The sequence below is a fragment of the Pezoporus wallicus genome, unplaced genomic scaffold (assembly GCF_028554395.1).
Source record: "Pezoporus wallicus isolate ANWC-B61680 ecotype Strahan unplaced genomic scaffold, APGP_CSIRO_Pwel_v1 contig_2384, whole genome shotgun sequence".
NCBI classification, from domain to species: domain Eukaryota; kingdom Metazoa; phylum Chordata; class Aves; order Psittaciformes; family Psittacidae; genus Pezoporus; species Pezoporus wallicus.
In genome coordinates, this window is record NW_026640488.1 from 1,180,509 (window position 1) to 1,323,464 (window position 142,956).

The following is a 142,956-nucleotide window of genomic DNA, read 5'->3' on the forward strand; positions in this document are numbered from 1 at the left end:
ATTGCGGTTTGATGTAGAATCTCACTGTGGCAAAAAGAGCTTTGCAGCTGCAGGTTGGGGTTCTCTCCTGGGGGTGGCAGAGTATCATTTTGAACCAGAGCTGGGTGCATCAAAGCCAAGGTATGGCTGTGAGAGTTCCCAGTAGTGCAACTAGAACCAAAAATATTCCTCTGCTGATAGCTGAGGGCTGCACAGGAAGCCTCCAGCCTCTTGCCGAAAAGACACTGGTTCACGGCAATACCATGTCCAAATATATATTAAGAAAATCTGGACGAGGGGTTTTGATAATATTATCCCACTGTGTGCACAATTCACTCATTTCTAATAGTCTACTGGACATTTTTCCTGTGGTGAGTGGGGCTTGCTGTGTTCAGCAGGAAAAATGAAAAGCAGGACAAGTGTATAGGTACTTTAATGAGGGTGTGTGCTTATTTTTGATAGCTGCAATTTGGCTACGGTAAACTGAATAATGGATGTTAGAGCTGATCTATGGCAAATGGTAATAAGGCAGATAAATTGTTGCTAAAATTGCATCTGCTGCCTGAATGCATTTGCTACAGAAGTTGGAGAGACTGTGGGGAGGTTTTGGTTGGTTTTTTTTTTTCTGGATATTTCTGGGACCTGTTTCAACAAAAAGCCCAACTAGCATCCCTGAGAGTAGAAAGCCAATGAAACTCAAGTACTATGTTTATTAAAAAAGGGGGTGGGGGTGAATCTGCTGGAATTACTTGAATAAGGAATTAGTAGGACTGCTTCTTATTGGAGAAACTTGCTCGTTTTGATACCTTGTTATACAAATCCCAGTGACAGCAGCAGAGCATATGCCATTTGCTCCTTATTTCAGGTTGTAAAAGAACAGAATCAAAAGTCTGATTACAAGTAAATCCAAGTATATTCCTAAAACCTATCAAATCTGGTAAACATCAGAGATTACAAAGCAAATCTTCAACTTCTGCTCTATCTATGTTCACATTACACAAGTGTATTAGTCTTTTCAGCTTATGAAGGAAATAAAATTTGAGATAATACTGCCTTCCTGGTGCTGATAGTAGTATATGCATCAGCACTGGGCATTGCTTCCCAAAATTACATATGTAAGTTCAAACTTGTACTTCTAGCAGTAATTTCTGGGTGGGTATTTATGTACTACATTTTCCTTCATGTATTTCTAGCAGTAATTTCTGGGTGGTATTTTCCTTCATGTATTTCCTTCATGTATTTTAAAAAACACAAGTCTCAAACATTGGTCTCTTCTATGAATTGAAGTAAGAATAAATAAAAAAACGCTGAGTTGACTGGGGGGGGGGGGGGGGGGGAGTTAATTGAACTAATGAGTTTCACTCCACTTCTAGACTTGATGTTAGTATTGTATTTGGAAAAATACTTTTGTTTCAAAACTGTCTTCTAAAATATGTTAAATTCCCTTTTGCAAATTTAAGATTACTGAAAAATTGAAAACCACTGAAACACCTATATTTAGAAATGTTTGGATTTGAGAATTCATCCCTCTCATGAAAAAGCAGGTAGTCAAAAGATGTCCTGAGCCTTCTATTGAAAGACTAAAAAAAAGAAAAGAAGTCAAAATTAGCTGAATAAGAGCTAGATACATTTGTTTTGTTCCCCTTCTCTTTGATGGTTCTAGCACATCTAATCTCTTAAAAATTGAGCGAAGGAAAGAAACCTCATCTTTATGCCAAAGTTCTCTTTAGTGTGTATCAAATGGCTTCCTGTGTCTTTCAGGTGCTCAAATTAGCAGTTTTTTTTCTCCAGTTGCCAGAGCCAATCTGGCAATTCTCAAGCTACAATTATGTATTGCTGGTATGAAAATAACCATTGGGAATCTGATAATCAAAAAAGGCAATTAAACCTGTAGGAGTGCAAACTGGGCTGCAGTAATGCACTAAAATAGTCCCCAGCTGGTGAGTGTGTCGGTGTGACTGTGATTCTCTGTACCAGTGCCTTGCTGCTGCTCAGGCGCCTGGATGTGGAAATAAGGGTCAGTGTGCTTCCAGAGCTGTGCTGTTTCTAACCTTTCTTCCTTTAGTGTTATATTTCAGTTACGCTTCTAGCCTTCGTTAGCAGAGAAAGATGATTTCCCACAGAGCAGATGATAGCGTTGGCACTAGCACATGTATAAAGTATCTTGTGTTTGACCATTTATGTAATTGCACAAACCAACTGCCCCAGGACTGTGTGTCATATTGCAGAGAGGGATGGCGATACTGCCTGTTCCAGCCATGCATCCCTCTGCAGTGTCTGCTTGGAGGGTTGTTTAGTAGTAAGAAAATACTCCCAGTCCACAGCATGTGGGATTCCACTCAAAATCAGGCCAAGAAACTGATCCAGTGCAAAACCAGACCCGAAGCAACTGTGTGCTGGAAGGGCATAGCAGCTTGTGGGAGAGTGACTGGTGCTGCCTTACATTGTCATGTCATACTGCTGCTATTTTCACTAATAATCACAGAAAGCATGGCTTAAGCCTTTCTTAAAACCTAAGCAGAAAATAAATGCTTGGGATGCATTACCATGTATGTTGATAATGGTGGTGCAGGATTTGTCCTTTGCTCATCTGTCATAGAATCATGGAATGGTGTGGGTTTGAAGGGGCCAACCACCACCATGGGCAGGGAAACCTTCCCTACACACTTTACTATCTTGTCTCCTCTTGCCAAAACAGTTTTCCCCCATGAAGCCTTCCACCCTCCTTTTAGTGCACATTGGAGGAGCACCTGATCTGTGGGGCAGCATGAAGGTATTAATAGGGTCAGAATGGGGTGTGAGTGCTTGGGGATGGAGAGTAACTCTGTGTTACTTCTGGGGCTCTGTTGTAAAGTCCTCTCTTGCAACTCCCTAGAAAACTAGACAAGTGTTGCCCCAAAATACAGACCTTTTTGAGTCTATACGTGTACCAAAGACAGATTTCTTGCTCATGTGATGTTTGGGGGGTTTGGGGGGTGGGAAAGTTAGAGGGAGCTAGGGTTGGGGAGATAACTGTTTCTGCCTGGTCATTGCTATGATGGTCTCGTATTGCGATAGCTTGAACATGGAAAGGATTAAACAGAATTAGAACTGACTTCAACTGTCTGGATGCTACTGGGCCATTCTGCTCTCCTCTAATGAAACTGTCTGTTGCAAAAATTGATGAAAGTAATGCTCTGAAAATCTGAAAAGTCTGAAAATCACTTTACCGGTTTTATTAATCTAGAGACTCCTATTTTGGTGCTTAACTAGAATGACCTGGGAAATGGTTGATGTTGATAGATGTCTACAGTCACCCAAGGAGAAATCATGGGAGTAATCACCAGTTTCATTGGAGCCAGAATCTGATTGTTGATAAAGACTATCTGGAATATCCCAACAAAAAATATAATAAAATAAAAGCAGCTTTCTTCCTTCAGTAAAATAAATGTCAAAGCACTTCTGTAGTTGAACAAGCCAGTGCACTAGCATTTTCTCAGCTTGAATTTGAGAGCAGATGGGTAACATATCTATGTACCACATATATCTTTGCACATCTTCTAAGGCCTGAGTAATCTTGACATCAATAACACATAATTAGCACCCATTGACTTGAATGGATTGGCAGGACTATGGAGAGAAGAGAACCTGGAGAGACTAAAAACTGTTTTATCCTTTATTAGAAGTTCTTTAAAAATTTCAAACTCATATATAATTAAGAAATATTATGACTTTGAAATATTTACATTACAAAATAATTTGAAACAGCTATTTGATAGAAGTTGCACATGCAGCAATTTACCATATAGAAAGTAAACAAAAGTGGTTTTTTTTATAGCTCTCCATCAGGTTTAGTATTACAAAACAGTTTTTTTATCTTGGATCACGAGTTATCTGTGGATCCATGACTTGTGACTACCTGGAAACTAAAAACCACGTTCTTTTTTGCCGAGGTTAATATTAGTTACAAGTGCAGGACTACTGTGGTATTGGTTAACTGCTGTCAATGCCAATAACCTTGTTTGTAACTTTATGGAGGAGCTATTTCTGTGGTGTGGTGTTTGGTGTGTTTTTAAATTCTCTGTTAAGATACTGTTTTAGCATATGTAGGAGAGATGTTGGTACTTCATTATTCTTCCTTCTATCCACATCTTTCTCCAACAATTCCTCCTTTCAGTCCATAGCTTTTCTGCCTTCTGTAGGACAAAAAGTGATCACGCTGTAAATTAAATGTCAAATTATCTTGAAGTGCTGGCTAACTACTGAAATACTTGAAGAAAATGGAAGAGGGGGTAACAGTTCTTGGGATCATTGCATTTGCTATCATTTGAGCAATGCTTTGTACGAGTGACTTTGCATACTTTCTCTCAGTATCTGCTGAGGGTTAATGACTTAACAGTTGGTGGTATATGTTGCAAACTGGTGCGATTAGGTTAGTTCAGATCGGGCTGGTGGTGAGGCATAAATACTGTGTAGGCCATGATAATATTGAAATAAGTCTGCTAGTATCTTATCTGCTGTCTGGCTGTCCTCCTTTTTTCTTCTGTGGGTGAGGGAACCTGACTGTGTGCATCATTTAGGGAAAATTATGGTGTGTCAAGCAATGATTTAAAGGTAATACTTGTAAACTGGAATATTATGATATTTTGGCTGTACTAATGTAGGAGTAAAATGGCCTAAATCCCCTGTAATTCAAACCATCTACAAGAATAAAATATTGTGATAAAACTGTGGAAAAGGAAATGACCAGGAACAGATGGCAAGTGTAAACCAAACAAGAGTGCAAGGGGCACACAAGTGAGCAGGAAAGGGAAATGCCAAATAGGGTGAGGGAGGACAGGAGCCAAGGCAGTGACCGTGCTGGCTGATGCTGTGCCCATGAACCCGAGGTCCACAGCAACTTGGCTGTCACCTGAGTGAGTACATGCTGAGTGATGGCTGTGGCAAATGCAGAAGTTGGTGTAAAAATGAAGATCAAAGGAAGAGACCAGAAGGGTGAAATGGGAAAGTGTAGAGCCAGGGTGAGGTATGGGATGAATGAGTGTTCCCCCTCCATAGCGTTTCTGTTCAGAGGGGAAGACTAACAGTGATATAAAAATGTTTGAGGGAAAACAGAAATACTAAAGATCATATTTGTCTGGTACAAAGGCAAGCTATTAGAAATATTCATAACTATACTGGAATGCAAATTACTTACCACTTGGTCTCCTTCACACGAGGAGGACAGCATTTGATGCCAGCCATGATTGGATGAAATGCCATATTTTTCAATAGTAACTCAACAACTATGTGATTTGTACTTTTAAAAAGCAGAAAATAGAGGTAATTTATATCCAGAATTTGCCAAGATAGTGCCCAAAGCGTTACTTTGTGGTTTTTTTAAATGCTTAGGAAGTTCCTGAAGAGGAAAAGAAATTTCCTGACATGCCAGATTTTAGGGAGGGTAAATGGCATAATCTAGATAATTATAGAGGTCTAACCTAGACCTTAGTTCTGGACAAAACTGATTTTAAAGGTTGATATGGAGATTGATCTATCATTGACTCTGGAATAAGAATCAATGCTTATTAACATGAGTTTACAGAATACACATTCACTTAAACATTTGTTTGTGTTTTTTTTATGTGAAACTAAATCTGAGCATTTTACTTGACATAGTACAGCATTTTATGTGGCAGAAGAACTTCACAGAATCACCATTAATCTCAAACCAACAGCATGCTTCACACAGCTGCTTTTCAAATGGCAGTAGCAGACTGTTAGTGATTTGCACTGTCATAGACGGTAGCTAGGACAGGGTGAAGGATCATCAGCATGTCAGAACTGAGTTATGCCATACAATGTCACTTTTGGGGGGGTGATTGTTTTTCAGAAGTAATAAAATAAAGACAAGGACTCCAATTCTTCATGTCCCAGCTGTGCTTCAGGTCCCTTTAGAGAGAACATAGTGGCTGCTGGCTGCAGAGCTGCATGGGCTAGAGTAAGGTGGGCTGAGACTGCTGAGTCACCACTGACTGCCCACGAGCCTCACAGCAGTTAATGGTCTCAAAATAAATCTTTCCACCTTGTACTGTTAAAGAAAACATCCTCTGTTTTGGGCGTCTTCAGGTTACTGCTTTGCAAACTGCAGGAAATCTGAGCATAACATCTTTGTTGGAAAGAAATTGCTAACAAGGCTGCTACCAGAAAATATTAACTTCCATTTTTTGAATTTTCTAAATTTGTCTTTCACTTTTTTCCTTTTGTCATTGCATTATTTTAAATAAATATCCTAGAAAATGAGTTTACTGCCAGGAACTTGTGGAAATGTTTTTAAAGAAAAAGTTGTGAAATATGACCTTAAACTTTTTCAAACTTAATCATCTAAGCAGGGAAAATTATTTTACCCCCACTCACATATTAAATCCAATATTTGCAATAAATTCTTTTGGAACAATGAATAGATCTTTTACTCTTTGAGGAAATTACTAATCAAGTCATACTCAGTAATGAATGAATATGGATAGCTGTAAATATTTTTTCCTTTTCTATTTTGGCTCATTCTCAGTTACTCAAAGCTGAACCCTCCTGTGTAAGTCTGCTGCTAGTGGCATTTAGCTGTCATCCCAGAGGCTTGAGGTGTTTGTTTGCTGTCTTTAACCAAGCTATGCATGATACCACAGTAGTGAAATATTTGCAGGCAAAACAAACCCAATCATATTAAACATGTATTAAGTGGGAAGAAATTATGTATTTAAATAGATGAGGACAGGTAGGATGTGATAGGGTAGGATATGAGATACAGTAGGATATGAATTTAATATTTTAAATAAGGTGGGGTAAGCTTTGCACAGACAAGGATCCACTTTCATGTGTGTTAAATATTTAAGCTACACCCATAAGAGATGTGCCACCTAAAGATCAGTGGATGCAATTATAACATTTATAGTCTCATCATCTAAGGAGTCCTTTTTTTCAGTGTCATTAAAGTTGACCAGGCACACTCAGGAGTTCATGTCTTTCAGATATTGCAACCTCAGTATTCAAAACCAGAAGAAGCAGAGATCCTACTGCATCTTAATACCTTGACCAAGTAGTTACACATAACTTGTACTTACCTGAACTTGTTTGGTATAAGTATTGTGGTGTTCAATTTTTCAACCTCTCGTTTTTAAAAAAGAAAAAAAAAACGTTTTCAAGTTGAATATTCCTGAAGCAAGTGATTGTTAAAAGAACAGCACTGGCCCTGGAGGAGGGTTCAATGGTGAGAGGTAGCCCAAGGTACTAATCTGTGAAGATAGTGAACTGAAAGGCAATCTCAAAATAGTATTTTTCACTTCTCCAATGCTTTTAATTTGAAAACCAAAAAGCATGCTACACAAACCATGCCCTCACTGGGCTGCAGTCACCTGTGGCAAATCCTTTGAGAGTCTTTTCAGCTGCTCTGTTCTCAGAGTTGGTCTGTCAGTCCTAGTCTAGTACCTCCCCAGCAGATGCCCTCTGCAAATCAGTGCACCAGTACCGAACAGAAAATTGAAAACCAAACATTGCATAGGCATGAGCATCACATCCACCAAACCAGGGCAGTCCAGAATTATGGCTGCTATTTATATATAAAAACAATAACCCACAAAAAAAAACCAAAACAAAACAAACCCACCAAACTTGGAAGAGAAGTGGTTTTAAGTGCCACACAATACACAACTGACTGAAGGACTAGACAGAAACAGGAACTATTTTGAGAACTTTTAGGAGGAGAAAAGGCTTCTCTTGACGTGAGATGATTCTCATTGCAGAAGGAATTTAAATCAGCCCCTGATCTTACTATAGTCCTCTTCCTTTTTCTATTTCCTTCCCTTTGGTGATGCTTCCTTTCTGAAGACTATGTAGCAGAACACAACAAAAGCTTTTGCTTCTCCGGCCTTTTGAGATGAATTCTATGTAAATCCAGTCCATCCAATATCTGGAGGATAGTTAGCTTGTGCACTGCTTCATTTTAACCAGTTCTTTGCTATTGTGACTTCATGATTCACCATCACTGCATGTACATGGAAAAGAAAGAAACATACCAGTGTCATGCTGTTGGGTTAGTTTTCTCAGCAGGAAATAATATGCAGAAGTATCTCTGGAGTCCCTGAGAATGTGTTATCAAAACAAATGTGTCAGCCATGCAGTGCTTCAAATGACCCCATCTGCGATGCTAGATGCTGGCAGCATGGGCTGGTCTTACTTCTCTGCTGGTTAGGGGCTACCTGGTGCCCCCTTTCTCCTGCTCACAGGTGAGGACTGAGCAATGAAATTGCCCTCTTTCTACAGGGGAGGGTAGTATTTTACAGATGGAATTTTTATACTAAATCTGGCTTTGTAACAGGTGAATTTTCTTTATCCCACTGGTTTCTGTAGAGCTAACTTGCTCCCTAGTGTTTTATTAATAATGTTTGGTTCATGCCAATGTTCAAATGTGACTTTTATCAGATGATCAGATTTCAGTCAGCATTAACAGCAGGGTTTTAAACCACCTCTGAAGTTAAAAGGGCCACTCATAATATTTCACATGGGTTTGAAGTACCTTGACAAACTAAAGCACAGCTAGGAGAGAAGAGTATTTTTCTGTACTGACTTACTCCCTATACAGAACATTTCCCCATAAGAAAGTCACTCTTTTTCAGACAGAAAGATTAGGAGGGTGCCCAGCAGTGCCCAAGGAAAACCGAACTCCCTCGGGAGATATGATAAAGCAAGGTTCATGGTACTCAGCAGCCTGCAAAGACTTGTGCTTTGAAGGGGACACACTGTGCTTCTGTTTTGCCAGGGGAGTAAAGGTCCCTGGAGAAGAGATTGGTCTTGCACCCACTTGTGCAGCACAGGAGTGTCAACCCCTGCCTGTGCCCACCTGCCAGCTCCTTCCTGCATGCACAGGATGGGAACTCCAGTGAGGCTGGGGAGATTTCGTGGCTTTCTGCTCAGACACAAACAGGATTTTAGCACTAGGTTTCAAAGGCAAGATGAATATACACTTTTTTAATATATATATTTAAAATATATATTTTTAACTTAGTTTACGTGCAAGGCAGATGACCTCAACCTACAAAGGAGCTCAGGCAGTCATATCTTGCCTCTTGTGCACAAATCTGCAGCCTTGATGCTCATGAATACAATTTTTTTGCAATAATAATAGTTTTCTTCCATTTTACTTCACTTTTCTCAAAAGAGCTGCTGCAAACAGCCATTTATTTGTATGTAGTTCTTATTCTGACATTTCTAACTCAGCTAAGAGTTTGGTCAGGAAAAGCAGATGATCTTGGTCTGATTAGGTTCAATTGCAGAAATGAGAATAAATTTTTGTGTTTACCATGAAATCCCACCATTTCAGATACTTTTTCTCTTTGAAAGGGAGCATGTTTCAAATTTTCATGTAAAATGAAATTTGAAAAAGTAGCTTTGAGTTAAGAGAAATGCTTATCTTAGAAATATGTCACCACCACAGGATTCTGTTCTTTAAACCTTTTAAAATTTTATATTAAAAAGTCACTTACTCTGAAAAGAAGTTTTGGAACAAGTTGCATTCTGAAAATGTCAAAATGTCATTATTGAAATGTTTAGTCTTGGATGTTTTCAAAATGATATCAAAACTAATTCACAGTTCAAACATTTGGTTGTTGATGAACTCCCCCCAGCATATTTATGAGGCAGAAAAACAACACTCAGCCAGCTGTGTTCAGTGAGGCCTTGAGATGTTTCCCATGTTGAATATAATCAATAAAATCTAAAAGAGGAATTACCATAATATAGGAAGAAATTTGCTCAAACAAAGGAGTCTTTCAGAATCTGAAATTACACCTAATAATTTAGTATTTTGTATTCAACTAATATCCTTTGTCTGAGAATCTCGGAATATTTTAGAGATAAATCTCCTCTTTTTATTTGCATTTGTTTGCCTTCCTACAACTCAGAAGCATAAATTTCTCTGCAGTCTGATCCTAAGATACCAGGCATAAGAAAATATGCTGAAATAATGTGTGTACCTTCACTCTGACTGAGGCATACTTACCTGAACAGGGCTGCTTTTTTGCACCAAGGCTTAAGCCTCACTATAGTGCTTTGAAGTGACAATATCTCTATTTTACAGGTGAGGAACTTCAGGCAGGACGTAGCCCAAAGTTACCTTTTACCAGTCAAGAGCAGAAACCTTGACTTCTGATGGGGTTAATGCAAATACAGTGTAAAAGTGCTTTAGCAAGGATGGTATCTAAAATGTCAGTCAAGCTGGTATGTCATGATGATTTTTTTTTTCTGAAAAGGAACTGTTTAGTAGAAGTAAACAGTGCTCAGGGTGGTGTTGTGACTAAAACGCCTTTTATAGTATGACTAACTTCTGTGTTAACACATGACTGAAGCACACTTCGTCCTATACTCCCTACTATAGTTAGTGGTATGCTCAGCAAATCTGTTTTTAGAGAACAACTGTGCAGCTGCCTCTCCTTAATAATTCCCACACTCTGAGTTACCATTTAGGGGCTGGAAGGGAAGACCCAGATGGCTAGTGAATCTAGCATCTTTTCCAGCTGCTTCGGGTAAAATTACTGTGCTTGGTTGCATTTGGAACCTAGGATCTAAGTCTTGAAAAAATTAAATAATCCACATACCCCATCAATTTTCTCTTGCAATAGACATAAGCAGAAACCTTTTCAACACAAATAGGTGCAGTGGTGCAGCCCCATCAGAAAGCTACCCTGAAACTGCAGCTTTGGAGTTGCAGGCTCTCCAGCAGTGGTGATTTAAAATCACTGCTATTCCATTCCTAATCAAGAAATCCCAGTTCTCCTCTTTTCTGAGTTACCATGATAGTGTGCAGTGGGAGGTGCAGCTCTAATAGAGGCATGTTGAGCTGGTGCCATGAGAAGGGGAAGGCTTGTGTCCTCCTCCTTCCAACCCTGTCTGCTTCCAGCCTTGCCTGCTTGCATCTGTTGCTTCCGCTGCACCAGGGATTTTCTTGGCACACAGGATGGTCTAATTGTTTGTTATTGTGACCTGGCACAGAGCAGATGCTTTTCGCACTCCCCAGAATGCAGCTGCAACACAAGTGCAGGAAAGGGTGATGTACAGTCCCTTACTTCCAGCTGGAACCAGAATTTTTAATTAGAGAAAATGGAAGCTTGAGAGGAGTTTAGGGGTTGTGGCCAAAACCCTGGGGAAACCAGCCAGAAAGTTTTTTCGTCTACAAGCTGTCAGGATTGTGGCTTTGCATCTCTCTGGGATCTCTGGACCATGACCCAGCTCTGGGGAAAGGTTGCATGGGGGCACTGGGAAGATCCTTTGGGTTTCTCTTTGAGTCAGACAAGCCCCTGTCCAACAGGTCACAACTCCAGCCAGAACATCTGGCAGTGTTTCTTGGGGACCTACAGGTGCTCGGTAGCAGAGGGAGCTGGGTGTCCGTGCCAATGAGGAATGTCAAGGAAGCTATTCTGAATGCTTGTATTAACACCTTGAGAAGCTGTGACTAAAGTCTGATCAGCAAGTGAAACTCCATCTGTGCCATCTGGTTGTCTGTCTCGCACAGGTTTACAACTGCAAGATTATTTAGCCGTGCAATTTACAGGCAGAGACTGGTTTAGAAATAAGAGTGGCAAACCTTATAAACTGAAATCAAAGTCTCTCTATAAAAACTTAAAGAGACCAAAGAATTTATCTGTATATAATTATGTATTAAAAAAGATATTATTTTGAAATGACTTTGACTGTATTTCTTCAAATTATATAACGAAGTAAAAGTACCTTGGGTTGGCAATGGATTCTTTTTCTTCTTCTCTTACAGTAGGCAAGCATTCACAGTCAGCTGTAAGAGGGTAAGAAACAAGACTATGGTTATTCCTTGTGGTTCTCCCACATACATTTCAAATTTGTGTCAGCTCTAGCATGAATGTAAAATTGTAAATGCTTTTCTGCACCTTTTAATCTGCAAAATAGTATGGTTCCTATAGCATAAATTATAAAGTTTAAATCTTCCTTCCCCTTTGATAGGTGCTGCAATAGTTTTTTTTATTATATATATTTCAGTTGTTTATGCACACCTATACAAATTCACTACTTCTGAGCACTGTTTCCTATAAACAGCCATGGGGAGGACTATTTGTTAACCACCTACTGCTTATAGTTGCACCTATGCTTTATAGTCGAGCTGGGAATTTGGGGATGGGGTTTAGGGAACACTAGCAAAAAACCCCTCACATATGTAAACTGTTTTCTCCCTTCTGTCCACAGAACTTTAAAAAGAATTAATTTACAGCATGGGTTCTGTATGTACTATACTTAATGCCTCTAGTTCACTACTGCCACTTAGCACATGTTTTCTGCTAGAGTTTACGGACCGCGAAGGTTAAAACCCTATCACATAGAGCACTCTGCTGATGCAAAGAAATGCTCCAAAGAGTTTTATGTCCTGAGAAACAAAGCATCCCGTAGGAGGTCAGGCCAATGAGCCGTTTGGATATAAGGCAAGAAACCAAGAATGATAAATAAATAAATAAGTAAAGCAGCATTTCAGCATTTCCTAGGCAGTAAAAAGCTGTTAGCAGTTCAAAATGAGGCTTCTTAATTCACACCAAAGACCTGAGATTTCTGAGGAGAATCTTGAAGGAGGATGCAGGGCCCTTGGAGATTTTGACCAGGAGACTTCAGTTGGGAGGAAAATGGGGGGAGGGGAGGGAAGAAAAGGTACTTCAAGTTAAGAAGGAGCTGAAGATGCTGCTGGTGCTAGTTACCTCAGGTGCTAAGGGCTGATAGATTTGCCAGGGAGGATGCAGATGATGAATGGTGCTGGCAGTAAAGAGCAGCTTGTGCTTCATGCTGTAGATATGGAAAGCAAGGGAAGGGTCTCAAAGAGGGGAGGCATGCGTTCATAGGATCCAGGCAGCAATTTTAAATAAATGGTGGTCTGAACGGTGAGTAAATCCATCTACAATAGCACAACGTGGAGCACGAAAGTGTAGGAACTCTGAAGACTGAAAGGACTAGATGCTTCAAAGAAACTAGTACTTAAAATGTGTTTAAAAGTATAAATACTGTTCACAGCTATAGATGTTTAATAGAAGTGTCTACTGGAAACTCAAAACATTTATGATATTCTATCATATGTTAAAAATAAGCTCCCACACAAACTAAAATACTACTCTCAAGAATTCTACCCCTGACATTTGTACTGCTATTTTAGTAGTAGGGAGCCAAGAACACAACTAAAAATGTCATAGGAAAAGCAGTGACACACATAGAAAATCAATGTAAGGTATTTTGCACACATGGGATCTACGTCGGCTAGAATGAGAAGGGGAATGGAGTAGAGGGGTTACCATGTACCGTTTTTGTTCATGCTGTTCATCCATTTGTCAAGCTCTTCCATTTCTATCTCCATAACAGAGGGTGTGTCTTCTTCAAAAATAGGACTTGAAAGCAGGGAGAGGGGGGAAAAAGGCATTACACAAAAAGCTTAATTCCAACAATTTACAACTTAGTTAATTTTGTATGAGCCTTTCATAATTCCAGACACACAAATAAACTCTGGAAAGCTATCCTAGCCTAGTAATCTGAGATGTCAGCCCAATGGGTGTGAATGAAATGGCTGCACATAGATGCAAAAGAGCAGTGGTGAGATGCCAGGCCTGGGCAGAGGCAGGGCTGGGTGGGACATTGCATACAGAGGGACTCAGAAGGTGCAGCCTAGGGTACGGCAGAGCCCAGGACCACTGCAGCTACTTCTGTAAACAGATAACTGAAACAGTTTGATCTGCTGGAACATGTGGCAAAAGTCCTGTTGTTTGGAGTTATGTCCTAGCTGTGACTGTTGGCAGCAACTTCATAAGGAAAGGTCATGTCTAGAGTAACTCTGCATTTATTTAAATGCTTCTGTTTAGCTTCTCTTTGCTGATCATTCCTGGAGTCACATGGTATTAAAAATATTTTTAGCACCCCAGCCCTACCCTGCCAAGCCAATTTAATAACATCCAGCATCAGTGAGCTCCATCTTGCTAAACAGAAGGTACCAGTAAAAATTATCATTCTAAGAACCATGCAGCTTTTGGCTTGTTTTCCCACCAGTGAAGGCATTGCTTCCATGGGAGCTGGGTGAGCCTTTCTACCTCGACTCAGAGTGAGAAGACAAACTTGAAAAACAGGGGAGCAAGACACACAGCTTATTCTGAATAGTAAAAGCCTGTGCTGAGTCTGGGAACTGATCCCCTTTGCTCGTGGAGCAGCTTGTATGTCTGGTGGTGTCTTGTGGCTGGTGGAGCTGGGAGTGCCCAGGGCAGGCAGTGGGTAACTGCGGGCAGTGCTCACCTTGGCCATTATAACTCTTGTTCTCCTGCTCTAGTCATACATTTTCAGCTAGATAATGAAGTCACACTTTAGCCACCTCTAGAGATAGTTAACTGGAGTAATTGATGGCAAAAGGTAATGGGGTTTAGTGTACGGTTAAATTAAAACAGACAGTGAAGGAGCTGAAAATCATAATACACTGTTATAGTAAAAATAAAAATGATGGTCATAAACTTTACCTTTTCACATTTTCACTTCCCAGCTCATCTGGAAAAGAAAAAACTTGGTGTTCATAGTTCTGCTTTTTGTATGTAAATTGTCCAGACTGCAAGCAAGCCTTGAATAGTGTCATGTAAAACAGGTTGCATTTTCAGAAGGCATAATAGTTATAGATGAAAGAAAAAACATCTCATCCTGTTTGTAATTATCAGAGGAACCCATTATTTTTAATCTTGAACATAGTAAAAGCAGTGCTCAGTTTATTTAGCTCAGTCATGCTGGGAGGAAACCAACTGTTAGCACTGCAGTGGGCAGATGCTCACTTCCCTGAGCAAAACAGATGTTATGAGAGAAATGGTATCCTGGAAGGAAACCGCTGCTGCAAAATTATTTACTTCAAGTGCTGGGACGTTTTGCTGCAGACGACATGCAGGCAATCTGTCTCTGCCTGGAGACTCTGGGAGCTGCTCATGGAGAGAAGATGGGGGATGGACTTGCATGGCAGATTAAAGCTCAGTTAGGCAAATGAAGCTGAACTAGCCAGATGTCATAAGGGATCCCGAGTTTGTTAAAACCCTATGACAACGTAAAGATGGGGAGTGGAGTGGGAAGAGTGTTACAGCAATTATTCAGACAAATAATTTCCCCTGCAGGAATTAAGTGCTCTCAAAAAATAATTAAGAACTCCATATAGGTTTCACATTGTATACTCTGTTAAATCGGCTTATTTTTAATTCATTGTTGCTGGGGTGCTGCTGCCTCCCGCTTGTTCCAGCACGTTCACAGACTGCAGAGCCATGTCAGGGCCACAGAGCTCTCTGCCCCTGCTTTGAGGATGCTCAAAATCCCAGCTCTGAGCAAGTAGGTACAGGGCAACAGGTCTAAGGACCTGAAGGTTGTACCTGCATTTCAGGTCATCCAGAAACAGGCAGGCAACTAGGTACCTGGCTGTGAATTCAGAGTTTGCTATGAGGGTGTCCTGGGTTCAGCAACAGAGGGTAACCCAGCGATAAGGCATGTGCAGCCTAAATATGCCCTGAAAAATGGACCTTAAACACATGTTGAAGACACGTCACTGCAGGCTGAGGAGCTTATAGCTGCACTCTTGTTCTGTAGAGACACTGATATGACCATTTCAGGACTTCACTTACCAACTGTATGGTTTTAATCCTCAGTTTGTTTTCTGTGGCTTGACACTCCATGCTATCAATTTCTTTACTAACAGATAGAGGTACCTTCTGGAAGGACTGCTCACCCTATCATAGCACCCAGGCACTCTGACCATGGGATTCCTAACTCATTTTGTGGTATCTTCATAGTTGCCACCACCCCACAGAAGCCCTTAAATGTGTTCTTTAAAATGGCATTGCTTGTTCTTATTTTACTGATGCAGCTTTACCTTGTGGGCAATATAGGCAATAGAAGCATTAAGTTCAACTTGCATGAAGTTATCAAGTATAAAGACAGAATAATCTTTTGTAGCCACATGGTTGCATTCATACACCATTCCTGGCACTGCCAGGAGCTGGAGCTCAGTGCTATGGCTCCCATGAGTGTGCAGTGTGAGCAGGAGCAGAACTAGCTCCTACCCAAGGAAGGATGTGTGCCCAGGTGCTGCTGTCTATTGGTGGATCCCTTTCCTAACTGTCAAACGTGCAGCCACAACCAGAGAAGTGCATCCTAAATGTGGCATTCCAGGCCTCCAAATAACATTTTGTTAAGGTTAAGTGTGTCCTAAAAATATCGTTCTGATGCATGAGAAGACAAATTTACCTTGCTTAGACTTTTTCCTTTTATGATGTATTACAAAAGATATGATGAGCAAAATCAACAGGACCAGCAGCACGACAGGGACAACGTATATCAAGATAGACTGTTCTGCTGCTGCTAGGCTGTCTTGATCGTTTACGGTATCCAGTTCAGTACTTGGAGTACTTCTTCCTTCAGGGCCGCTTTCAGTAGCGCCTGCAGTGCCAAGTACTGGCTCATGGTCATCTGCAGTTGAAGAACATGTAGCAGGAGGCGTTACTGTAACAGTGGGTAATATTGGTGATCCATCTCCTGAACCATCATTTTCAAAGCCTGCCAAATATATGAGGACAACTTAGTATTTTGTTAATTTTATTAGCATTATCAGTGAGTCAAAGAATATAGCTTTAATGTTTACTTTTCATTTGATGAAAAGTAAATATTTGTTTTCTTAAAAAGAAATCAGCAGATGCTCCACAGACATCATATTTGGAGTCTGGGGCATCAGATGTAAAATTAAATTGTAAGTTCATCACAAAATCTTACAGTCCTGACCACGTTCTTCACGTTTTACTGGGACATGTCGGAGTGTGTGGTCTGTCTGCACGCAGCTGTCTTGCACAAATAGACTTTTTTTCCCTGCAGGTTGGCATCTGGTTTTGCTCTCACATAGGTCTTCTACTTCTCAGTAAACTACACTATCCTGCTTTGCTCGTCAGCTGTGGCATGTACAGCCACAATCACTTTCATCCTTCCCCTTACCCAAGGAGTTAGTACTCTCTTCAGGGAGAACATTATCTCTGGTTCACCAATTCCTCCAGCTCACTCATGTCCCTGATTCTTTCTCAAATTTAAATTGTTTCACTGTGAAAAACAGAACTGGTGAAAAGAAGTCTGAAGCCTGCAGAAGCTGTTGACTTTCATTTCTGCATGGATGTGAAGAGGTGGTAGTAACAAGGGGACTTTACTGGATACAGGTGCAATTAACTGTTCCTCTGTCCAATCCTATGGGCTGGCTGAAGGAGCGGAGGGTAAAGACTCAGTGCTGGTTACGCTTCACAGATGCTAAGACTGGGGGTTTTGAACCTTGATTTGGGTTTTGGTCTTGTTTACCATGCATTTTGCAAGAAAAATGGCTAAAATTTGCTATATTAGTAATAGTGAAACAAGCCTTTTTTTGAGGCTAATTAAAACTCTGCTGACTGTCATGGAATTTAAAGTTCAAAACAAGTACAGCAGATTCTGGGCTGATACTGCAATCTATACTGATGCTAAAAATCCTGTTGTAGCCAGAAGTGCAGGAATCAGTCTTTAGGTAAATTACACAAGCATGTTTCTAAATGCAAAGCCTTCAGTAATTTTCTTAGCATGAAATTAAATGAGGATTTTTTTGTTATCTGCCCTTTCGGATACGATGCTGGTGTGTTGCGTCTCTCATTTTATGCAATAAAGCAGGACTTTTGCATGACTTTTGCAATGACCTGTTTCTCCCTGTTCTCATAAAATGCTGGGCAGCCATAGTTTCCACTAGAGTTAGCAAGAGTTTAAGGTTTTCAGCATTTCAGTGCTGGCATTTTCAATCTCACAGGACTGGAACCAACAGTACTTAGAATTTTAAATGCTTTTGTAAACACATTAATCTTCATAATGGCCCTGAGAGATGAGCAGTTATCTCCATTTTACAAATGAGAAATCAGAAGGACATGGATGCTGTCCTTCTCAGGGATGCCAACTGAAAGAGAAAACTGGGATTAGAGTGCTAGCTCTTGCTTAATCCACTCTGCAGCATCTCCTCTCCTGACAGATTTGTCTCAAAGAGGAGATGAGTATCTCATGAGATCATATTCCAGGAAACCCAATTTCAAATGAATAAAATTATTTGAGTATGATAGCAATAATTTATCTAGATTTTTAAGTCATGCTTATCACTCAGGCACATGATTGTTTCATCCTTTCCTAAAAGCTAGGAAAGGATTTTAATACTTAATAAATAATACCTAATGTTGGAATATAGTTCAAACATTAGGTATTATGCAACTGTCACAAGACTCTTTCACCATAATACAGCAATGAAAATGTCAGGTGTTCAGTGGCAAAGCACTTCATATCAGTAGTCTCTCTGTCATTTTCTTCTGTATTTAGTATTTCAGTCAAGAGCAAACCATAATTTCTGCCTCCTTGCAGGTAATGACCCCTTTACGTGTGTGCTTCTCCACCTCTTCCCATGATTTGATGGCAGTCCTTACTCCTATTCCAGAGGATGGGAGGGAGCACTCCTCTCCATTATTAGTTTGGTCACTTGACTTTTCTTTCCCAAGGTAGTTTATAGTCCCCAGTGCCTGCAGATGCTCTGTTTCTATTGCTGTTGCATGGACCAGGGAGATATTACTAGAGATGTCCACACCACAAACCATGGCATGATGGACCACCGCAGCCCTACCAAACTGCATCAATGACCTTGCTTCATTTTCCTTCTTTAGCTGTTGCCCTTGAAACCTATCATCTGCTGCATTTGATACACTGACAAATCCATTGCTTAAAATAATACAAATGGGAAAGTTTGTGGGGAAAATACCTTAATTTTTCATTTACTCTTAGAGCTAAAATGGATTTTTCAAATGTCTAAAGTGTGGTGTGACTTGAAAGCAAAAGCAACCAGTCACACCTCATTAACTGCAGTGCTGAACTTTCGGCTGCAGTCTGTGCTGCATTTGATTTCCAAGAGAGGCTTTTCCAGTGTCTCTGGCACTTTTTATTTGCCTGGGTTTGGGCTGTGAAACAGATTTCAAATAATTTGTCTTTGTGTGAAATAGAATTATCTTTTCTAGTCTCTAGGCAAAGAAAATGGCAAATCACAGGGAGTGACCTTGCTGCCATGTATTTTTGTTCACTTTGCGTAATTTCAGGAACAAAACAGCACCTCTTCTGTGAACACCATTTCCTCTTACAGAGATCTTTTCTGCAAGTGAATTAAATAAGTCCTTCAGCAGAAGGGCAGCCAATTGCACAATGTTTTTGCAAGGATATTGCTCGCATTTCCTGCTTTTCACCTGCTGCCTCAACACACCTCCCTCTAGCTCTTCTGCCTGTTACTCCCAAGCCTGCCTTTCAAAGGAAACAGAGGGAGTTGAGTCTGCCCAGCTTTACAGATTGCAGTCCAGACAATTGCATCTCAAACAAACAAACAAACAAACAGTATTTCTGCTGTTGCAGCATTTCTTCCTCTGAGGTTTGTGCTGTAGCACTCAGAGGTGGCGATACGTGCTACCTGCTGAAGTAAGCGGGCAAACAGGTTTCTGATTTCAGCTGGATGCGAGGCAAGACAAAATAGCCAGCAGTCAGCACATTTGGTTCTGTGTAAAATCATCAGTCTCCCTGCTGCCTCCTCATCAGAGTCGAGGAAAGAGACTCTATAGGGAATCTTTTAAATCACACTATAGTACCAGCTTATAGAAAAAAGAAAGGATGGTATAGAGAAAAAGCAAGAGCTAAGTCAATGGTATAGTCAAGCTTATCAGTCTGAAAGATTTTTTGTTTCCCCTATAAGCTATAAAAGTGCAGTGAAAGGAAGGCTCACAAGAGGGTGACAAAACAGAAAAGGCTATAAAGCTGTGTATGTAAAGTTACCGCGTCCTGTATCACTCTGTTCCATACACACATTCCTCTGGTGGTATCAATCATACCACTCCACGTGGTCTGTATGATCCTCTTTCCTTATTGCTTGACTCATCCCTGCTCTGTTCCTCTCCTTACATTTCTTGCTGTAAGAAAGGCTGTTCTTGCCGTAGCCAGGGCTTGCCCAGCTGCTTGTTGCTGCAGGTCCTGCATGTCAGTCTGGCTAGAAGAGGAATCCTTAAAAGCCTGCAGGCTAGCTGTCAGGTGCGTACGCCCTTCTGATGAGGAGCACAAATATTTCAGGATGGCTAATCTGTAGACAAGATCCTATTAAAATGGGGTGCTTAGAAAGTGTTATCTAGGTATGAGCTGAAAGAGGAAACAACTGTTTAAGCTCACTTCTAAATGATGGAAACTCCTTTCTCCTCACTATACTGCCATCCAGCTGAAGTGCTGTCTTAAATGCCAGTGTTGCAAATTCAGTTACGTGTCTTAGAGTCAAACTGTGAACCTGTAGTCTCATTTCTCACTCCCAGTATTAAAGGTTTTCCATACAAATTTATGGTCGCATCTACTTAATCCTGTGGCCTTCTAGCTCTGCATCAGTGATATCCGTGTGACTTCACAGTGATGCAGATCTTTCAGTGCTCCTTACTCTCAGGAGGACCCTGAAATTAAAGATTCAAAAGCTCCAGAGGCTCTCCAGCTATCACAAAATCTCTTGAAGGAAAATAGACTGGTGTCACTGACTGAAATTTAGTATACAATCTTGCTGATGTAAGGGAGAGATTTTCTGAAGTATCCCTGAAGCACTTGAATAAAACACAGTGGAAGCTTGTGTGTGTAGATAAAAGGGAGAAACAGGAGTAAATATATACAAGGAATTGATGTGTTCAGTAGAAAGGGGTTTTAATCTGCTTTTAGGGGGCTGCACTTTGGAAAGAGATGTAGCAAATCCTTATTTCTCATGTTGTTGCTTTGTTAGAAGCAAGGTGATTCTGATGGGTTCAAACCCATTCGCAAGTTATTTACTCTAGGGGTAACAGGTCAAAAATATCACTCCCTAAGAGACCTTGGCTTCATAAGGAACTTAACCTAAAAGGCACTTTTCTACTGAAGACAGAATGGCTACCTGTCCTTATGGTAAAAGCTGCTGAAAGTCTGGATCTTTGATAGCAATGCTTCTTTGAACAACAGCTCTAAATGACAGCTCAGAGGCACAGCCAAAATAAAGCACTACCTGCAACCATCCCAGCTCTCCCACTTAACAATCTCACACGTTTTGCTGCTCCTCTCCTGCACATGTTTTTTTGCTCCTCATGTCAGACCACTTATGCCGCAATTTTCTGCATGCTTCACCAAACACTGTGGTACATGGCATAACCTGGGAAATGGCTGTAGGGTCACATCCTTTTCCTGTAAACTATAGTAAGGGCCTGAATACTTGTTCCTAGGGTCAGAACATACTTAGGTAGGCTTTCAGGGCTGCTGTGAGGCTGAGCAGTGAACACCATCACCTGGAGCTGAGACCTCAGGCATGCTCTAAGAGCTGCTGGCTTAGAGTAATTATAGTGTAGCCGGGAGAAAACCCATATGTTAATCATAATCCAAATGGCAAGGCTAGCGTTTTACAAGGCTCCAGCATGGTATAGGAACAGGACTTATAAAGGCTTCAATCTGTCTATGCTGCAAGATTTAATCATACAAAATAGGCAGTAAGGGTAAGTGGCTTCTAGACAGCAGGCTGCTTTAAAGTTGAGGGCTGTGCCTGGGACTGGAAGAAGAAGGAATAAAGCTCTTTTAAAGGTCCTGCCCTGTTGATTTGTAAATGAGGAGGGGTGAGAGCAAAGGATCCCTCTGGGAGGCTGCCATCAGCAGGGGGGCTCCCAACCCACCAGTGCCTGTGGCATACATAAACCTCTACATAAACTCTTTCCCCCTCCAGTTCAATTTTCCCCCCTCAAAGCCCAAGTTCACAATTTCACCTCTCCCACTCTTGCAGTCAGCATAAGCCCCAGGTACTTTTGGGAGCTGGTTGCACAACCAAAAGCTGCCTTTGTATGGGGGGAAGTGATACTGCTCTTCTCCTGCTGGGTGCTCTCCTCCCTTTCCCCAGCAGCTGGGGACTGACTCAGGAGAGCCTAGGCTGACAAGGCTCAGGGAGAGCTCTGTCAGGACTGACTCACTTTCATGGAGGAACCATTTCAAAATCAGCTAGAATTTATGGGTGGACCTACCAGTAGGAAGCCTCTAAAGGCAGTGGGTTGGGGCACCTGGTATGTGGTGTCTGCCCAGTGTTTTATGCAGCCTTTAATGCCCATTGTAAAGAAGGGCAAGGGGGGTCCAGTTGTGGGCTGGGGGAGTCAGGGACTAAGGTGTTCCTCTTCCCAGTGGAGATGGGGATGAAGTACTAGTGATGAGTACACTGCAAATGAGCAAAGGAGGCCAGAACCTGATCACTCTGCATTGCTTGCATCATGTCCCTCTCTTTCTCTGGGACCTCCAGTTTGCTCTGTCCATGGCAGGATTTTTTCCTCATACCACTTTGATTCTGAGCTACATTCAATGCTTGCAGAGTATTTTCCTAACATGTCTGTAATGCAGCAGGGCTGTAGTCATGCAGCCAAGACCAAGCCATTTCATACCTCATTGAGCTCACCCTTATAGCTAAGCAAGAATCCTAAAGCTGACTGCAAGCAGCTCAGCATCACACCTGGAGCCAGCAGCACAGTTTTACACCCTACTTATCTTACTGGTTTTCAGGGCAAAACTACCCATACCAAACCACCTATTTCACCAATGCATTTTAAACCCTTAACAGAGGAAGTCCAGTGATAGCTGAGAATGGTCCTCCTCTCCCTGCTTTCTGCAGAGCTCCTGCTTGCTGCAGCAGCATAGAGGCAGCAAACACTTGTAGTCCATGCCGAGGCACTAAGGCAGTGATTTGCTTGACACCGAAAGGCATATAAACACCACCTGGCAAGGTTTTTCTGAAAGAGCTGCCTGTCTTGTTCAGTCACTGGCTGCCAAAGTGCCAGTGGAACAAACTACTCCCTGCAAACAGCTGAGAGCCTCTGCAACGACACCCCAGTGCTTCAGCATTTTATTGCAAGTGGCTTTCCCATTCATGGTTCTTCCCTTCAGAAGGTCAGTACCTAAACCCACGGTGCTGACCACTTTGTTCTGGGCCCGAGAATTCAAAGTATTTAACTCCAGAACCAGCTGATCTTTCGTTAAACCGGTTTCAGTGCACTGAGAGCATGGAAAGCGGCAGACAGTTTTTGAACGGAATCCATACTCTGTCCTTCACTTTGCTATTAAATGCTGATAGTATGGGTGTGAGGTTAAACAAGTACAACAAATAATTAAAATTAGAACCAAAATGCATGGTAGGCCAGCATGGAAATTCAGGTTCCCTACACACCTGCAGTTTAGGAAACGTGGGAATTGTAGGATTTGGTCGCTGCTGTTCGGGGTTAGATCTAAGGGGAAAAAGTCAAAGCTTGGAAAGAGTCAGGGAACTGAAAACAGAGCAGGCAAATACAGCAAAAAGCGGCAGAGAGCAAGTCCCCACAGATCTCCCTCATGCTCAGTTTGGAGGGTGTTGCCCTCCAACTTGGTCCCAGCACTGCAGGCATGGAACACGGTCCCACCTCAGAAGAAAAAGGTGCTTCCTTACTCACCATTCCCAGCAGATCCTCCAGCCAGTGACAGGGCAGAAAGCAGCACGATGAGGTTTTGCTTTTGCATGTTACCTTGGCGGTGCTCCCACCTGAGGGGCTCTTTGGCTGGCTCCCTGCTTCACCCAAACATTTACATTTCCTGTTTCCTGCCGGGGTGCATCTGAGCTGCATTTCTTGAGGAGATGGACTCTCTTTGATGGGTTTTAGGAAGTGATGTAATTCCGTCTGGGCCTGTCAAGCAAGCAATGATTGCAACAGAAAGGAGGAGTCAAAAAAAGAAGTTGCTCTTCAAGCACTCCCTCACCGAAGCACCTTCATGCTGTAGGTGAGCACACTCCTACTGTCCTCTACTTCTTTGACTCCTGACTTTACTACCATCTATCTTCATACAGTGTCATGGGGACAAACATCACGCAAATACAAGTCAGACAGAAATTTCATTTATGTGTGTTAACAGGAAGGTTTTAGATTGCTTTTCAGGGTGGTTGAGCAAGCATATTTCAACAGTGCCTTGGTTCTCAGGCTTTAATTCTCCCCCAGTGTGGTGGGACACTGTGCATTTATGACTCCAACAGGCAACCCCTGAGTGGGGCTGTCTCCAGCAAATGTGAAAAATGTCTGGTTTGCTCAGCAGCCTGCAGCTGAGTATTTTGGGCTGGTTTGAGCCAGGAAAGAGGAAAAAGCAGAAAACCACAAAATTTGTTAAGAGCAGGTGGCTTACCTGGAGAGCACTTAGACACCAGTCTGATGCTGGGTGTAGATGACAGGCGACAGAGGGTCTCAAGCCCAACCAAGGGGCAGTGGCTGAGGTGAGGGTCCACAGTGCTATGGTTGATGGAGGTCATGAGGTAACTCCCACCTCCCTTTTTGCCTTCTCTTCATTTCACTTCCCCCCAGCAGTTCTGGCTGGGTGTGTGGATCGTAGGGCTGTGCCCCACCCCATGCTGCTCCATCCTGTATCCCCACTGTCCTACCACTTCCCACCCAGAAACACACGAGGGTTGACCAGGGGCTTCCACACATTGCCTGTCACTGATAAGAGCAATGGAGGAGCTCAACATTAAACCTAACATTTTCAACCTTCTTGCTATAGGGGGTGGGCCTAGCCAGGGCTCAGTATTTGGACCTTGATCTAAACTATAGTTTTTCCCAAGCAGGCAGAGTGGTTGGACCACAGGTTTGCTTTTTTCCATTGTACAAATAAGTGCTAGGTCTAAAATTCATCCCTCTGAGTCCAGGAGATTCTGCACCCCAGATTTTGCTCTGGAGCATCCCAAATTTGATCCATTTTAAATACTTCTATAAAATATTCCAGTAATAACTTAAGGAACAAGAGATGTATGCTGCCTATGTAGCAGTTTCATGGTACTTCCCCTAGACATCAGTCTGTGTCAAAATCTGATTTCTGGTAATTTAGTTGAAGCTGGCATTGGTGAATCTTTCTGTTCAGATTGGTGGGTGCTGCTGAAGTGACCAATTGCTGCTCTTCTCCAGCTGATTTTTCTTAACACACTGATGCTTTTATAGATCATCAGTTATAGTTTCTTAGCTTGAGTAGCTGAGAAATACATCAGTGATTCATTTAATGACCAGCTTATTATATATAATAGATATATATTACATATTATATGTATGTAATATATACATATTAGATTATATAACATATAATAGATTTAAAACAGTTGAATAATTTAGCTAACTAAAAATCCAAACTGGTTGCTCAGTATTGGCAACGTATGTTTATGCATTTTCTGTGGGGGAAAAAGCAAAGCAAAAGCAAAGTTACAACATTGCAGCTACAAGAAGACAGAGAGGAGCTCTGAGTTATGAAACTGCTGACTCACTAATTAAATGTTTCCTGGAGATATTCTTTAATATGATGTCATAACCGTACATGATAACACTTAATAGAAGTGTCAGAGGTGAGACTCACAAATGCTTTTAAGGTTTTCCCATTTAAAAATGACAGAAGTTTCAAGTATTAGTAATAGTGTCTAATTGATATAGATGCTTTCAGTTATGAAAGTTCAGAAATAGAGGCTACCCAGGCATCTCGTATGTGCTCAGAGGCACAATGACTTTGTCTAGGCAGGTGATAGGAAAACTGTAACCAGCCAGGGAGCCAGCAAGGGCAGAATGTGCTTTCAAGTGACTCAGGTCCGAAGGCTGTTATTGTTGTCCAGCCCCAGCTTTTCTTTGACTTTAGTCAATGGTGTAAAGAATGTGCTATTCTTCTTTTTTGTTTTTTACCCATCTCTTTCCCAAGTTTGCCACTCTCAGTCTTTCTAAATACCACATGGGCTCCAAACATTCTCTCCCATTTATCCTGCCCTGCATATTTGGCTATTTTGTCCCATTCTGTAGACTTGGCCCAGCTCACTCATCCCTTACTAGAACATAAACCTAGACAGAAAGACTGGAAGGGAAAAGAGGAAAGGATATAGTCTTGTACATTGAAAATATGATATAAAAATTTAGCAAAGATACAAACCAAAACCAGGTCCTTTCCCCTTTCCAAAACCTGATTCTTTCCAGTCTTGTCTACATAGGCTGTAGCATTTCCCACCTGGATTTCCATCAACTATTTTTGACACACATTTGGGTAACAACTCATTGCTGACCCCTGAAATCAAGATAGCCACCCCCTGGTGTGTACCAAATCAATGACTTCTTAGGCAAATTAAAGTTCAGGAAGTGTGACTTTGTGCTACATTACATTTTCATTAAGACTTCCAAGTGATACAAAGGCAGCCTGGCAGGCTTTTTACTATTTTAATTTTTAAAAATGTAGAGAAAGAGGAACGAGATATTTTGGATGCGTACAAGCCACAGTGTCACAGAGGGCTGTCACCTCCATCCATCTACACCACCATCATGGCTGTGCTGCCCTGAAGCACTCCCAGCTGGCTCCCTTTTTCCTGCCTGGGAAGCAAGGTTAGTACCTTTGCCTCTCTTCACAGTAGAAATACGGAACCCAAATGCTACAGTGACAACCTTGCTGCAAACAAACTTGTGCCTTTGGAAAACCAGGTGGCTTCAGCCACAGATGATTTTGTAAGAGGGGTAGATTGTATCTGATAATTTCATAGGCCTTAGTATATTTACTAGGATCCACAATGTAGCTTAGCAAACGGAAATGTCTTCTCACAGGTAAGACAACTAAGTTTCCTGGGTACTTTCAGCATATGTTACCCAGCTGTGCATGCTTTCAGTACCGTTTCATTGATTTTTATGTTATAAAGGGCATTCTCCAGGATACAGGGGAGGACCTAAAAAAGGCTAGGAGGATTAGCCAGGTTAATAAATAGTTAAAAGGGTGGTGTCATAGTAAGGGGTTAGGGTGTCTTGAACACAGGACCCAAGCTTGTAGGCCAGGTCTAGTAGGGGCTGGTGGAGCTGGTCTGATAAAGAAGGGAAAGAGCAGGGGAAAGAGCAGTTTTGGTATGAGGCTTGCCAGACTGGTCAAGGAGGCTTTAAACTAGACGTGTTGGGGGAGGGGGGCATCATTCCATCGCAACACACCCAGTCAGTTGCCAGAACCTATAATAAATGCTTGGAGCAATGTAGATGTATTCCAGCCACTCCAGCCAATGAGCCAGCTTCATTTGGAGCTTGGCTCAGATGCCTCTATACAAATGCCCGTAGCATGGGGAACAAACAAGAGGAATTAGAGATGTGTGCACGTCTACAGGGGTATGATATAATAGGCATCACAGAAACATGGTGGGATGGCTCCTATGACTGGAGTGTTGGAATGGAAGGTTACAGGCTCTTTAGAAAAGACAGGCCTGGCAGACAGGGAGGAGGAGTTGCCCTTTATGTTAGGGATAGGCTGGAGAGTATGGAACTCTGTCTGGGGACAGGTGAGCAGTCAATAGAGAGTTTGTGGGTCAGGGTTAAAGGGAATATAGCTATGGGAGACATTACTGTGGGGATCTGTTACAGACCGCCTGATCAAGGAGAACCTGCGGATGAAGCACTCCATAGACAGATAGGAACAGCCTCACACTCACAGGCCCTTGTTCTCATGGGTGACTTCAACCACCCTGACATCTGTTGGAAGGACGGTACGGCCTAGCACAAGCAATCCTGGAGGTTCCTCAATTGTGTAGAAGACAACTTCCTTCTGCAAGTAATAGAGGAGCCGACAAGGAGAGGTGCCATGCTTGACCTCGTGCTCACCAACAGGGAAGGGCTCATTGGAAATGTGATGCTCCAGGGCAGCCTTGGTTGCAGCAATCATGAGATGCTTGAATTTGAGAACCTCAGGACAGTGAGAAGAGCGTGCAGCAAGCTCACTGCCCTGGACTTCAAATGAGCAGACTCTGGCCTCTTCAGGAACCTGCTTATTAAGCTTCCATGGGATACAGCCCTAGAGGGCAGGGGGGCCCAAGGCTTTTGGTTGGTATTCAAGGATCACCTGCTCCAAGTTCAGGAGTGTTGCATCCCGACTAGAAGGAAGTGCAGCAGGAGGGCCAGGAGACCTCCTTGGACGGATAAGGAGCTGCTCAGGAAAATTCAAATGAAAAAAGAGGCTTATAATAAGTGGAAGCAAGGACAGGCGGCATGGGAAGAGTACAGGGATGTTGCCGGGGAAGCTAGGGACCAGGTTAGGAAAGCTAAGGCCCAGTTAGAATTAAACTTGGCTAGGGATATTAAGGATAACAGGAAGGGATTCTACAGGTACATAGCAAATAAAAACAGACTAGGGAGAACGTAGGCCCTGGATTTGGAGAAGGCTGAGGTTCTGAATGACTTCTTTGCCTCGGTCTTCACTGGCAAAGGCTCTGACCAAACCACCCAAGTCTTGGAAGGCAGATGCAAGGACTGTGAGAATGAAGACCTTGGGCCCACTGTAGGAGAGGAACTGGTTCAAGACCATCTTAAAAACTTGAACTTGCACAAGTCCATGGGCAGTGAAGAAATTCATCCACGGGTGCTGAAGGAGCTGGCAAATGAAGTTGCTAAGCCACTGTCCATCATATTTGAGAAATCATGGCAGTCAGGTGAAGTTCCCAATGACTGGAAAAAGGGAAATATAACCGCCATTGTCAAGAAGGGGAAAATGGATGACCCGGGGAATTACAGGTCAGTCAGTCTCACCTCTGTGCCTGGCAAAATCTTGAATTTGAAGAGACATCAATTTGATGGATGGACCACTCAGTGGATAAAGAACTGGCTGGATGGCCACACGCAAAGGGTTGTGGTCAATGGCTCAATGTCCAGCTGGAGACCAGTAACAAGTGGTGTCCCTTAGGGATCGCTGTTGGGACCAGTCTTGTTTAACATCTTTGTCACTGACATGGACAGTGGGATTGAGCGCGCCCTCAGCAAGTTTGCCGATGACACCAAGCTGTGTGGTTCGGTTGATACGCCGGAGGGAAGGAATGCCATCCAGAGGGACCTTGACACACTTGTGAGGTGGGCTGATGCCAACCTCATGAAGTTTAACCATGACAAGTGCAAGGTCCTACACCTGGGTCAGAGCAATCCCAGGCACAGCTACAGGTTGGGCAGAGAAGAGATTCAGAGCAGCCCTGCAGAGAAGGACTTGGGGGTGTTGGTGGATGAGAAAATGAACATGAGCCAGCTGCAGTGTGTGCTTGCAGACCAGAAAGCCAACTGTATCCTGGGCTGCATCAAAAGGAGCATGACCAGCAGGTCAAAGGAGGTGATCCTGCCCCTCTACTCTGCTCTTGTGAGACCTCACCTGGAGTATTGTGTGCAGTTCTGGTGTCCTCAACATAAAAGGACATGGAACTGTTGGAACAAGTCCAGAGGAGGACCATGAGGATGATCAGGGGACTGGAGCACCTCCTGTATGAATACAGGCTGAGGAAGTTGGGGCTGTTCAGCCTGGAGAAGAGAAGGCTGCATGGAGACCTCATAGCAGCCTTCCAGTATCTGAAGGGGGCCTATAGGGATGCTGGAGAGGGACTCTTCATTAGGGACTGTAGTGATAGGACAAGGGGTAACGGGTTCAAACTTAAACAGGGGAAGTTTAGATTGGATATAAGGAGGAAATTCTTTCCTGTTAGGGTGGTGAGGCACTGGAATGGGTTGCCCAGGGAGGTTGTGAACGCTCCATCCCTGGCAGTGTTCAAGGCCAGGTTGGATGAGGCTTTGGGTGATATGGTTTAGAGTGAAGTGTCCCTGCCCATAGCAGGGGGGCTGGAACTTGATGATCTTAAGGTCCTTTCCAACCCTAACTGTTCTATGATTCTATGAAAGGGCATCTCTGACCACCTAGCTAGGCTGTTTGCTAATGTTCTTCCCTAACCAGAGAAGGGTTTGCATCACTGAGATTACAGGATGACATTACAGTGTGACATTTTCAGAAAAACAGAAATGTTTTGTAACACTGCAGCCTCTTGGCTCACACTTTTCTTGTTCCTTCTTCCTATGAAAACTGCAACAACAACAACAGGTAAACCTTTGAGAGTGATGGAGCAAGTTGCTGGTTAGTTATAGGGCTTGTACTACAAACTCCTGCAAGCGCAGTTTGTCTGCCACAGATGTCAGCAGCTAATGTGCTTGCTCTCTCAAGTAGAGGCAGAGGCTAGCGCCAGTCGAGTTCTGCTAGTCCCTTAATGACTTATTTCTGCCTCTGACATATGTTGGGAAAGGACAGATAAACTTTTCTCACAGGTCACTGTGAAAGAACAGGAAATTGCACTGAACTGCAATTCACTGCAATGTAATAAGTAAATAAATGCCCCAAAGCAAAGGAGGGTCCACAGGGATCTTCTCAAGCCCACCCAAGCACCAGCTGCAATGGTGCTTCTGCAGGCTGGCAAGCTAAGTGAGAGTTCCAAAATCAAGGCTAAAATCCACAGCACCCGTGTGTAGAAACCTCATGTGGATCTCAAACGACATCCATGGTTGCACTTGTTTCAAAGCAAGCTTTTCCCGGGTGAGTTGCAGAAGGTAAAGCTCTCTCTTCAGTAAACTCTCAATTATGGATTATAGGAAAAGAGAAGTTACATTTTATTTCAGCTGCAGAGGTAGTCAAGAAAAAGTTGTACCTTTCTGAAACCAATGCCACCAGTGTGAATTAGAACAATGCTTAGAACAATGAGATATTGTCCCTAACTGGGTGTCGTAACATAACTAAAATGAGAGTTACAATAAAAGCATATGCCCCCATACATGTCAGTTTTAAGTAACATTTTGCCTAACTGGACTTGTAAATTCCTGCTTTCTGCTATTGTCTTTTACTTTATTTTCTTCCTTACACACAACATGGGCTGTTAAATCACGGCTATAGTATTTTTGAGACTTAAATAGGAACAGAAAGAAAACATAAAACTGTACTTGAAAATATCCAGATATTTGTATCTAAGTCTCCTTTACCAAAATGAAAAATGGATTCAAAGAGAGACTCGTCTGAAATGAAAAAGGCCACAGGGTGTAACTAGGGTGCTGGCAGATTTACACTGAAGTGTAGCTGGACACTTAGTTTCTGTTTGTTTTATTGGAATGTGGTACATGGATTATACATTTTGCACATGCTTCTTTGCAGAGCAGCACAGGGAATTATTAGCTAAAGACCTGTCTCATTCTTTGAAAATAATTATGTCCTATTATAATGCTTAGGTTCTAAGCTGGAATTAGGGATGGAAATTATTTGCATATACGTTTTCTGCAGGGTTGCAATGTACACCAAACTTGTACTGTACATGCATATTTGGTGTAAATAGTCCAAGATAGTCTAATTTAATGAACAAGTGGTTCATCAGGGCACTGCAGTTCTGTTGACAGGAGAGTGTACCTTCCACTCCACATCAGAGATTTGGGAAGATGTCTGACCAGAATTAGACCCGAAAAGAGCAGAGTCATGTAGTAAGCTAGGAGCAATTAATTGCCTGAAATGCCTTGCAGTGGGATGTGAGTATGCTCAAATGCCTGCTCAGAACAGGAGCTGACTGCAGTCTCCAGTATCTGGAACAAAGCCTTTTTGTGTGGAAATGACTGGGCAGGCACAGGAGGGGAGCAGACCTCGCCGTACAGGCAGATACAAGATGGACAATATAAGTGTAATGCTAAAAAGAGTATCTCCAATTCGGAAAAACACTTTAGAGAATGGAAATTTTGTGTGAATACTCCTGGGAACAAGAGAAGTAACACTGCCCAGGTGCCCGCGCAAGGATCAGAGCCTTGTCTGGCCACAGGCTTTCATGTGCCAGCTCAGTTAATACATGTGCAGTCAGCAACTTAAATAGGGGAAAAGCTGTCGGCTGGTGAATTATCTTTACATGAAACACCAGTACTGTGTGTCCTACATGGAGGCGCCTACTCATTAGTTGTCGCTTTCAAGTCAATGTTGGCTTAAGATCTGGCCTGAAAGAAACCCACAGTGCTCTATAGAAATTGAAACATTTCTTTTAAACAGATAATAGAAAGTGAGATTGATGAAGAAAAGGACTGAAAAACAAACATAAATCTATCTCGGGTGTAATAATTAGTGAATTTAGTAAATTAAAGAGAAACAAGGTACTTGAGGGAAAGTAAACTGGCTTTTTTAAACCCTCCTTACTTTTATTTCTAGGGTGCTTCAGCTGACTGTTTGAAGGTATTTTCTCAGCTGTGAACAATTCATAGGAAGAGAATAAAATCTGAAAAACACGTTCCTTCAGTAATACTCAACTATAAAAAACCCACCAGCACATCCAAACTGTAATGTGAGTACTTGGATTTTTCCAGCCACACCTTAAGTATCTGAAGATAAACTTTGATGTCTTAAAATAATGCTGCTTAAATGTTGCTTGATACTTTTTTTAGGCTGTGGCAGCTCTCATTTGATCCTCGCATATAAGTCCCTTTCTCTATTCTTGAATTAAAATGTTCTCTTTTCTTTGCATATTTTCACTGTAATTACTGAACTTTACTTCAGAAATAGTTAATATAGAGTCCAGACTCTAAAGAATTATTAAAGATGAGCTTTTTTAAAGCTACTCAGATACCTTAAGATGCAAATAAGCACTAACTACATAACTACTAGTATGGATATCTGATCTGGGGCGAGTTTTGTTCCTAGATACTTTGAAAAGTGTATTTTCCTTGGTCATTTAAATAGCTTTAAAGTATCTAACCCAAGTGCCCAGTTCTAGTCCAGGGTTGTATGCCACCCTTCAAAATCATGGAGGTTGCCTCCAGTCCTGTCTTAATACAGCTCTGCAGAAGTCATGCACATATTTAAGCATGTAAATACTCCCAGTAGAACTGAAGAGACAGCGTCCAGCTGAAAACCAGACAAATATTAAAGGAAAAAAGTGTGATAGTCTGTAGAGAGACTGTGTTCATAATGTGTATTCAAACAAGAGGCTAAATTAAGGCTGTTTGCATGGCTTTCAGCCTGCATTTCGAGCATGTGCTTTTTTAACTACAGGCTCCTGTACAGAAAGTTGTTGATGCCTGCTGTTCTATGCCAGTGGAAACTAGGGCTGAGGCAATGAAGCATAGATGGTTGTTTTAAAATGGACCTAGACATATTTCTGAAACACAATTAAAAAAAATGCAATTAAAGTATTTTCTATGGTGCTATGTTGTTAATACTGGTTTGACCACCACCGGATGCTAATATGGGATATGTCTCTTTGTCAGTGTGATTGTATTAAGCACAGTGATAGCTAACTCTTACGAGTTTTCTACAGTCTTTGCAATACCATGGACACTATTTCAGGAATTTTAAACTTCTGCCTAGTATCGGAAATCATTCAGATACCACATTGAAACCTGAGAAATCATGTACCTGCACCCTCATTTTCAGTAGGCAGTGTGAGTAGCATCTAGCCTAAAATTCTTATCTCTCTGAAAACGGTGCCCTGTCCCAACATGTGGTGTATTCAGCCACTGACAGGTCTTCATGCAGGTGATAATATTTTTTGTGTGATATTTTATTAATCCAAAATGCCATAATTTACAACCCACAGAGGGATATGCCAGAAGTGGCAGGAAGCCCCACTTCTCAGCACCCTGTGTTTAAATTAAACTTTCACCTCAGTAGAGCTGACTGTAGTGTTGCGAAGCTACTTCAGAGAAAAAAAGTGATCAGAAATTGTGCCTTGTGGCTTTTCTGCTACTTTATGTTTGGTTTCTCTCTGAGATATGCCTTTCTTCATTCCCCATGAGAAACGATGCCATTTTATTACATGGTTAAAGTAAGTTTATGTGTTTATTCACTTAATTTTGTCTGAACATACATAACGGCTTCCTATTTAAGTAGCAATATAGCTGTCACTTAGTGAAGCCTTAAGACTGTAAGTTGTACAAGTGCTGAGCTTGCCAAAATGTCACTTACCGAAACCTCATGAATTTGTATAAATTGTAGAAATGTTGAGTTTGCCAAAATACAAGCAACTGTCTATGTTTTCTTCAGCCTGCTTGAGTCTGGCATGGGGAGAAATCCTTTCAAAACAGCTGGGTTAGATGAGCTGAAGCTGATTTTTAGGTGAAACCATGTTTTGAGCAGTATCTGTGATAGCAGTTCAAGTCACCTACCTTATTAGGTATTTTTTGTTTGCTTGCTGTAGAGAGCTGCAAAATACACTTCAGTATGGGCTAGCAGCCCAGTTGCATATCCTAATAGCAGAATAAAAAATGACACCCTTTGATTCCTATGCCTCCTTTTCTGTGTACCTATCCATGCCATAGTCGCACTCCCATGCCAAAGTGTAGGTGCACCAATTGTGGTGTGAAGTAAGAAGCTCCTGGGTCAGGCAGGCAGCTACATTGCCTATATGCTGCTCTCTGAAGATCGATCTACTGTCAGAAGGCACCATTTTTACACTTGGGTGTACCCTCTGTAGGACGTAAGCAATATTAAACTCATGTGAGAACTGGCATTCATCCAGTTACAGGCAAATGCATCAGGAGTAAAAGAGGTCAATCAATGTTAATGACTGGTAATGAAACCCACAATGGAAAGAATTGTAGATATGATGCTACAGGAAATAGAGGCTTCCTGGAAGTGAATGTATAATTCCTCTGTTAATCCATTTTGGTTCTAAGTACTAAATTTTGAAGGTTTAAGTCTTGTACCATGTCTGCAAAGGTCAGACCGCACACAGCCTGAGTCTACAACCCCCATGGAAGTCAGTAAGGGCAGATCTCTGCATCGTGTAAATTCTCTCAATTCTATCACCACAGAGAGAGAGAAACATGGGGTTCATTTGAGGTCCACAACTCATTCTTTTCCCATTAGAGCTGGAAATGCTTTTAAAGAATGCAAATATATGGTACTCAAAAAAGCACAAAAAAGATGCCTATATTTAAAGCCTATGAACCAGGCGTGTGGATGGTACAGAACTATCCCAGTTTTCCAAACTGGGGGACTGACTGGATCAGGTAGGCAGCTGACAGGGCATGTGTAACCTCTGAGGAGCTGGCATGGCAGACAGGAAGGAGAGTGGAGATGAATAATGAAAAGCAAACCAGTATCTGCATTTCTGTTTTTGGAAGACGTGATCTCACAAATACGTACCTTGCCCGAGGAATCGTCATCCCAGTAAGAGCAGCAGTTACACCTCCCGCTGGCCGGAGCATAAGGGCTGTTTTCCATATGCTGCAAAATTTCCGCCTAATTCTTGCAGACTAATATGCTGGTGAGCATAGCAGAGCTCCCCACAAAGAAGGCTGTTCAAAATGATCATGCTACCCCCTATGAGCCACTGGGTTCTCCCCTCTGAGTGATGAGGTGAGAGGATGAAGAAATTGAATGAAATTTTAAATGCATAAAGCTCCCTAGTCCCCATTCTAAATAATCCCTTAGGAAGCTTACATTAATGTAAATTTCACATAATCTCATTGTCCAGGATGCTACCTGCCATCCTAGTAGTAGTCCTCAACAGATCAACACTGAGAATACAGGCATTTAAAAAGGAATATAGGTTTGGAGTTGCACATGTTATTATGGCTGGGTATGGATAATAGTATAGGTATTGTTAGGGAATTATAAAGTCCTTTAAGCCCCCTAAAGCGTTTAACAGTGAATATTTAGGATGAAATTGCAAGGTGGTTTCATTAAGTTTGCCGAATACTCTCCTGTTAGCTGTAGTGGACAAGTTGCTAGCTTTAAATTAGATTTTGTGGCATCTTTGAAGGTGCTGTATGATTTAGGGCACCTAACTCTACATGGGCTGAGTGAATACCAGGTCAGAATGGGGCATAAATACCTACAAGCTCCATTATGCATTTATTTCAGCTTTACCTTTTTTAGTTCTGGTTTCTGCTGCCAAGTGCTACAAAAGGTATGAAGCACAATATTGCCAAATTGGCAACAAATTATCAAAACTTAAATTTCAGTTCATAAGAGGATTTCTTTTGCATTTTGGAAAAAGCAGTTGGTAATGGGACACATAGGGAAAGCCCTTCTGATGGGGCATAGACAGTTCTTTAGAGTCATTCAACAAGCTGAGCTGAGAGCCCATAGCTCTGTCTGCCTGTAACTTGTCTTTTCGGTCTGTTACATGTCTATAGTCTATGCCACATCTGCTCCTCTGCATATATTTGCTATATAATGCACTGAGTCTGCTCACCCTCAGCTCTCACAGGAAATTGAGGGTTTGTCTCTGCTAGAATTTGAATTGTAAAGTTTGTCTGTGCCGTATGTTATATATGTAATGTTCTTTGCCACTTTTTCTCAGAGCACTAAATTTGATATCCATCAATTAATTTTGAAGTGGAACTGAATTATAGGTGGCCACTTCTTGCCATCCTACATCTAGATAACTTGTGGTGTTATCTCTTGTACCAATTTCTGTGGCTAATCTGTGTATGGATGTGGACTTTCAGAGGACTCTGAATATTGATTTTGAGTAAAAGTTCTGCTTAACCTGACTTACAAGTTCTTCTTGAGTTCCTGCAGGGAAATCTCAATGGACCAGGACCTCACCTTTTAACTCTGTTGTTATGATCTACCTGCTTTCTTCCATGATCTCAGGCCATACAGGCTGGGTACAAATCTGAACAGGGCATAAATATTCGAAATCTCACCAGCAGCTACTGAAATAGGAAAAAATCGGAGTGAAAATAAACAACAAAAATGTGAATTCAAATTAAAAAACTTGATATGGTTGGACTTGATGATCTTAAAGGTCTTTTCCAACGTGGACGGTTCTATGATTCTATGATAGAAACCAGCTAATGTCTGAGCTGGCTTTCAATCAGATTTATTTTATGCAACATTGTAACAAAGTTTGGTTTGTGGGTTTATTTTTTAATAAAAGGGTTAAATATAAAAAAAATCAAATACATGCTGGTGACCAGGAGTGCAACAGTAAGGCTCAAACAAAGGAAAGACTTGAAAGTACTAAGAATACAGAATGATGGGAGAAAACAAAAGGCAAAGAGGTATATTTAGAGAAAGCAACATACTTTTAATCATTACGTAATGTTTAGCCTAAGGGTATCATGAAAATACGCCAAGTAAAATAGAAAGTAAAAAACTGGCTGTCTCCAGAAAGAGTTGATTATTTGGTTTTGGAGAACAGAAACAGACATCAAATTGTGGAAAGGAGGAAAAGGGACTTTGATACGTAGTTTAAACGTTAGATGTAGTCAGTAAAAGAGGAAGGAAGAAAGATCCAAATAGCTGAGGTTAGGGGGTATGATATTTAGAAATGCAAATTTAAAGTGAACTGTGGCGAGGATGCTGTACAGGCAGATAAGGGTGAAAGAGATGAAAAAGAAAAGGGAATGGTATAGGTGAAGATACTAAATATCAAACTGAGAATCTCAGAAGTACAGGTCAGAAGGGACCACTGACAGAAGGAAAAAATGGAGACACCTGAAGGGAGAGAAAGATTATGTGTTTATAACCAATTTTTTCAGACATCCCAGGTGACTGCTGGAAAAAGCACTCCTCACCTTCCTCTACAAAAGGGAAATACAAAAAGAAATGTGGACATACTAAATATTCTCAGCTAAATGAAGCAAAGATTTGGGAAGACCACTAAATAGAGCACTGGAGAAATTTGGGCCTGAGATCACGAGCATGTGTACCAAGAGGGTGACAGCAGCTGATAAGTATTATGATTCAAAAATACCACCTTCAAAAGATAATATTAGAAATAGGGAGAGTATGGAGAAAAGCAGCTTGCCAGAAGGTTGCGCCAATGATCCTAACACTGACGCTAGAATACCAAATGATAAAAGGCAATAGTTAAAAAAGTATGTGGAAAAGGAAAGAAATACACTTTTAAACGGCAAAATATCATAGTCCATCATTTATACAGCTTAGCAGTACAAGGCACTGACCCCACTAGAAGAAAGCAGTGGTTTCAGTAAGGTGTCTCCTTGTATGCATGATACAAAAATGACTTTGAGGATGCTTTTGATTATATCAAACATACTTTCCAAATTTTTTTTCAATTTTGGCCGTGTTTGGAAGTCAGTTATATTTTTAAAGCTTCATACTTTGAGTTCATGCCTCTAGAAGTCACCTTGGGTTAGTGAAAGCGACTTCACTGACTAGATGCCAAAGTACACAATCATTAGCTAAGTGGAAAAGCATACAGCAAAAAGCACGTAGATGTCCAAACTAATATCTGAAGTATCAGAGTAAATGGCAGCTTTAGTAACCTGCCTTTTGTAGAAAAGGTTCTTCTTTTTAAACATGGCGCAATCTAAAGCAATGTTTTTCTTCTCACACCAAAAGATCCTACCTCAGATATAAAAAGCCAGTGTCCTGGTGATTTACCTAGACACTGTGAAAAAATCTCTAGCTCTAACTGTGTACACGGGCTAAAATAACTAACATTTACATAGCGTACCACTTCCTTTTTTGCTGCTAGCATTTTGGATCTAAGGAGTCTGCATTTCCCTGTGAACAAACACCTGAAAGAGCAACAAGCTTCAGAATGGATTTCACACTCTCTGTTCGACTACAAATGTGACCAAATTCCAGGTGAAAAGAAATACTTGGCCTCCTCAATAATTCTGAAAGCTATAGCATTAGAATATAAAGTGTCTGACCTAAAAAAAAAAAAAAAACCAACTATTTCAGTGAGTTCATTTTTGCTTTGTTTCTCAGAATGAACTAGGTGGCTAGGAAAAAAATCATATATTCTCTAAAGAGATGGGATTTTGACAGGTTCTATGTTTTGTAAAGCAAGTCACACAATTCAGCTTCAAAGTACAGGCCAAATTAGTAAATCCTTCCTGTAGTTTTCATGAGGCAGTATGACAATACTCAGTAATTTACTTCCTTCATTATCAGCTACCAACATTATTTCCTACCTCCTGATTTTCTAAGTCTCATCTTGCAATGATTACACTTTTGGTAGATTGAACCCTCGTTTAACCAATTTTACTGCTTATTTACAAAAGTCTTTCACACTCAGAATTCTCTTAGAAGGGACAGAGAGTCTCCTTATCTGGATCCCAGGCCAATGAGGTCCATGTGAAGTAAAATCTTAAAGAATAAACACATGTACTATACGTATACTAGATGTCTTTTTCTAACTTGCCTTTAGCAGGGGCTGTTGCAAAGAAAACCACATATTTTAAATAGAAGATTACTATAGGAAAATTATCCATAGGGCTCTGTGTGATTTATATGAACTTCAAATAAGCTTAGCCAAAATAAAAAGTGCTTTTCATAAGCTTGTTCTAAAGTATTTGAGCAAGGAAAATGTATTGATTTATCTGATACAGCATCTGGATTTAAAAGGCTTTGCATGTGCACTTTAAAATAATAATAACACAGATAATGCAGAGGGATACCTCTTTCACAGAATCTATACATCTCTGGGTGGGATTTTATTTACTGGAATTTCAACAGATAGTTCTTGTTTTATCAGAATATCCTTTGGATAGAATTCACATCAGATATTTTATAACAAGAGGGTTTTTTGTAGGGGTTCTAGTAAAATATTCATACAGTTTAGCCATAGGCACTTTCTCATGAGTGTCCGTCCCACCCCATATTTTCACAGTCTTCCAACAATTTGATTCATTTTCTGAAATGCTTTTACAAGTGGATAAACTGTCCTCACCAGAAAGAATGGTCAAAAAAACTTCAGCCAAACTATTTATTGAAAACTGAAGATTCAAATAAGCAAGAGATTGTTTCTCATGGCTTATAGGCACCATAACAGATTCTTTATTACACAGGTACCCTAAAAGGGCTTCCATAAAATATTTTGTTCTTCCTCTAAATGAGAAAAAATATCTCTAACTTTTGGAAAAAAAATTAAAATTGATAGATATGGAAAATATTTAAATGGGTTTTTAAAAAAGTCAGGAACAGTATGTCTCATATAAATTGCTATTTTTGGCTCTGGTATGATTACATTGCTTGAAATGCATACTTGAAGATGTGTAAAGGTACTGTGATTTACTCAACACTGCACTCACACAAACAGCCCCCTGCTCATGGCAGTTATAATAATAAACGACATCCGTGCATTGAATCCTACAGCACAACCATCAAGTATAGTAAATAAAAACAAGAGTTGGTAAGGTTTACAGATACTGCATCAGCTGGTTGTGTTCTGTAAAAATACATGGGAGCTGCACAGAAGGACCTACATCAAATCCAAATACCAGAGAGGCTGAAGGGGACAGAATGACCTTCCCTTTTGACCTCTTCAAAGACCAAGTAAAGGTTTGTTTGTCTTTTGAGTCTCAGATAAATGATTATGCCATTCCTGTATCTACACACATGAGGAGCTTTAAGAAAACAACACCCATCCCAAACTGCAAACTTTCTGCTGCAAGAATAAACTATGACCAGAATTCTTGAACAAGGACAAAAAAAATTATGTTAAACAACCCTTAGTTCTCAGAACTTCAGTATGGGTTTTCTGTGTTACTCCATTTTTTGTTGAAGTATCAAAAGCACCAAGCTGATAAATATTTACTGTTCTACTGTCAACAATACCAAAGACACCAATGATACTATCACTGTGAAGAAGTGTTAAATCTCTTCCTGAAGAAAGAATTTCAAGTGGGCATCGGTTCATCCTGACTGCACTGAACTGCTCAGAGAATTGCTTTTGCCTCCACCGTACTTACTACAGTTATCATTTTAAAGGTTCAACTTATTTCCTCTCTCAACCCCAAATTTTGTGTTCTTTCCTCCTGATTTTGTGGAAAACTCCAGTTCACAGCCCTTTTTCATGCGTTCAGATTTCTTTCATTATGTACATCTGGGCACCTAAGAAAAGTACACTAGAAAACACTGCAGCAACACTTCTTATTAAACTGCCTATTTGTGTTTACTTATATGATTCCTTTTTATATTTTTCTATGTTTATACAAGTCTTTATATACTTCCCTTTTTTTTTCTCCAACTACATGCTTTCACACTTTGCTAAAATTATTTATTTACATACTACATGTTGAATAAAATTCTCCAGGTCAGCTAAGGAATTGTGAAGAGAATCATCCGTGTCTTGACTTCTGAGAAACTTTCGAAGGGTATCTAAAGCATTCATAGCCTCAGATTTTGACGGTAAAGGCTGTTCAGCTCCCTGAAATTGATCTTCATCCTCATCTTCATTGCAAACAAATGTCACAGCTTTATCTGATTCACTTTCTTTGGCACCCATCCCTTTGTTATTTGTGGGCATTTCGTAAGTTACCAAGCCATCATCTAGAGCTGCATATTCCTCCAAAGATAAACCTTCTGGAAACTCCACTCCAGCTGCCTGTGCGTGTGCAAGCAAATTAAAATCAGTCTCAGCCTCTGTGTCATCACCATTTGCCTTGGTTTCTAATTTGAATCCTGCTTCTTTATAATGTTTTACAATGGTCTCTGGCATTACTTCCCTCCAGCACAGGTACAACATCTCAATTGCATCACGAAGAAGCAGCATAAACTCTTCATTACCTTCTATGCAGTCAACAAATCTCTTGATAAGACAGTGCCTGTATTTAACCTTCAGACTTCTGATAACCCTTTGTTTCACAGTTGTACATGAAGAAGGGTCTGGAGGAAAGAACATTAATTTGATAGACTTCAGGTTATTCACTTCTGTGTGAGCTGGGAGAGAATCAACAAGAATAACTACTTGTCGCTGCTGTGCTTGAAATTTGTCATCAAGTTTGTGCATCCACTGTTCAAACACTTCTGAAGTCATCCATGCCATATCATTTCCTACATAATCCACAGGTAGTGACTCCACATCTTTGGAAAAGTGTGGACTTTTGTTTTTTCCTATAATAAGCAAAGGAAGTTTCTCGGAGCCATCCATATTTGTACCCACCACTACAGTTATTCTCTCTTTGCTTAGTTCACCTACAGAACAAGTTTCCCCTTTAAATGCAAATGTGTTATGTGGTAACATCTGATACAACAATCCAGTCTCCTGAATGTAAAACACGTTTTTTGGCTGATACTCATTTAAATAATAAGGAAGAACATTTTGGTACCAAAGTGTTGAAGCATCTACTGTAGTAGTAGCAGCTGCTTCTGCAGGCTGAGCTCTGAAAACTAATCCATACCTTGACTTGAAACGATCAAGCCAGCCATTACTGCATTTAAAATCATTATGTCCGAGCTTCTGGGCAAAATCATTAGCCTTGAGGCGCAACATAGGACCGTTTACTGGCATGTTCAAGCACTGAGCAATTCGGTACCACTTCACCAATGCCTCCTCCAGGTCGGTGTAAAAAGCGGTCCTTAGCCTTTTCCTTTTAGGATCAAATCGTAAGGATTCAAAGGCTTCCAAAACTTTTTCTTTATTCTTCATGATTGAAGACAAGGAGTTCTTCTTTATGCCATACTTGGCTGCAATGTCTGCCTTCTTCTCACCACTCTCCACCGCGCTTATGATGTCAATTTTCTCCTCGATAGATATGCTTTTTTTCCTCCGCACTGTGGGTTGGGACAGGGGACTCCCCGAAGCCTCAGCCATGGTGCCAGGGCCGAATTCCGGAGCCGCGCACCCGGACAGGCACACTGGGGCTCTGCCGCTTTCGGCTGCACGGCGCCTTGGATGAGGCCGGTGTCCAGTCCCCTGCTCTGACCTCAGGGGCATGGCAGTTGGCAGGGGCTGGGGCAGCCTCCCCGTTTCGGCTGACACCCGCACAACAGCGCCTCGCCTGCGGAGCCGGCCCAGAGCCGCGCCTCACGCCGAGGACTAGACAGGGCCGGTACCACGGCTGGGACCAGCCTGCCCACACCTGCCCCACAGGAAAGGAGCCAGCGCCTCCCGCCGCGCCGGCAGCACCGGGGAGGGAACTGCCTCTGGGCCTCCAGACCAGGGCCGCCCTTGCAGAAGCATCTGCCGGAGGGAGTGAAATTAAAGTGCCGGCAGGAGAGGAGGAGCAGGCAGGGCAGGACAGAGCGGAGCGGGCAAGGCAGGCGGCGCTGCCGCCCGGTGAGGCCCCAGCTCTGGTTGCTATGGCTCCGGCTCGGCGGGGTAGCAACCATAGACACACAGGCAACAGCCTAGAGAGACCGCAGCCTGCCTCCGTCAGCCGCCTTTCCGGCCAAGTGTTTCCGGCTCCTCCTGGTACCGGAGGAGGAAGAAAATAAAGCTGGAGAAGGGGCGCCGGCGCCGCCCTGCCCAGTTTCCTCCCTTCCCTTTATCCCTTCCCCCTCGGCACGACACCTCCGGGGTCGCAGCAGTGCCGCCGGCAGGTGAGGGGCAGGCTGGAGCGAGGCCTTTGGGCCCCGGGGTCAGGTCGGGCCTGGCCCGGCCTGGCGCGGGAGTCGCAGCAGCGGGGTTGTACCGCACCTCCCGCTTCGTCCGGTCCTACGTGTCATACCGCGGGAGTGGTCTCCGCTTCCCCAGCAATCCCTTGGCGCTGGCAGCGGGCGGCTGGGCCTGTCGGCGGAGCGGGGGGAGCCCGCAGCCGGTAGCGGGGCCCACCGGGGGCTGCTCCCGGCCGCCTTGCCCTGCCCTTCACGGCAGGTGCTGGCGGCTGGGGCCGGGTGCGCGGGGCGGTTTACGGTCTGCCCATCTCCTTGCCTGTTTATGGCGGGATCTCCGGGTGGTGGTGGGCACCCGGAGGGGGCTGGCAGAAGTTGGCTTTCACGAGAGGGAAAAGGCACCTGTTTCTTAGGGGGGGAAGCAAACTTCAGATGCTGCATAAATTTCATGCCGCTGGGACTTACTCCGCACCCTGACGATTACTGGTTTAAGCGTTTCAATTTGTCTTTTTTTCAGCTGGCTTTCCGTTCTTAAAATACGGAAACACCGTGGTGTTGTGTGACAAGCAGGTGTTACATTTGGTATTGTTTACAAACCAAAAACAGTTCTTCTGGTGTTGCTTATAGTACATCTCCGATCTATCATTTTTCACTGAAACCCCTTCACAGCCTTTCATCTTTCATGTCCTGAACTGGATGTCAATATCAGTGTCTGACGTTTTTATGCTTGGTGGAACTGGTAACAAGGAGTTTGCCCTTGCTTTATTATCTAAGTGTTGATTTTCTAGAAAAGAAGAGCTTTTTTTCTCAGGGCTGGAGGAGGATGTCATTTGATCAGTGCAACTCTAAACGGCTGTCTGACTCCTATATATCTTTACGCATGTATGTATATATGCATGCACGCATGGTTAAAATGTAAAGAGTAACTAATACAGAAGAACATTAGATGGGGAAAAACTGGAAGCTGAGGCAATATCTTTATCAGCTGCTGCTTTCTGTTTTGGTAGTCATTGAAACCGTAATGGGAGCCCATGCCTTAGCTAATGTGGAGAAGAGCAGAGTGTTAAGGTGTTTAGGGGCAGAGAGTGTGGAAGTTAGTGGCAGCCCAGTTCTTCAGTCCTTGCCTCCACCATGTCTTGTAACTTTCAAGCATAATTAGATCATGCAAGTGGAGCAGCCGGGGAATTCAGGAGCATAAGGAGGAAACTTGTGGTGTGATTGCAGCAGAAACTGTTTGATACAGTTCTTTAAATACTTCTTAAAAGCCAGTTAATATTGACAAGAATTAGTGATAAGTGTTCATAGAAATCGAAATTAAGGAAATGGGTTATTGTTATTTTCCACCAGCCCTTGCATTTAGTGTGGTGTTACAAAAACATTCATTGTTTGTCTATGCAGTGGAGTAATAAAAGTGTAATTAACTATTTGGACAAAAGATATCTTGCTTTTGCTTTATTAGCAGTTAATTTAAGATAAGAACTTAAGTGAAGAAGCAGTGCATCCTGCTCAGAAAAGCAGTTGTAATTGATGTGGATCCCATGGTTCTCATTTACTTAAGTAATATAACTATGTGAAGAATAAGTCCTTTATTCAAAGCAGACTTATTGTTGATGAGATGTAATTCGTATTTGCATGGATAAGCAAATAAGAATTTGTCTTTTTTTATGAGAAGTCCATATGCATGCTCTTATAACCACTAACTATAGCTGGTTAAATGTCTCTGAAGTCGTCATCCTGAAGGAAACTTGTTGTTTATAAGTTTTTGCTTTGCTTTCCATTTTACTTCGTACTTTGGAGAAATTATATATATAAATCCCCAAAACTTTAAAATTGTTCACTTTTAGTTATGGTGGGCTATAATTGAGGTTGTAGTCAGCTGTGCATTTACAGCGGCTTTGCCATGGGGGGAGATTTTCAGTCTGTTCTGTCCCTCTGTTTTACTCTGGTGCAGTAGTCTTGTGGAGTTGCAGGATTGGTCTAGTGGGAAAAACCAGAAAATCCAGACACAAGTGATGAGGATGGGTGTTTGGGCTTAGATTAATGTCAGAGTATGGATCAGGCATGTTTTTTCCAAATAGGAGATCTTTGATTTGTTGTAATTGCGGGTGATGGTAACAAATGTCCGGGAACACTGAACACCTATTATGTTTTAAAGTCATGGCTGCTTTAGTGAAAAGGTAATTGATAATGCAGAATTCACACTGCATTGAAGATCTTATAAAGAGCCTTTCTCTAATATCTACAAGAGCACTGAGATACAAAAGTCTCTATGCATTTTTTTAATGAACGTTAAATATAGGTAATACATGTATGTAGATACCATGTTTGCACAATTTCACATGAATATCTTGCCTTCTGAATCTTTGTAAACATGTAGAAATTTTTTACCCTTACATCCAGCATTTGATGTTTACATGCCTTTTTTTTTTTTTGCCACTGAAGCAGTCATCAGCAAATTCTGTAGTTAAAGTAGAATGTGCAGTTAAAAAGCCACCTTTAATCTACAGTTTTTCCCTTCTGATGTTCTAAAGTTGGTCAGTGTGATCCTGCAGAGCTGTGCTGAAAGTGTTGCTACTGCTTGCGGAGAATACTACTATCCAAAAAATTGTGTGTGGGGGGAGGTTGTAACACAAATAGTGAATTAATTTGGATTTTACAGACTTAATTGTCATTATGCAGTGTCTTCTGCAGGGGCTTATGACATGATTTGTGCCTTGTTGTTAAGAGTTCTTAAGGCAATCAAGAAAATCTTTTTTGCTGCTTGTATCATTTAATAGTTTTAAACAGCGATATCATGGTATGTAAGTTTATGAGGTACAAACCCAAGTCCAGGATCACTAATGTGGTAAAACTGAGGTACAAATTGTCTTAGCAAGACTGCACTACAAGATGAATTGAGCTTCTTGTTTAACCAGCAAAGCAAAGAAATTACATTCTTCTAGTCCTTAATGGAGATGTGTTAACTGCTCAGAAATAAGCTGTTGAGCAGAAGATTGTTTTCAACCACAAGCAGAGTTTGGACAGGACTCTGGGGAAAACAGCATGTCTGCTGTGCAGTCTTTCATATTCAAAAGAATTATAGAAAATTAAGACAGACAAATAAATTATACTTGTTTTTTAATTACTTCAAGGGATTTTGTACTGGTTGGAGAAAAATCCAACTTTATTCAGTGGTAGCCCTGAATGAATTGTTTTTCTGGGGAAAAATGTCTTGTTTTGTGTATTTGGTTTTCCAAAGTAAAGTAATAGGTTATCTGGTGTACTATTATCTAGATGATCCAGTTTCTCAGCCTTTGTGTCCTTATTTCCCTTGTCATGTGAGCTGCTTACCTTATTAATTATTTGCTTTAATTGAAATGTTTTGTAGCTTAGGAAACACAATATCAGTAAAAATAATGATCTCATCATAGTTTTTCTTGATCTGGTATGTGGCTGAGCACGTATAAAATGGTGCAAGAGTTAATGAAGCCATGTGTGAATTATGCTCAATACTGATAGACTGTTTAATTTTTGATGATTGGTTGTCTCCTCCTCTCAAACAGCTGGGTGAGTTGCAGTGTCACCTGTATTTACCAGCTATGTGAAATGAAATTTAGCTTCTTATTGAAGCTCTTTCAGGTACATAACTTACCTTTCATGATCACTGTACTCACAGAGCTGATTTCTTGCACATGTGCTCAGTGTTACTGACTTTTCTTTGCCTTGTGTAGGTGAGGGGGTTATTTTTTTTTTGAGAATAAAATGAAAGGGATTCTGTTTCTAGTTAGGTGTAACAGACTTAACAACTTGCTAGGTTCCAGTGGCTTAACATGAATATAAACTCTCAGTGTTTGGGTAAATCTCATGTCTTAATAAAATTGTGATCTTTGTAATGGTAGGATACAATTAATGTATTGTTGCAGGTGACAGTAAATATCAGCTGAAGAACGTTGTTTGACTTCCTGGGTTTTCTGTTGCAAGCTTAGCTGTCTGTGTGGGGAAGCTTGCTTTGCCAGTGGAAGCTACTAGGAAGACTAGACTACAGCTAGACTGTATTCCTAGTCCTAGTTAGATTTTGGAGAGCTAAAGACCTGTTCACCATCAAAAGAGGGAGGTTTCTGTTTGCCTTAGAAGAACTTGTAAAATGAATGCTTACTGAAAGTCTACTTTGGTTTCTGTAAGTTGCAATATCTGGCTCCTTTCAGATCTATCAATGCATGCCAAACCTGTCTCATGTTCCGGTATGTCAGAAAATAGCAGTGAATCCACAGTACTTGATGAGTCTCATCCAGCTGCAGAAGAGGTTCAGTCTAGCCGAGATGATCATTATATTAGTGTGAAGTCAACCATTCCCAGCAACAGTTTCAGGTCAAAAGTTCTCACATACAGAGCACAGGGAAGTTAGTATGGGGGTATGAGTCCATGTACATTATCTTGAATGGGTGGGGCTGCTTTTGAGACACTATGAAGAACAGTTAGTTCATAACAAAGGATTACTTCAACCAGTAGTTTATTGGTGTGCTGCAGTATTTGCTTTGTAAATTGAATAGATTTAGGTGTGGTAGAGTCTGAAATGTGCAAGTATTGCAAGAAGAAAGGGGAATTTTCTTTTGTGTATTAGTCATTCATGCCTAATGCATCAATACAAATTTAGGAACTTCTTTAGATTTACTTTAGGCTCTCCCCTCTCCCGATTCAGGGTTTTTTTATATACTTAGTTTAAATCAGCTGTGAGCTCCGCTTACCAAAGGGCACACAATTCAGCAATCATACTCAGTGTTTCAACAGAAGTACTGTTGTGGTTTGGTGGTTTAATTTGATCTCAGATCAGTAAGCCTACCATTGTTGTGTGAGGTTGCAGGAACATGCATCCAGAGGCAAAGAGAAATGGCTGCTGGTTTTGGCCACAGTTAGAGGAAGTATTTGGTCAAGGTCAGGTTGGACAGAGCTTTAAGTGTGAGGCGTCTCTGCCCATGGCAGGGGGGTTGGAACTGGATGATACTAAGGTCCCTTCCAACCATACTACACAATTCAGTGAGATGCTGCACTGCAGAAGTAAGCTGATGCTGTGGCTGAGAGCAGTCTTTCATTCTCGGTTTCTTACTGCATTGTCACACCTTCTGTTTCATAGGTGCAAGTGTTAGAGCTGTGTGATGAACTAATTTGAGTGGGAAAATTTTGAGCCTTGGGCATCTTTTAACGTGCAGTGTTTCTGCAGTCTTTTTTTGTGTACAAATGCATTGTTCTGGCCCAGGGAGCAGGTAGGGGAATGAGGAAAGCTGTTGGGGGGAAGACTTAGGGGTAAAGGCCAGAAAAAAGGGCAAGGAATTGTTTCTTGGCAGCAGTGTTAGCTTTGGCTGTTGACTAAAATGCAGGTGATGATTTCTTGTTTTGGCCGCTCCAAATTAGCAGTTTATCCTACTTCTGTTTTTCAGCTGCTCATTTCATGTCTTTGGTGCTTGTCTAGCCTCATTGCAAACTGAGTCAAGTCCCTGAAACTGAGGGAAAAATAAGCTGGTGGAAAGGTCTGTTGCCAGGCTAGTGAGTTGAATGTGTTTACAGCACAGTCAGGCGAGTGGCTGGGAGGTGGAACACTGTAGCTAACAGTAGGGACTGGGAAAGCAGAGTGATGAAATGTCCTTCTTTCAGCAATGGAAAATGATGTTTTAGTACATACCTAACTTGAAACTGAAGTTAGCAGGTTGTTTTTTGCTTTCTCTGAACTTGGTACATAGATTTGACTTGGGTAAGAATGCCTAAAAAAATGTGTATTGCTTCTTACTTGTCTTAGATATTAGAAGTTGTCCAGAAAAGCTGATGAATTTTTGTTTTCTAATGTAAGTATTTTCTGCAGAAATGTATACGTATGTGTGAGCATGTATATCTCTGAAGAAATGGATAAACATACATCAGTGTACAACATTAGCAAAATTATTTGAGATTCTTGATGAAAAGGATCCAAGCCAATATATGTTTTGCCTTTAATTAAATTTGGAAATGCAGCTTTGTGATCCCTGCCAAATGAAGTGTATCCCCTGATAGTACAGGACTTCCCTTTGACACTTTCCTGACAATTTGCAGAAAGAAGAACAAAAATAGCTGTGTGAGCCTGCGCTGACATTTCAGTGTTGTGCAGGTAGCTGTGACAGGCCAAGCATTTAGAAAAATACCCCACTTGACTGTGTCAAGTAGAAGCATAGTTCTTAGCAGTCTGGGAGTTCTAGCAGGTGTGAGATTGAGAGCAATCTTAAGGAGCTTAAGCTATTGGACAGATTTCCTAAATGAGTATCTAATATGACAGATAACTAGAACATTTGATCTAAAGATGTTGATAGCAACAGGGAATTGGACTTAATCCTCATGGGTTCCTTCCAACTTGAGATGTCCTATGAAATGAAACAAATTGCTACTTTAAAAGTACTCATAAAAGAAACAGACCTTTTTGTTGTGCTTCAGTATTTTCATTTACTTAAAGGCTATGAGTTCTGAGTTTGTTCTGTTGTATGAACGATGACCCCCCAAAAAGTTGCTTTGTGTTGGGTGGGTGAAGACTGGGCTGTCTGAGGGATTTGGTATGCTAGGCCAATGTTTAATATGTGGCATTGTGAGCTATTCCTTCCCAGTGCTGAAAGAAGTTGCTGACTAAGTCCTAAATGACAGGGGTTGGTGAGGTAAGTTCGAGTGTTAAAGTTACTTCTTGAATTCACAGCACACTGATTTTCTCGTAACTGATGTGAAATCTGTTCTCTGTGTGTGTAGAATTTTTTTTAAAAGCTGTAATCTCAGACACTTGGCCTCTTCCTGACCCTTTGACTGAAAAGAGCTTGTTCCCTTTTTAGGATCTTTAAGAGAAGAAAACCCCTTTTCTCAGGTACTTGTTGATGGTGTTGGCACAGTTTGGCACAGGTGTAGGGGCTGGTTTGAACACTGCAGGTGACTTTTATGTAAGCATGAACATTTGGAAGTTCTTGGTTTCTTAGTTTTGGAGAGTGTTAGATTGCCATTCCCTCTTTGGGTGCCTGTAAACACCTTCTGCAGGTGTAAATTTCTTCTGGGAATTTCTCTTACACCTTAGGTCATTCTTAAAAGCGGTGGTTTCACAGCTGCTGCTGCTGTTCATAATTCAGCTGCATTTTGAAACTAACTTTGATTCTTGAATTGCGTCAGTGCTTTTAAGTTCTTGTTTCTGCATTTCATTTCAGATTTACTGCTGTTGGCTGAATGAGTGTTGTATAACGACAGTTCAGTCAGAAGGTGGCACTATATTATGCTAAAATAAGCAAGTTAAACTATTTGAAAGTTTGGAATCAGTACTTTCTTTTTGTAGTTTTATCTAGTACAATCTTGGGGGTGGGTTTTTAGGTTGTTTGGTGTTGTTTTTTTTTGTTTGTTTTTTTGTTGTTTTTTTTTTTTGTTTAGCCAAGTTCATCTTCTTACAGCTTGAGGTACATAAAATACTCTAAAGGTCAGGTGTGCATAAAAAATACTTGTCTGGCCCCACATGTCTCATTTGTGTTTGGCACCTCCTGACCCCCTTATCAATGGGTTAAATTTTAGTGTTTCTTTTCTCTTGGATCTTGAAGCTTTCCATTACTTCTCTCTGAGTTGTGCTAGCATATGAATGTGATTTGGGTGTGTGGTTAAATGAATATATACAGACCTAGTATATCAGAATATTACAAATAAGAGTTTGAAATAAAATCAGCTGTCATGAAACCTATACATCAAGTACTTTCATATGGATCACTCACTGGAAATTAAAGACAAATGCTAACCTGTTTCTTCTTATACTGTAGGAAGGTGCAATGGCTCAAGAGTCTCCCAAAAATTCAGCAGCAGAAATTCCTGTGACTAGCAATGGACAGCTGGAAGATTCTCATGAGCACAGCTTTAACAGGGTAAGAATTTTGTTTGGTGTCTTAACAAGGTACCATTATCAGAAATGCTAAAGTTACAATGCGATGCATAGCAGACTGCACTTGACGCAGTTTTTTAGAGCTTTAATGGCAAAACCCCTTTGAAGCTCAGAAATTATTATTAAAGTTGCACATTGCAATTTTGTATAAAAGGCATGCTAGCAATGGCAGATATTTCTGAGCATGAAATAGTGTAAAGAATTGGGTGCTCTGTAATGCACAATCAAGAATGCTGCTACATTCTTGTCTCTGATCCTTGAGGATACTGATTTTTAATCAGAAAATTTTAGTCATAAACAGGACAACAAACATTTTTAAAATGAGAGACTCGATAGCCTGAATTCACAGGACTTGTTAAAGCCTAAATTTTTTGTGAATAAGTATCAAATTGTTCAGGGCAAGCTGCTTCTAATTGGTGTTAGGTTTGGGTGCAACATGCCTAAAACTAAGGAAAGTTAGTCGCGTTCTGATTTGAAGGTGTAAATAGGAAAGAAGCAACTTGGGTTGAAACTGAAAAATCACTATGATATTGCTGTATGCTGTATAGATGACATCTTATTTGCTGTATGTTAGAAAACGAAGTTATACTTCTGTAATCATTTGTATGCAATTTTGAGTTCTTTCCCTTAGCATCGATATTATTTTACTGTTCTTCTCATGTTTGCTGTCCAGCAGAGGGTGCTGTGGTACAGTTTATGGAATTTGGGATTGATTTTATTTTGTATTTCAGTTGGAAATATGAAGGCAAGTTATTTGTCCACGTATATTTGATACCTGCTGAGACTTAGATTTTAAGGAAATCTCTAATCTTTAACAGTCCCATGCTGACTTGCAGTGAAGGATTATTTCTAAAAGAAATACTGATAAGAGCTTCAACATTTTACTTCTGTTCTGCTAAAATCCTGATTAGAGTTGGGGAATTTCATCAATTTAAAAATAAATGACATAAACGTCCTGAATATTGGTGAAATAAGCATCTACCTAATTTCTTCTTCTGGTTTTAGCTTTAATGGAAAAACTCCTTCAAAGCTGATAAGTTGTTGTTAAAGCTTACTAAAAAACCCAAAGCAGATATTGAACATTGTAATAACTTTTTTGTCTGAAAGTTGTGTTAAGCAAGTTTTTTTAAAGTTAAGTAGTGTAAAGTTTTGGTGCTCTGTAATGCACAATCAAGTATATACATTTCAAATTATTGATTCTAAGCCTTGAGGATACTGATTTTTAAAGCAGCAGTTTTATTCATAAAGCAGAAAAGCAAGCATTTAAATATATATTAAAAGTATAGTTTTAAACATGTTTGATATTATCTTTATAACTAAAATTAATTTGAATATGTAGACATGTATTTTAAATATTAAAAATAAAAATACATTCTGAAAATAACATCAAAGGCATTTGATAATGCTTTCAGGGTAGCTGTATAGTGAGCACGGCTGTAAAGTATAAAACTTCGTGTGATGGAAATTCATCTGTATTAGAGCTCTTACTGGAAAATACTGCACTTACCAGTGAGCAATTTTTCTGCTTCTGCTGAATTGTCCATGATTATTTTATAAATACCACTGCAGTGAGGGAAAGCTTGTATTTCTTAAGATTTGTCATTGAACTAAGACCTGCCAGTAACATAATGTAAAAATGTTTAATGAAATGAAGTTAAAACTGAATGTCAATAAAGATGTACCTGTGTCTAGGGGGGCAACAGAGGCACACCTCGAAGTGGTAATGAATTTGGGTTCACCTGCAAGTAGAGAAACAGGTTTACTGTTTCTGAGCCTGATGACCTTGATGCTGCCATGTCTTGATGCTGCTAAGTTATCTTTTCCTTACATAATAATTGCTTCTTCAGTGTAGTGCTTAATGCTTAGTTACGGTAAATGAAACTTGTGCTCTTGTTGACTGGGTCAGAGCCCTTGTTCAGTCAAAATATTATCACAGTTTTCTACAGCAAGTTGAAATGTTAGGTAATTTTTGTCTGTGGCCACATAAAAGTTGAAGTAGGTTTTTGCTGGTATGCCAATAATTTTGCTGGCTTGGAGTCAACTATATTTTGAGACTGCCACTTTCACAAAAATGGGCCAAATACTTGGCCGAGTTGCAGAAAATTTATACTGTGCAACCATATTTGAGTTTCCTGCTGTAATTATTTTCACAATGCTTATTTTGAGATCAGTGAAGGTGAAGTGCACTTTAATTATTTTAACTGTCAAGTACAAGTTAACACCTGCATGTGTGACCTAAACTCAGAATATGTGATAATCAAGGCTGCTTATAAACAAAACACAGAAAACAAACTTCTTGGAATTAACATCTAGGTCTGTTTACTAATCTGGTAGTCTCAAATTCTAATATTTGGTTTCTATTAATCTTGCTTTGTGTTTGTTATTTCTAATCCTTAATGCTACAATTTTCTTTTTTTCACTGCCAGGTAATTTTTTGTTTTAACCTAAAGCAGTATGCATTGCACCACAAAACTTCTGTGCCAAGTTTTCAAGGGTCTTGTTTCCTATTGATTTATGGAAATGGCAAGCCAAGTACTGATTTTTAAGAGGTAGCTTAAGAAAGAGGCAAGAAAGCATTACCACTTGATGTTGTACTGTTACCACAGTGGCTGGGAAGAGTATGCGAGCACAGTATAGTTTAGAGCGGTTGAACTCCAATATACTGACTTCAGTTACCTTCTTGGGCAGCTGGGCAACAAAGTTATCTTAGTTTCTTGTTACTGCTATCATCATTTAGATGATGTACAGTTCAGATGTAAGCAACAAAACATGATTTCTTCTCTATTTTTTAATTAGGTCTTCAGCTATTTTGCAACAAACACTTGAGCAGATTTGATTGTATGTTTTTGACAGACAGAGTAAAGAGATAGTTGTACAACCTCTTCTTCAGAGTTCTCTAATTACAAAACTAAGCTTTTCTCTATTCTCACATTCTGTTTAGTACTTCCATCAGAATCTCATCCATAAGCTGCTCAGGCATGAAAAGGCACATTTATTTTCTGCCAAATGCAGTATTTGTATACACTCAAGCATGAGAAGTATTTCATTTTGCAAGGCAATGCAGTGCAAATTTTTCTTTTTGAACCTGGAAATAGCAAGCAGGGTTGCTCCTTCTTTGAAGAAAAATGCCATTATTTTTGCAGAGCATCAGACAGCACAGATTGCCATAATGTCATTTCAGAAGGAAGCATATTAATTCCAGTCTTGTGGGAATGCGATGTAGCGCTACGTGACGCATCATCTTGGTTCTTATGTTTAAGAAAAAGAATCAAAAGCATATTTATAAGGTAAATTAAATAAGCATTTGCCTAACTGTGAAGTCTTGTTCAGAAATATGCTGCTACATTCTAATTCTGTCTTGTTTGTAATAAGAGATGCCTGTGGAATTCTGACAAGTTTTGACCTGCCTGTATGATGGATGAAAACTTTTTTAACTAACATCTAACATCATTGGATGAAATGTCTGATGTCCTTTCATTACAAAAAAGCTTGACCTAGTGCTTTTCAGCTCTCCAAGCTCTGTTGAAACTCAAACATTAAAAACTTGGTGTATACAAGCTTTTGCCAATGTTTGCGTGTTTATTAGTCTGTCTTAATAACAGAGGAAGGACTTCAGTGTTTCCTAATCAAACATGTTTTTCTGACTACTTTGTACAAGAAAACTCAATATACAAAAAAGTCTCATTGGTTTATGTTCTCCACTGGTTTATTTCTTTTACCTTTGACTTTGAGAAGTTTTCCTCACGTGCTATTATAATTATGTGATTAGAATAGTAGGGTTTTAATGTCACTGAGGGGATTGGGAGCTGAGGACTATGGGAAGGAGTGAGGAAGTGTGTTATTCCTAATTCAGTACAGTGCCATATAGTGTGAAAGCTGTATCGGAATAAATTAAATTAATCAAAAAACTGTTCGGTGTGCCTGCAAAGGTATTTGGGCAGTTGTAAGCTATTATGTTTAAACTATTGTACAAAATCAATAGGAAGTCCTTCTGACTCTCAGAAATTGTTGTCCCAGTTGTTTCCTTTTATTTTCAATACAGACTTTCTTCTCTTGGCTCTTTTTGTACTCTTATGGGGACAAAACTGCTACTAAACATTTGTATGTAATACCAGTAATAAACTTAAGGCTGCAAAAGAGGCATTAACTTTGTCATGAGTCTTTAATTGATCTTAGAAGTATGAAATAAGCTCTGGGATCTGATGACTTTGAGTGCATGTGTTCAATATCTTGTTCTGTGATTGTATTGCCAGGCTGCACAAATAGATAAGGTGAATTCCTTTTTGTCTTTTGCCTTCTGAAAAAAATGCCAAGCCTTGTCACTCACATTCTATCTGAACCATGTAAGTTCATCTCTTAGGTTTTTAACGTGGTTAGATTTTTACACTGGGAAATGATATTTTAATTAATATAGAGATATTTAAAGTATATTTCTATGTGTCAGTTCTAGAAAACCGTTTCTAGGAGATGAAACAAAAAAAAATAGTCTTTGTTGCCAAGTAGTCTGCTTCATACAGTCTTAAAAACTAAAGACATGAATGTTAATGATGAAAGGAAAAGGAATGCTAATTTAAAACTTCATAGTACATTAGGTAAGTCAAATGGGATGAAGTAGAAGGGTCTTCTGAGTGAAGAGCAGTGTATTGGAGAGCAGAAGAAATCTGTCAGCCCATCTTGTTTGCCACTTTAGCATAGAATAAAGCTGAAGCTCTCCTCCCATTTATTTTTATGCTTGAATTTATATTGATGTGAGAATTTAGTAGTTGAATTCATGTAAAATAGGAGCTGAGTGACCTAACAGGACAAAGAGAAGAAGAAATGCTGAATACATACATGCAGCTCTACAAATTAGGGTAATAAGTTAAAGGCCAGTTATCTTTCTGGATAGATGTTATGTGTCTCTACGTAACACTTTGTTTCATGGGACTTGTAATCTTTAAAACTTACACTTTGAGCTTTACAATCAGATGTGGTACAAATTTTTCCTGAAGGTGACTTGAGTAGTTTTATTTAAAATGTCATCCATCATTAAAAAATAAACAAGCGTATGTTGTTCCCAGTTTTGTTGCTCCACTTTCAATAGACTACTTGAACTAGCTAGTGGTGTGGAGGTTCTAAAACACTTTTATTCAAGGTAATAAGGGCAAGCAAAACCATATCTATTAAACTTCCTGTTGGTACTAAGCAAGAGTCATGCATTATAATGGATTGACAAAACTAAGAAATTAATAGATGTTGTTTGCTTACTTCTGCCTTAGTTTCCAGTAAGTATCTACAAAGTAAGTTTCAACAGATAAAGAAGCAATACAATCCTGTTATCTTTCCCCTCTTCATTTTAGCATACTATGGGTAGCATGGATGGGAAGTATCTTTTGGATAATAGTACTGTAACCCAACCAACATTTCTTTATAAGCATGCATTCTGAGCGACTCCTTTGCTGTGTCTGCTGTCTTAACAGGATTGATACGTCAAAAATCCCTACTGGTTCATGTAGGTGATCTGTATAATAAGCTGATGAATATTCCTGTGAGTAATGTAAATAAGGCTAACTTTACTAAGATATGTTTCATTTGATATGGTGACTTGAACTAATTAAAATGGGATTTTAACAAAGGGTTAAAGTGGTTTAAATGCTCTGTGCAATATAGGTTTGCACAGTCTTGAGTAGACCTAACTAAGCTAGTACAGCTGTTGTGTGTCCCTTTATTCTGTCCTTTTGTTGCTTTGAGCCCTTAGTGTGCTAAAGGACTTAAGAATAGGGCAGGTAATCAAACCTTTTGACTTCTTGGAAATCTGAGTTGTAAGATTTTTATACCTCTAGCTCTGGATCTCAGTGAAGTTACCATATTAAAAATACTTCTGCTAGCTGATAATTGCATGAATGTGCAATGGCTTTCAGCCTCATAAAACTGAAAATTAGGAATTAAGCTGGGGAAGGGGAGGAGCTGGTGGTGATCCATTAGCAGATTTGTGACTTTGAAATGTATCAGCAAATTCTCGTGAATTCTAAAGACTTTATTTCCCTTTTATGAGGAAGGGGGGAAGTCACTTAGAATTTGAAACCAGATCTTATGATCATCAAACTCTTCCTCTTAACTAGAAAAGCAATATGTAGTCAAAGTATAGTCACCGTATAGTAAGGTAATCTGTCTTCACTTCCCCTGTTGGAACAGCAAATCTACATTTGGTGGGAACAAAGAAATCTTTATGTTGCCTTCTTACCACTCTGAAATCTCCTTAAGTACTATCATACCTTCTCATGAATGTGAAGTTTTGTGTATGTCTTTTCTTAATCTAAGGCTGTTTCTAAGTTATTCTTTGTAAATTATTGAAGGGATAGACTGCTTTGTCAGAATGATTGCAGATTTTTGGGTAGCTCTTTTTGTTTATCTACACTTGTGTGAAAAATAAAAAAGCAAGCATGTTACAAGAATGACATGTTAAAATTTGAAGCTTACATGCAGAAGTGTGTCTCCACTGAACAGTAACCTGTATGTTTATAAACAACAAAAAGGTAGTATTTGATGATCACTGCATTTTTGATGACAATTCTGGTCATGTATAAATCAACAAATGGTAAATCTTTCTTTTAAATTCATGTGCAAAGCTATGTTTCTTTAGCAGAGTGTATTTCAGTTGGTTAATATAAGTGTTTAAAATGCGTTTGAAACCAGTTCTTTACATTGGACTTTGCCTTTTTGAATGAACAAAGTATAGCTCTCTTCAAACAAGTATGTTTGTGTACATATACATATATATGTATATTTTTATGTAAATACCCTGATGTGTATATAAACACAACTGTAGATCTTAATAATTTTCATGCTCTAAATATCAGGGTTTTTATTTAAGAGATGCGTGTGTTATAATATTCTGATTTATTTAAGTATAGTTTGTTCAGCTTGTATTTAGCTTGAAATTAGAATAAAATTGAATGTACAGAAGTTGTCCAAATGCTTAAGTTTAGGTATAAACTTTTGTCTTTACAAAGCAGATGTTCTGCATTTTAACCTTAAATACAGATGATTGCTTAGATTCCTATTGCGAACATGCTTCAGCAGGTTAGCTGTCTATGTTTATTTGGCTACAGATTTAGATACTTCCAAAAGCTCTACAATGTGACAAGGTGCCTTCAGGAAAAGAAAAAAGAGTTGATGCCATGTCCTTTTTGTTAAATCAATACTCAATGTATCTTCTCCTCTTCAGTCTGGTTATCCTCTTTCAAGTCTCTCTGCTTTTTCAGCTCTTAGTGACTTGCTACATTTTGAATTAAGTGGACTCAGTCTGTTAGCTAAACTAAGTTGAAGCAAAGGCATACCACCAACTGCGAGTACTTAAATGGAAGCACCAGTGTTAAGTCCGTTGTGAAGACTGAAAACAGCAATTTATCCAGTGTTGTGATATACTTAATTTGTGCGGTCAGGTTCTGCATGTGACTATTATTTGTTATTCATGCTGGGGGTTTTCAGTGTGCTTTTGCTTGTTTGTTTGTTTGGATTTTTTTGGTGTAATGCTTCAGATACACAAATACAGCTTAATTATTCTTAAATAGGTATTCCATGTGAGTGAAAGTACGGCTATAGGTGTAGGTTGCTCTGATTACAGTAACATCCTGGGTTTTCTATGTCAACAGGATTTCTGTTCTGCTGGAATTCATGTTTGTAGCTCTTCCTTTTCTCTTCTTGACAGGAGTTTGTCTTAAACTAAAGACAGCTAACTTGAGTCTGTGGGGATGTGATCCAAAGTCACTTCTTAACAATCTGAGCCTCTAGGCGGTATCATTCTTAGGCACTAGCTTGCTTCTGGTTTATGCATGGAGCAACTACAGTGATATGTCAAACATGAACTGGATTTTAAAGCTTGTGTTTTCTTTGTAATTAGGAGCATTGCATATATCATAGTTACCGCATGTGTCCAGACACTGACCTCTTAAAGCTATGTATAGTTTTTCTCTGCAAATTTCACTATTTACTTCGAGTAGTATTTCCCTCAGCTTTCGCTTTTATCAATTAGTGGTTTTAAAATGCTTTGAATATCTGAACTTTTTTAAAGCTCTAAGTATATTCCATAATACCAGAGGCTTAAACTTCAATCAGATGGCTGGAAATAATAGTCAAGGAAACTTTGGGAGTCATTTGTAGAGGTGGGTGAGATAGAAGAACTGGGCATTAGGATGGTATGTGAATTATGGTGTATGAATTCATAGTTCAGTACTAGGCCTTGCTTGGGTTTTTGTGAAGACTTCAGTTGCCTGGAAGTTGGTTGTACTGCTTAATCTGTCTCTCAGAAGTTAAACAAGGTGATCTTGGGCAATTTTAGATCCATGAGTTTCAAAAGCAAACAGAAGCAAATGGCAACTTTGTGCTGTGAAATGTAGACTAGGTGCTCAAAAGGAAGCTGTTGAAATGATGGTGCCTTTTAGATGTTTCTCCCTTATCAAATATTGGAGAGATTTCGTGTGCTATTTGTAGAAATAAAGGTTGCTGTGAATTTTAAAGCAATTTCTTGCTCAGTGCCTTTTGTTTGTTTGTTTTAGCTTTAACATTATGATAATTGTTTACACATTTTTGGTTTGTAGGTGTTGTCTGCACTTAGTTTTGGGTCATTCTGTATGCCTGTAAGTTTTTAACTATTGTTAAAATATATAGCTATTAAACTGATGTGGTTGTTTGGACCAGCTTCAGACTACATGCAAATGTTTTGGGCTCCATTTTTGGTAACTGCTGCTCTGAGGTGGCACTCTGGTTGTTCATCAATAAAAAAATATTCCATAATAAATACACAGGTAATAATTAGTATTTCTTGTTTGTTTATGTCCTATTTGTGCATTGCAGTAGAATGCTGTGACACCAGTGAAGGTGTTCCAGGCTAAAGGCAAAAAGTGCCTGTCTGAGAGCTGCTGGAATTGCATTCTAATACTTCTGAGTCGCTTTTATCTTTCTTAAACATTGACTTTCCGATCTTATTCATATATTTCCAAGGACTTGAAACATTCATTACCAGTTGAACTTGGACTTTCTGAAACCAAAATAACATCTCATGGCTTTGACAGCACCAAAGAGGGAGTCGTTGAGGCAGGACCGTTTCCAGGAAAAGGTAACTGGGTTTTTTTTTGTCTTTATTTTTTGATTTAAAATCTTTAGGCATAATTTCATATTGACAGGAGGACAATGCCCTCTAGCTGCTTTGAGTATCTTGGTGCAAGTGAACACATTGAGATGTGCATTAGTGACAGTCTGGTTTATCTTCTCTGGTAGCTGGGTTGTTAAAATAGAGGATATATGCTGCACTTGTAGTGTCTGTCAGGGGACTAGTGGAACCTACCCAGTGTTAAGTTGGTCTGCATTTACAGGAAAGGAGGTCATTGAGCACCTTGAAATGGTGTTAGGAGAATTTTGCTATTACGTTGCATTGAAGTTTTATTTAAATGTTGCAGGTATTGTTCTGATTTGAAATATGACTGGGGAGTTATTTACTTCTTGATACACAGTTCACTTGGAGGAGATTAATGAATGGAATTCTTCTTTGCCCTTGAGACGTGTCTGTCTTTTTTTTGTTATAGTGCATGTATTACTTTATGGTTGTTAGGAGTCATAATGCTTCTGGTCTGTTTTTCCAGGCATTAACTAATGAAAAAGTGGCTGTTCTCATTTTCTCAGCACAGAGTTGCGGTTGTTTATAGCAGAAGGATTTTAGTTAATTAATATTTAATTCACTGTGGAAGTATTGATGTATATTTCAGAGAATCTAAGTTAGTATAAACCAATGAGAAATACAAAGTGATAAACAAGCCAGTAATGTCAGTGTTCCCCACCTGTCTAAAAACAGTAGAGTGCCATGATAGAGTATGTGAAAGTGATATTGTAAGGAATTATGCAGCCTTGACAGTTTCTGAATTTGAAAGGTTTGAAATTGTCTCAAATGAGCAGCTGTGAAAATAAGTCTCTTTGTAGCCGTAGATTGAATTTACATGTTGTTTCATTTCCTGTTTGTTAAAATTCTGTGCTTATGAAAACAGTGATTTACATGTAGTACTTTGCATATATTACAAAGTGAATGCTGTGGTTTCTTTAAGTCTTTGAAATTAGCAAAATATTGAGCTAAAAACTGGGCAGATGGTAAACTGCTCACCGTGCTTCCCTTTCTGTATTCTATTAGCAGGGTAACTTTTGTATCTGTCAAGTGCATTAGCCTGTAAAGGAAAAAGTGTCTGAAGATATGTTTGAAGCTACACTAATACATTTATTCAGATGTTCTGTAGAAAGCTATGTATACAAACGATGAGGTTTGGACATTTAATCTTTAACAATATCACAGTTTTCCTCCAAGGATATTTTTTCCTAATGCTCTAAATTGGAGAGAGAGAAGTGGTAGACACTCAGACTTCTTATGAATCAATAGACAAAAGTAAAAAGATTGCCCTATTTCTAAAATTTCTGTTTTTTGTTTGAGTGTCCTTATCAGGGCTTCGTTTTTGAGTGCAAAGCAGGCAGTACTGGAGGGGAAGGGCCTTTAAGATTTGGGGGAAGTTGAATGATGAAGCATGCATAGGCTGCATTAATAAATACTCTGTCAAATTATAAGGATTTTTTTTTTAACTGCTTGTCTTGGCTCGCTTGCTGAAGTGATTCAGTCTTTAGGCCTTTAGCAGGATCTTGCAGTTAAACGTTTATGCCTGAATGAATCCAGTTGCAGCTCTTACGCAATGTATCACTGCAGAAGGACACAGCAAGTGAGCTGTCTTTCAGTTTCATCTTTTCTGTGCTATTGGATCCAAATCATTGGAGTCATATACCCCATGTTAGTAGTGCTCTGTAGTATGTTTAAAAGGCAGAAGTTGATTCTTGATTCAGTTACATTGAGTGGTATTTTTTGTGTTACTGGTAACTTAAATTTTGCTGAAACTGCCAGAGTTTAGGTTTGATTTCCTTTCCTCCAGCACACTGTCAGCCCTGACTTATCTCAGAATCTGTCAACAAAAGCAATAAAAGCTCCCCCCTGTATAATGCCTACACACCACTACAGAGGAAAAGCTGATTTGGTTGTTTGGTTTTATAACTCCTGAATATTTTAGAAGAATGTTACTTCACATTTATGTGATAGGAAAGAAGGCAAAGCTCTGAAAAGCAGAACGCTAGCGCAGCTTAGAGAGCACACATGGAGCAGGTCACTTTGGCTTCTTGTTTTTTCTTTTTGAAAGAGAACAAATGAATGCTGTAGAATCTTTCTTTTGGGAAGGAGGTTACACACCTTAACAACTAATGGCTTGTATTATCTTCAGGATAGCTTATTGCTGTGTATTTACACAGACTTAGGAGCAGATGTTAATCAAGTATATCTGAAATTGGCATAGATTTCAGAGCTTACTTCACCCCTTAATGCTGTGACTTACCATTCAGTGACAGTGCAGAGTGAAATCTACCTAGAACTGAAAAAGGAGGTTTCAGCTGTGGAAGCTCTATATAACAATGTTCCATGGAATTTTCTGTTGATAGTGCATACTTCACTGATGAAGCTGTCGGTTGTATTTTGATTACTGTTACAAAAAACAGTTTGACAGTAATGACCTAGAGAAAAAGATTAAGTCATGAAAACTTGGAGTAGTTCACATGAACAGCTGTACCTCTTAAAAAGCATTTCCATCAAATTCCAGCAACTTTTCATTGAATGCTTCTATTTAGTGTGTTGCTGAAGCAAATGTTTTTGTGTTTTTTTTCCCCAAAATAAGACGGGCAAACAAAACAGCAGCCCTGCCCACACCCCAAATAAATCCCAAATCTGTCTGTGTGAAAGTGTACATTACCTTCTAAGGCAAGAGGTGGATTTTCATGGTTAAATATGTCCCCTTTTCAGGTTCCTCAGCATCACCCAAATCATCTGTTATATCTCCTAGCAGTGCAGCAGCTAGCAGACTGGCTGGACAAGGTTGTGATTTAATTATTCCCACAGGTATCATAGCCCTGGATGGATAAACGCCCTTGTCTCTGCTGACACTGTACTAACTCCTTCATGTCTCTAATAATTTGATTTACTGTTAGCTGGAAATAAAACTTGCGGGGTTTTTTGGTAGCTCTCATCTCTGGCTTTAACAGTTCACTAAGTAACCTCTGCTTTCCTTCCTGTATGCTGCTTTTTGCTCTATAATTACCAAATATTAATAATAACAAATGGTAGCTGAAATGGGAGTAACTAAAATTTTTCATTAAGATCTAAGCTGAATTTTTTGGCTGTTTTTTGCCAAAATGATCACATATTCCAGTAGAATTGAATATGAGGTGGCCATTAGGAATTCACAACACCCTTCGCCACTTGACTCATTTGTGCCTATGGGCAAATTACTTAACATCTTTGTTTCCTCCTATATAAAAGGAGAAGACCTATTCGGTCACCTTATAAGGGTGTTGAGAGGATTAATTACTTAATGTTTGCACAGCATTTTGAAGATGTAAAGAACATAGTAGAGCTTGATGCTAAAGGAGTATCTTGAGGCATCTGTATAGACCTTTTTCCAACACCTATTTACGTAAATAATGCAGTCACCTGGCAAGGCTAAGGTGACTTTAAGTAGCAGCAGGAGTGTCAAAATTGTGCAAGAATAAATAAAACTACTGCTTAAAAAGTGGTAGTGCTTTGCAGTTCTTGCTATTTAGGACACTAGGAAATATTTTTGCAAAATTAAAACTTGGAATTCCACGATATCGCATACTAGCATGAAAATGCTAAGTGTTGGCAATGAATTTGTGGTAATTTGCCCTAGATATTTTATGACTGTAAATCTTCACTGCTGTTTTTATGCTGGTGGTTTATAGAATTAATTATTCCTAATGCAATGAGCTAATAAAGCTGAAATAAATACATATTGGCTGAATACGTCTTCTGGAAAGGATGATGTTCATTGGAAAAGATTTTTAAAATCTGCTTTGAAATTTATTAGTTGTATTTTGTGTCAACAGTTTTTATATGCCAGTAATTTTCATGTAATGGTCTGCAGGTTGTAAACAGGCTTTTACATTGGCTAAATCCAAGAGGGTGTCCAACTACTGGAATTTTAAAACATAGATTAAGGAAGTAAACATGTCTAAAAAGCTGGTTTAAGGTTGGTTAGTAAAATTCTATGCATTCAGGTAAGCTTTATTCAGCCTATTATTAAATGAAATAGTGAGATACACATGCAGGTTTTATATTAGTTTTTAAATAATTCTTTCTTTCTGGAGCTGATTTTGAAAATCTGCATATTCATCTGAAGTTCTTGCTGTCACCTTGCTCTGCTTTTGCATGTGAAATTGCACAAATCTTCCATATCTGCTATTAACCCTTTAAAACAAGCAAAAAGCAAGGCCTTGAAGATCTGCTTTATCTGACATAGGGGGCAGAGCCCAACATAAGAGCGGACCAGTTGTGTTAGCAGATGAAGTGAAGAATCCAGCAATGGAGAAACTGGAATTGGTGAGAAGGTGGAGCCTAAACACTTACAAGGTAAGCAGACAGATTTGTGTGTGTGTCTGTGTTTTTTCTAGAAATGAGTTTGCTACTGCGTTGGACAACCATACAGTATTGTACTGCTGCATGAAAGTAATCTGTTGTTACAGGGAGCATAAGTGAGAGTGCATAGGGAAGGCTTAGTTTTCTTCCAAGTGTAGCATCCTTTTCAAATCCCTGGGTTTAAGTGGAAAACCTTTCATAGGTATTTATTGATTTAACAAGGTTAAGAATATTGCATTTCTAATGTCCCCTTCAACATATGGAATGTACAGATTTCAGCACTTGTTAATTGCTATTCTGCTGGTTTTGTTCTATCTGATGATTGTTTTTTCTTAGTGTTGGAATCGTTGCTTCAATTGTGTGTTTTGTATATGGTGCTTCTTTGTGATCAGTTGGGATTTGATGAAGTTAAAATAATAACAAAAGAAAAAAGAGAAGGTGCTTTAAGCACAGCAGTTAGCTAGAAGTGACTCATTAAAAAACCGTAAGGTGAGGAACAATTTTCAGGGAATACATTACTGTCAGGAGTTTTAAACGAAGACCAGTTTTGAAAAATAGCTTTTTGTTATGCCTGCAACTTCAGTGACAGAAGTGTGGGCAGGTGGGTTGTGCATCAGTGGGACCTACATCAAACCCTGAAAAAAATGAACCTGTGGAAAAAAATTTTCTTTGTAGAACACAGGCCTCAATGCCTCCTGTGTTCTTAAGTCCTGATAGGAACTTCCTTCCTAGTGAGGATGGGAAGCAGGGATGGAGACATTTTACCCACTAGTAAATGCTTATGCTGTTCTTTGTGTTTGAAGTTTGCATCTTTATGCCTAATTAATTTTTTTTTAAATTTCTGCTTTTCTTATAATCTAAATTTTGTGGCAACTGCAGAAGGCTGTCAGCTACTCCTGGAGCATGCTGTGGCCTGATCAGAATACATGTTATTAAGCTGAAGCCATTCTTTAAAATTCTCTGTGTGTTTAAGAAACATTGACTCTTGAGATTGAATCTGCTGTACCACAAACGAAATAGGGAGGACTTGACCTTATTCTCTCTTTTTTTGTGCCTTAATTTAGAAAACAAAACTAAAAAAAATCCCCATGTCTCAATCACAGAATGAGTGAAAACACACGTGAAGCAACAGCAGAGGACTGGTGAAAACTGATGGGAAAAGTGGTCTCAGGTCTTTGTTTAGAACATTATTTTTGGGCAGTAGTCTTTGCAAAGTCTACATTTTTAGATTTCTTTCTTGGCTTAAACCTCCCTCTTCCTAAATCCAGAATCCCACCAGTTACAGCATAGCAAACAAAGACTAGCACTTCAGGAAACTAAATTACTCTGTTTTCTTGAAATCTGTAAGTTTGTTGATCAGTTATTATCTTTCTGGAGTCCCATGCTGACTTCTGTACAGGTTTTTTTTAAGAATAGGATTGTTCAGAGAGTTTATGAAGACATTCTGACTTGAGGGACTGTTATGCAAATGTCCCTGGAGGTGCCATACATTTAAGAACACTTTATATGTAGGCTACATAAAAAAACCTATTTAATTTGATTAAGGACGATCTTTCAGTTTGTGGATATACTGGCTTGTTTTGGTTCCTGTAAGGTAGGAAGAAGTCTGCTCCTTATTTCATAATAGCTAACTGATCATAGGTTAGGAAATGGAGAAATAAAGGGCAAGAGTAACTTGTTAGTGGAGAGTCAGCAGTTGAACCCTTCTGAGCTGAAATCCATGCTGTTCAACGTACCAATTGTTAATCTGCAAGTGGAGTTAGAAGGGAAACTTACTGTTAGAAAGTTCTTTAGGAATCTGACAGTAGTTCCTCTGTGAAAGTGTCTGTATTGGGAGTTGTGAAATCTATGTTATTGGATACATTCAGAAGTTATACCCATCTGTGAAGAGATGATTAAGTATGCCTTTATTTTGGGTACCTTGTTTTTTGTTCCATATGTTTTTCTGTGAATGAGAGACAATTGCTTTTGTTATCTCCCACTTTTGTTTTAAAAAACTGCTTCCAATTGAAAAATCACAGGAGGTTAAAGCTGCTCTTCTGTCTAGTCTAACCATGAATTTTTGTAGACTGTTTTTTCACATAACTTATAACTTGGTAGAATTATTCTGTTGCATTTGCAACTACTGTCCATTCTTACTCTCTCCAGTCTTACGCTGTCTAGTAATTGTGACTTTGCATCAAATGAAATTGCCTTTCTTCCCATAATCTGGTGGCAAAAGCTTGTTCTGTTCTTTCTCCTTCTCTTGTCTCCCCTTTGGATGAAAAAAGTATTTTCAGTTTAGCAAAGACATAGGCATGGGAAAGTTGTGACTCCTCTTGTTTTTCAGCAATTCTAATAAAAAGCATATCTTCTTGGGTTTTGTACAATTCCTTAAACTTTTAAGGAGGAAAACCAATATACCTGTTTTACAAGCCTCCCTCTAATACTGGGCTACTAGTGGAACATTTACTTCTGAGACAAATTCAGTAACATCTGTCTGCCTTTTAACATGCAATTTAAAATATAGTTCCTGTACGCATACTTTGGGGCTTTTTACTTTGCAGTAGTTTTCCTTAAACTTTGTCTTGTGTGACTTCTTTTTGAGGAGTGTAGTCTTATTCAGGACAATGTTCTTTAAACCAATGCAAAATGGAATTCACATACGGAATTCTCTCCATTTGCTAGTGAGAATATATAGCAACTTGTGAGTCTGTACTAGTCTGCTTAGAATCAGAGTAAATCAAAACAGATAGGTGCATCTTCTTTGTCAGTTGCTCTTTTTCAGTCTCAGTGTTCAGCTACATCTCAGTTTAACAAAGCATGCAGTGTAAGTCTTTCCAAGTACTATTTTTTCTTACTTATCACTGCTGGGTTTTTTTTCAGGTGTTTTGCTGTAGCTTCTGAAGCAGATACTCCTTTGTTGAAAATAAGTCTTTCCTTTGTAATTTATTTTTGCTTCCAAAAAATTATGCCCTTCATGATTCAGATTTTTCTCTTGCATTTCCATAGGGTGCGTTGGGGTATTTTACATCTTTTATGGAAAACAACCAAATTTGTCCATTGATTCCGTAGTTTCTAGTGAGATGCTTATTTATGCTCTGACCACGCTTACTGATAAGCTGTATTTTGCAATTTCTGTTGCAGGCTTTAGTAGTAGTGTTGTATTCTGTCTTGATGCGTTTTGTTTGCTCTCTCAAATTTCTTGTTCTTGACAGACAAGATGGGCCATGTTCCTTCTTGTTAATTGAATCTAATGAAGTAGCCCAGATAGTCTGTACCTTCCCATCTAAAGCTTGTGATTATGACCAGATTGTTGTGTTTGATCATTCTTGAGCCTTTCATGTGTTTGTGTATTAAATTTAGAAAGGGCGTAAAAGTTCTAGGAGATCAAATGTGTATCTCCTTTAGATGTAAATAAGGACTGGACTTAACTAAAGTCCTCAAATTTGGAAACCCTGGGAAATGCAGTGATGGAATATATTAGGGGAATGTGATATAAGACAGACTTGAGCATTATTTCACCTAACAAAATAGCAGCTTTGCACTTAGGTTAAGCCCCTTCAGAGCAGTTCTGGCATTCACCACTAACTTTGTTTCCTTGTAATTCTGTTTCTAGCACTAATTCTTTGTATGCATAACCTGGTTATCTCTTCAACTCTTGGGACCACAGATTAACTTCAAGTGACTTACTGTAACAGTAAATATTTCCTGCTTTTCATAGTGAAATTGTATGGCACATCTGCTTCGCAAATGGCTTCTCGTATGTCCAAGTCAATGGAAACCTCAGTGTGTATCTTGGGAAGCTTACTGCCAAGCTGGACTCAAATCTCTGGCAGAGGTGGTGTCACAGATAATTGGACTGTGGTAGCAGCCTGAGCTGTCCCAGTCATTGGCTGGGTGAAAGTGTCTGCAGCCTTGTAAAAGCATGTTTTCTGCTGTCTGTGTTAATATACTGCAAATCTGTTCAGAATTAGACTTGTGAAAAGAAATATTAGGTCTTTCTGACACGATCAGTTCCATTTTAAAGATGTGGTAATAATGTGAAATTAATTTAATAGTAATACTATTTAATATTTAATTGCTATTTAATAGTAATAGAAATACTGAGTATTTCTTAGTAGGAGTTTCCAGTTTCCTAGTCAGCTTTAAAAAGCGTGCTGAAAACCATCATTTCCTTACGTTCCCCTTCCCAAGAAAACCCAACAAAATAACAGTTTTTGAAAACATATCATGGATTATTTGGAATTGAACGGTTAGTAGAAAAGGTGCAGAAGATCACAAACTAGATATTTTTTTAAGCAAAACTGGTAATACTCCATTAACTGACTTTAATTCAGTGGCCTGCATAGCTTCTTTTAACTTAATGAGATTCACCAAACCTAAAAAGAGATAAGTGTTCTTTTACTTGAGAAACAATTAGTTACGCTCTTGATTTGCTAACTTGAATATTCATCTTAGTAGGAGTTGAGACTTGTCCAACTGTTCTTGCTGAGTCCTGATAAACTTCTAAAGAGTGTGTTGTTTTTTCAGTTTGTTGTGCAAACTTCCATTGGGAGGGGCGATTGTGAAAGAATTGTGTGTAATTATATGTCCCTTGAAGCTGAAGATGGGTGTATGCTGTGTTCTGTTGAATATACTTGATTCTTTACAATTTAATTCTTTTCTTCTCCCTCCTCCCCCCCCCCCCCAGTGTACACGGCAGATCATCTCTGAAAAATTGGGTCGTGGCTCAAGAACAGTAGATCTGGAACTAGAAGCTCAAATAGATATATTGAGAGATAACAAAAAGAAATACGAAAATATCTTGAGACTGGCACAGACGCTGTCCACACAGCTCTTCCAGATGGTACATACCCAAAGGCAACTTGGAGACGCGTTTGCTGACCTGAGTTTGAAATCATTGGAACTTCATGTAAGACTTTTAAGTGTTAAAAAATGAAATGGCAGAGATGAAGATAAGCCTTAATTGACTTGTGCAGGGTATATAGTAGTTAGCAGTACTTTTCTAAACATTATAGTTAACAACATATTACATATTCTTTGTGTTAAAACCTCATGTAATTCACTTAAGACTATAGGAAATTATTGAAATTACTGTGGTTCATTATTGTTTCTTAAATGCCTTTAGTTGATGGTTGGACTCAAGAACTTGATAACTTTCCTTTGTATGGAAGATGCATTTTACTATTAATTTTGCTTCTAATGAATGTCATCAAAGTGTTCCAGAGTGTTACGTCATTTCAATTACAGGATGTCTTTGAGGAATATGCCTGGGAGTAAGTAGAATAGGGCACATTGCTTCACTTGGTGAACATTGAATGCGAGTAAATTATTTTTCTGTAGCATATTTAAGCATTGAGATTTCATCTCAAAGTCCTTTTTTAATCAGAATTTTGCTGCTAATAGGACTAATCTGTATTCATAACGTTGTTTGGAGCTTCTGAGCAAGAGAGGCAATCTTTAGATATCTATCTGCACTTGGGTTGTTATGAATCCTTGGTTTGGAAGTTTAGGTAACACTGGCACATTTGTTGCTGATAATAAAACTCTCTGCTGTAAAGAGAGAAGGTAGATGTTGCGTACAAAGCATAGCAGCTGGCTTGCTTCTACATTAACTGTTCTGTACTTCCAAAGTTAAAGCATTTTGATACTGCTGCTAATCCTTTGGAAAAACAAATGATTCCCTAAAACATAGCTGCTGAAATAGCCCAAATTATCTTTGTGATTATTAAACTTAAAACTCTGTTTTTTCCCCTTTTCATGATTGTCCATTCCCATTGAGTTTTAAGGGAGGAAGTAGAGTTCATGCTTGCATAGAGGAGCTTTTAATTGATAGCTATCTGAAAAAAATTGAGACTCCTGCACTGGAGTACAGGAATTTTTAATATTAGTCTGACAGATGAAAATTTGTGAAAGTAGAGTGCTTTTAGCAGCTAAGAAATCAGCTAAAAAGTTTTTAATCAGCAGTTTACTCTTGACACAAATGTGAGCATGACCACATGGCAGAACTGAGTGATTATTATGAAGTGTTTGCTGAAGCTGGATGTTTTTTTTTTCTGAGATTTGGATTAAATCTGGCATCATGCTCTTGTTTAATCAATGTGGGTTGTTTTGGGTTTTTTCCATGAGTAGCTTGTAACTTCTAGTGGGAAACTGTTCTTCCAGGTTCTTTCAGCATCTTGTACTGGTCTTGGAATTTGTTTCACTCATTCATCTCTTGTGTAGGTTATTGAATGGGGCTGTTGATGAAAATCAAATAAAGGTTTCGGCTGCTGTAATAAAAGTTATCTAACCTTTGCCTCTTGGAGACTTGCCTGATGTTTGTCTCTTTCCTCTTTGTGTTTCCCCTTTGTTTAATCTGTACTGTATTACCATCTGTAGCCTGGCCTGTTCTTCTCGGATGTTTGGATAGCATTGTTGCCTCTAAAACTTGTGCAAGGCTACAGTAAAATTTCTGACCAGTTAGTCCTTAATGTTTAATGTGGTAACAGTACGTAAGTTTTTTAAAACAAACAAACAGAAAACAACCAAACAAATAAGCCTTAAAAAAACAAACCAAAAAAAACCCCACACCGATTCTTAATGTAATATTTCTTACTTTATACATGATTACAAAATGAGATCTCAGAGTGATATCTGGAGAGGCATTACTTAATGCAAATGTTTTGCTGTTTCTCATCTGGATATAAAGATAACTCCTGGTTCCAGGCTTATGTGCCTCTAATTATATAGACATATGAATTCCGATTTTAATTGACCTGTGCATAGAGGATGAACTGAGTGTAAACTTCTGATACAGAAAGGATTTCCTCCTGTCTGTTTTGTAAGAGGTATCTGCAGAAGTGATGGACGTAACTCAAAAGCTTTTATATGAAACTGTACAAACCAGCAGGACAGTTTTGGTGTCTAGTGTGGAGGCCACTGCCGTCCCATCCTTAACCCTTTCCTTTAAATTGGTAATGTTGCTCACTTGGGTCTGTAGTGTAGGAGGACCAGCAGGAAAACTAATTGCAGTCATGCCTGGGGGAGGGAAAAGAGATGGGACTAAACACGGCTGAAAAGGGTGGTCCTACTGCTGTTGTCTCTGCCTATATCCTCCTGTTTCTTTCCTGTGCTAGCACTTACATTGCCAGCTACATAGTAACATTAGAACAAAACCAGCTGAAAAAGACTTATTTTTATTTCAGCAAGATCTGTAGTGATTTGGCTGACTGCTTTTGTCACCCAAGCAAAAATCAAAGCAAAGGTGACAGGGTTTAGCTCATGAACACTTGCTCCAAGTTCTCTTCCTTTTTATTTCTGCTTTGGATTGCTCACTTCCACTGTGCTTCCTGTTCTAGAGGATTCTCCCCTTACTATTGCCCATTACTCTTACCTTCATGAGGCCGTTAATGTTAACATGAAATACGTTTAGCTTAGCTGTTCATGTTCTAGATAGATTAAAGGAAACTGGGAGTATAAGGCACTTCTGAGTCAGTTATTGGCAGTGTGCAAGCCTAAGAAAACCAAGTTCCAAATATGATGAACCTAGTGTTTTACAGCCATTGCATCCAGAGATTGTACTCTTGTGAGAAATCCCATCTGCAGAATATGAAGATGCCATATGGATGACGTAAATATAATAATTGGGCTCATTTGGCATCCGTGCATTAGGAAAATCTTTGCAGACCTGGTCAAGGCTTACACTGCTGTTAACAAAAAGACATGAACAAACATATCTAAATGTGATTGAAATGCCTTGGAAATAATTTCACCCTTGTCCCTTTGAAATTTATGGCTTAGCTACAGTATGATTTTTATTTGCTATTCATTATAATGCTCTGCTCTTCAATTATTTACAGCCTATTAAACTGTGATAGATGTTGGGTTTTTTTTATAATGGTCTTTTCCAGAATGGAAGAACAAAAGTTAATAGCTAATTAATGCAGTATGCCCCTGTGAATTTAGTCATATTACTGTATTTAATGTAGTAGTGTCTCTGTGGGTATTAAAGTATTACCTAATGTGGGAGATGCTGGATTAAAACCTTGATGAATGACAATGTAAAGATTACATTACCACTTACTTTTATGTAACATTCAAGACTTCCAAGTGCAGAAAAATCACATTATAAAATAGGATTTAACATTGTGTGGTAACAGAATTGTAAACCAGGGTTTACTGATGTTAGATTTCATAAAAAAACTGTGAACTGAATATTGTATTGAAATCATAGCTGTTTATTCATAACCATACCAAAACAGACGTGAAAAAACTGCTGCATCTGTGTGTTTGTATTTTTTAATATAGTTGCTGATGAATGTTACGATTTTCAATGATACACAGTTTTGTTTTCTCTGCTCTTTGTTTATAGGAGGAGTTTGGCTACAATGCAGATACGCAGAAACTTCTAGCTAAAAATGGAGAAACTCTTCTTGGGGCTATTAACTTTTTTATTGCCAGTGTGAATACATTGGTGAATAAAACAATTGAGGATACATTATTGACTGTGAAACAGTATGAAAGTGCCAGGTAGCTATTCTACGTTTAGCTGTTTTCATTACAAACTAATCTGCAGGGAACTACAGACTTTGCATCATCTTTGTATTTGAGTGGCTAACCTGTCAGATAAAAACCTTATAATACAGATCACATATAATTAGGATTTACAGTTAAATGCCTCATTGCATATATCTTCAAATGTTCTGTAAATGTTGTGTTGTAGACTTAATTTTACTTGTTAGCTCTAGGAGTAATTATATCTATTTTAGTCCCTTGTGCTAGATTAAGGTGGCTTTCTAAGCAGTGTGACCATGCAAGATTAACCCTTTTATCCAGCTACATTGTAATAGGTAAAATAATCTCTTTGACTGAAAAACATTTAATCTTGTTCTCCTGGAGATGCACAAAACGTGCAGTTCACACTTCAGTTTTAACGCTGAAGTTGTTGGCTTGGTCAGAAGGGGGAAAATAAAGAAGAAAATTCTTAGTGAATAACATGTAGCAGTAGATAATGGGTTTCCTGCTCTGGAGAAGGTCACTTTTGAATGTGGCAAAGTACTCTAAAGCCTGGGTTTGGACTTGTCCTTTCTGATGCTTGGTTCATTCTGACCTTCATTGACTTAATAGGATAAAATGTGTTGGTTTGCCAAAGATTGTAGTTTATAATATTTAGTGATTTTTCTTTTCAAGTAAAAAAGAAACGCAAACTGCATGAGTTTAAGTTCTTTCTCGCCCTTTTAATTGTTCTGTTCTAATGCTTATTTATAAGCAAAATAGTGACTTACTGTTTTGATATTTAGATAGGCAATGTGAAAAGAGGTTATTTCTGTGTCTTTTCTTCCCTGTCCTCACTTGTACTTCAGCATTCATCTGTTCCGCTCCTATCAATTCCCTATTTGTTACTTTTTTGGAATTAAGTCATAAGCTCTTTAAATAAAGCCTGAATCATAGTGGCAATGAAAATTGGGAAGAGCCCTGGGAATAATTATTCCTTTTACCTCTGAAAATGTTGCATTTTACTTTGGAGCAGTTACACCAACTGAAAAGTTGTTTTTTTCTAACCAGTTTTTAATCATGATTTGCTTCCCGTTTTAGCTATGCCTGTGAGAAAGCATATTAGAAAAGCTAGAAATAGGTTGGTTTGTTTCATTAAAGTTGGCATGTATCGTATGCTGAGAAGCCAGGTTCCATTAGTTGAAAGCTACAAAGAAATACAGAAGGAAGAATGTGGCTTTAGGCAGGGTCGCCCATGACCTTGGAGTGATTTCTGGTTGTTGTCTGTTGCTTTACCTGGTCAAGTGCTAGATGGCTGTGAACAAAGGAGCACATGTTGTATAAGGGGAAGAAGAAAAAGGTTAGAAGCTGTTACTACGTTTGTCTCATCCACTTTTAAATATAAAAATAGTTTATTTAAAATATAAAAATAGTTTATGTGGCAAGGATCCAGTATTCCATAGGCTTATATGTAACACTGGGAAACAGAAGATTAATTTAGTGATACAATCTTTAAACTACTAACATTTTCCCACTTACAAATGCTAGATGTTGATTAATGGAAAGCTTAACTTAAACTGTCTTGGGGAAGAACAGAAGTTTTCGAAAACCAAACTGAATATTCAAACTTCTGTATTAAAAATACTTTAAAGACATTTTCATTTTTTCCAATAAAATGAGAAGAAGATATGACTGGTTCATCTCTAGTGGTGCAATGAAGTGGTACAGTCTAATATATGGAAGCATATCAAGGAGGTTTTTAACTTTTTAAAATAAATAGTAGTATATGAAGACTAGCTGGTTCAGTTAAAAAGTTGACAGGTATCTGCAGGCAAGAGCCCATACTGTAACATTAATTCTAGTTTTGCTAGCAGTATCCAGGATTGGTAATTTGGAGACGGCAAGAGTGAACTAGAAAATACTTTTAAGCTGTCTTATCTGAAAGTAGGATATATACCTTTGGTGCAGAGTTAGCTTAAATACTTATTCAGCTGTTACTCTTAACTTCCTGTCCTTCTTTTCCCTTATCTCTTTCAGTGGTGGTACTGATGTGTAGGGTCTGACTTCCCTAGGAAAATAAGTTAGGCCCTCAGTAGAGTATAAATAATGCATCATCTCTTTGCAGCCTGTTTATCTGTAGGGCAGACAAGTTCTCACAAAACTAACTCTTGAAGAACTATAAAACTGTTCCAGTTAATGCATACAGAGAAGCCTAGAGCATGCTGAAAAACCCTCAGCGCAGACTTTCGTATAAGTGAGCCATTGCTCAAAACATCTGCTAAAAGGGGCTGTCCTGCTCTTGGTGCTTCTCTTGTTCTCAATACAAGCTTTTCACTGTAGTAATTCAACAGCAGAATATTAACCTTTATCTGGGCTAATAAGCTGAGATGTTGCAGAAAAGGCTCTGACCACTGAAGTCAGCACAAAACAGTGGGTTGGGAGCATGTGGCCAAGACAGGAACAGAAGAGGGAGGATACTTTCTGAGGCAGCTTTATACAGTGGTGGTTTTGCTTGATGAATAGGAGGAGGGGGGGAAAAAACTTGGCCAGGTTTTTTATTTCTTCTCTACTTGACTGTTTTGTTCATCTTCTCTTGTATTTGGCCCTAGAGGTCTGTTTTGAAGACACTCTACCTTTAGATTTTTATAATTTTTGTTTTTACCTCCTCCTCTTTCCTTTTTTCCCAGGATTGAATATGATGCCTATCGAACAGACCTAGAAGAGCTGAATCTTGGCCCTCGTGATGCAAACACTCTGCCAAAGATTGAGCAATCACAGCAACTGTTTCAAGCGCATAAAGAGAAATATGACAAAATGCGTAACGATGTATCTATCAAATTGAAATTTTTGGAAGAAAATAAGGTAAGCTACAACTTCTGATTATATGTTTAGGAGTTTTATGCTGTAAGTTTCTGCTTTTTTGTAATTACTTTAGTTGTTAGTTCTTAAAGTGTATCTGATTTGAAAAGCAGAATGAGCAAAGAAAATAAGCTGCATCTTCTGAGTTCTTGCTGGAGGACACATTATTAGAGCAGGCAGCCCTAGAAGTCCCTTATCAAGCTGTTCTAGCCATAAATAGCAAACATGGCAGTAAGTTGTTAATACTTGAATCTTCAAGTTTGGAAAAGCATTCTTTTTCTAGTTTATTACATTTAATGGTTAAATGAGTCATATAACTACTGATTTAAGATTGAGTTAAAACTTATATTTGCCAACACTGGCAGGGAGGATATGCACAGAAAAAGTAAGAGAACTGTGAATAGGCTTCTTCAAAATTAAGCTTTCTTTAAACTGATAACCTGAACTAAGCCTGAACTGAGAAATAGAGTTTTCTGTAATTAATGCCTTTTATAGTTTTAATTCTAAAAAGGGCTTTTGAACTGTTGGTTTGAAGGGTTTTCCCCGTATGTGTTTATTCCAACCATACCATTTCATTTATACCTACTTAATGACAGGATTCTTACCCCTCTTATTCTGTCTACCAGCCAAAAATAGAGTAGCCAGATGGAACACACCTTTAAATTGTGCTTTCTTTGATAAACAAGTCTTTCTAAATTGTTTCTAATTAGATGTAAAAATGATGGTTTTTCAAGATCTCATTTTTGTTCATACTCATAGTAAGTGAAATGGTTATAATAATCTCTGACTATATTTCCTGTGTCTTCAGAGGAAGGAAAATGTGGTCAAAACTTACATAAAAGATAGTAGTTTGTCAGTTTGTTCATGTCTAGCAGTGGATTAACATTTTCAGTGTGAGTTAATTAGTGAGGTGGGCTGATGCCAACCTTATGAAGTTTAACCATGACAAGTGCAGGGTCCTACACCTGGGTCGGAGCAATCCCAGGCACAGCTACAGGTTGGGCAGAGCAGAGATTCAGAGCAGCCCTGTGGAGAAGGACTTGGGGGTGTTGGTTGATGAGAAAATGAACATGAGCTGGCTTTAGTGTGCGCTCGCAACCCAGAAAGCCAACTGTATCCTGGGCTGCATCAAAAGGAGCATGACCAGCAGGTCGGAGGAGGTGATCCTGCCCCTCTACTCTGCTCTTGTGAGACCTCACCTGGAGTATTGTGTGCAGTTCTGGTGTCCTCAACATAAAAAGGACATGGAACTGTTGGAACAAGTCCAGAGAAGGGCCACGAGGATGACCAGGGGACTGGAGCACCTCCCGTATGAAGACAGGCTGAGGAAGTTGGGGCTGTTCAGCCTGGAGAAGAGAAGGCTGCATGGAGACCTCGTAGCAGCCTTCCAGTATCTGAAAGGGGGCTTATAAGGATGCTGGGGAGGGACTGTAGTGACAGGACAAGGGGTAATGGGTTAAAACTTAAACAGGGGAAGTTTAGGTTAGATATAAGGAACAAGTTCTTTATTGTGAGGGTGGTGAGGCACTGGAATGGGTTGCCCAGGGAAGTTGTGAACGCTCCATCCCTGGCGGTGTTCAAGGCCAGGTTGGACAGAGCCTTGGGTGACATGGTTTAGTGTGAGGTGTCCCTGCCCATGGCAGGGGGGTTGGAACTTGATGATCTTAAGGTCCTTTCCAACCCTAACTATTCTATGATTCTGTGATTCTATCTGTATGTAGGTAACAGCTGCCTATCAGAGAATATAGGAGTGTCCCCAGATGACAACAGAAGACTCATGAATTGTCAACAGATGAGGATAGAAGTGGAGCAAATCAACAAAACTTTTGGTTTCCGAAACAATACATGCTAAAAATGTAGCTTGTGAGCGCTGATACTTCATATGGGCATTTGCATTAGGACCGGGGGTCTGGGACCACATAGCCAATTAAGAGCTGATGAACCAGATCATTAGATGATTGAAAACTGACTTTTCATGTATGTTTCTTGCAGATCTTGTAGTCCGTTAACTTTCAAATTGAAAAAATCCATATTGAAATTAATATTCTTGAACAAGCTGAAGTCTAATCTAAATGTGGATATTTATGCTTGAGTTAGAAAACGCTCATAAGAACTGATTTTTAAAACAGTGCTCGGTTGAAAATGGGTATATTGAAGGTGCGCCTTCTCCCCCTCTCTCCTGCCCCCCCCCTTTCTATTTTTTACTAAGTACTTTGCTACTCATATAACGTACTTCTGTTGAAATGGTTTGATTCCTGTACAGGAATTCAGATGCTTAAGTTCAGATTGGTTGAAAATAGCACTTACCCAGCTTCCTCTTGGTTTGCATTAACTGCATGGGAGACTGATCAGTTTATGTTTCTACAGATAGGAAAGCTGCACAATGAAAACATTTTATTTCCATCTCAAAAAAAAAGTTTCCATATGTTTTAAAAAACTAAATTAGATGATAATTTAGGGAACACTAAAGAAATTGTCTTCGTAGTGACAGTCTTCAATTAGACCAAGCATCCTGTTAGCAGTCACACCTACAAATTTTGTTTCTGAAGGAGATTGTTTTTTCCTTCCTGCCTTTTCTTTTAGATTAATACAGAGGGAACTTTCACATGCTTAAGCCTTTTTATCACTGGTGGACATTTCTCAGTTTTGACACTAGATATGTCAAAATATTTACTAAAGGGTGTATGTAATTTTTTTTTCCCAAATAAGCCATAGAAAGGACTTCCTTTGCAGTCAAATACTGGCTTAAATATAATTACTGAGAGCTTTACTCATGTAAGCTTTACTTTGGTGTTTTCTGTTTGTTGTATAGGACTCTCCATAGTAAACAAAATGTAATCTTAATCCTGATTGTAAATTTTCATTTCAGGAGCACTTTTTTTTCCCAGCTTGCATTTGTCTCTGGTAGTTTTTGTTCTTCTGTTCCCAGACTGCTTCCTGGGATGTAGTAGGAGGTGGTGGTTATCTGAGAGGTGATGTTCGTACTAATCTGACATCCTTATTCCTTTTTCTGGTGTCAGCTGATTTTTTTATTTTTATTAGCACTAATGTCAATGAAGGGGAGGTCCTGTTAGAGCTCATACTTGTCCTACAGCTAGTAATAAGAATTTGGGATGCACAACTGATGTGCTAGACAACTATATAACTGTTACAAACATTACATTTGATTTTAAGCTGCATACAAAGTGTATGTGATTTCTCTTAAGTCAGTTACTTATTACATTTTAAAGGATTATTAACTCAATAAGTATAGGTTCAGTAAGTATAGGAACTAGACTTTAATTTCAGTTAGATTTAATAATCTCAGATGGTCTACTTCTTTGAAAGGTACATGATAACAATCCATCACAATTTAAACATCTATAAATACAGCATGTGCCAAACATGAAGGAGAAAGAAGAAAGAACACAATGGGCACAGTCTTATGAGTGTGTCTGCAACACAGCTACTTCAGCTGTGGGAGTAGTGCACTGTTTAGGAAATGGCTTAAACTGAAGACCTTAGATGATGCTGAACTCCCAAATGGAAGGGCAGTTTTGGTATTGTGAAGCTGTTACAGTCGTCCCGGAAAGGGAATTATGCTGGTTATACTGATGCTGTATTCTTAGTAACAGGAACTTGCCATTTTGTGTATCTATCCCCAGGTCCATGTTGGTGCCCATTTAATAGAATCAAAATAAAGGAAGATCAGATGGACAAAAAGCTAGGTTTACTCAGTCTCTCACAAAGAGCCTTTTTGTAGCCTGTATTAGAAAGCCTGTGTTGTTGCAGGCTTATTGCAAGGCAAGTAGAAGGTTAGTATTTGAGCAGCTGTATCAAGGCATGGCCTTGCCAGACTGATATTATTATATACTAGAACATGCAGATCTCTAATCAGCAACTTTATTAATGCATATTGTTATGGTGCTGGATCCGGATGTGAAGTAATATTTGTTCTGAGTCTAAAAGTCTTTTTAGGTAAGAAAATGGTACAGTAGCCGTATAATTTTTCTGTTGTAGATGGTAAACCTTTCGACTTCAGGGCCTGTAAATATTGATGCAGGATGTAGTACAGTGTAGTCTCAAGCTTAGTTGTTGTTATCACTTCTGTGTTGAAAACAGAATTGTGTAATGAAACCTTCTGAGCTAAGCAATTAAGCAATTTGGGGTTTAATTTTAGATTAGATAAATCCATTCATTATTATCTCCCAATAAATGCTATTACAGTCTGACCAGTATTGAACATTTAAAAAGAGTAAACTGAATCTTTTTTTTGTCTGACAAATTTATGTCAAAACAAAATCCTAGATATTCTTTTGTAAATGTATCTCCACTAGATGCGGTCGGTTATGTTCACACTCAAAACGTTTGTCCCGTATTTGGTTAAGCATGACAGATGAAGACAGCAGGGAAAACTGGGAGGTGATTCAAGATGTCACTGCAAAGGAACTATAAAGCCAGTTTAACTGGCTGGTGGGCTCTGGTTGGGCCCTACATTTAGGAGAAAACATGCATCACATGGTTGCAGTCTCCTTGTGCTGTCTTCTTGTTTCCTTCTAGGTTTTATAAGTTAATGTTTCAGTTAAAAGCCTCCAAAAGTTCAGAGAACTTCATTACTTGCAGCAAGTAAAGCTGCAAGTTTCTGTCTGCAAAACCACCATATACAAGGTTTCTATTAATTTTCATTATAGCAATTGATCCTGAGGTCAGAACTGATTGTGCTATGTACAGAAGGAGGTTGAATGAGCTGATGTGAGTTGTACTTCTGGAGTTGGATGTGTAAATGCTTGCTTCTGCAAATGAAAGCAATATGCAATGTAGTGGAAACCCAGATGATGTAACTGTTTAGACGAAATAACTTCAAGTAAAGATAGCTAGGGGAAAGGATTATGATAGCTGTGAGGAGCTGTGAGATTAGAATGGGGTAGTCTTTCTGGTTGTTGAGATGGGTGAAACAGTCTGAATGAGGAGGTTGTAAAGAAATCTGTAGTTACTGTGACACAGAAAATCTGGTGTTCAGAGAGAGGTGGGGGAAAGAGGACAGTCTTTACGAGTAAAATATTAAGAGCATCCAGAGGAAATGTGAAAGCTTAAATCCAACCTATAGTATCTACTTTAATTTTCTGTTTAGGGCATGCCCATTTTTTTATGCTTATCCACAAAGTTCAGTTTTGTTTTGAGACTTAAGTTTGCCAAGTCTATTATAGAATGCTTACTCTGCTTGTAATTAGGAACAAATAGGTGTATGTCATTAATTAACAAGGAACAATTATTTTAAATGCTGTCCAGGTGTAAAACATGATGGCTTTTTGACAGGCATGCTAGTCATACATTGGAACCCATTTTTAGCAACATACCGCTAATGTTCTTTGATTGAAAAGCAAATCTTTGATGCTCCTTTGCTGGAATAGGTGCTACAGACCTCAAGGGTTGGCATTTAGCACCATAGTCTAACAGTCATTTCAAGCTTTGCTGCAAAAAAGTGTGGTCCTTTCATCCTCTATCCCTTTCTCCACATTGCCTTCTATGTTATGTTTACAGAAGTGTTTTTGCAGCTGTGCACAGAATCAGATTGGGGAACTGATCCAGGTTAAAGCAAGTATGTTGTTGTCAGGTTAGTTTTAATCTAGATCTGTTCCCTGATCCAACTGACTACATAACTGCATGAATGTTTTGCCAACAGAGGGCTAAGGTGAAACATAGTGTGGAAGTAGGAATCGATATCTGGATATGGGAGTGGGTAAGGCTGAGATTCTTTCGTGGGAAAACTTCTTAGATTTGAACTTGGCTTTAAGTCAATACTTGTCCAGTTCTCAGCTTTGATTGCAGGTGTTTTCGCAGTGGGCATCAGGTGATTTGCGATGCAGTTTTTTCTGTCATAGTTGGCTGGCACATCATAGTAGAGCTCAGCAGAGCTTTGTATAGTGTCAGGCAGCTGAAGTCTTTTTCTAGAAACTCAGTTACCTGAATTAAGTTGCGGATAAGAAGATCCCACCATCACTTTTGGGATTCACTTAGCAATCAGCTACTGAAGGAGAGCAGAAATTGTAAGACCTTTTACCTCTGCAATGAATTTGATAACAATCATGAAATTTACATCACAGTGATCAAGATAGAACCTCATACGATGGGGTAGCTCTGGCAGTTCAAAAACTCCACCAAAACAGAACATATTTTCTCAGTCCAAATCATCAGTCTCTACACTGCGAGTTCCTGCCTTTTTGTGTGTGTGTGTGCACACATACCTGACCCTAGATCTGACTGACTTTATACAAGTATCTGAGACTTCAGGGCAGTTCACAGAAGCTTCGTGTTAGAAGCGACTAACAAAGTACCAATTTTGGTTTCAAATTGATGAACTTGGGCTGAGAGGGTGGATTAATTACCCATGTTTTATTTGAGTTCCTATAAACAGTATGAATAAAACTCTTATAGAATTTTAATAATATGCTACAACAGTGAGTGTACTTCTGTCTAGAATTCTTGGCTTGGATTGCATGAAGTCTTGCGTGTCAAAGATGAAAGAATTTGCTCAAGCAAAGTCTGTACCTCCTAACTTTTTTGTGCTCTAAACTTTTAAAAGCAAACCCTTTATGTTGCTGTGACATTTTCCACTTGTGACATTTTCCATAATGGTTTGAGGCTGAAAATTTTTGTAGATTTAAAAAAATGTGTATTTATAGATGTATGCTCCCACACAAACTGAAAAAGAGGGCATCTTTTATGACTCAGAAAAGCTGAACGATGTTGAAGAAGTGTAGCTAGCTAAATTCTGTATCTCCTAAATGCTAAAACATCAGTACGTGATGAATTTTGTGATGTCTGTTATAAATGAAAAAAAACATTGTCTCAAGATATGATGTGCACAGTGAAGTCCTTTCTAACCATACACACCTCTCATGGCTGGGTTTTTTTTTCTGTATTACACCATTAATGAGGCAAAAAGCCTCCTCTTTGACATATATTAATTAAGTTAGCCTGAATTATTAGAGGGTAAAACAGAGGGATACCAGTTTTCAAATTGTCAGAGCAGCTTTGACCACCAAAGAGAGGTTATCACAAGTAGAATACTGAGCTCTGTACAGTTGTCAGTTTATGGGCAAAACTTCATTTGTGAAATGAGACTATTCAGAAAAAAAGCCAAACAAACCAACCCCTTCAACTTTTAGTGCTGAAACTTTTATATACACCTGCATGCATGTATGCATACACACACATGCTCAGCCCGTTTTTTATCGAAGTGTTTTGTTTTAAAGGTATATTATTACATTTCTGTGTAATAATGTAAATGTTACACTTTTCTTGCGTAATGGCATGTCTAATATATGTTGGGATTTTTTTTAATTTGAGATATTTTCTTAAATGAGGGCAATAAAGTATTTCTGTATTGAGTCAGAAATGCATGCATTTAAGAAAAGCATGTTAGCCAAGTAACTTGTTAGAACAGGCATGGACAACTGGTAGGCATAGGCGAGCCTTGGCCCAAGGACGCTTCTACTTCCCTGCATGACAGGAGTAGACTGTCCTTTGTGGACTTCACTGAGAGATGAGGGCATGATCCAAATAGAGAAAGCTTAATCCGCTACCTGCCACATCCTTCATTTGGGCTCAGTCAGCCATCTTGTTCCTCTGTTCTCTTCTTTGTTGGCAAAATGCTATTGGGCTCAAAGTCTTGTAGGCTGAAAACAGACACAAGAATAAGGTTGTGTTGGGCTGAGAGTACACTCAAGAATAAAAAGGACAGGTTTTAGCTGCAGGAGAAACTGGAGAGGTGCCTTGTCATACCATTATTGTTCATTCACAACTTCAGGTTTACTGGTGTGCTAGGATGAAAACATAACTTTAACTTTGACTTCATTAGTGCTGTAGCTTGTAATCATGGACTAGACTGGAAGAGAGAAACAGTGATGCCCTCCAGCTGTTCTTGTGGTCTTCTCCCCAGGTTTTGACTACTGCTATGACTTGTGTGTTTCATGACTACTTTGCACAAACGTTAATAGTCAAGGTATTGACCAATGTGCTTTAAATAATACTGTGTTACAGGAGATAGGCAAGAAATATTGCTGGGCAAACAACAGAAGTTTCATTTGGTTTAGTTATACCAGAGCTGGAAAACAGCAACTGTCTGCAAGAGTGATAAATAAATGAACTGTATCCTTAGATAATGTATTTGTTACGTACTGTGTCAGGGAAGTGCATTTGGCCTGCAGGTTGGTACCTTAAACAGAGGTTTGGTATCTACTTTCAAGGAATCAAGTACTTGTAATCAAGAGTTCAATACTAAATAACATGCTGTTTAGTGAATTGCTTTTGGTCCGTGCGTACTGAGTTGGTATTGACTGTTATGCATAATCTGAGGTTAAAGAATTTTGTGTTTGCATTTTATATTTTTAAACTTTTATTAAATAAATCTGTATGAAGTCTGAACATCTCAAATACACCTATTTTTTTTATTTAATTTTTATAGCTGACCTGCGCTGCTGTTGACATCTGCCTCCTCTTCTTAACCTATCTGTATCCTTCCCTGCAGGTTAAGGTATTGCACAATCAGCTTGTTCTGTTCCACAATGCCATTGCAGCGTACTTTGCTGGGAATCAAAAACAGCTTGAACAGACACTTAAACAGTTCCACATCAAATTGAAAACACCTGGAGCAGATGCCCCATCCTGGCTTGAAGAACAGTAATCGGATCAGAAATGAGGACCCAATGTTTAACCTAAATCTTTAAATCTGATAATAATCAAGGGTTGGGGGTTGAAGGACTGTTGTAGTGATTCTTGCACAGACAGCTTTAATTATTTGCCCCTTTTATAATACTGTAAAACTGAATTTGGTGGGAAAGTGGGTGACTTAAAGATAACCAGACATGATTTCTGTCATTTCATATGCACTCCTTTTGTATGTAAAGGTTGGTGGTTATTTCTGTAACTGGGATGGGGGGGAGGGAGGGAAAGCAAAACTATAATAGATTTGCACTGACAAATGATGTTTGTGATTTCTGGTCATTTTGGTGGCTAGTCAAAATATTTGCAAATGGAGGTTTACATGATTTGTACCAACATCTGGTATTTTATAGATGAATATAGAAAACATCTTTAGTGATTTTCATATGACTTTTAAAAAGGAGAGAGTTAAAAGAGTATTTTGCAGATTAATAATATAAGGCTTATATGTGATATCTGCATGTAAGGCAACTGTAGCAGATGGCTCATTGACTAGTGGAATTGCAGCAAATGCATTTTTAAAAGATGTAACTTTTCATTATGGGTTCAGGGAAATCCAGGAAAACACTAAAGCAAGAATCACTTGTCAGTCTGAGGCTTCTAAGCACACACTTTTGCTTTGCACCACGTGGTTTGCTGAGTGAAGCCAACCATTCAATGTACTAATCTCATTTAAAATTTTACTTTCTATATGAAACAAATACCGTACTAGCCTTAAATCACAGGTATGTGCCTTTTTATAAGATAATGTTTTCCATCAATGTACATAATCCAAGAACCCTTTCATGTAATCCTGAGTCAGTTCCCAGTGAGGGGAAGGAGACTGTGTAAATGCTGTTTTGTTGTACACTTGGAGCAAGTTAAAGCTCTGGTTAACCTTTATGGACAGGTGTGATTTTGAGCGAGGACATCGGGCCAGTATGGTTTTTCTGTTTAGTTGAAAAGCATACTTCGGTAATGGAATGGAGGATACTTTTTTAATTTCTCCATTGATCGTGTAGTCCTTAAATGTAAAATTTTATGTCAGTTTTATCATGGACATTTTAAATTCAGTATATTGGAGTCCTCGTTTGCACGTTATGTTGCTTTGTGTTCTGTTAAGTAAGACAAAATACTTCAAATATGTTAATTACAGCAGTGTGGATTGTATGATTTATGTACTGTATGTTCAAATGCCTTTCAGCTGACATTCTTAAAGTTTTCAGTGCTTAACACAGCTGTAATGTAACTGTAAATCAAACTTTGTAATCATTCCGCATTAAATTCTGGGCCTGACAGAGCCTTCTTTATGTTTTTGTTCTGTCATAATCTCTTGTAATAGTTCATTTATGTTCCTCAGAATGTATATCTTATGTGAATTTTGTATTCATATTAAAGGTGTTTGCAGTCAAACTTCCTTGCCTTGTGATGGTTAAGAGCAGAGCTCAGCTTCTGCAGTGAAAGCTTAGTCCTGTTTTTCTGAGTTACCACCTCTGCCCAAGAATTTCTGTTAAAAAGGTAGTAGGTGGTAAATCATTTCGGGATGATTTAATAGTGTGCAAGTTCAACCTGAATGGGAACTCACAGTGAAACAAGTCTTCTAGTATATGTAATTCTTGACTTAAACTTTTAAAGAAATTTCATTACCTTTACAACTATTACAGAGCCACCGAATTCCAGATCTTGGCATGCGTATGATATGATGGTGCAAGAAAGAAATTAGCTGTGTAACTATAGTTGAACTAGGAAATACAGATAGCAGCATTATAGCAGGGATGAAGAATGCAAACCTGCTGACTACAATTGAAGTATTAGCTTTCAGAATGCTGCAGGAAGAGGATGCATACGGAACACGTGTTGTCAGTTTTTATCTCGAATTCACGCATCTCCTGCTGAGAGTAGTCCCTCCCCAGGAGGAGCTGATCTGTCAGAAATGGTACGAGTGAATTTGAACCTGAAATTGCCTAATGCAGCAATGACCCATGTGGCATTGTGTAACCCTCCAACTTTTGCAGTAGCTTAAAACTGCTAGAGTCTCTTCGCTGTGAAGAAAAGTGGGACAAAAGAGATGACTTGCTAAAATCTGTGTGTGTATCTTCCATTTTACTCACAGAAGCAGTTGTTCTAATTGATGGCCTCAGGGGGGAGGGTTTTGTGTTAAGCTGATCAATAGGATATTAAACTGATTGCCTTTTTGTTAGTTTGTTCTTTCTTTGCCGCCATTCAAATATATGTGCTTATGAAATAATTCAAACACATGTCTTGTATTCAAAGTTAGCTCTTTAGATCTCACCAAATTTAGAAACTTTTGCTTTTGGAGATCACAAGAGCAAGACACTTCTGAAGTCTCTAGTGGGAAGTAATTACAGTTGTCAGGCTTTCTGATACTAACACAAAGGCTGCATACGTATCTTAAGGTCGTAATACTGGCATTTATCTAGGTAGACAGTTGTCAGGATGGATTTTGTCTGAAGAGGGGGCCATAACCACTTAGTATAGGCTTGTCTGTGAAAGATTTCATCTCTGTTACACGTTATCACATGAATGCTTCTAGTGTTCTGTGAGGTTTCTCAGGAAGAAGAATGTAAAGCAGCTAATAGTGTTTCAGATACACTGTTGTAGCTGCTCTACCAAGCAGAGGTGCAGGGAGCTGTTTGTTTTCTTGGTGACCATACTGTAAGTTATCCACGCTTCTGGCTTGTCTGAAACATGTAGGTCCTGTTATTTTGTTGTTATGAATTCAACAAACAGCCCTTCTATTCTAAAAATGCTCTTTGGCATACTTCATGTTTTGTCAAGTCCTTACATTTTATAACCAAAAAGGTTCTTTGTGTATCTATGGTTATATTTGAAAAGAGGTCTATGCAAGCAGAGCACAGTAACACACCAGTAGCATTAAACTAACAGCTTGATTCCAATCTTCTGTCAACTGGTTTTCCCAGCAAGCTTATCTCTGTTTTGTCTCTGCTTCAGAAAATCATCAAAGTAATATAAAAGGAAAGCTAAATGTTCCCCTCTACCCCATTTTGAACTGAACAGGGGGCATGTTCAGTTTGTATTCTCTGCTTATCTGCTCTTTTTCCTTGTTGTGGTATCACAAGAATAATAAGGTATTATAATTACTTAGCATTCCTCATCTGCAATTATCTTTAGGCTTTTTTTCTAGTCTGCTTATCGTTTCATGCTGCATGCCTGATGTGGGGGTTGTACTAGTCACAGGTCTTTTTAATCAGTTGTGAATCTTTTCATACTTTGTGATTGCTGCCCAGCCCAAACTTACCAAACTACTGACACCTAAGTTTGTGAAATTGAAAGTTTGGGGTTTTTTTGATGAGAAGATCCACAGAGGAGTTGACTGTTGCTTGATTTGTATTTTAATCTTCTATCCTTGTTACTTGGCCTTATTAACGGCTCTTTGACATCTTTGTGTTCTTTCAGGTTGTTTTGGTTAGTTAAAGCTAGTGATGTGTAGAAAACACAGTTCTGTGTCTGTGACAGCAGCCCTGTTCATCTTACCATTTGCCTGTTTTCACCAAAGTTCTTCCTGTTTATTTCTGTCAGTCTTACATGGAAACCAGGTAGATGTGGTGCGCTTACACATTGCCATGATGACAAAATGCAAATTAAGGAATTACAAGAGAGGCAAGTAGGATGGTTTGTGGCTGCCTTGGAGCAGAAGGGCATATATTGGTAAAGAAGCAGTGGGAAGGAAAAGCAATGTGTTGGTATTTCATCAGAGTCCCTATACCAAAATGCAGAGAAGCAGCGTATAACCCTTGCAGAGCACTGGCATTGGACATAAAAGCTCAATCTGTGGTTCACAAACTTTATTTCTGATGGCTGGGAGTACTGGCACAAAAGCATTGCTTTTTACACTTCAGCTGCCTTTCTAAAAACAGTTAAATAATAATTTCAGAACGGGGCAGGAGCAGGGACAGTTCTGTGTTGCCCACTGTTGGTAGTGTACTTCTGGTAAGTACGCAGCAAAATGTGTGCTCAACTTTTTATAATCGCTGTAGGTAAAAAAAATTTTCTCAGCAAATACAGTCCATCTCATCTCTTCATAAGAATGCGTTTTAAAGGTAATAGCTATTAGAAGAATGGAAATATGTGGTATTCCGGAAGAAGCAGAAAAAGAGATCATCTTTGCAGAGTACCCTTGCATCACTGGTTGGTAGAACTTAGATGGGTACCGGTGTGGTTGGATGATAACATTTCTTAATTAAGTGCAGAGATCAGATACAGAACAGAGTAACCTGAAACAAATCTTTAGTTTGGGTTTGCCCTGTTACTACTGTTCATGCCAGCATAAACCCATTGGTTCAGTCTGGAACAGTTCAGCTATCTGCAGTGTGTTCCCAGTAAATGGTACTTAACAAATGGTATGTCCTACTGGGCTAATTAAATAATTACACATCTTGCTGCCTTTTAAAGGCTACTGAAGGCTGTGAATTCAAGCACTTGAGTTAAATAATGCTAAAACCTGGTGTTGCCTGTTCAGTCTTGATTTGCCTTTCTTACATACGTGTATGCATCATGCTAGTTTTGTGTGATAGTGGTAATTAATTTCAGGGTTGTGTTTTGAGAGGTTAACTACCACAATGCTTAATTTTGAAACCAGATTTTGAAACCAAATTGGTTGTAATGTGGCTGGAGTGCCACAATTAACTTTCTCTCCTGCCTTTGTCCGAACACTGTGGAGATGAGGGCTTGTAACGAAGATGACAACACCTTTTGTTCAGGTGGTATAAGTTGCTTTGTTCATATTAGATCTGTTCAGTCATTAAAACCATGTTCAACCTAAAGTGTTTACAAAAAAACTTTTTTTTTCCTTCTCTCATAGGAAAATGCATTAAAAAAGTAATAATCTTGAAACTGTCCCAAGCATTTAATTAACTAGAAACCTTAAAATACTAACGATAGGATATGTTTCTGTAGCATACCAACTCATGTAAATGCTATCTGTTCTAGGGAGGTGCATTTGTTGCTTGTTATAGGTGGGGCTGCTGGATCTACCTATTATTAAAGTTGCTTAATAATTCCTACTGTAAAGACCTGTTTTCAGTTGTTTGTAACTTGGATTAATTTTAGCCATGTGGGCAAAATCTTTGCCTGCTGAGTGTTCACATTTTTTGGGGGTAGAGGGAGGAATCGGATAAAAGCATAAAATTAATTTAACACTGTGTTTCTGAAAAGTTCTGCTGAAAAAAAAACAACCCACAGGGTGAGGGAAAGTTAAACTCTTAACTTCATATCCGGGCTGGCTCCCGGTTCCTCTGCTGCCCTGTTCGGTTTTGAGGTTTTTAAATACAATGTCATTATGCAAGTCTCCTGTTTGGCTTGCTCTTTCCGTCTTTTGGAGCGAACATTTGTGCTCATGACTGGCAGCAATGAAAACAAACCTCTTTGGTTCCAACACAAGCAGCCACAGTCCAAGGGGCAGCGAGCGCGCTTCCTCGAGGGTGACCTCAGGGGTGACCCGACACTCTCGAGGAATGTCCACGCTGGCTCTGTGCTGAGGGTGCCCTCCCCAGCTGCCGCTAGCCGTGCCAAGTGAGGATGTGTGGTGTGGTGTGACCGGAGCTGCCATTCACTGCAGCTGAGCTGTTCGCTCAGTGAATTTGGAGCTTAAATGACCAGGTTCTGACATCGCACTTTGTAAATGTGTCTTTGCTCTAATGCATTTTTTTCCTTTTAGATCGAGTGAGTCAAGCGGGCTGTCTTGCCAGACCAGCAGGTCCCATCTCTGGCTGCAGAACTGTAAGCTGGAATGGTGTCACCTCAGGGACACAGGGACCAGAGGAGGCTTCCTGCCCTCCTGCTCTTCCCCTGGTCCAGCCACCTGACCCCCAGGCAGAGGCAGCAGCAGCCCAGGTTAGGCACTCCACACCAGGTGAGGCACATGTTTGTCCTTCTGCACCTGCCCTCCCAGCCCTGGACATGCCAAGGTGTTATTTTCTCTCTCGTGCTCAGCTCAGCAGCTCTGGTTGGTGATTGTGCAAGGCTGGAGGTGAGGCTTTTCTTTCTCCCTTCTTCCTCAGGAAAGGAAGCATTTCTGATTCTGCCTTGGAATTGGCCACTTGTAAGAAGCAGTGTTGGGGTGTGTGGGCTCTGTGTGTTCCTTGCAGCTGTGACTGCTTGCTTACTTCAACGAAGTCCTTTGCATTCACTCTTCTGGAGAAATGGTTTTATTTTTGAAATGTGGCTCAATCTCCCTGCAAAAAATATTTTAGAACTACGTATTTGTTTGCTGGATCATCTGTGGATGGCACTTCGGCTTTCAGTGCCACAATCCTGGTGCCATATAACCCAGGGTGTGATGACCTCTTACATCTGACTTAAGTTCTCTCACGCTGTCTTCATTGGACATGACCTTTGAGCTTGCTGCTGATGTATGGGGCTCCCACAGCCTGCTGGTGCACCTGGCTTGCCACCTGCGGCGCTGAGCCAGTGGGCAGTGCCTGGGGCGGGAAGGGGATGGAAAACGGGGTGTTTGCCTTGGGGGTGAAGGCAGAGGATGAAAGGCTTCAGCCACGGAAGGGAACCCTCTCCTTCTAACTGGTAGCGCGGTTGATACCACTGTTCTATTCCTCCAGAAGCAACTGCTGTCATTGATTTCGGTGATAGCATGTATACACGTATGTGATGTATGTATACACGTACATAGCTCTCACCCACCTTACCCGCAGCGTGCTCAGCCCAAGTCCCCCGCGGCCGCCACGCACACCCCCGGCGCCCCGCAGAGGTCCCGGTTCGGCGGTGCCGGTGCGGAGGAGCGCGGGCCGCCGCTGTCCCGCGGGGCGCTCCCGGGTGCCACCGCCGCTGTCACCTGCAGCGCCCGCGCCTGCGCGCTGCCCCGCCCCCGCCAGCCCCGGCGGCGCGGCCGCGGCGCGATGGGAGGAGGAGGAGGCGGCGGCGGCGGCACCGGGCCCTGCTACGCGCGGCACCGCGTGCTCCCGCGGGCGCGGAGGTGAGCGGCAGTGGCGGGAGGGGCGCGGAGGAGATCGGGGATGGGGGCGGTGGGCTGCGCGCGGGTCTCCTCCTGGCCGCGCTGGGGCTCCGCGCTGCCGGTGTGGGGGGGTCTGGGGGGCGCGGTCAGGGAGCGCGGCGGGGTCCCCGTCACCTGCGCGGGTCTTTCTGCACCGTCCCGAGGCGGCGGAGCGCGCTCCTGGGAAACGCGTTCCCGCACCCAGACCGCGGGGTCCGGTGTCCCCCGGCGCCTCGCCAGCCGCCCCTGTCAACGGGAGGGAGCCGCCGCCGCTCCGCTCGCACAGCGGGCGTGTCCGTCCGCGGCGGGGAGCCCAGGCTCGGTCTGGTGAGGCCGCCGCTGCCTCCGTGAGCGCGACCCTCACCACTGCCCCGCAGCCTCCCGCGAAGGGGGCGCGGGCAGCTCACGCCGCGGAACAGCGCGCCCCATGGCGCCCCCTGCGGGCGGGGCGGGGCCCGTCCGCTGGGGCGGGGCGCTTGGCGGGTGCCTGGGATCCGACGGCGGGCGGGATCCTGAGGTGAGACGGCAGCGGTTGTACCTCGGGTCCGGCCGAGCTGCCCGCCGCCGCGGCGGCGCTTGAAGGGTGCTACGAAGTAAGGGTCTCCTCGGGCACCTGGGCGCGCTGCCCGACTTCCGTGAGCACCCTGGCCACGCGTCCGCTCCGGATTGAGAACAGGACGGTAAGGTGAGGGCTGTGCCCTGGCGACCCCTTTCCTTTCCTGCGGCAGGGAAGGGGAAACGGCTGGAACCCAGCCCACTGACCAAACTCGCACGGTGCCGGGGTGGCCCGGGGTCCTCTGCCCATGTGGCTCCTGTGGTAAACCTGCCTGGGGTTCCCTTCCCAGCCTGGGAGCTCGTGCCGCATGAGGGATTTTATTGGATGAATTGAGTGGTTAAGCACTGAGTTGCAGCGATAGCGCGAGTTGTGTGTTCTTTGTAACCCACATGTTTTGGCAAGGTGAGGGAGGTGGTGGCAGCAATTCCTTTAGCTGGAGTTTACCTTTTCTGTATGGCTGCTGTTCAGACCCAGGTATCCAAATGCTGTGGTCGGGCTTTAGTGTCAAAATCGGCGTTGTTCTCATGAGAATTTGGAGGGTGCCTGGTGCAGAAACGTGGGCAGCAGGGAACATAAGGTGTGAGTGAAAGGCAGTAATATCTTGCAGTATGAATTATGAAATGCCCTTCAGCGCAACGCATTGCGCGTTTCACCTGCTCATTTGGGTATGCAAATATAATGTATGTCCGTCTGGGTGGCAACAACCATTTTTGCAAGAAACAAATTATTTTAGAGCGTTCGTCATCTTACCAGGGGAGAAAGTTGTCCCCACCCTCAAACTTTGAAATGCATTTCCAAGTATGATTAGGTTGGCTAAGACAATGAATGAGACAAAGAAATAAGGTATTTCTTTCATGCCAAATATGGACGCAATTAAAACGTGCAGTGAAGATGTTACTTTATGGCTCTTGCACTTCTTTGGCTGTTTTGGATGATAAACATGCAATAGTGAAGTGCAATTGAGACATCTTAAGCGTTTGTTCTTTTCTCCCTCTTTAATCCTTTGAAAAGTGTGGAGAGGCTCCTTAGGAGTTAAAATTTTCCTTGGCTTTTATTACGCATCCCATTCCCGCCGTGTCTCGTTAATCTATAGTTGGAACGGCTGCATTGCTCCCTACCTCCTCTTGCTGTATTTCCTTCTTTGGAGGCACCTGCTGATACCAGCAAGCGGCCCAGTGCCTGTCCCGGCTGCCAGCTTCTCTCCTCTCCCACCCACGGTAATGGCGGGGGCGCTGGGAACATCTTGGAGCTGCTCCTCCAGCAGGCTACAGGAGCAGGGAACTTTGACCGGTCTCCTGGTAACTGCAGCCCACCATCCTCTTACAAGCCGGTGATCTCTGTCACCTGCATCGTGCTTACCTGTCCGACAACAAAGCTGAATGCTCAGCCTTTATGCAGTGCCTTTCCTTTCATGCCTGCCTTCCAAATGCTGATTCTTCCCCTTTCCTGGTTCTGAGTGACAGTTACCTCATCCAAAGCAGTACAGGGCTCGTTGGCTTGAAAACAGTTTTTCCTGTTCTATCTATCTATGTTTCTATCTTTGCATCTTAGGCTGGGATGTTTTCTTCCCCTTGCGTTCTCCACTCCTTTCGCTAGGAGTGTCCCTCGTCTAACTCGGAAGCGCTCAGGACTGAGATCAGTCGTTTTCCACTCTTGTGTGTTAGCACTGGGACTCTGATGATTCATCGTCTGGAACGTTGTTCCACTAGGATTTGATCCCATTTTTCTTAAAGCATCTAAATTTATTGGAAGTTTCAAAATGAGGTTCTTGCACATTGCCCTGGGGGCATGGTCGGTCCTCTGTCTGTCTCTTATTTTCCTTCTTTCTTGAAATCTGTGGGAACCAAAGTGGGAAAATAATAACTGTTGAATGCTGCTTTGTGATGGTGGAAAACCAGCTAATGCATTTTTCATTTTTAAATAAGTGGTAGGGAGGGAAATCTTTTTTTCCTAGTTGAATTTCTTTAAATTAATGCAACACTTAATTGCTTTGAGTGGTTAATGTCTTTCCACCACCTTGCACCTGCTTTTTTTATGCCTCTCTGCTTCTATGATCATGAACCTGGGAGGAGAGGCATGAACATAGAGAGCTCTGTAATAGCAGCTGGGTATTAATGCTGACTTAAATTGGAAACTCTCTGTCCCAATCCACGTTCTTTGTAGCTCTTCCCCTTCTCATCCTGCCATTAAAATATTTTCCATCATTCCCATGACTTAAACCTCATACAGGTTTTTATGTATGTTTTCTGTTCTTGTGAATACTTTGGTAATGTAGGGTATGATGTTAGAAAATCTGAAGCATGAAAAAGGAGTTTGTTGCTACCTATGCAAGCTTTTGAGAAGAAAAGGTAACAGTGGATCATTTTGGTCGGTTTCCATTGACTTCAGTGAAGCTGTGAGTGGCTGAGTCCTTGCAGACCCAGAGAGAATTTGCCCTGAGGCTTGTTTCTGTGACTTGGGTCTGTTTGAGTACACCCCAATGATGGATCTCTGGCAAAAACAGTGAAGGCTTTTCATTACTATTGTACAATGTTAAATTGATCTTGGTTGCTATTAGCTCTGTGAACCCTGCTGAAGAGACAGACAACTAACTAAATCACTGCCAAATTTCTGATTTGATACTGCTCTTGTGCCAGTGCATTACTTCAGCTTTTTCTGTCGAGCTTTCCTGCAACTGGTTTTTGCTGAGGGGCTGCCGGTCTTTATCAAAATTTGTTGTGTGCCACCTTTGATCTTTATTAGTGAATTCCCTTTCTTTTTTTTTGAGATAACTTACAAATTTCCATATAACTGTGGGATTCTTCACTGATCTATGTTTGAAACACCTTGATTTGTTTTCTCAGAGACTTAAAAAGTATACCTGTTCTAATAGATTGGTCTTACCAAAACTGTGGGGTTTGCTGAACTCATCCTCTTACTTGAAGGTTTACTGTCAACAACAGCATCTTCATTTAGGAGGTGACAGTATAATAAACATTTCTCAAAACTGTTTTGATTCCTGTTAAGCTGCTTCATGAGGTAATGTAGATCTAAAAGCCCTCCTAAATAGGAAAGCTTTTAGCGTAGGTTACTGTTCTGTCAGCTCCTCTGTCCTTTCTCTCTCTTCCACTTACTGAACTGGCTGTGTTAACCTAGATGCTGAAGTAAGTTATAAGGGGCAGCTTAAACTGTGGTCTTTCTTCTCTTACTGCATTTTAGGAGTTAATGTAACCAGACCAACAATGGTAAAATGCAGATACTGGAAGTTTATTCTCAGTGAACATGGAGAGTTTAGGGACTGCTCACTGGTTTTCTCTTACTGACAGCTGTGTGAAAAATACAAAGGCAAAAAAAGCAGTACATTGGGCTGGATTGTTAAATCATCAATATATTTATCGTTCATTATTTTGATGCAGCTTGGATTTAAGCCATGAATTAAACAGATTCAAACAGGGTCTGTTTGATCCAGTTAATCCAGTAGCCTAGTTAATACGTATATTTTCTAACTGTGTGTAATCAGTGTGTGTAAAATTAGGAGTGAAATGATGTTTGGTTTAATAATTTGAGATATATTCTCTTACAGAATTGAAATAAACAGATTAGTAGATGGTTTTGGTATCTACTGTGGGTAATCTGAGAGGTAGTCTTATTTTTAGTTGAGTTTTTGAAATCTAGGTACCCAAAGCTATCTGAAATCTTAGTATGGCTAAATTTCATACGATTGCTTTGGCAAAGACCTTTGATTCACTGGATTTCCCTTCTGGATTAAACATTTGGTAACTGTTATACCTTCATTTTAGCATCTTTTAGCACAAGGGACAAGATCCAGTCTCTCTGATCTGAGTTTCCCATTGTGCTTTGTTGTAGGTTGCGAAGATGGTACAGTCCCCTCTTCTGTTGCTGATGCTGGCAGACTAGAGTTTGAGAGCGCGTGAAATCTGTTGCTGCTGCACTCACTATTCAATGTTTCAAACCGATCCAAGGAAGTAACACTCTCCTCTTTGGAGAGGCCATAAAATGCATGTTATGAATTGTCTCTCCTTGGTCAATGATAAAGAAAATGGGGCTATTCCAGTCACAACGGGATTAATGAACGAGGATACGACAACAGCACCTCAGCTTTCTCAGCCTGCAGCACCGCTGCCCCCTCCGCCATGTCCCCTCGCAGGGGCACCTGCAGCCCCTCCGCTCCCCCCGGGGATGCCACCACCACCACCACCTCCTCCTCCACTGCCTGGGCCAAATGTACCTCTGCCTCCACAGCTGATAAATGGGCACGACAGCCACGGCAAAAAGAAACGGATGCGGAGTTTTTTCTGGAAAACCATCCCTGAGGAGCAAGTCCGTGGTAAAACCAATATCTGGACGATTGCTGCAAGACCGCAGTATCAGATCGACACAAAGACAATTGAGGAGCTTTTTGGGCAGCAGGAAGAAACCAAGCCCCAGGACCTCCGAAGTCGGTCTTTAAAGTCTTCATTTAAAGAGACTAAAGAGGAGGTAAGAACCAAAGTCTAACCTTTCTTTTACATCATGCTGTGGGAATTGGTGTGAATTCTGACTCGCATCTGTCTCCTCTCTGTCGTGTTTCATCCATATGGCAAATGTGTGTTGATTTGAAGGAGCGGGGGAACCTCTTTATTCTTAGTGGCACAGATTTGTTGTTGAAGGAGCTAACAGTGTTTTATTATTTTAACTTGGTAAGTGCTGTGATTTGATCACCTGTTAATATAAATAAGTGGAGGGAGCTGAAGGCATCTGTATTTACTCATGTTGGATAGCTCTTGAGTCTTCAGTGGAAACATAGGTGTATTGTAACTTTTCAGCTCTTCCACTGTGTCTGTTGTTTGAACAAAATGTTCTACGTGCAAACATGAAGCAGGCAAGAGGGAAGAGAATCATATTGCAAGGGTTAATGCTGTATATACCCATGATGCCCTGGAGGCATCAAGGAAGGGAAGTACCAGTGTGACAGCTTGGAAATAAAGCGTAATATAGTGGCTAAGAGAATTTATTATTTAATTGAGATAATTTTAAAGTTTCAACTTTTGTAAATGTTGCTTTCCTGCTGATGAAAACTTTGTCATCTACCCTGCTTTTCTGAACACTAAAATAACCTCCCAGGAAGGTCTGAAGGTTGTTCCTGCTTTCTGTTCTGGTGGCAAGGTCTATACCAACCACCTTCAGGTTCAAGCACTTCCCAGTGAACTGATAAGTAGCTTGTCTGGTTCTTAGATCCTGGTTTATAGACAGCCTCTTTGTTAAGCCTGAATTGAATTGTCTCAAGTGATCATTCTGTGAAGTAATTGGAGGGTTGAAATGTAGATTTAATCACTGGTGTGTCTCTACATACATGTTAGCTTGTAAACAAAATACAGAGGGCACAGGGTTAAGACTTGTAATGATGCATTAGTTTTTACTAAGAAAATAGGAGCTTGAAGTTGGTGGTGTCTTGCAGGACTCTGGAGATGATGTCAAAGTAAGATCAGTAGGGACGAGGTGAGAAACCAATGTACTGATAGTGTGCGTATTGTACATAGACTAAAATAAGGGGTTTAAAACAGGTATGTGTATTGCAGACTCTGAAACGCTGACATCGGGAAGGAGTAATTGGGGCCATCATCAGAGGTAGTCATTAACCTCTGCGCTGTTTTCAGGCTGTGTTCATCTTCAAATCAGGATGGTAGTGAGTGGACTTCCTGTGTAGCATACAGATGTACGCAACTCCAGCCCCATGTGTTTCCTTAGAAGCTCCCCCTTTCAGGACTGTGCTGCAGACAGGTGTATGTACACAACTCCAGCCCTGTGTGTTTCCTTAGAAGTTCTCCCTTTCAGGACTGATGTGTGGTGAAGATCTAATTACAGTAAAAATGATGATCAGTTCATAAACTGAATGTGGCCCCTAGTCCAGTAGCAGAGAAAACAAGCTCCCTCCAGAACTCACACATTTTCATGTGTAGCTTGGAAATCAGCATCCTAAGAGTGATGTTGGGAGGTTAAAATTACAGGCCTGCAAAATAAGGGTTTCCCCAGGATTCAGTGCCTTGAAAGCAAAAACCTGCCTAGCTACAAGTTAATGTTTTTGTGTATCTGCCTGGAGCTGATACGGTGGTCCAGTGCATCTCCACTGCCTGATGCTTGTGCACCCTGGCGCAGGGCGCACGCAGTTCCATAGCACACGGCAGCACTGAGTTACGCTACTTCAGTGACAAAATGTGTGACTCCGTTGCTAAGCTGTGCCGAGCATGCCGCAGCAGTGTGTCAGACAGCGGTGAGCCATTTCTAGTGTGAGTTAATGGTCTTTGCAGCACTAGCTGCTTAGCAAGGAGGGAAGGAGATAATCCGCAAGAGCTATGCATTATTGGAAGTGCGGAAGCACAGATAAGCAACAGCTCACATGCTTAACGTTACTACAGGCGTCATTCAGCAGGAGTATGGACATTTGAAGCATAAGCAATGCTTGTGATTTCCGTCATCAGTGCTGTCAGCTGCCGCTCGCTTACTTTAATGTGTGATGGTTATCCTCAGCTCACTGTACCTACAGAGGCTGAAAGGAGTTTGAGGCAGGCTGGGGTACGCAACATCTGTGTGACCCTGTGGAGAGCGTGTCAGCATGGAGCTGAGGAAGCTGCAGTTCTGTTCCTGGCTGTGTCGTTGCCCTGGCTTCCCCCTTGTCCAGGGGAAGCTGGACAAGACACTTTGTGTGTCAGTATCTCTATTCCTTTTGTGTAAAACACAGCTGACTTTAGAAAGTGCTTTGTGGTCTAGCGGTGAAAATTGTTCTTTGGAGTTTAAACAGTGGAATTGGTCTAGTTGGTGTGGTATGTTAACAACAGATTTTCAAGATAAATTCACGGGCATAAATTCAAGTCAGTCACTTAGATCCAAATGTGAAAAAAGCCAGCACATGTCCAGAAGTGTGTGGCTGGCGTGTCTGCTCTTTTGGCTCAGCAAGGCTGTCCTTGGTGCAGTGGCATAGCTTCAGTGGAAGTGGTGAGGAGTGACCCCTTAGCCAGTGCTGAGGGCGCTCCCCCAGAGACTGCGGTAGAGGTAGGGGTTTAGTGATCTCCAGAGATCACTGTTGATTATGAAATCACAAAACTGGCCCCACCGAGCAGTTTTGGGAAAAGCTCTCACTTCATGTCGGAGCTTACAATACTCCATGTCCCTGTGATTTACACAGGGAATTTAGATGCCCAGCTCAGGTTAGTTGCGCTAAACATCATCATTATAACAGAAGTCCCTTTGGAGACGTGAGTCAAGCTCCTACAGCAAATGCTTTCCTTTTTGTAAACAACTCCTCGCCAAACCCTTAGGAGATTAATTAACATGTTTCCTTGACTGAAGGCTCAGTTTGCCCTATGGTTTCATCTAAGTTGAGCCTCTGAAAAATAAGGGGTATAGAGTTAAGTTTATGCACCAATTTACTTTCCCCATCCTTTAGTGGTGTTACAGTAGCACAACATGCGCTCACCCAGGTTTCACCTGGCCTGGCAGCAGAGTGGGCACAACAGCTTGTTGCCAGCCAAGGGAGCTGGTCTTGCTTTCTCGTTTGAACTGCCCCTTTGCTCCTGTCCCTCACCTCCCCCCAGTCTGAGCGCTGGCTCTGGCAGACACTGGACCCTCTGTAAACAGATTCAAGTAGCTCAGCAGAATGCTGTTGGGGTGTTTTGTTTGTTTTCTACTGGTGTAGTTTTCCGGTGTTTCAGTGAGTTTTGATGGCTTGGGAAAGGGTGCAGCAAATTCCAGAGCACTGTGCAAGGAGCTAGTGACAGAGAGAAAGATGGAAGGGGTGAATAGGATGCCTATTCAGCCGTCTCGTAGCCATTCCCTCTCTCTTATTTTCCCTGTGCTGGCTCTGATGCTCATTCCATCTTCTTGAGAGCTTATTCAACCTCTTAATCCAGCGAAGGACTAACACAGCAAAAAACCAATGAGATGAGTACCACTGCCTGCCTAAGGGAAAGAGCAGGCTATGAATGTGACAACAGAGGATGACATGGAGCAGAACGGCCCTGTAGTAAGCTGCTGTGTTCACGCTGCCATGCTGTGGAAGTTCACCTTTCCTCAGCCACTCCAGGCAGTGTATGTGGCTCTGAGAACAGAGGCCAAAGTGTTAAACTCTGCAACAAGGATGTGTTGTAAGTGAAATGGATGCTGAAGCAGGAAGGTGTTTATAGCCTTCCTAACCTCCAGCCCTGAGCCTGTGCCACCAGGCTGTTCTATGCTTGCTGTAATTTTTAAACTCTATCCCACCATGTGAAACTCCGTTGTTCTTACCCAAAGAATACACATAATGTTTTGCTTTCACAAAGCTATCATCCACTTTGTTGTGTTCTTGTTCCTCATTGACAGTCTCAGGGCAAGAAACTTCTATTGCATTTCTGCAGTCACCACAAAGTCAATATTGATGTGAGGCTTTATGTGTCTCCCAAAACACTCCTTGATCTTTCATGTTGATTGCAAGTTTGTGTCAGAGTTCAGGAGTGCTTCCTTTTACCATCATAACAACTTCACCATGGTACTCTTGCTGAATTTCCCTGTCCCTTGATACATCTACAGCAGTGAATATTTCAGTGGCGGGTTAACACTGGTGCAACTGATGCCGTTATTACCCCGCATGATCTGTGCCTGCTGCAGATTTCAGAAATAGGCTGAGTTGAATACTGTGGTGATGAGAAGCACATTCAGTGGGACTAGGAAAGTCTGTTCTCAATCTTTAATTACAGTCCAGTGTAACTTTTCGAGTCAAGAAGTCCAAGGGTATTATTGGTGGGCAGCACTTTAAAGATCTCCTTAGGTGGCAAACAGAGATCTGGAACATGCTGTGGGGGCACCAGTGCTGAAAATGTGCCTGAATAGAACACAGGAGTAAGCTGAGCAGAATTTATAAGAAGCTGGGGTAATGTTTAAAGAGTGAAAAGTAACAGGTTGTTAGGAAGTCATGCAGACAGCTTTCTGCAAGGACAAAATCAAATGAAAGCTTGGTGGGGGAGGAAGAGTAGACATTACAAACAGATGTTAAGGCCAAGATTATGAATCTAATATGCAACTGCATGTGAGATGGAATATACTGTATTTTTGTGCATGGAGTTGTAGTTATGGAGTATCTGCCAGGTTCCCCTTTTCTCCTCCTCATGCTCCTACCTAGAAACACCTTTAAGGTGATTGAGTAATGACAGCTTTTTCAAACACTTCTGATAATCTTGAAGTGGACACCAAGCAGAGAGTGACCAAAAACTGAGCCATGTGTTTTGATTGTGTGCTTGAACAAGAAATCAGAGGGAAAAATAGAGTACAGTCATATACAGAGCAAGAAGTGTGTGTAAGGTCCTTGTACTTAAGAACAGCTATGACATTTTTATGTTGTACTGATAAGGCAGCTGCAGCTGGATCTGTAGCCATCTGTTGTTTTTCTGCAGGGGAAGATGTTAGAAAAATTCTCCACTTTTGTCTGAGGTTGTACTGTGAATCTGAGTTGTGCCATGGAAGCCAAGCTTACCCAACTGATGACCAGTCTTATTGTCACAGTTGCTGTACCTGAAAATAGTATGTACAGAAGGTTGAATATGCTTTAAAAAAAACAACAAACCAAAAGCCAACTCGAGATGGCAAAGCTTACAGTGGGGAAATCAGAGTTAGGAGTGACCAGAGCAATTGGAGACTGAAGCTGCAGTTTGAGAGGTCAGTGAGAGGTCCCTGTAGTAAAGCTTTTGAAAAAGATTAGATACTGCAGGAGGAGAGAGGGTTGAACCTGTCCTATGTTAAGGGGCTTTTCCTTAATGATCTGTTGGGGGCCTCTCGAATCCTGAGATAACAGGAGAATAAACCACAATCTGTCCTCTTATCTTGGCATATGCTAAAACTGAAGGGCTTCAGGCTCGCAGTCATCTGATTACAACCAGTATGCTGATAGATATATCCTGTGTTTGCCAGTCTTTACTGGTTTCAGAAGAGAGGAAATTCCAAAATTTCAGAAAACTCCTGAATTTGGTTCACTCTTTTCAGTAGCTGAGGAGGCTGTCTCCTGGGTGCATGTTGGGGATGGCGCATTAATCACTGTCACTACTGCTAACTGCAGACTAAGTCAATTCTGTGACAGTGCTAACATTGCGTTTATATATGTATTTCTAATTTGTGTACTGTCACAGAGGTCAAGACACCTTTCCAGCTGCCAAAACCTCAAACATAATGAGTCCAACAGCAGTCTTGAACATCTGTGTGTACCAAGTTGTTTTATTGTAGCAGTCGGGTAGCATTGTTAATGTGAAGCAGTTCTCTTGTCCTTGTAAATCTCATGACTTTTGTAGCTGTTATCGCCAAAATAGCTGTGGTAAAATTGTAACCTTTAGGATGCGATTCCCTGAAACAGGGCAAACTTCTCAGGTTTGAGCTTGTGTGCTGTTAAAGGAACAAAAGCTACTATAAAAAGTATTAATTTTTTCCGAAATTAATTAGAGGGAAAAAAATTAATGTTGCGGAGGGTTTTTTTGTCTCTTAACCTCCAGAATTGTACACTTAAGGTGGTACAGCAAATCAGCTTTAACATATAATGCGTGTGGAGACTATTATTATTATGGGTTTCTGTTTGCAAGCAAGTGGATTTGAGCATTATCTGTCTCAGGTTTCGATTCAAGATCAACTTACCTTCCTGTGGATCAGCGTGGCTGTTAGTTTGCATGTATGAAGTCAGTAGTGCATACTGACCTCTGCTTAGAACACCCATCCACATTTGTTACAAACCCTCTGAAATAAGCGGGGCTTGAAGTGTGGTGCTCACTACCCATGTGGCCTTCAAATGCAATAGTGTATTACTTGACAAGCAACATCTTGCAGATGCAGCATTATGAAATAAGCAAGAAGAATGTTTTTACTTTGTAATGAAATAAAACTTATCTTGATTCCTTCCTTCTGTAAATGTTGCTATGGTTTTTGTTCTTCACTTGGAAAAGGCTTTTGTGGTCGTGCTGTGTATTTCCCTGGTAAAAAAATAGTTCTGTAATATATGATTGTTGATAAGAAGTGACTCTGTGTATTCATTTGGCCTGTGATTTGGTGGCAGCTGCAAACAATTATCTGTAACAATTTAAGAAATGATACCTGCTATTTTCTTAGGTACTGGTACATTAATCTCTTGTTTTCTCTCCCAGGTTTCCATTTTGGATGCAAAAAGAAGTATGAACATTGGGATATTTCTCAAACAGTTCAAAAAGTAAGATTTGTTTTTTCTATGCAGCTAGTGCAAGCTATGGATGTATAAAATTATAGTAGTAATTCTCATGTTCTCATTATAGATGTAGTTCTCATGAAATGTATTGTATATTGTGCTCTATTCATTGTGGAGTTTATAATTCTGTACAGGTTTGTCATAAGTAAGTAGTCATAATTTGTTTTCTAAGATGTTCAGTTTTGAGTGCCATTATGACTTAGCACCAAACATTTAGAGTTTGCTACTATGGACCAGTTGAAGTGAGTTTTCAGGTATAGTTCAGGGGAATCCTTATATCTCATGTAATACTGTGTGAGAGCTGCTTTTCACTGGCTTCCTTTTTTTTTATAAAGAATTAATAGAAAGGGGTGAGGTGGGGAATTCCTTTTTAGGAGCTAGCAGTTTCAGTGTTATCTTTATTCACTGATAATGTTGCCCGTCAGTAAAGGCATCACTGAAAGTGGTATTAGAACAGTCCTGCTGTGGACAATGATACATAACCTCATTACAGTTCCTTTGAGTAGCTTTGGCATGGGTTTTTGGTTCTTTTTAACTGTTCACCCTGCAAGTATTAGAAATGTGTATGCTCAATTGTTTCTTCAAGGTCTGCTGAATCCATCATTGAAGATATTTATCATGGAAGAAGTGAGCCCTATGGTTCTGAACTGCTGCATGAATTTCTTAAATTATTACCAGAAGCAGAAGAGGTAAACAATGGTTTTACATGGAACTTGTGTTTTGTAGAGTTCTACTGTCTGGGATTCCCAAAGCCTTACTGAGGCTAGGGGTAGGAAACCACTGAGTGCAAGGGTTTCATCTTCATTTGGTATGTGGTATTGAGGTCACAATCAAGTAGTTTCACTTACTTGTAAGGTGCTTCTTAATGAAAGTAGTGATAAAGGTATTCTTGTTTCTCTGATGTTCCTTACAATGTACTTTTTGTCCCATAAACATTTTAGTAAGAGCTGGAACCCTCCTGTGTGCAGATAACTGCTGGGGTGGGCTGGTGGTGTTGTCATAGAACTCAGAATCAAAGCATATCCTAATGCAAATTAAGTTTCATTTCTTGGCACCTGCCTCATGTTTTCCCATTGCAGTGCCTGCATATTGAGTACTGGTAGTCCTATGCTACTGTCTCTTCTCCCTTCTGGCTTGCTGTCTACTTGTTGATCTGGGATCTGCCCACTCCTGCGCCTGGGTTGTTGGGTTCCAACAGGGAGGAAAGATTGCTCCACTGTGCAGCCCCCATAGGATTTGCTAACATGGCTTAGTGTTCCAAACAAGGTGTGTTAGGAGGCACAGAACTACCAGCAGTACCTTCTGCAAAGTCTCCATAGTCACCATATGACCAGCATACAAGTGCTGCTTTCTCCCCTTCCAGCTCCAACCTTCAAGTCCATTCACATGATTAAAGATGTGAAGCTTCACTGACTGACCTGGGAGCCCTGCTTAATGATGCAAAGTTCCTTGTCTGCTCACATACTTGCACTGACCCATTTGTATGTACTTGAGAGAAATGTATACCACAAACTTGACAAAATTAGCATTAGAATTGCTTGAGTGCTTCACATCAAAGTGATGGTGGAAACCTGGGGAACTGCTAGTTAATGTCCATGTACAGATCAACCTCAACACACATGCTTTACCACTTCAAGGTCATACTGTCAAAGCACTGTTTCCTCTGTGCAGCTGCAAACCTCACATCCAGTCAACAGCAAAACATCTATCATGTTGCTGCCAAATATATAATCCTAAATCAGGCTGCTTTTGCAGGGAATCTTGTAAAAGCAGTGTTGTGTTATTATATTTGATTAATACACTTTTTGAGGTTAGGGAATATCAACAAGCTGAAATGTAATCAATCTAAAAAAAAAAAAAAGGTGACAGTTCTGGGAGCTCAAAACTATTCCCCCTTACGTCTTTATTTGGCTTTCAGTACATATTCATCTATTTGAACAGAATTTATCTCCTTCCTCTGAAAGAGTCATACAGAGGAGAACAGTAAAAGGAAGTGGCTCCTAGTTAGCTTTGTGTAAATTCAGCAGATTAGACTAGAAGAAAGGTATTTTTATTTCTTTTCTTCTTTCTGGTTTAGATCTTGGTTGATATTTTACAACAAGTAGAAAATGTTTCCAATAGTGTACTTGTATGTGATAGAAACGGAATTCAGCCAGAATGGGAAGTTGCTGAATTCTGTCAGAATTTTATCTGCAATACTCGGCTAGATGCTTTAGATATCCAGTAGTTTCTGCTAGGAGTGAAAAGGTATATTTATTTCCCATTAGATGATTTGACAACAGCGTCCCTCCTCAAGTGGGGCCAGAGCACTTAAGAAGTGTTTTTAAGAAGGTACTTGAGAAATTAATAGAAGAAATCTTATGGTGCAGAGGAGCATTAGAAATTAAGGGGCATTAGATGTTAGATTTGTTGGGTGTGCCCAAGAGAAGGCTGGAAAGAGGCTTGTTCCTAGTGTGCAGGTATTTATATGTATTTAATTAGTTCCGTGCTCCAGAGATCTCATTGCTCACTGTCAGGAAAGGGAGAAGACCCCCTTTCTCTTTGTTATTCTCCCCGTAATTGTTTAACTTCTTGGGAGCATTCTCCTCAAGAGCTGGGCTGGAGGGGCAGGACAGGGAGAAGATGCTGAGTGTTAGGTACTGATGCTTCAGCAGGTATGGATAAACATGTCAGTGCCTTCATGTCCTCCATGCTTCAAAGAATAAGTGGGTCCAATAACCCATTTACTGCCATGGCTCCTAAGATTTTAGCTTAGTCAGGTAAAATGCTCATTCTCTTTAGGAGCTTCAGAACTTTTGTTGTTCATCTTTCCCAGCATTTTTTTGGCCCACATGTATGTTCATTGTTCTCCCTTCTTTTTTGTTAGTTTATTGTCTGCCTCCAAGTCTGAATACCTGTCTCCTGGAATAGCAATTCACCATTTGCTACGGGGAAGCCACCAGAACTATACAGTCCCTCTCCACAGTCAAATAATCCAAAATCACTAGAGATGTCAGATGAAGTGGTGTTATTTGTTCTGCTGGTCCCTATTCTGTTTAATAGTCTCTAATGTCTCTCCAGTGTGGTGGTTGTCTCTGGCAAAGTGTCATCGCATTGGCCTATCCCTGCAGAACATTGTACCTGTCCTAAGCAAGGGTTTCGTGGGATTACCTTTAGATACATCCTGTTTTCCTGAAGACCTGCTTTGTTTTTGTAGGGGTTGAGAATTACTCTGAGCAGAGACTTGAGCAGTCAGATGCTAAAAAGGTTAGTTGTTATTCAGTTACCAGGGTGAACTCTTGGTGTAACCATGGGTGGGCTTCTGCAGTGTCTCTTTGTATGCACTTCTTTTCAGCAGCTTGGGTATTTACAGTCACATTTCCCAATGGCATAGTTGTCTTGCAGGTTGGAATGAGAGCCAAGTACCCCCTGCCAGGCATGGGCTCCACCCCAGTGTTTGGAGATACCATCTACTTTCTCTTTTATACAGTACCATGAATCCTTAGGCTGTGAAAGTTAAAGGATGGGAAGAGAGGAATACCATTCCTGGTCAAAGCTTTAGAAAGGGCAACTTGGGCCATCATGTTTCTTCTTTCTTTACTGGCAACCGATTCAGTTTGTCTAGTGTGAATAAACACTGGCTTTATACTCCAGTGTTATCTTATCAAGAAGTGTGATACATAGTCACGTTACCTGAACGTGCCCCGGTCACCAGTTTGACGTATGTGACATATTTTACATAATTTCAGCCTATATTATTTCAGGCTTCTGATGGATGTTCCAGCATCTTTGAGATGGAACAGCTTTTTGACAGCAGAGGCTAAGTCCCAGGCTAACAAATAGATGTAACATCCGTTGTCTTTAAAACTACCTTTTTGCAGTATTGTAATGTGGCCACTTTATATGCAGGAATAGGTCTCACTGCTAGTAATTTTCTAGCTGTTTTCTATGAAAAACCCCAGCAGCTGTTAAAGCTGTTGGGATTTTTGTGTACAACTGGCAAATACTGGCTCTTTGGATGTTTTTGCTGATGTGAATAAGACCATTATTGAAATGCTGGCACTGCTGCGAAGTCTTTTGTCAACTGAAAATGTCTGAGTATTTTTAAATGTTTCATTGGAGAAACTTGACAAGTTCCTGACGCTGGTAAACCTGGAGCTTGCTGCAGGGTTCCCCTGGATGTTTTGTTCAGGGCTGTGGGTGTGGCACCAGCCCAGCCATGATACAGTGGTTAAAGAAAACAGACCAAGGAAAGGTATAAAAATTCTCCAGCACTAATAAGTAAGATATGATCACTGTTTTAGTGTAAGCCTTGCTGGAAGCCCTGCTCTTTGTGCCTTACTGTGGTTGGCAGTTTTGTAAGAGGAAGAAAAGCCTCTTTGGAATCTCCTCTGCTTCATCCCTTCTGCAGCTCATGTTTTATTTCCAGGGAGCCTTTGTCTTTAATGAAGCAGTGACCTTCTCTGCTATAGCACTTCTAAAAAGATTCCTAGCTGTTTCTTAATGATACCCTGTTAAATGGCTGACAGCTTCCATTTACTGACATCCTGACCAAAGCAGAGAAGCTTTATTTTGCTTTTATGTGTATATCATTGCACTCTTGAGCAGGCCCAGACTGGTAAAAGTCGAGAGAGTCCAGTGTTTAATGAGCTAGAATAGCTAGAATTTGTACTTTAAATACATACAGAATGGAGCATATCACACTGCTAATCAGCGCACCCACACACATGCACGCCCAGGTTATCAACACAATGTTTTAACTTCCTTTATAATGTCTCATGCCTGTCCTTTGCACATATACTCTGTTCTAAAACCCTAGTCATCTGTCAGCTGCTTTACTGGAATTGTTTCTGTCTGTCACCTCTACCCTTATCAAACCATGTTTTTGTAGTTAACTGCCCCCTCCTTTCCTTAGCCAGCACTGTATGTGGCTGAGCATCTGTCTCAGCTTTCATCTCCTGGTTCCTTCTTTCACCCCTTTGGTAGCTGCAGGTTTTTCTCCTTTCCTTCGAATCATCTGCTGATTGAGGTTTGTCACTGCCCAGGCATGTGCTCCATGGTGCCTCCCCGCCTAATGTTCTAGCTGCTTTCCCACATGCTGTTGTAGTTGGATTCCACTGTGAAATCTTTGGGGATTTTGGTATTTTTCAACTTTTTCTTTAGTGTGAATTCTCCCAGAATGTTTGCAGTGGTGTAGAAATAGTAGAAAAACCAAACCAAACACCAAAACACCGTGATGTTTATTCCTCTGGATTACCGCACTTGGCTTTACTTACTCATTTATAACGTGGGGAATACTTGACTTAACCAGAACGCAGGGAAATACTTAGTTACGAGCATATGTAAAGATGAGTAGTGTAGGGATTTATACTCTTCAAAGATCCTGCATAGGAGTGCAACATACCTATTTGATGCCATAAAGTAAAATCCCACTAGTTGTAAGGAAGTGCTACTGGTAGCTCAAAAATAACTGAGAACTGGAGTGACAGGAATGCAGTAGCTTTCCTGTCTGTGAGGAATAGCAAGATACGTGTAATAGGCATATCTACTCCAGTTGTTCACAGACCAAAGATCTTTCCTGTCATAACTGTTTTTAAAATGAAGCAAATTACATATGTGAGAACCTTCTGTATCTAAAATCTGATTTAGTGTGCATGGGCATGCAGGGACAGTGCCAGTGCATATTCCATATACAAATATAATGAAAAATTAAATTAGTAGCTCTGTGCCCAATTTGAGTAATACAGAACTAAGCGTATGATGTAGTTATGCACTCTTGCGTCTACACACTACACTGCCATATCTTGGTATGTGGCTGTGTACTGTTGTGGAAAAGGTTTTGTTGTGCTTGAGGAGAGGAGGTCAAGGCCTTCTTGTGGTTGTAAAATAAATCACAATTTTTAGCTCTTTTGTTCTCAGACTAATTATAAACCTGTCTACTCTATCTGTTAACATGATTAATCATGAACATTGTTGTCAATCCCCATAGTTTCTGTGCAGTTCCTGGCTGCATTTGGTATTTGAATTTGACCCAACTTCTAGGAGCCATCAGAGAATCTCAGTTCTCTTTGGGAAGACCTGGACAACTTGGGTGCAGAGAGAAGAGGCCAATCCCACCGGCTTTTGATTAGCCTGCCTTGGAATGCGTAGGGGCAGCCACCCAAAATGTGTTTCAGTAATTTCTAGCTTTGAGGTTCAGAAGCAGTTTTAATTTATAGGTAGTGTCAATTAAGTCAAATAATTACTTTTTTTCTGCTTCATGGTGAGATATCTGGTATTTTTCAACGATGAAGTCTGTAAGAAAGAGGGAACACAAAATAAATTGTTGTCCCAACTTTATATTAGCTGTTCCGCAGACCATTTAGTATTCTAAGGCCAAGTTAACAGAGGATTTAGTCTACTGTGCCAAAAACATATGACATGTATGAAGAACCAGGCAGTGCTCTGCTGAATTCCAGTACAAAAAGGACCTTATAACTGTCTTGTGTTCTGTTTTCTCCGTTTGTGGAATGGGTCACTATCCTTCACCTTGCTTGGGTTTGAGGCTTGTCAGGTGCTACTTCTTTTGGACGCCTAAGGCAAAGACAGTGTGGGTAAGATGGCTGATACCTGCTGGTACAAATGTAACCAGGTGACAGTGACCACATCTTTGTTTTAAGGCTGATTACACTGACTGTCTTTTGGGTTGACTGCTGCCCAAAGCTTTTTGCATTGTGACATTCACACCCCATCCTACTCACCAGAAGGCAGCCCCATCAATGTCTTCTGTTGTGTGTATATAGGAAAGTTCCTCCTCTGGATGAATTCTGGGATTTAGTACTCCCTTGTACCACTCTAGGCATTTTTCCTAATACAATAGCATAGAAGAAAGAGGATTTCATCCAGTGTCTGTAAAAGTAACATTCCATATAGATAACATCGATTGCTACTTAGCTTCAAAAGTGTACTTAAGAATAGTACAGGTGGCATGAGTAAGTTAATATTCCTGTGAGTATCTCAGGATCTCTTGTTCTTTTTTGTGCATTTAAATCTTAAAATTGCATCTTCCTGTGGTTTATATGATCTTAATTTTGGTAATTTGGGGTGGCTTTTTTGGTGAGCTGCTTTTTTTTTTCTTTTCCTCCTCCCCCCACCCCAAATCTAAATGCCTCTCTCCTGTTCAGGCAAACTTTGATATTTGCAACATACTAAAATGAGGTTGGAAAACTTGCCATTTTTGTTGTTTAGGGTGCAGACCACTATTTTTTGGAAGCTAGGTTAAAGAGCACCTGCAAAGACAGATAGTAGACATCTGCCCCTGCCCTCTTCATGATGTATGGACAAGTGCTTGGTCTCAGTTTGCTCCTTGCTCGTTTAACATTTTAGAAATATCAGAAATGTCAAGTCTGGTCTTTCCTGTTTTTTGTTGGCAGACGTCTTAAATGACTCTAAATTAGGAGTTTTCTCAGGCCTCAAAAAAATGGGTATGCTGTTTACCTTTAGAAGCAGCTTTTGTCTGAGTGTCATGAGTTAAAAGAGGGCGTGTGTGCATGTTAGGAGAAGGAGTTAGATAGCATGAATAAAGATTGCTCTTTGATTCAGAATTCTCTTTCTGGGTCATAAGGTGGGTTGTTGGTTTGGGTGGGTTCTTTTGTTTGCTTGTTTGTTTTTGAAAAGCAAGTTTATTTCTATTGTAGACTTTATTTTTAATGTTGGTTTCTCTTCATGTGCTCTCAACGTGTCTATTTCTTTATAAGGAAAAGAATCCTTTTCTTCTGCTAGTCCAGAATGTATTTTAAATCCCTGGATTAGCATAGCATTTGTTGTTTTCCAGTTATTTTTCTACAAAAATACAAAACCAGTTATTTTTCTACTTTCACAGTAAAAAAAGTAATGAATTTAGAGCCTGATACTTTTAAAAACCTGTGGATATCCTGCTAAATCGTGGCAACCTGATAGCTGTTGATGCTCTGATGTAGTGTGGCTCTTTCCAAGATAGCTTAATATGCTTTCTAAAACTGAAGACTGTAGAAGTGGTTGCAAATGGGCTTTAAGTGTAGCATTACAAAAAGGAAGGATGATAGCTGGTGTGTAAATCAGTGGAAACATACAACTGGTACTGGGTGTGAACTTGTTGGTTGAATGAAGAAATACTGTAGTTGAGAGTGAGTGCTGCTTTTGGACACGGTTGCTGTGTTGGAAGAAGTGGAAGAAATTCCAGTTACACTTAAACATATGTGCATGTATTTTCCAGTCCTTCTGTATAAACAAATAGTAAGTATGTGGGCAGATCAGTGACTTCCAGATCATGCAAATACATGGTTTTTGGTGGAGCTGGGAAGAAAGACTGACAAAATTAATGCAGTGATATTTTCTTTGCATGTAAATGGTTTTCTCAAAGTACTGAAAATAAGTAATTTAAATGCAAGGTTGCATTTATCTTTAAAATATTTCATATGAATGAAAACACAAACTCAAGATCATGAAGTTTGCCCCTTAAGAGAGGTTTAGAGGAAATGGTTGATGCGAGTATCTGGAAAACCCGTAACTTAAACCTTAGCTGCATTTTGCCAGCAAGATCTAGGCAGTCCTGTGCTGGAAATGCTGAACACTTAAAGCTATGCCCAAGTGTATATCACAGTTTTGAAGAGTTGAGGATCATTTGTGCAGATCATCACTTAAGCAGCTATTTACTGGACAAACAGCTAGAGAATACCAAATCAACCAGTCAGAAAGAAGGGTTCTTGTGGAGAAACTGAAACAACAGTGTCCTAAACATAGTGATGAGAGCAGTCATTGATTATGAATCAGAATGATGAATCGGAAACCAGAAAACATTGATCAGAATCACCAATCAGAACGATGGCATTGTATTTTTTCCACTGGGATTCGTAGCTAGGTTTTTGGGAGAAGAGTGATGTTACTGTTCTTACTTTTTTGTGATTGAGGTGTGTGCAAATTACAGGTGCTTGGACAGTGAAGCCATCCAGCTGGTTACTAAGGGTACTCTCTAATGCCTCCTTTTAAATTCACTGCTTCTGAAGATGTGTTTCCCTCCAAAGTCAAGTTAATCTTGACCTTTGATAAAATTGTTTTCTAGTGTTTTTTTTCTCTTTTCTAGGTAAAGAAATTAAAAGCCTTTGATGGAGATGTATCAAAACTGTCTCAAGCTGATTCCTTCATGTATTTACTAATCCAGGTGCCAAAGTAAGGAGATAGGTTTATTCTGTTAGCAGTAATTGTTCTCTTTTGGCTGTCAGATCTAAACAGTTCTAAATGTGTTTGTTTGTTTGCTCCAGCTACGCTCTTAGGATTGAAGCCATGGTGCTAGAGAGGGAATTCTCACCCTCCTGTGCTTCTCTACAGGATGACATGAAAATTATAAGACGGGCAACAAAAGGTAATTAAGCATGTTGGGACATGCATAATACTCTTGTTTTTGTTAGCATGTTAATTAGTCTGCATTATGAAGGCTAGAGCTTGAATTTCAGGTACCTTCACTATTAAAAAGCTAACTCCCCTCTGACAGCTGCCATCAGGGTGTGCCTGGCAAATCTTTGCTTCCAGAATCAGAAATCTGGAGACTTTGGACACAATAGCAATGAGTTCATGATGAAGGCCTGCAAGCAGCTTATCCAAACCTGACAGAAGCAAAGGCGTCCATGGCCAAATTAGGATAAATCGTCTTTTGAGTACAGTTTGCTCATTCATGCATTGCTGTGTCTGCGATTGAATGCAGTTGTTACACCCCTCTGCTCAGTCTCTCAGAGATCCATAGAGAAAATCACTGTATGTCATTTCCAATTCCTCTGTATGCCGTTGCTTTTTGAGGTGGCAGAATTGTTGGGCAGAAATCTTTGTTGTGGAGACCTAATGCTATTCCTTTGTTTTCTGTTTTTGTTATCTGTGTTTCTCTACGTTTCTCTCTTGTCTCTAAATCTCGTAAGTTTTAAAATGCTGCAGCTGATTATTCATAAGGTAATCTGGTGTCTTTTACTCCGCAGGAAAACAGTTCATTCCTGGTTTCAGTTAAACATTAATGCTGGCTTTTTCAAATGCTCTGAGTGCACATTTGTCCTGTTCCTCAAAATGAAATTCCTATTCATGCTGGCAGTTTTTTTGACAGGCTCCTAGAGCACTGTTTAAACTGTTTCTGGTGGTATAAAAAGATGCAGTAGTAAAAATATTCCACTGTGATCACTGGTGATTAGGACAGTCCTTTCTAGTGAAAGGAAAGGGTGAAAAGTCTGGTGTGTTTTTCCCACCAGTGGGGACTGAACTGGTCCTTCTGGACTTAGAAAAATGTGCCTTAGCTTAGGCTGACATTTGAGTTTGGCCTTTTATTGGGATCTCTTTCAAATCGTTGTTCTTTGTGTTTTGAGCAACAGACATAGGTGAGAGAATCTGTTATGTATAAAAGCAGCCGCACCCTGCTGTCCTTCATGTCCTTCACCCAGGACATCTGTGAACTGATGAATTCGTTCCATCCAGAGGAGACACTTTGGTCTCCAGCTCCTGCATCAGGCCAGTCATGCAAATCAGACTGACTGTGCTTCCCTGTTTTCAGTCCACTTGTGTCATGTACTCTTCTCCATTTGGTGTTTCCACTTCAGGGTTTGTTGATAGCCCGAAGTTGTTTAGGAATTATGTCTACTTTCCTATTCCTGTCTCCTGTGTTTCTTTCCTTGTAATTAAGCTGAGAGAATATTTACTTAAATTCTAACGCTGATAATCACTAGGGGTTAGGGTGGTCTAAATCACCTGATGGATTCTCATCTAGCCTGCAAATGGAGGTAGCTCCTAGTGACGCTGAGCAGGCTTTCACTATGCAAAATATTTAGAAGTTGCCCTCTTGGCCTTGTGGAAGCTGGTGTTCCCTTCTGTATTCTTTTTCTTTCTTGCTTCCTCACAGCTTGTTAGATCAAAGGTTATTTAATCAGTTGTATGTTTTTAGGCTGATAATACTGAAATCCGAAGATACAAGGGCTGTCTGCTTCCAAAATGATAAGTTAGTGTATTCTGCTGCTGAACAGTCAAATGCAGGATAGGTTATAGAATGTGAATTTTGAAACAAAATAGCTTTTAAAAGTGCTTACACTGCAATCAAAAGGATTTCACCTTTTATCATTAGTGTAAACTATAGTACCTTACATTAAAACCAGCTCATGTTATTTTTCTTGCTCTATGAGCACTTGCAAATTTGGAATTACTTGGTTTGCTGTGCCACCTGTGTAATGCCAATTCATTAACTCTTTACAGTTCTGAATTTCTGTATCTTATTCCTAAGGCAATCCGTTTGGTGACTTTTAAGCACATGTATTGGTTTGTGTTCAGATGTGGCTGGGTGGAAAGGTGTATGAATTCAGATAGAGCACTACTGTGCATTTTGGAAAAAAATGGAAATGTGTACAAAACGGGCTTCTGTGATGGAAAAGCTTTCAAAGGTAGCTTTGTTCCATTAGACTGTTAGCATCACACTGAATGCAACTGCGCTAAATCATCTGTGACACGACCGAGGTGAAATAAATGCTGCTGTGAGTTGGTGAGCATACATAAATAAAATTATGATTCATAGTTGGAGTGGCATAAGCAAGGAAAATTTAAACATTGCCTGTTATCTTTTCAGGCTTGATGGCTAAGCCTCCCCAAAAGAGAATAATTGCTCAAAGGCCCAGTCCCGGCAGATGGCAAATGGATCCTGCAGGGTGCAGAGCACTTGCCTCACACTGCAATTAGTAGGTGGTGAGGACACTTAACCACTTGCATAAGGCACGTTGCACATTGCAGCGTTAGGCCCAAAATGTTTGTTAGCGGTTGTCTGCTACAGTTAGGGGGTTGCCTTGGAAATACTACACTTGCTAAGCTAAAGTCTGAACCTGTACTTGAGGTTTATCAACTGTGCCTGGGAATTTGAATTTTATAGTACCATTTTTTTCCCCATGACCTTTTCCATTTGTTGTAGTTTCCTGTTAAAATGAAAGTTTTCACCTTTAAGCACTTAAGATGAATAGGTGTTTGGTAACTGGCTGTGTATATTTCTAAACAAACAATTGTTAGACAGTAATGTTCTTGTTCCTTACAGAGTTAATGACTTGTGAGGAACTGCATTCCATATTGCACTTGGTCCTTCAGGCTGGGAATATTATGAATGCGGTAAGTGACGTCCAAAATGGACATAGCTGGTTGACCAAACTTCCTTGTTAGTACTGCAGTCCATTGATGTCACACCTCAGCTGTTTGCTCTTTTCTTTTTAGGGAGGTTATGCTGGCAACGCTGTTGGATTTAAACTCTCGTCACTGCTCAAGCTGGCGGACACAAAAGCAAACAAACCTGGGATGAGTCTGCTGCATTTTGTTGCTCTGGTATAGAAAAGCTATTTTGTTGGTATAAGCATCTGCTACAATTGTAGAGCCATAGCTAATAGACAATAGAAGGGGCCGTGTGCCTCAGAAAAAGCAACTTTTTTACAGCTTTGATCTGAATCTTCCCCTTTCTTCTCCTGCCACGAAATTCACCAGTTCACCTATGTCTGGTCATCTTACCCAGGAGCACATAGAAAACTTAAGCTTTTTATATGATGTAAAAACTTGCCTTCATCTAACTTCCTCATTGTAGTTTTATTGTCCTGAATTCTGAAACCATGGAAGTGGTTTATTTTGGTGAATACTCATTCAGGAATCCTTTTGAGTCTTTTGAGCAGCATTACTGGTAGAGGGTTGTTCTTCCTCTCTCTTGGTGACTGACGTTTTTCTTTTTAAAGCTGTTGCAGGCACGTTTCAAGTTATTTTTCCTTCCTTTCAAACTTTCAGAATTTCATCATTATAAAGGAAAATTTAAACAAGGGGATTTCAGAAGGGAGAGAATTTAAATGCCTCTATCTGTGACTTGGTTATCTCTGTACAAACTGGCTTAACAGATTTCCAGTCCGCTAACAATAGGGTTTTAATTGATGTTTGTGCAGGAAACATAGTATTGGCTGAAACAATGGACATCACTAAATTGTTCTTTCCCTAACGTTCCCTATTAATACATGACTTGTATTCACTGGCAGAAGCAGCTGTTATTGTACACTGGAAGTGGAAGCTGTTGTTTGAAGTTTCCAGTTCTGATCCTTCCCTATTGTTAAGTGATGTCCTCTGCTCAATTGTGTTAGGGTTGGATGGGAAGAAAAACAGTGCAGGAGAGAAACCTTTAAGTGCTCTTCCAGAGGCTTTAGAATTGCTGGGCTTAGGGACTTTGGCATGGTGGTGGAATGTTAATGGATTGTGTGTGTTTTGGTTTTGTTCTGTTTGTTTCAGGAAGCCCAAAAGAAAGATGCTGCTCTTCTTAGCTTCTCAGAAAAAATTAGGGATGTTCATGATGCCGCCAGGTAAGTCAAAAGAAAACTGAGAACATCTGGTACAACTGACTTATTTGTGTTCTTCTTTGTGAAGCAGTGAGGCTTATTCAGAGAAATAATCTTGGCACAAAACCTGAGATCTTTACAGATGTTTACTATAGCTTTGAGGGCTTCATTTCCATTTGCTAGCAGAAGTATGCCTGCAATGTGCCTTCAGGTATGAGGGATTTTATGACATGATCTCCATGGTTTATTGGTAGTTTTGTCTCTGTCAAATACATGTACATATGTGTTATTTTGAAGGGATTGAAATAAAAGCATGTTACTGTTTTCCCTTACACTAATTTTCATGTGTCTCTGAGCAGGCTACAGTACTTTTCCAGATCTGGTACCAGGTACAGGTACTGGCCCTGGCTTCTGTTAGAACTGGAACCTAGCAGTGCTGAAGTTCCATTCCCATTTTTGCTACTTCCTTAACTCTTGTGCTTTGGGCAGTCTATTTACATTCTTCTCCCTGCTGTTAAATGGATCCAGTATCTTAGATCTAATGCAGGGCTAAGTAATGTCTGCAAAGGAGACTGAAATCTTCTGAGGGAAGGAGTGGTCATGGAGTTAATCAGAAGACTTTTGAGGGACCACCTGTGTGGCTCTCTGCCATCCAACCCACACACCTTTCTGGCAGTCTGCCTTGTGGCCTTCTGGGGAATGTGGCTTCCCTCAGCATGCAAGCCCCCTGGCAAACAGCAGGGGAGCAGGCAGAATCCCAAACCTGGCCATAGTTTTGCTAGCCACTTTGTTCTTTGATCACATTTGCTAACGCTGAACAACTTGTGTTGTAAATCATGTTGAAATCTGTTCAGGGAATGCACTCTGTACAGGAAAATGAAACAAAATTAAATGCTTGTCTCACCATTGGGCATGAGGAAGATCTTTATTAGAGACAACTGTCGTATACAAGTTGCTCATAAATCCTTCCAATTAGATCATGTTAAAATAACCACCATTATGTTCTTTATTTTCTTATTGTCTTGCCTTCTTTACTTGTGGGCCGTCCTCTTTCTCCTTCACAGGCAGAAAAACATAGCCTGTATCTTCTACTGCTTTTCTTATTTGCAAAAACACCCATGATCTGTCCTGAACAGGAAACTAACCTTTGCAGATGAAGTAATCAGAGAAGAAAACAGCACACATTACATTCATTTGTGTGTGCACTGACCAACTTATGCATGCTGTCACCATGCTCTGCTTTGTTAGTCTGCCACTTATTATTCAGCTTTACCGTTTTAAGTCATGCTGCTGGTAAAATGACCTTAGTTAGGAGCATGTTTTTAGTTTTTATCATTTTGGAAGCTGTAGTTCTTCAACTCCTAGGCAAAGCTCATTTCTCTTGTGAAGGAAGTACCATAGATTTAGAAGCGTTTAACCCTCAGACTGAGAGATTTGGGTGGGAGCTCCTGTTGTATGGCATGTGGATCTCACAGGATAAAACTTAGATTACGTCAGATCAGAGCTCTTTCCTGTGGTCTTCGATTTCTAAGTTAACTCTCCCCGGGAGCAGCTCTGCTGCTGGTATGTGGTACAAGGATGAATGTTACAGCTGCTGGGTTGAGACTGTGTAGGCTGCTTAGAAGAACATAACATGCAATTTCATGATGCCAAACGCTGCTGCCAAAATGGGTAGTCCTGGCTGGCAGTCCCTTGTAACCCCCTTTTTTATGCCAGCTCCTGCACTTGGAACAGTCATGTAATCAGCTGGACCAAGCAAATGATCCACCCGGGAGCAAATTGTTTTTTTCCCTTTCCTAGGTTAATTTTCAGTATACAGATATGGCTGGCTATCTAGAAATGAGTGCTAACAGAAGCACCAGGGAGAGAAAAGAAACCGCCTGGTCAGAGGCAGGGCGGCATTCCCCTTTCTCATGGTAAAGAGGTAGGACTGGCTGGACTTAATGGAGAAACCACACCCCATGGGAATCTTTTCCGGTTGCAAATAAGAAGAAATCTGCTTATCTCTCTCTTAATTCTCAGTGTCTACTCTGGAAAGATTTCCTGAACCAGCAGGTCTTGTTTGATAGTCAGGTTGCACCTCATGTTAAACATCCATTTTTTGAAGCACATTGTGGATAACCTGTAGGAAGCTTCTTCCCCCTTGATAAACATTCTCTGTATGTGCTATTTTTAGGTTATCCATTGATAATATAGAAGCAGAGCTCCACTCGCTGTCTTTCAAGGCAAGATCTGTTAAAGACAGCATTCGGCGAGACCCAAAACTCTTTCACCAGATGGAAAGCTTTCTCCAGGTTTGTGGGATATCTGTGTTAATGTGTTACATTGTTGCCTGAATACAGGAGTATTTCTCAGCTGGATGTAATTTGTGTGGACATGTTAATAAACATGTGGGCATAGTAATAAACAGAAGCATTGTTTTAATATGTCTACCCTGTCAGTTGTACAAAGGTGTTCCAGCTCCATGCTGTTTGTCAACTAAGTGTTGGAAGGGCTATGTTTTTACAGGGAGGGATATTGAGTGTACATTGCCCAAGGCTTGTTAGGCAAGTGTGTTTAATGCCTGTGAAATGACTGATGAGCATCAGTGGTTAAAATAGAAGACACTTTGGATTGGTCACTGGTTTTGTACTTCACAGCTGCCCAAAACATAGTGTCTGCCTGTTGTGTTATACTGGAGCATGCTGGTTTTAGCTGAGGCTGTGCTATGCATAAGAATCCTGGTGTTGGGTGACTGAAGAAATACTGTTAGAAGCTGGAAGGTTAAGAGGCTGTTTTCTGTACGTACTTACCCTTAGCACAGAGTGTAGTATTCTGAGCCATATCATTAGCTCTGGGTGGGTTCTCATTTTCCTTTTTAGTACTGCAGTTGCTTTATAGACATGAATGTGTATAGCACTTAACTTTGAAGCAGAGTTCTTGGTATTTTCCGAGTACGTGGCGATGCCTGAAGAAATACATATTATACTTCAGTTAAATGATTTTTCTGTTTCACACTGTAGATGATTGTTAACAGTAAGAAAGCAGGTGTTGATCTGGAATTTAACCCGCCCTGATTTTCAACTTACAAATGTAGTTAATAGCCCCTGCAGTTTTTCAGGAGATGAGAAGTTGATGAAGAAAGGGGCAGGTTAAGATTGAAATACCTGTCCTCACGCACTCCAAATTGTTGGCTTTCATCCATTGCACCCAGACTCTTTAATGTTATGTTCTAACATGTTTGGGATTTTTTTTTAATTCGATAGCTGGTTTTATGTAACACTACAACCTTGTTCAGGCCACATTCCAAAAGAAGCGTTGGGGAAAAAATCATTTTACAAATGCATACCTTACATAAACACTTCCGGTTTTTGCTTCTAAATTACAGGTGATAACCAAGCTGATTTAAAAGTCAGCTCTCATTATCTCAACCCTGTGAATAAATTACTAAAATAAGTGGGAGGAACTAATTTTCTATGGATGCTTTTATCAATTGTCCAGTTTATCTTCAATCCATCTTTTTATTGGGCATTTCTTTTTAAGACTAACAAGATTTGTTCCTATTCTCCTGCCATCATTTGCCAAGTAACTTAAGCAGGGTTGGCTTAAATGGTCACCAGTGCCTCCAGCTGCAGATTCCCACCCTGGTGCTGCAGTGACAGAAGTATTTAGGTGATCATGAGTAAGATGTTGTCAGAGGACAGATTAACTTTTCTCCCTGGGTTACTCTGAGCTACAGGCGGTCTAACCTCTGGGATTGTGCGGGACTGAATGGCTGGTGGTGCAGATAGGGGAGACAGAGGGGCAGCTGCTCAAAGTGCTTTAAGCAGTTCTGCTGCTCGAAGTCTAACCACAGCCTTGTTCTCTTCCTCCTGAATCTTTTTCTACTGATCTACTCTAACCATGACTGTATAGCTCTACATTTATGATTCAAAATGTTACCTTACGAGACGTTTTCTGGATGTCTTAAAATACACATATTTCCATCTGACTGTCCTGAAATGACACATTATCTTTTGTTAGTAGGAGTTATCCTTCAAAGTGTTAATTTCTTGGGCTCTCTAACAGATCCTAGGTTGGAACATGACTTTTATAAGTTCCTAATGTATACATGGCCTGTTGTGTCTTTTTCTGTCTGATTCGTGTCATGTATGTTGTTTTGTTGTTTGTTTTTTTTTTGCTACAGTTTGCTGTAAGACATCTAAAGGAGCTTGAACACCAGAAACAAGAATTACAAAAGGAGGGAAATGCTCTTATTGACTTTTTCTGTGAAGACAAAGAAACTATGAAGTTGGATGAATGTTTCCAGATATTCAGGGATTTCTGCATAAGATTCAACAAGGCTGTTAAGGTAAGAGCACTGAATGAGATTCTCACACATTGCTTGCATGAATTAAGTTGTTTTTCTGCTTAAAGGGACATTTTATATCTTGCAATATTTGACATATTTGCTTGAATGGCTACAGCAAACTGCCCTCTTGTAGGCATTTCTTGCCATAAACCAGGTGGGAAATGGTCATAGTGGCCAGCACTCTGTGCAGCCCCCTGCTCTGCATCTTCTGGTGCAGGCAGCTAGACCACTGATACTTCAGGGTAGTCTATTGGCTGGCTTGTAACTGGGCTCCTTCCTCTTCTGGTGAGGAGCCTGGTGATTGCTTAGCTGAGCAGCGAGACAGATTGCACAGACTTCCTGACTAGTGCTCGCTGTTCAGCCCATGGACTTGTAGTGTTAGATCACTGGAAAGACCTTAAGATGTGGCACCCCATAACATGGGCATACCAGCCTGAATCAGCACTAGCTCAAGCTCTCCCCCACCCTCCCTTACATGATTAGATACACTTGGCCAAGTAAAGTCAGGACTGTGCATTCTACTTTGTTCTTTCAAATACTTACTGTAGGTGAAAATTCAAGAAATTAGGCATACAGAAGCAAGATACCTCATCCGCGCTGTCACCATTCATTTGCAAAGTACCCTGAATTGGTCCCAGATATTGCAAAATATATTAAGATGAAGGAGCAGTACTGGCATTGACAGCAGTTTTGGCTCAGCAAAGTCTGCCTGTTGTTACAGATATTTTTTAGTCCTTTATAAACAGCATGAATTAGATGGATCCACATGTCGTTATTTTTCTTCCTTACGCAATCTGCATTCGACAGCACTTTGTATAAGAGCTTTAGTTCAGAAAAGAGAGAACAATCCTGATTTATAGCAAGCTGACAGGATGTTCAGCTAGCATGCTTGTTGTACCATTAGCTTGCCTAACCTCTACCGCCCAAGACAGCACATAGTTGCGCATCTGTGTGAACATTATACAAACATATAAAACCGAATAGTGATAACTATTGCAGGCATTTTAATGAGAGATGGCTTTGTGCATATATGTTCAATTATTTGGGATTGGGGATTTAATTCATAGTCACACATTACAAGTGGTTGTTGGATAGATATTACTTTAAGGTCCAATGGGAATTTTTCTTCCTCTCCCTGTAGTAAGTAGTTACACTAAAAATGATAAATTAGTCTCTTACTTGCAAATATTGAGAGGTTTTGCTTACTGTGTATTTTGTGGGGTTAAATTCTGTCCCTACATATTAACAGAACAATTCAGAATAAAGATTGCAGTTCTAACAAATGACTGTGATGTGTGGACTGCACAGCCAGCGGTCTAAAATGATGGCTTACAACACAGTGGCCATGTGCATGTATTTCAGATGCTTAAACAGGTCTTTGTATACTTAAAATAGATTTTTTTTTTTATTTGACTAAAATCTCCCAAACATGTTTTGGATGAGGTTAAAATGTGCTGTGTCTCATACGGGATGTAAGAATAATATCTACAACTATTTTTATCCATTTCTCTTTACAATGGGATATTTAAAGTTGAGCTTTAGCATTTGGCAAGAATTCATTCTGTAATTCCATACCTGAAAGAAAGCTCCCTGCCACAGCCATTTTTCCTGCGAGCTTTTGTCTTTATCCAATCTTAGGTGTTCAGATTTCTTGGGTCTCTTAATGCATCTTGTCTTTCAGAGACCAGTGTAGTCCCAAATCCACTTTAAGAGGTGTAGATTAACCCATTCATCAAGAAGAGCTTCAGCATTAGGCTTTTATTTACTGAAAGCTTTCAGGCAACTTTTCTTAGTTGTGTGCTCTTCTGTTGTCACAACAATGGGAAGATCAAGCTAAACAGTGCTTCAGACAAATATAGGTGTGGGTTTTTTTAAACAGTGTGTCATTGCTCTGAATGGATTAAACAACATGCTGGAAAATAATGTGATTTTTGAATCCTCTGTCAAGACTGGCCTCCCTCCTCTTTCTTCTGCTACAGCTATGCCGGCTTTAGAAAACCAGGCTCTCCATTTCAGACAAGAACCTGGAAAGTTCAACCAAAGGTTCAGCTAGATTAAATCTGAAGCCTAGAGGTGACAGTTAAAAGGTTGATATTTGCAGTAATCTACTGCTAATGATTTTAGTAAACAGGTGTTACTGTGTTGTCTTTCAAACACAAACTACCTCTTCCTATGGCATCCTGAACCAAAACTCCTTAGCCTGCCTGCCAAAATCTCCAGCTTGCCCTGGGCAACTTCTACGCAATAGTTGCCAGTTTTTGAAGCCAACAGTGAATACGAGATCCAAAACTGGAATGAAGTATTGATTAATGGTCCTTGAGGGGTTCACTTGCAGTCTAAGTAATGATTGTAAGGCATTGTGTAAACTTCTGTTTGCTTTCATATGCAATTAAGTAATGTCTTTTCACAACATTTCCAACCCATAATGTTCGAGTCAGAGATAAGTAGCACCCTGTAGACACTGCACTTGCTGAGGAACAATTGTAATAAGGGAGGGTAGAAGGAACACATTGGTTGAGTGCTCATCAGACAAGTTTGTCTTAAAATATGAATGTAATGATTAGGTACAGCTTTACTCACCTGATAAAACTGCTAACTTTAAACATGTTGGGAGCTTGAAACCCTCCATTTTATAGCAGGAACTCTGTCTGGACATCTGCTTGGGTTTGATAGGTCACATTCTTGGTCTCTGCAGGCACTTGAACATTTTTTTCTGATGCTAACCAGGCTGATGTGTTGCCAGCATTAGTTACACAGGGAACTGCTGTCCATACAATGAATGGCTGTGGGCTGCGGGTGCCATTGTGGTTTCATTTGTGTATGTGTTAGGGGTTGGGGCAGTGTGATAGCAATAAGAGCTAACATTGATGGGAAGAAATAAAAAGGAAGATAAAGGAGTGTGACTTGTTCTAATGCATACGATACTTCCTCTGAGATGTGTTTATGCTTTTTCTCATCAGGAAAATAGGGAACGAGAGATCCAGGAACTTCATAATCTGCAAAGGCGAAAGGAGCTGGAGGAGAAGCGTCGATCCTGGGCAGCTGGAGAGCTTGGGAGCTTTGGGCGGAGCAGCAGTGAAAATGATGTGGAGATGTTGGCCAAAAAAGGACTTGAAGAATTTCTTCCCTTCTTGCAGCAGAGATCGCAAAGCCCTTCGTACAGAAACCCCAATTCTAGACGCTCTCGACTTTCTTTGGGGATTACTGCAGACAGGGAGTTGCAGAGTTTCCTAGAAATCTCAAAAGATGAGGATCCAAACAAGTTTAACAGCCTTCCTCGTGCAAATACCCGACAAGCAAGACCAAATGTAGCCTGGACTGAATCCAAAGAAACAAGAGATCTCAACTTAAATACATTGCACTTAGACCAACAGTCTGAAATTGAAGTGAAAAGTGGTGGCCTACTCCAGGTTCCTCCAGCTCAGCCCAATCACTTCAGCAGCTCAAGCGGTCCTGGTACCCGTTACTCACAAAGAAGCACCGACTACAGTGTGCACACTGCCAATGTGTCCTGCGAGGAGTCGACAGATATAAATGCTCTGGCCCTTGCAATTGAGGAGCGTGAGCTTGTTAAAGGATTACATAAATTTGATATTCAAGGATCGAAGCCTGCAGAGGAAACACCTTTAATCTATTTGGAGGATGCTGGTGGAACAGACCTGGAGACTCTAGATGATCTAAGCTTTCATTCCCTTAGCACTGCCGATGATGACCTGCCTCCAGCTTGCAGAAGTTCCAGAGAGGCCCGTGACCATAAAGCCAAAGCAGTGGGTTGCAAGAGTGAAGCTTCAGAGCCCAGCAGTAGCAGCCCCGTATCTATGGATACAAGCGTTTCAGGAAGCAGGGAAGATGGGCCGATGTTCTATGTGTCAGACACAACAACTGATTGTTCTTTGACACTGGACTCTGAAGAGGGAAATGACTTTAAATCTGCAGGCAATGAAATAAGAATTGGGGCTGGCAAAGCACGCTCTTCTGGGAATAATGCTCAATACAGGGCTAGAACATTCTTCTCAAACCTGAATTCTGCTTCTGCCAAGGATCTTCACACTTCGGCAAATGATAAGGATGATGCCAATAGCAAGCATGCCCTTCCTAAAGAAAAGCCCATAAAAAACAGAGACTCAGCAGGACCAAAGAGAAACTCTCTGAAAGATAGATCTCCAAGCTCCTCAAAGTCCAGTGGCACTCGCTCTAGCCACACAGCTCCTTCCAGGCCTGTAAGAACTTTGAATGCCTCTGAGAATGAAAGCATGAGGAAAGTGGTGCCCATTTCTCGGTCAAACAGAGCACCGAGCAGTGTGAAAAAGCCAGAAGCCAAGCCAGCACCTCGTGAAACCAGCACAGTGGAAAGCCGGCTCTCGCACCGCAGCTCTGTCCGAGGCACAACAGACACACTGCCAAGAAGTCCTTACAGGCACAGCATGTCAGTAGAAGAGCCAAGGTTACAAAGAGGCACTTTCACCTCGAGCAGTGCCCATTTTGAGAGGGACAGAGTCTCTCTTAAGAAGCCAAGCTCTAAACCTGTTAGGAGTAACGTCAAAGCAAAGACAGATGAAATAAAGATGTGTCGCTCCAGTGTAAAACCCCAGACCCCTACAGATGACACCAAGGTTGCCACAGTCAGTGTTCCCAAAACACCATCTGCTGTCCCAAACTTTGCAAGGAATACAGTGGCTTCTTCTTCAAAGCGTGCGAAAGTGGATCTGTCCACCTCATCCAGACCTCCAACCATCACAAGGTCTGTGTCCCAGCGGCTGCCTAAAGCGAAGCCAGCAGTGACCTCTGATGATCCAAGTCCAAAGGAGAACAATGTGAGTACCTTAAAGAGAGCAAGTAGTGCCAGAGTGGTTGGAAGAAGCATCCTGCAGGGAGAAGCCGTCAGCACTAAAGTAGAGCCTGCACCGAAGGAGCAAGGAGCAGGGGAGAAGGCCTCTCTTAAACTGAAAGATGCAAACCGGACTGCGATTGGTAAAATATTGAAGCCATTACTGAAATAAGGGAGAGGGGTTTTTTGACTCGTGGAATGTGAACTCTTGTTCAAGCACTGGATGTCTGTATGGTGAAATTCCTTGAAAACAGTAACACTGTTGCTAAGCATCATCATGTGCTCTTTGAAATTCAGCACACTGTTGGAAAAGGGCAAATAGTTGTGTTCTGGTCTAAATCCTTTTTTATGAATCTGAATGTATTTGAAGCTACTGTGATGGAACGCGAGCGTACCAGCAAATCTGTGCATATTTGTCATACAGAAGGTCACCAAAAGCCAAATTTTTTAAGAAGTTAAACTGCAAGATGAAAAGCTTTGTGACAGGAAACATGGATAAAGGCCAGTTTTTGTGTACATAAGATTCTTCCTTAGACTCGAGCCTTTGTGCGGGTTGGTTCCTTATTCAATGTCAAAGTGAATCCTGTGGAACAGTACTGAAAATGAACTTAGGTGATTGTGTTTTCCTTTGCTTTTCGGTTCCTTGGATTTGGGAACTCTTTTTGCCTGTTGCGAAGTCCATTGCTGGCAATTGGACAGACTGAGGACTGCTGGCCAAAAAATAGTAAAACAAAACATTTGCTGTTTGTGGCTGTCCTTAACCTCACTGAAGAATTTATAGCATGTTGTATGAATGTATGTGTGTCTGGAGAAGGCTTTCTGCTGGACGGGAGGCTTATTCTCCAAGAATGTGGCAGCGTTGTCTTGCATGCCCAAGTAGATATGGCTAGTGCTGCACCGAGTAGCACGGCTGGAAGCTGTGCCTATTGCAGGGCCATCAGTAACCATTGGGATAATGACTACTCCTGACCTGTTTCGGTCACAAGCAAACTCGCCAGCTTTTGGTCATACAGAAGTGCCATATTTATGATACATATCAAGGATGTTTGCAGTTCAGCTCTGGAAGGCTGCGATGTAGTGCTGAGCACTTTCTTACCATTCCATGTTTCCACTGGTTTATCTACTACCAAATTACTTGAATGTTGCAATGGCTCTGATTGAGCCATGAGTTTCCCTGCCTCCTCGTCCTCCTCTCCCTGTCAACATGAATATTTAGCATGAAACACAGAGCTTATGCATGCCTATGTTTTTGTAGACTTCCTTTGTTGCTTCAAATGTGGTTTTTAATGTTTTAAAGACTCTAAGGGATGAATTAAGCTAGTATTTGATAAGCTTTTTACAAAATAAAAGCATCTCTTTTTTCCTGCAGATACAAATTTTAACTCCAGTCAGACTAAGGTACAGAGAATGAGGGAAAACTTGTTCAGCATGCCGTGCATCTTCCCAAGAGAAATATATGTAGGCGGGGAAACTGATTGCTGTTCTCCCAAGCATCCTACTTAAAGAGTTGCTTTTTCATTCACTTATGAATGAAGCCTCATTTAAGAATAAAATGGAAAATAAAAGGAAAATCTCTTTGGACAAGTGGCATTGACTTAGTATGGTCGATCTGTTTGTCTGCTCTATCCCTCAGTGCCAGGAGAGCATAACTCGGTGAGAATGAGCCGTTTAATTGCTCACATGTTTCTCATGGACTAGTATCAGGCCCAGCTAACTTTGTGTTTTGAATCTGGTAAAGGGCCTTTAGCTTTTCCCACATACCAGCAAATTTGGATGCAGACATCATACCCAAACCCTGCGAAGTATTACACAGGGCCTCTTCTTTGAGTCTGTCCCACAAGGAAAACTTACATAGCCCACTTTTCAGCAAGGGCAAACCTTTGCTTGAAACCCTATAAGCTTTTTGGATACTGCCTCCCCTGTGGCTTAGATACAAAAGCATCTCCCTTATTTGTATCTGTGTGTATGTATGCACATCTGCAAGAGCAGATGATTGACTTTTTTCCCTTTTTTTTTTAACGAAAAAAAAACCAAAAAAATTTATTGGTAGCAAGCTTGAAAAATAATTTAAATGTGTTTGGAACATGTAAATAAATTTCTATAAATCTGTGTAAAAGAGAACTGAATGTATTTAATGGAGCATTTATACATTTCGGAGTAACTCAGTAGTTTAATAAAGTTCCCATTTACTGGGTATGAGGTTTGTATTTTCTCTTTCCTGTTATGCTCCTGGCTTTAGTCCTGGAGATGTCACACAACTGGAGTCGGGGTGTAGGTCACTGTGGTAAAGTCCCAAAAGGAAGGACTTTACAGCAGAAATCCTGGCGCTTCAAATGCTAGGTTTGAGGGTTGGTTTTATACTAAGACATGCAGTTTAATTTCAGTTTCTGAATGTTTCTGAGCAGGACTTTCTGCACAGGTTTGGGTATAACATGGAAGGCATTAGATTGGTAGATGCAGCACACTGTGTACACGTTGTATGTTGTGGCCAAGACAAATGTTCATGGCACTAACAAGTCTGGATCTGTCGCTATCTTCATGCCTTTTAGCTGAGCACACTTGATTGAGAAATCTGGGTTTACAACTCCCAGGACTTTGGAAATAAAGAATAGCCTGTTTTGCAGGAGCAGGTGGTGACTTTTACACTGCAATTCTGAATTTCTCATTTTCACCCAATTCTCCCATTAGTTTTCCTTCTTTACTGTGTACAAAAGAATATCTATTCAGCAGGAAAAAAGCGAAAGCCAGCCCAGCCTCCTTGTCCTCAGGGAGCACTTCCTCCCCTCTGCTATGAAGATGTTTTTTGGACTGGAATTGCTGCTATTTGCAAACTTGTTTAGCCCCTGACTTTTCTTGTTTGGTGAGTGTGTCTCCCCGTGTGGAGTGGCAAGCACCTGCTGTCTGCCAGTGCTGAGTGATGGCTGCTGGTGGAATCTATGTGGGAAAGCCCTTCACCATCAAAAGGTGTGTCTCAGGAGTTTATGTTCTTTTAAACTTCATTTTTATTTCAAAAGGGTTTATAATTACCAATTCATTATTTAAACTACCAGCTGTCAGAGGCAGCGATGCCCTCTAGGTTTAATTTCCCATGTCATGCAAGTTTCTCAAACACTAAGAGGCCACAGGGCTAGCGCAGCTGCAGCCAGTTTTCAGGAAGCAGCAGAGACCTTTTCTCCAGCTTTGTTCTCCCAAGGGCCGATGCTTCTAACTGTCACTGGGGGCAGATGGGGCGCATCTCTCTCCTTTGGTGGCTGTTGAGGTGGCAGTGAAGTAGGGGGGTCCAGGGGACCACGAGGGGATCTGGAGCTGTGGAGACTGTGGAGATTGAGAGATAGGCGAAAGATCTGTGGGAGTAAGAGGTGCTGATTCATACTTAGAGGAATTTAATATTCACATCTCATGTGGGAACTGCATACAAATGAGGGGCTCAATGTATCCCTCATTACAACAGCTCATTAAATTATCAAGAAAGAGTTCTCATCACACCTCCTACAGTGTACAAGTCTGGACTATGTCATTCAAAATAATCCATCTGTATCTTTCTAATCTTAGGGTATGTCTGCGTGGACGGATGCAGACAGCCACACGTTGGCTCCGACCTAACCAGACCTGAGCCAGCTCCATGCTGGAGGTATGCAGTGCATTAGCTGGGTGCTGACCCTGAGCTCATATACTGTGACTGTAATTGCACACCCTCAGCCAGGCTCGCTGCCTCCCGCTCAGCGCACACCAACCCCAAGGAAGACCTGCCCTCCAAAAGCCACCGCTGCTGCTGCTGCTACACATGAGAATGTAATCCCTGCAAGAGAAGCCCAGCCAAACATGGCTCCTTTCAGATTTGGCTGCTCAGCCTTTTCCATTAACCTGATCCATGCTGTTTACATCCTACTGCCACCAGTGCCAGAGATAACTGCCTTGGGAACAGCTCCCTACCGGTATTGATAACAGCTGCTGAAAACAAAGGAGTTTGTTTTAGCCACATCACTGTCCAAATAGCCAGAAATACATTACTTTTTCATTACTCGTAAGCCAGTATTAAAAAACCTCTCATGTTCTCCTGGCTGAAAGATGCATTTTGGACACCTTGTATGCTGTTAAAAACTGGTGTCTGCACAAACATCCTTGCAACTGTAGAAGAAAGTGGCACTGAGGCGATGAACGTGTGAAGGGTCTTGTTGAAGGAGAGCATGTTTATCTTCCCAACGTGTGGTCACCACCACCAGTGTCAACTACCTGCACCTGGAGAAAACTCTTTCCAGCCAGTGGTTGTTCCTTGCTGTGGGGTTGGTTTCTGTGTGTTTTCAGGCTGAAGGCTGAGAGTGCAGTCACAGCTTGCAGCTTGCTCTGATTAACAGAAAAAAAGGGAAAGAAAAATCCTCATTAGCCTCCAGCTGCTGATGTCCTTTCTACTGGCACTGGCCCATTAGAGCCCACCGAGGGGACCTGAAGCACATTGGTTTTAGTGGTGGTGTTCAGGGTGAGGTTTGCCGTGGCCAAGCAGATGCTCAGCAAGGGTGGCTTTGTCTGCACAGAGGGGAGAGGGTTACATGCGTTTCTGAGACTGTTGACCCCATCTGAAGCAGAGGCTGGGGACAGGCTCCCTTTGAACAGGGATGTGTCTCTTTCCTTTTGATCAGGTCTGAACAATAGCTCCTTTTTATCCTATTCCATCCTTATTTATTGGGAAGAGGAGAAAAAAAGAAAGGCAGAACACTTTGATGCCTCCTCTTGGGTCAAGTGAAGGAAATACATGAACTCTACTACTTCTTTTCTTTTTAAACAATAGGATTTTGACTGATAAATAGAGGTGGTAGCTTCAAATATCCCTCTGCTGCCCAGAGGCACCACATATTTTCAGTGGTTGCAGTGATCCAGAAGAAAAAACATGCATAAGAGCAAAAGCTCTGTTTAGTTCCAGAGCACATCCAAATGACTCTTTCCTCTACTTTGAAATATAAATCCTATCAACTGAGCACAGGCAATGTTCATTCAGGCACCCAAAAGGGGCTGGCTAGAAGGTATTGATACTACTTCTGAATTACTGTTTACAATGAATTTTAATTCCCATTACTCATCCCGTTTCATTGTCATTAGGAGTAAAAGCTGCCTTCAACAGAGAGCAGTAAAGCAGGGCTGATGGGTGTAAACACACTCCACAGCTAGGTTGCTTCTCCTGGGGCTTAGCCCCCAGGGCCCTGTCCTGTAGCCTTAGGGAAACAAATGAACTGCCTATGTGCATGTGCATGTTTGATAGTTTCTTCCACAGAGTAAGGTTTTCCATGTTCCTGGTGGGCTAGCACACCTTCTGGGAAGGAACTGAGCACAGTAAAATGAATACAGGCACGACAGGTGTTACGAATTACTGAAGCCTGGTAGCTGATGCACCTATGGAAATTAGGAATGTGTGCTTATAGGGAAATGTGATGGTGAAAAATGGGTAGGCACAACTGGAGACAAGTTTTCAAAAGCCATATGGGTACTTTTCTCTCTGACATTAGCGTCATCATGCTTCCCTGAGTGTCTGCTGTTTCTGGTAAACCCAGGTTTAAACCTTATTCTCCAGGAGAAATCAGGATTCCTCCGAATCACTGCAAGAAAGTATTTGACTGAGAACTGCTGGAATCGCTTCAGCTCTGGGGCTAAGAACAGGACACGCTGCTAGCTTTGTGTTTTGGTTTCTGGTGTTTCTCACGCAGCATTTTGAACTGATTCAGACGTATTCCCTATGCAAATCTTTAATCTCCTTTTTTAGGATGAAAAATGGGTGTAAATGTGGTTTTGATTTTCCCCACCCTTTTACAGCTGTATCGGCCCCTTTACGTCCCATGATTGCTTCCTCCCACTCCTATTTCCTCTATTATAATTTTCCATCATCCCCTTAAATATTACAACCTCCGCTAATAACTCATCCTTCTCCTTTATCTCCTTTCACGTGGCAGGTTTTCTGCACTCTTCCATCCACTTCATCCCCCTTTCTGTGCATTTCTTGACTCCAGTGGCCCTTTTGCTACATCCCTTGCTTTCTTCTTTCTGCCAATGCGAGTCTTTCCCCAAAAGCCTGTCTGCAAAATCTGCAAGCTGAGTCTTTTTGCTGCCAGCTTCCAGTGAGATGTGGGAAGAGAGCAACAAAATGGACTCAGTTTTTAAGGTTTACGTGTCTGTACTTCGTAGCTTTGCCTTGTCACTGTGAGCGAGTAGCTGGGGGAGGCTATCGCTGAGCAGAAGTGCGTCTTTGCATCTTTTCTCCGTGAACGTCTCTCACCCCCTACGCCAAGCAGCCTTTGCAGGGGAAGGGGGAAGAGCCGGAGAGCTGAGTGCATGGGGTGATTTTGCAGAGGTGGGTGAGGAAAGTCTGTTCAAATAAAGGTGTGAGTAATTTAGCTTTGCGGTGTCTAAAAAGCCCTAATGAAAGACTGTCGACGACAGCTTAAACAGCCATTTGGCGAAGTGATTCCTGACCCCACCCGTCATCACGGTACCACAAGCAAATAGATTTGTGCAGTCAGTGCAGTGCTGATTCCTGTGCATCAGAGCAAAATAATTGTGTTATTGTTTCTTAACTTAGCACGTAGCTTTTCATGGTAGGGGTTAAGGCTTCAGTAGATTTTGGTTTCCTCTTACAGTGTAAGGACCAAGACCTTTTTACAACAAGAGATAGCACTTGGAAGCCCGAAGTTGGTTCTTGGAGAATATGTACTCAGTTTTCTTTCTGCTGGAAGTGACTGGCCACTGCATAAACTGGAGAGTGCTTAGAATGTGTGCATAGTGGATTAGTATAGGGTATGCACTGTTCACGTGTTCTTTCTAACAAGAACTGAATCCTCTTTAAGACAGTCTTTTCTCCCAGGAGGTTATAGCCTAAGCCACTGACTAGTTGAGCTGAGAAGGAGGTCACCCAGCCCAGCCTCCTGCTCCAAGAAAGGCTAACTTCACACCTAAGTTGCTTTGCTGAGGTCTGTAGGGTGTTGTTCTTAGCGCAAAGTGGTTATGAGAGGGAGATGTGATTTTGCTCCTGAAATAAGGGTGCTGAAGATGGAAAACCACTAAGGAAATGCTGGTCCTCTGTAGGCTATGGATCGAAAAATGTTCAAGACTTAGTTCAAGGAATATATTGCAATTTTCAATGCTGGTCTGCCTTAGGTGCCTTATGGCAATGTAAAGTCAGTAAAGCAAGTAAAGGCAGGAGTCAGGAAAGAAATTTGAGAGAAACCTCAAAAGCAGGAGGGAACCTACTCGGTGCAAGACAGGAAGAAGTTTGTGGCTTAGGAGAAACCAGAGGGGAAAAAAACACTTCAGGTTGCAGAGGCTTGTGGGAAAGGGTGGTTATCTGCAGTTTGGATGAAGAGAGAAAAGAGGTGAGAGATGTTCATCAGCCAGGCTGTGAATTGGCCCAGCACTGTTCACCTGAGCACAGATTGGTTATGGTGCTGGAGCTGCGATCATTGGTCTGTGGGACACTGAGGAATGACCCCCATAAGCTCAACAGCTCAGCCCTTCCTGCAGGATGTTTGTTTACCCTTTTCTTAAGGGAATTAAGAGCCAGATAGAATAGCAAGTTACCGTAAGTATTCCCGATGACTGGCTTGTGTCCCTCAGGATGGAGTGCCTGCTTATGTGGATGCAGCTAAGCAGCAAGTCTGATAAATGTGATACTTTTGATGCACGTCTTCTCTTGCAACATGACTTTACTAATGAAGCCAGCACCCCCATGCTTCCAGTAGCACCACTGTGGTCCTCCCAAGTAATGCAACTGCTCATACAGAGTGTGTAGAGCAGCAGCTAACTGCTAAGCCTACAAATCTAGCAAGTATTATTTTTTCATTGCAGCAAAATGCTGCCTGGCTTGCTCTGAAGGATTCAATGCAATCTGTTACTTGTAACTCAACTGGATGGAGTGTGGGCTGGACCACATGGCAGCTCCTTTTGGTGCTTTTAGTGGCCTCTGCAATATCTGAGACCATTTCATACCCCCATGGAGATAGTCCCTGTGGAGATCAGAGCTCATGCTCTCAAGGTCCTCATACTGAGCCAGGAAAGCACGAATGCTGAAGCCAAATCTTAACCAGTGCCTCCCCTGTGTGCACCTTGCAGTAGAGGTGTAACCAATTTTTGCCAGCCACATGGACGCACAACTAAATAAAACCACCAGCCAAACCAAAACCTCTGCAAGACTACAGATGAGTTTCCAGCAGAAGATCCAGCACAGAGGCAGGGATGAGCGGCCGGGAGCAGGGAGTTAGCAGCAGGAGCTCCTAATGGTGAGAAATACCCCTGAAATCATGGGCAGCAAGCAGAGGAGCGAGGCCACCACATGCAGCCCTGTGCCCCACGACTCCCAGTGGCTGTAGTGTCCTCACCCCGCACAAAGACAGTATCTGGAGTAATGTGAAACGTGGCATAAGCAACATGTGAGAGAAGGGCATGTGGAAATACAGCAGGAGACATTTTGTAACTGTAGAAGCAACTAATGGTATTATAAAAGACTATAAAGCAGAGATTTGCAAGAATGCGTAGCTTGAAAATGCAGCATGAATTGGCAAAGTGGGTCCATGACTAATCACAGAGGTCCATTGTACGATCAAGTCTAATCTCTTGTTTAATGAAAATACTTCTCTGAATGGGTCTCATTTAAAGTACAGTAAATATCTGTGAATAAAATTTCCAGCCTTAATATACAACATTTTCAATGACAAAGTCACCCCAACCTTTGGTAAATACTTTGAACAGATAATCAAGCTCTCTGTTTAAAACTGTCATAGTATTTCTAGCACAAATTAATCGGGGTGGAGTGTCTAATTGCTGGTAACTGGATCTGTTACAATGCTGTGTGCCAAACTGGCAAGCTCTTATTATCAGATTTCTGCTTCTTGGATTAAGCCTTTGCAGGAAAGGAGCTGTGATTTCCCCTAGTGAAGACCCGTAGCAGCTGTGGGGCCAGCCAGTGTTGCAGGGGCAGTGTGGGGTGTAGAAATAAATACATGGCACCATGCGAGAGGGTGTCCCAATGTGCTCCCACTACTAGGTGGGGACAGGAGGTACCTTGTTCTTAGTGGACCATGGTTAATGCTGGCATTGGGGCAGTTTTCCTGGCTCTTGGCCTCTGGCCTGTCCCTCCAGAGATGTACAATCTGTACCCCCAGGCGTGATCCATAAACCTGTTCAGCGTTCATTGTGACACAGAGCAGAAGCTCTGGAAGGCTGGACCTGTGTTGGCTGCAGTGGTTTCCCAAAACCACCCTTGCTAACTCAAGTTTAGCCTCTGTCACATTAAAAATGTGACTAACAAAAGGGACTGGTTTCAGAACGACATGGCGGTTGTGTTTAAATGTTTATTTTTAACATCTACTATCTGGCCAATTACAGAGCAATGCTGCTGGAAATCACCAGGACTCTTTGGTCACACCCATTCTACTGGCCGTTCCTTTCTCCCTGATGGAGGCAATGTGGTTGCTGATAAACCCTATTGACTCACCCCTTGTGTTCTGCAGCTGGCCTGCAACTCTTTGGCCTTGTCCTGCTGTCCCTTAAGCTAGGGATATACATTTTTTAGTAAACTACTCTTCCTTCCCCCTTGGGGCTGTGTTGAACATTCTGTAATTAAGCAAACAGTGATAACATCAAACGATTCATTTACTGACATCCTTTAAAAAGGGAGCTCTGAGACTGCCCCTCTTCTGGGTTTCCTTCCCCCCTTCCCTTACCCAAGGCTGGTGAGGAGCCTGGAGCTATTCTGCAGATTAAATGGTGAGGATGTCATTTACTTCTCAGTTGACCATTTTTTGATGGTGTTGACCATTTTCTCTATTTAAAAACTTCCTTTTAGAAAGAGGAGACTCTTACTTATTTTCCATTTTTTCCCCAAGCTTTTCCTTTCTGAGCCGCACCACTCCCCGATCGCTCCTGTTTGCTGTGCCGTGGAAGCAAAACACCTCTCTCCATTGAGCACAACACCTTTGCTGCAGTGCCTCGAGCGGGCTATAAAACAGATGGCCTCCTCCTGGGTCATTTTTCTTTATTGATGTTATTGTGGAGCCCTGTGCTATGGCAACCAAAGGAGCTGTAGTCTTCGGAGCTGGAGCAGGGCGGAGGGAGGAAGGACTCTGCAGTTGCAGTGTGGGACCAGCCCTGCTCCAGCACCCTGCCAGCTTGCTGTGACGTGGGTGTTTATCCAGCACGGCGGCAGTGAGTCACGGAAGGGTGCCATGCTCCACCAAAGCCACCTCCGGCAGCTTCCACGTGAATCACTGCAGCCTGAGAAGACTTGCAACAATTTCTGGGCCACCAGAAGGATGATCTCATTGCCCGCTGGGGTGAATAAGGATAAAGTCACGTGGAGCTGTGCTTTCGGAGCCGGGGAAAACGGCATCACAGCAAAGAGCTCGTAGGTGACCTAACCAGGCATGTAATTCAGTATTATGGTACCAGACTGCACAAAAATCCTTTTTGCAGGGAAGGAAGGAAGAGACTGCAAGATGCACACAAATAATCCCAGGTGGCTTTCATAACAAAACCTGTAAGGGAAGGAGGAATGATATGGCACAGGGTCCACAAAGGACTTAGTTTAAGTATTTCTCTTTGCATTGCCTGTTTTCTTTTACTTTTATGATTTTCTAAGTGGCATTGCCTATCCTGAGTGATCACAACGTGAAGTCCGATGATGTAATCTTTGCATACCGTGCCCTGCCCATGGAGCTCAGTTACTGGGATCATGGTTCAAACCGACTTGCCAAACCCAGCTGAAGGATTTACAGAGTTTACCTCTGGCTGAAATCAAGGGCTTCTGCCTTTTCTGAAAAATAAATTCACAACTGTTTTCTGTGTCCATTGGATTTGTCATTATTTTGAAGAGGTTGCCAGTTTCTGAGCAGGCATCGAGTGGTCTTTTCACTTCTCCTAAGGCAAACCTCGAAATGCTACGAAAAGTGCTAGTTACTTATTTAATATGTGTGAGCTTGTAAAATCAAGATCAGTGCAGATATCTGTAGATTAATTTTTTTTTTTTTAATGTCTTGAAATTGTACCAAACTGAGAATTTTACAGACATGAAAAGTTAGCTCATGGTTTGTTAAGAAAGTCTGGTGGGGTGGACCTGATGAAGCTGGAATTTGTCTCTGTGACAGTGAAGCACCTCAGAGCTGCTCCTTGCCCCTGTTGCTGGCAGCTAGAGCTCAGACCTCAGGAGAAAGAGGAGAAAATTTAATCCCAGAGCTCCCTGGGGCTTCAAGGTGCTGCAGCTGCTGGCTCTGAGGCACGTACCCTCTCTGCAGGAAGCCAGCGGGCTGCAGTGAGGAGCAGTCAGTGGGGACCAACTCCTGCGTGCACTTGCTCCTTGAGCTGTGTGCAATAGCCATTATCCCTCTTCCTGGGCAAGGCATTCCCCTGTGTCAGTGCTAATTGCATAGTGCTGACAATATCCAAAGTAGTATTTTGTCAGCTGCTTTCAATTCTTTGGCTCTGTTAGGTGTATGTTGGTGGCTAACCACATTTAACAGCACTGGTTAGAGAATGAAATCACTGGGCTACGTGCTGATAGGAGAGAAGAAACTGATCCCACATGGGACTTCTTCACCATAGACCATCAGACCATGCCACCAAGCCCACCCCCAGTCACATCCATGAATTTTCCCTTCCCCAGGCCCAACGTTGCCATGTGTCACCAAAAATCCTTGTGAAAATCTCGACTGAGTTGGAATGTGGTGGTTCTCAGTGTCACACTGGTTCAAAGGTATCAGGCTCCACATTGAAAGTACCTGGGAAAACTGGCCAGGTATGTTTTCCTCCTTCCATTCGGCTTCCCGGTCTGTTTATAACATTTGTTCATCCTGGGGCAGCCTGATTGCTTCCCTGGTGAAAGCAAAGGGTGGCTAAACTGCAACAAAGGATCCCTCTGCACTTGCAGGATGCACTGCATGACCTGGGAAGCTCTGTAATGATTTTGCAGGTAAGATGGAAACTATCAGATAAAAGGCTTTTTGTCCTTTCCAGACCAGCTGCTTTGTTAGTGCAAGTGTGGATCCAAGCATGGCCCAAGCCAGAGCTGGAGCACCGAGGGCACTATTTGCATGGCCTCCATGATTACCAGCTGTTCTGGCTTGCAGGGCTTTAAGGAAGTGAGCTGCAACCATGATGACATCAGGCAGCTAACACCAAATTCGGGCTCAGTGAACTCTGTGCCCGCTCCTTGGAGGTGAATCTGGAGCCTTTTGAAAGGACTTTCCTTAGGTGCTGCACTGCTCTCTTGAGTCATACCCGCACCGTGCGTGGTGCTGCCCGCGTGCAGCAAATGATGCAAGATTTGCTCTTTGAGAGAGGTGTCTCAACAGATTGCAGTGCAGTGGGTTAGGTAATCTTGGAAATACAGATATGTTCCTATTGAGCAGGTTTTAAAAAGACAGAGCACCTGTGCACGGGAAGGGGCGCGGAGTGGATGCTGCTCTCTCCATGCCACACTCCTGTGGGAGCCAGAAGTGCGGTACCTGTGACTGGCCCTTTTCTCTGAAAGCTTTAGAGATGAGGTAGGCAAAGGAGCTAAAATCTTCGAATCATGGCTATAAATGGAAGAGGGTTTTATGAGATGCTCTCCAGTGAACTGACTGAAAGGCAAAAGTGTTTGGAAATGTTCTGAGTGCAGAGGAAACAAGTTGTTTATCGTCCCACAGCTCTCTCTCAGGGGTGCTTTATGCACAAATATGGCCAAAAAAGATTTTTGAAGAGCTACATAGTGATGGGGAAGGACAAAGAAGCAAGATCTGTTGGTTGGTTGCCCTGCTTGCCGGAGGGGAAAGGGGGCCCCAAGGGCCTTGTGACAGGGAGGGGATGTTCATGGGGGGACTGCAGGCAGAGAGATGTGAAGCACAGCTCATGTATCTCTGATATTCACCCTAATACAGCCAAAGGAGCCTGCTCTTACTCCTTCCCAGATGCCTGAATTTCACCTGTAGCCTCTGGGCTGCCTGTTGTGCCACCAGTAGCTGGTGTGTTAGCAGTGACCAAGCCAAGGCCATGGTCCCACCAGGCACAGGAGGTGGTGCAGCTCCAGCCTCTGCTTTCCACAGCCCTGTGTGCGCCTTGTTTTCATGAACAGGAAAGCTCAGCGTGTCCCAGTATTTTTTTTCTCCCCCATTTATTCGTCATAATAGGATTATGATCATGTTCATCTTGGCCTAAGCCCAGGGGTGCCTTGTATCTGCTGGAAACAACCAACAGCCACAGCCAAGTCTTCCCGTTTCAGGACAGATATGTAGGGCTGTGAGAACTGCACACCTTAAAATTAACTGTGTGACTCCAGGACTCCTCACTGCCTGAATGATGTCTTAATTGCTGTGACTTCAGCATAGCCCAGCATCTGAACCGAGGGCTTCCTTTTGGTGTTCACTGTAACTAGTGAATTGTATTTTGCATGCCTCACGGTACAAATCAGAGGTCTCCACAAAGCACTTTACAAGCGCTTTGGATGAAGGAAATGTGCCACATGGATAAGGTATCTAACAGAAAATATTCTAAAGACACTCTCCTTTCTTTAGAGTGTCTCACGTCATCTGCTGTACACAGAGCTGTGCTGCTTCCCTGGCAATTCTTGATATTCCACCTTTTGAAAAGTAGGATGTTGATGCTTTCTGGTGAGGAGTCTGGCCTTACTGCCACTCACTGAAAATGAAGCTTTGCCATTATTGATTTTAAAGTAAGAGAGAAAGGAAGAGCATGAGGTGTGAGAAGAGTGAGACAAGAAGAGCCAAAGGTGTCAGTGGGTAGTGATCAAGAGGTGTGAAATGTCAGCAGGTAGAAGCAGGTGATTCCTTGCAGAGGAAGCTGCTCCAAGGAGCAGTCGGGTTGAGGCATGCACCATGTATGTGGTGAGTTGTTCGTTATTACTCAGGGGAGCAAGACAAATGAGAAATCAATTGAACATCAAACCATTGTTGCTGATTGCCTATGTTGAAAATAGATGATTCATGGAGTGCTTTAATTGATTCATATACGTGGCAAGGAGTTCCAGTCTTGATTTATGGACCTCTTCACCAGTCAGGCTGGAAAGTCTTGCTCCCACTCACTTTATTTGTGCAACAAGCATCCCTTCCTCCTGGCACGGATTAAGCCAACCCACTTACAAAGTCTTTTTCTCTCTGATTGTTTAGTTTGCCCTTAAGTGATTGGTGATTCCACTCACTTACATGGTGCTTTTTTTTATTATTTATTTTTATTTCATAGCAGAGGAGCCCGGAAGGGATGGGGATGGCTGTGTGCAAACCACTGGGCTCTGTGCCCAGCAGGGCAACCAGATGACCCCATCCTCAGAGAGCTGCAGTCTATAGCGTACCATGGTTTTACAATGTCCACTGTAGAAACGGAAAGGAGACGTTTGGTGACTTCAAAGCCTTTTGTAATTCTTCACACAATATACTGTGGAGTACTTTGTGTCTTCAAATCCGTATCCCCTCTGCAGACATAAGCAGTTGCTCACAGGGGTGAGCACAGGCTGTGCCTCCTCCCTGCTGCTGTGTCTCTGTTTACCCACCAGCCTGAGGAGGAGGTGTTGGAGATCTGCCTCTGCTTTTCCATGGCAGTTTGATAGGGTCGTCAAAACAGAAGGGAAACAACAAGGTGGTATTTGCTGTAGGTGAGGGAAAGGGACGGGAGGGAGGTGGATCCCGGCTTGTGTAACTGGTGGGTGGCACCCTGGTGGGGAAAGGCATGAGAAGAGCTGCAGGGACAGGGTCAGGGAGGTTCCCCCTGGCTGATTTGGGAGGCAGGTCTTTGGCAGTGCTGGTGGGAGGAACACAAGTGGGAGAAGGGGGAACAGAAATTTGATAGTTGTCTCAGAGTTTATCAGGGGGTAAAGCAAAGACAGCCTCTCCTCACCCTGTGTGTCACCAGCTGCGCGAAGGGGAAACAACCTGCCAGCCCCTTCACCAGCAAAGCCTTTGACTGCTGTTGCCATTGGGTTGTGTGGTTTGGCCTAGGTTTCTCTACATGCCCTGAGGCCAGGCAGCAGAGAAGCAAATTATCTTCTCCAGTCGAAAATACCATAATCAAAGAATGGTTTGGAAGGGACCTTAGTACCACCAAGATCCTTGATCTGCCACAGCCACAAGAGAGACTTCAGCAAACCGGGGCTGAAACAGCAAGAGAGAAAAAAAGCCCAAACAACAAAACAATGTCAGCCTCTTGCAATTATTTGCCACTAAGTCGAAGAGTCATAACTCAGTTGCCCATGGGCTGATTACGGATGGAGCCTGTTGACACAGCCTGCAGGTGCTGTTATAGGATGAACTTGATTGCAGAATTTTCCTGGCTAAGAAATAATACTTTTCACCAGGCTCTTTTTCAGCTGGACCACCTTTTTCCACACAGCTTTTTGCACCAGGGCTTGGGCCAGTGGAGTGGGAGAGGCAGCCCAGGAGATGGAGCAGCAGCGTGGGCAGGAGCTGCTTTTTTTCCTGTAACTTCACACCATGGTTACTGACAGTACCTTCATCAGCCTGGTGTAAAGGGTCTCTGGCCTCTGTACACACAGGACTTCTTTGTGATTTGTGATTGACAGAGCCTTGGGCAACATGGGCTAGTGTGAGATGCCCCTGCCCATGACAGGGGGGTTGGAACTAGACGATCTTAAAGCCCTTTCCAACCCTAACCATTCTATGATTTTATGTTTTTATTGACTGACTTGTCTTGGTCTATTTGGCAGTGAAATGGCTAACAGTGCCATCATGTATATTTGTCTGCTTTTTGGATGATACATTTTTGCATTGTACTGGAAAGAGTTCATATCCTGTGTCAGTCTGCTCAAGGGAGCCTTCACACATGAGAAGAATAAGCATAGAAACATCTCCTGGTCTGCACCCAAGCTGCCTCTGGTGATTGTGAGCCTGACAGTGTAGCACAAGCCGGTTACCTTCTTTCCTGTTTCCATAATGAAATCATGAGTTCTGCAATACTTAGACATTTTGATAGCCTGTAAGGGAAGGGTCCAAGCCCTTTGCCCCCCACCCAGAGAAGCTGTGCAGGCAGGTGCTGGTGGGATGGACCCTGTACTGCATCTTGGTGCACGCTGGCTCTCTGGCTGCAGGAACTGAGGTGACAGCAAGCTCTGTTGAAGCTGGGTCTAGTCGTTCCTCACTTTGGTGTGCAACCTTTCTCACTCTAGTGTTTCAGAGAAGACAGCATGGATTTGGTATAGTGAGTAAGAGAAGGAATAAGGATTGAGAATGTTTACTTCAAAATAGTGTTTTTTTTTTGGGGGGGGAAGTAGCTTGGGAGTTCAGAAAAAGCAGTCTGTGGAGAACAGAGAGTTGCTAAGGATGGTGCCTGACAGATAGACATTGTGATCATATAGCCATGGACAGGGACCAAAACATGGAACAATGCTGGTGTGCTTGTGCTGCTTGTCATTTCTTTTCTCCTTACTGGTTAAAAGACAACAGAGTAAATCTGGGGAGGATTCAGTGTTCCGCATCTGAAGGCCATATGTTAGCAGGGAAGTGCCTCTGTAAGCATTGCTTCAGTGCCGGTTCTGCAAAGAGGTTGCAGGAGCTCATTATTCAGGATTTTATCTCGCTACCTGAAATACATAAATAGCCTAAAGGTTCCTCTGGTGGACTTCTTCCAGCTCTTTGATGTGCCAAAGATAATTTCTGTACATACTCCCTCGACCTGTCCCCACTCCCTACCTAAGGTTTAATGTTTCTACTTGTTATGTTTACCTGTCTGTACTAGACTGTAAGCTCTCCAAGGCAGGGACCTTGCCATCTTTCATGCTGGAGTACCTTGAAGGAGTTGTAATGCCAACATCAGCTATAAAGTGTGATATAAATTATCAAGGCACCATCAGCTAATACAGGTCAACTCTTTGGCCTTTTCTGTGCCAGGGGAGCTCCTGTGGGGCTGCCGGCTGCTCCTGACACTGACTTGGTGTGATTGGTGCCAGCAGTGCCGGCAGCCCAGCCCCAACAGGCAGCGAGAGCATGTGGTGCCCTGCCAGTGAGTCCCGTGGTCGATGAGTAGGGTGATAAAGGCTGTGCCCGCCTGTAACCGCGTTCCTTATGAAGTCCCAGCAGCAGTGAGGCTTTTTGGAAAGCCTCCACCTGAAAGAAATCACACTGTCAGCAGCAGGATCCCATGCCCCCCTTTGTTTAAAAGCTCAGGACTATGCTCCAGGACTCACGGCACTCTGGACTTTAAGTTCCCTTATGTGAGACTGTAACAACAGAAGCAGACAGATGCACCCCTTCCTAGAGAGCTAACGAGAGAAATAGGCAG

The 142,956-nt window shown here is 41.1% G+C and overlaps 4 protein-coding genes and 1 long non-coding RNA gene across 9 annotated transcripts; 3 read left to right on the plus strand and 2 right to left on the minus strand.

The window, feature by feature from the left end:
* Positions 1-7,264: 7,264 nt before the first annotated feature.
* On the minus strand, positions 7,265-23,715 carry TMEM154 (transmembrane protein 154). The gene is made up of 6 exons (XM_057419042.1): positions 23,514-23,715; positions 16,240-16,548; positions 14,487-14,514; positions 13,291-13,376; positions 11,713-11,773; positions 7,265-7,975 (listed from the first exon to the last, which is right to left on the minus strand). Exons 1-6 carry the CDS (start codon positions 23,578-23,580, stop codon positions 7,960-7,962), a joined length of 567 nt encoding a protein of 188 aa, XP_057275025.1. The 5' UTR covers positions 23,581-23,715; the 3' UTR covers positions 7,265-7,959.
* A 2-nt stretch (positions 23,716-23,717) lies between these two features.
* On the plus strand, positions 23,718-32,925 carry LOC130604496 (uncharacterized). Its single transcript, XR_008973471.1, has 3 exons — positions 23,718-23,838; positions 32,062-32,194; positions 32,902-32,925. It is a non-coding gene; the product is annotated as an uncharacterized LOC130604496 (long non-coding RNA).
* A 7,887-nt stretch (positions 32,926-40,812) lies between these two features.
* On the minus strand, positions 40,813-42,520 carry TIGD4 (tigger transposable element derived 4). The gene has a single exon (XM_057419036.1). The coding sequence runs from the start codon at positions 42,494-42,496 to the stop codon at positions 40,838-40,840; it is 1,659 nt and encodes a 552-aa protein (XP_057275019.1). The 5' UTR covers positions 42,497-42,520; the 3' UTR covers positions 40,813-40,837.
* Positions 42,521-43,048: 528 nt separating this feature from the next.
* On the plus strand, positions 43,049-85,901 carry ARFIP1 (ADP ribosylation factor interacting protein 1). Of its 3 annotated transcripts, none has more exons than XM_057419039.1 (9): positions 43,049-43,101; positions 50,889-50,990; positions 59,990-60,104; positions 62,862-62,957; positions 64,375-64,484; positions 69,163-69,384; positions 72,826-72,983; positions 75,635-75,809; positions 84,316-85,901. In XM_057419039.1, exons 2-9 carry the CDS (start codon positions 50,898-50,900, stop codon positions 84,469-84,471), a joined length of 1,125 nt encoding a protein of 374 aa, XP_057275022.1. In that variant the 5' UTR covers positions 43,049-43,101; positions 50,889-50,897; the 3' UTR covers positions 84,472-85,901. The 3 variants fall into 3 exon arrangements, with proteins under 3 accessions (XP_057275022.1, XP_057275023.1, XP_057275024.1); XM_057419040.1 differs by having other exon boundaries at positions 62,862-62,933; XM_057419041.1 differs by lacking the exon at positions 62,862-62,957.
* Positions 85,902-91,359: 5,458 nt separating this feature from the next.
* FHDC1 (FH2 domain containing 1) lies at positions 91,360-127,894 on the plus strand. Of its 3 annotated transcripts, none has more exons than XM_057419111.1 (12): positions 91,360-91,458; positions 95,879-96,511; positions 103,162-103,223; positions 103,825-103,927; positions 112,318-112,403; positions 112,496-112,596; positions 115,279-115,349; positions 115,452-115,559; positions 116,496-116,566; positions 118,719-118,836; positions 120,708-120,872; positions 123,833-127,894. In XM_057419111.1, exons 2-12 carry the CDS (start codon positions 96,029-96,031, stop codon positions 125,870-125,872), a joined length of 3,408 nt encoding a protein of 1,135 aa, XP_057275094.1. In that variant the 5' UTR covers positions 91,360-91,458; positions 95,879-96,028; the 3' UTR covers positions 125,873-127,894. The 3 variants fall into 3 exon arrangements, with proteins under 3 accessions (XP_057275094.1, XP_057275093.1, XP_057275095.1); XM_057419110.1 differs by lacking the exon at positions 91,360-91,458 and adding an exon at positions 91,991-92,161; XM_057419112.1 differs by lacking the exon at positions 91,360-91,458 and adding an exon at positions 91,991-92,156.
* Positions 127,895-142,956: the final 15,062 nt, after the last annotated feature.

What these genes read in the sequence shown, in the direction of transcription:
- TMEM154 (XM_057419042.1), bottom strand. Translation starts at nt 23,580, where the DNA reads ATGCAAAAGCAAAACCTCATCGTGCTGCTTTCTGCCCTGTCACTGGCT. An exon ending in TGGAGGATCTGCTGGGAATG is followed by an intron (nt 16,549 to 23,513) that starts GTGAGTAAGGAA and finishes TATATTTGGCAG; the next exon opens with GCTTTGAAAATGATGGTTCA. An exon ending in GGAAGTGAAAATGTGAAAAG is followed by an intron (nt 13,377 to 14,486) that starts GTAAAGTTTATG and finishes CCTGCTTTCAAG; the next exon opens with TCCTATTTTTGAAGAAGACA.
- TIGD4 (XM_057419036.1), bottom strand. Translation starts at nt 42,496, where the DNA reads ATGCCCCTGAGGTCAGAGCAGGGGACTGGACACCGGCCTCATCCAAGG.
- ARFIP1 (XM_057419039.1), top strand. Translation starts at nt 50,898, where the DNA reads ATGGCTCAAGAGTCTCCCAAAAATTCAGCAGCAGAAATTCCTGTGACT. An exon ending in ATGAGCACAGCTTTAACAGG is followed by an intron (nt 50,991 to 59,989) that starts GTAAGAATTTTG and finishes TATATTTCCAAG; the next exon opens with GACTTGAAACATTCATTACC. An exon ending in AATTTTTGGAAGAAAATAAG is followed by an intron (nt 75,810 to 84,315) that starts GTAAGCTACAAC and finishes CCTTCCCTGCAG; the next exon opens with GTTAAGGTATTGCACAATCA.
- FHDC1 (XM_057419111.1), top strand. Translation starts at nt 96,029, where the DNA reads ATGCATGTTATGAATTGTCTCTCCTTGGTCAATGATAAAGAAAATGGG. An exon ending in TTAAAGAGACTAAAGAGGAG is followed by an intron (nt 96,512 to 103,161) that starts GTAAGAACCAAA and finishes TTTCTCTCCCAG; the next exon opens with GTTTCCATTTTGGATGCAAA. An exon ending in TTTCTCAAACAGTTCAAAAA is followed by an intron (nt 103,224 to 103,824) that starts GTAAGATTTGTT and finishes TGTTTCTTCAAG; the next exon opens with GTCTGCTGAATCCATCATTG.